The following is a 126,824-nucleotide window of genomic DNA, read 5'->3' as shown; positions in this document are numbered from 1 at the left end:
GCGTGTGGGGACGGCGCATTACTCAGTGGCACCTCGGTGGCACCTTGGAGCATACAAGTCCGTACTGCCAAGTGTTTTACATAACACTAGGATCTAATGAACATTTGTAAAGGCGGAGTCTACCTACTTTAAATGTTGCATATCATTAATATCATTTGATGTTCTTTTTTGTTCAGGTCAAGGATAAGTTGGCTTGTGCAGCACATTTGCAAAAAAAAATAAAACCTTTGTTGTCCCACAGTGCTGTTCACATAAAATAATGTATTATAATAAATTAAAAAAGCAAATATATAGGATTAGAAGTCAATAGAATATAAAAAAAAACCTTTTGAGGGTCCGAGCTGCCCTGACGTGAAGAGGCAGAACGTTCAGACAACCAGAAGCGGGTGAGATGCTCGGTCATGGAACCATTTCTGCTCCATTTTCTGTCTATTCTTCCCAAAAAACATTTTGGTTACTTCCTTACCCTGACAATGGAGACAATTTGGTCTGTGGGTGACGCAGCACCGAGACGAAGAGCCGAAAGCGTTACTGCCGTACGGGTCTCGGCGTGAACTCTGGGCCCGGGAGATTACACGGCGCCCGCTGGGCCGGGAGCCATTAGCCACTTCCAGAGCCCACAAGGCACTTGTAGAGACACTTACGCAGTAGGGTTCTCTCGGCGAGTAAAACACACACACAGCACTCTCCCGGGTCTAATAAAGACGCCGGCGAGCGGGCGAGTGAATAAAAAGAGAGAGCTGCACACAGCGGTTGGCCGAACCCCAGACTCTCCTAAAACCGCAGCTCTGCCCGGTCTGGCCAGTGAAATACAGCCGCCATAAAAGGACGGCACTTTGATGGGGGTTACCGTGGCAACTCCTCCCTTTTTAATAGACATGCTCTTCCCCCCGGTTCTCGGTGCCTGAGCGCCGGCGTCCACCGAGGGCCCAGCAGGCAGGACGGGCCTTTAAACGAGGGCCTAGCTGCGGCACGGGGGCGCGGAGGTAAGCCGCACCCCCCACTTCCTGCTGGATCCGACCACGAACCTCGCACTGGCTGCGTGATCCCGCACTGCCACACACTGGCCATCTGGGGCACTGCACAGCCGACCGTCAGAATCAGGCACCTAGATGCCCTTAATCAAGCCTTAGTGGGCAGCCATGACAGTCACACGGCGAGCAGTGCGTGGGGATGGTACCTTGTTCAAGGGGACCTCAGTGGTACCTTGGCGGTTCAGGATTAAAAACGGAAACCTTATGGTTTCTTGCTAACATTCTCACTTGGGTAGAACTGTTATACTGATGCCTAGATATAGACAGCAAAAGCATTGTATTTGGAAAAACATGTAATTGGAATTACAATGAAATTGTATATTAGCACATTGCAGTGAGCATGATTTCATTTTTATTAGAATTGTTTGGGATGGGGTTACCGTGGCGCCCACCTCCTCCTGCATGGGGGGCTCGGCTCCAGGGAGGGGACTACTGGTCGGCACGGCTCATCCAGACGGCGCCGGGCATGCAAGCGGTGACGGGGACCTGCTCAATCAGCAGCGCGTCCCACGTCGAGATGCACTGGAACAAGAAGCAACTCCATCACAGTCCAGAAAACAAAGGAAAAAAAAAAAACGACTATTCATCCTTCCATCTCATCAGGAAACGTACACAAAGCACATCCTCAAGCAAAGGAGCAGCTCCAGTTCCAGAATGGTTGGATAGATGCCCCACAGAAACCCACTTTTCACAATGGGACAAAGGCCAAACATCAACCTCTGGAGGAACATTTTTCAACTACTTGGTTCAACAGACGACAGGTCAGTAATATGACTGGTTATAAAACCCAGGTAAAGATGGCCACAATTTCCAACTCTGAAGACCTCGTAAGTCTCCTCAGCAGCACAGTACATAATATGATCTAAATGTTCTGAGGATCTGGAGCGGTTTCTGTGCAGAAGGGACAAATCAACATTGCACGCCCCTCGTGCAGGAAATCGCTGCATGGGCCCAGGAATGGTGTGCCGTTCCATCCAGATCTCCATCATGCGATGAAGAAGCCATATGTGAACATGATGCAGAAACGCTGCGGGTTTCTGTGGGTCAACACTCATCTGTTTCCAGATGAATCTGCATCTCTGATGGAACTAGGCTGAATTTGACGTATGGAACTGGCAGCTGGCACGGCTGGAAAGGCACCATCAGTGCTGAAAGGTGTCTACAGGTCTCAGAGCAGCATCTGCTCCCAATGCAGACGACGTCTTTTCCAGGAAAAGCCTTGCAGGGTCCAGATATAGACACCTGGACACTGCCTGATCTCTCGGTGTAGCGGCATGGTGTCACGTCTCATTTTACAGGCCACGCCGCAAGGAGACAAAGGTCAAGCCAGTCCAGCGGCGAACAGTGCTGATACGGAGAAGTGGGTCTCTTCTCACGCCCACATCGCTGGGCCCTTGGACCCGATCTGCTCGACGGTGCAGAGGAGGCGTCTGCCTGTCTGGAGGCCACCATGCTCTACTGAACGGGAGGGGACGAGGACGTCTGCCCAGATAACCGGGGGACACCTCGTCATTCTGGACCCAATACGGTTAGAGCCCGGCTGATTAGCATTGGCTCAACAGGAGAGGACGTTCACGGCAGCACGATAACATTTACCTTTCCCCGCCTCTGCTCTCTGGCCGGACAACGCGGCATAAATGTGGTAATAAACCTGGTCTCGCCCCCAGGCTGCTTAAGAGAACGAGCCGCCGTGGATGTGGGCGATGGCAGGGGGGCAGGAGAAGAACGGAGGAGGAGGGGAACGGAGGCGTGATTAAAATTCCCCCCGCCTCGCCCGGCGGAGAGCAAATAGGGCCAAGCGGCACTCAATCTTCACTCGCGGCTCAATGGAAACTGGCCGCTGCGGGGTTTTTCTTTTACAGTCTGTTCCAGTCCTTCGCGGAAGCCGGACACTTTGGTCCCTTTTTTATCAAGCAGTTCCATCTCATCTCAACCTTATAGACAAACACGCATGACAAGACTTTCATTCGCATTTACATTTACAGCATTTACCAGACGTCCTTATCCAGAGCGACTTACAGTCAGTAGTTACAGGGACAGTCGCCCCCTGGAGACACTCAGGGTTAAGTGTCCTGCTCAGGGACACAATGGTAGTAAGTGGGGTTCGAACCTGGGACCAAAACCTGGGTCACATCTTCACACTGGAGATGGCATCAGACCACAATGGGACCACAAAAATGTCCATGGCTAAATGGAGATGATTGTTCCATCATTTCCAGCAGGGATGGTGACAGTGAGGGTGTGCATGAACTTTCCAGAAGTTCCTTCATGGAGTAAACTGGTATTATAAGGCTTACATCCACCTGTTTTGTCACCTGTCACCACAGACCTGCCCTCCTGCAAGAGCTTTTCTACAAACTTGTCCTCATAAATCCCCACTTGGCTCCACTTCCAACAAGGAACAAATAAAAACCTCCTCACTGTGGTTGACAGCAGGAATTAAAGCTTCTGACATCCATCTGCGTTCGCAGCCCAGGTCGCCGCGGCGACGCTGTCGGTTTTTATTACGCCCTCTGTCCACGCGGTGCGGCCGTGGCCACGCGGTGCAGGTCCCGGGATCTTCTCCATCAGAGCTGACGATCGCCATTCATCATGTGCCGGAGTGATTACGCACTGTCTGCATTCTGTTTGAAGCGGCGGAGACGCCGGGACCCATCAATCACGCGCGCCCCGCCACGTCCCCGCCGCCAGTCTGTACTTGTTGAGCGGAGGGTGAAATGTGTCCCCGCGTACGACAGGAACATTAACGATTTCCCGGCTGTGTGCATCGTTCCAACTTTTTACTCCCACATCTGCTGATTAGCGCCAACGCTTCTCCGCCAATATGGCCGCGTGCGGCCTGCCCCCGAGCGCGCCACGCCATGCGTGGCGAGTAAACACCACACAGCAGCTCATTAAGATTGACAATCCGACAGCTTTCGTTTAACGGCGCCACGGCGGCCCGCTGGAGCAGCGGGATCTATTCCCAACGTGCAATCAGAATCCTAATTAATCCGACTCGCACCTCGGATCTGGAAACGAGATGCAGCGTCTCAGAAATGGCCTTCAGTGCGGGGCGGGAGGTCCGCGGGGAGGACTGCTGAGGGGGGCTTCCAGAGAGCTTCAAAGTCGGGGAGCTGGTTGCAGGAGTGTTCATGAAGAATGAACCCGGAGCGCCCGGCCCGAGTCGCACCGCGGCACCGTGGGAAATTTAAATCCCATTAGACACCCGCATCAGCCTGGACAAACAGCACAGCACACGGTGACATACCTAACATACCTACAGAGTACAAGTTTATTCCAAAACAGATTCTCCAAGTTTTACACACAACCCTCCATATCGACGACGTGAAAAGAGTTTGTTGGACTTTATTGAAAGTAAAAAAACGGAGAAAGATAAGTATTCACATCCTTTGCCATGAGGCTCAAAATTTTGCTCAGGTGCCTCCTGTTTCCCCTGATCATCCCTGAGATGTTTCTGTAGCTTAATTGGAGTCCACCAGTGGAAAAAAAACAGTTGATTGGACCTGATGTGGAAAGGCACACACCTTATAAGGTCCCACAGTTCACAGTTCGTGTCAGAGCACAAATCAAGCAAGGCTTGGGCCTTCCCCACAAATCTGGGGAAGGCTACAGAAAAAATTATGTCCCAATGTGCACAGTGGCCTCCATCATCCATAAGTGGAAGAAGTTCAAAAGCACCAGGTCACCTAAACTGAGTGACCGGAGGAGAAGGGCCTTAGTCAGGTGACCAAGAACCCAATGGTCACTGTGTCAGAGCTCCAGAGGTCCTGTGTGGACAGAGGAGAATCTTCAAGAAACATAACCACCAATCAGGCCTGCAGCAAACCACAAATCAGGCCTGTATGGTAGAGTGGCCAGATGGAAGCACATGGTAGCCCACCTAGAGTACCAAAAGGCACCTGAAGGACTCTCAGACCATGAGAAACAAAATTCCCTGGTTTTTGGTATTAATGCCAGGTGTCCTGTTTGGAGGAAACTAGGCGGCGCTCATCACCAGGCCAACACCATCCCTACAGTGAAGCATGGTGGTGGCAGCATCATGCTGTGGGGATGTTTTTCAGCTGCAGGAACTGGGACACTAGTCAGGATATAGGGAAAGATGACAGCAATGATGCAGCAATGTACAGTGACATCCTGGATGAAAACCTGTTCCAGAGTGCTCTTGACTGGGGCGATGGTTCATCTTTCAGCAGGACAACGACCCTAAGCACGAGATATCAAGGACATCTCTGAATGTCCTTCAGTAACCCAGCCAAAACCCGAACCCAGAACCTCACTGAACATCTCTGGAGAGATCTTAAAATGGCTCCACAGACGCTTTCCATCCAACCTGATGGAGCTTCAGAGGTGCTGCAAAGAGGAATGGGCCAAATGTGGCATCATATTCAAAAAGACTTGAGGCTGTAATTGCAGCCAAAGGCTTTGAATATTTATACATGTGCATTATCAGTTTTTTTTTTTTGTCTTAATACATTTCAATTCATTAATATAATAATGTATGTTGTTTTTAGGGTTTTCATTGAAACAAATTAATCAACTCATTTTGCAGTGAATTTACAGCAATTAGTTTGAAAAATAGATTGTGCGGTTATATTGTTGCGAGCAAGAAATAAGCTTTGGTTGCCGCTCCAGTGCTCCTTGCATGGCAGACACACCCACCCTCAAGCATACAGTAAGCAAGTGGCCTAACATGCATCAAATATTTCAAATGAATCACAGCGATCAATGCACTCATGTGGACGTTCGATGACATTTAAGAAAGGATAGCGGGCGAACAAGGGGAGCGACTTCATTCGTGAGATAATCAGGGCTTGTTCACGCCAGATCCACAAATAACTTTTGTTTTGTTTTTTTATAGACCAATTCATGAAAGTGGCTTTCATTATAAAAAATAAAATGAAGGGTGGAGCAGATCAGAGCTCCACTCCTTCAGCTGACTTGAATGCGGAATGCTTTGGTAGTTGGGAAAATGCTCCTCTGGAAGCTTTAGACCTCAGGAATACATTAAATCCCAATTAGCAGCAACAGACTTCAGGAAGGTTCCGGGTTCACGGCGCACTCCCCTTGCCCATGCTAGCAGATTCAGTCCCCGTCGTCCTAGAGGCTGGCTAGCGTCCTGCCGCTGAGAACGTAAAGTGAATATTTCAAATGATATGGCTAGCATGGCGCAGAATCTTAATTTGAAAAAATACAATCTGCATATATAAGTGTAAAGCTACTCTTGTGATTTAAATATGAATTCAGTTGGCTTCAGTATAGCCGGCTCCTTCCTTCCTTTAATATATATTCAGGACAGGATTTGGAGGGGTTACTGTGGGATTGCTTTGGTTGGTTCTTCATAGGGGAGCATACACACACACACACACACACACACACACATTGTTTTAACATTTTCTGCCAGTGAAGAATGGACACTTCATTAAATTCAAATGACTCTCATGTGGCGTCCTAATGCAGCGCTGGGGTCACCTCAGACTACAGACGCTGAAGGGCCACATCATTCACCACCTGCACATCCATCAGGTCTCCACCGTCCGTTACTCCCGCCTCTCCACGCCCGGAGCGGGCATCATCCATGCGGTCACTGGGACCCCGCTGCCATCATAACTCCGGACCGAGCCTGGCAATGTCACCGGCGGCTCTGAAAATGACGAAATGCTGTCATGTTCTAGATCTTCAGCATATGATCCACTGTTGGGTGTCGGGAACGCTGCTATGGGGACAGGGGTGTGACAACAGGCAGGTTGACGTCCTTTACTGCACTGATACACGATACCAGCAGATCAGAAATATCTCACCCTGGACATTAAACAGAACACCAATATCCAATTAGCATTGTCCAGTAGACCCACCTCTCTCATGCAGGTTGGTGCATCCATGAAGATGGCCAGAGGAGATGTTGGGTTAAAGGTCAGCAAGGTCAAACATTAGAAATCTATTACATTTATGGCACTTACAAGACACCCTCATCCAGAGCGCCTTAAAATCAGTAGTTACAGGGACAGTCCCCCCCTGGAGACACTCAGGGTTAACTGTCCTGCTCAGGTACATGATGGTAGTAAGTGGGGTTTGAACCTGGGACTTTGTGGTCATCTGGTTCATATGGGGATTAGGCTAGTAACACCCCCAATTTGAATGGCGCCCTTATGAACATTGATCGTGTCATTATAGGTCACATGACCCCGTGTGAAAGCGAACTGCCCCCTGATTTAGAATCGACCCGTCTGTGTCTCTGAGGCTCCACCTCAACTTCGCCCATCAAAGAGATTTTAATATCTCCACGGCGGCCGTGATGAGGGGGGAAGGTTATTCACTTTTCAAACAATCCCCTCGCCTCACCATTTACATTCGAGAAAAGAGCCAGTCGATGGCGCCGAATTGACATTCGGGGAGTCGCTTCCGCAGCTTTTCTCAGCACAGTCTTCATTATCATTCCAAAACTGGCCAGATTCTCATCACCCTGCCCAAGGGTTAACTGAACATACTTTCATAGAAAGGCACATATTTTGAGCACGTACTTGATTAACATGCAACCGATATCTCAAAATGTAATTTATGTTCAGGTTTTCCAGGGTTAGAATATAAAACCTGTATTGCATAGTTTTTTATTTATCGAGTGGTACATTAGAAATGGAAAAACGATAAAAGTGGGCGGTGTGACAATGAGCAGTGGTCGTATTGGAACGTCTGCAGCCTGTAATTAATGCAACTTTAATGAAAATGCTGCCATTTCTCATTGGAATCTTTGTCCTGGTGCTTCACTGCCCCCTGGTGGCAGAAGAGCTTTTACTCAAGTGAGAATAATTATCTATTTTTTCCTCCCAGACCCATAAAACTCATGCATGAAAGGACCTGGTGACTGCAGTTCTTTATGATAATGTGATGATTTACATTTAAAATCAATTCATCAGAAAAATAAAGATGATTGTTTAAATGTCTTTTGTCTCCTGCCTTATTTGTGTGAATATTTGAAATGAATAGAAAAGTGTGTAATACAATCCTCCACCAAAAAAAAAAAAAACACACACACACACACATCTTCTACCGACAAGATTTTTATAATTAAAATAAATCAGCAGTGACATAAAAATGAACAATGCAATTGGTGGCAAATTTTATTCACATCTCTGGTATGAGTTTTTCGCAGTGCGTTACTGTACAAAAATAGATCCATATATTTTACACATGGTTAGAACAAACACAACCTTCAGTAATCATTAAAAGCAGCAGCTGCAGCAGCTCCAGCGCCGTGTGACACGTGATTCCAGATCAGGGGAACGAATGGACGTTGGACCAGATTTACCCAAAGAACTGAACCACAAGGACAGGACGGGTAGCAACTCGTCTAGACTCGTTCATTTTCCATGCACGCTCTATCCTGTTACTTGGGCTCTGGCAGCCATGACCCTATCCAGGGACGCTGGGAGCAGGGCGGGGCACGTAAACTCCGCCCACAAAAGGTCAGAGCCAGGTTTGAAACTCAGACCCGGGGGCATGTGTGAGGTCACCTTGCCAACCACCACGCCACCATGTGGCCCTTATCTAGATTATATATACATATAGACACACACACAGGAGGAGACATCCAGCCAGTCCTCATGACCCCTGACCTTGGGTTCAAACTGACCGCCACAATCTCCAGTGTGGACCCTCCGGTCCTCCGCAAAAACACCATCGGCAGGAGGAAGAACGAACAATTTGGCAAATCGTTTATCCGAAACACATGTTGTGCCATTTTAAAAACCCACGTATAAAGACATTAAAATAATAATCTACTCTGCAAAACATATTTTAGAATTTTGCCTGTTTTCCTACGAAAATCTTATTGCTGTGAACTGGCTGCTTTTAACGGACTTTTAAAAATCTGTTCTGCATGAGGTAACTCTGGCCGTTTTTTGGGGGGGGGGCGAGCCCAATAGGCGATGTGTGTGTGGACGTCAAAATGGGCCAATCGAAACGAAGCTGAGCATGTACAGCTGTCCAGCTGCTCTGCGGTCCTACCACGAGACGACGGGCAGTTTGGAAGAAACACAGTGAAGCAGGACATCTAGTGCAAAACTTCATCATGGGGAGGATAACAGGCCGTTTCAAACTTCCCGGCCGTAGTGTGACCCCAATTGGTGGAGACCGGCCTTGTGCAAGAGCCGGTAGTAGAAGAAGAAATATTCGTCTGTAAGCCACCTCAACCTTTGGACATTTTGTCAAAATGAAGGTAGAAAACGCATATAATCTAAACACAAAATGCAAACTGGCTGGTTGGCGTCCTGCACGGTTAAGCTGGTCATCGTCTTAACCAGACCGTTGGCTTTTCCAAAAGGAGAAGAAGAAGAAGAAGAAGAAGAAGAAGAAGAAGAAGAAGAAGAAGAAGAAGAGCTCAGAAGAAAAGGCATTTAAAATATGAAACGATCTGATCAAAGCAAAAAAAAATAAAAATAAATAAAAGGACACCTGAAGGACACCGTGGCGGCTGAAAAAATATAAAGGCTTCACTTCGGTCACCAGCTCATGAAACTGTGATAATCATAGTGAAGAAAAAACACATTATGAGACAACACACACACACACACACACACACACAGTTAAAAAGAGCAGGCAGGAGATCCAGCCTCCATCACTGATAAAAACACCTACCCATCACACACACACACATACAATGGACTGGAATGTGTACCATGAGCCCACTGGCCCCTCCCTCCCATCTGACAGGAATGATTGACCAATCGTGGCGGAGTGCCGTAAGGACAGGGGAGGGAGAGAGAGAGAGAGAGAGAGAGAGACAGGAAGTGTGCCTTTAACCCAGGTCCCTGCAGTCACCGTGGAACCCACGGGGCGGGGCTCCGGGCTTTGTGGCCACTCCCCCGCTGGCTGTTAGGTCTCGGTTGTGCCCGTGGTCATGATCTTCATGTACTGAGTGAAGATCGCCTCGAAGGCCTCGTCCCTGTGGATCATCGCGCCGAACACCAGCGGCTGAGCGAGGGGAGAAAGAAGCGTTAAAAGAAGCCGTCCACCTTCAGACGCGGCGCGTGTCCGAGCGGCCGCACCTTCTGCGTGGAGGGCGTGGCGATGGATATTCCCATCCCTGATCCCGGTAGCACGGACAGGACTTTATACTGGAAGGAGGCAGATGGCAGCGTTAACGCGCGGAGGAGGCGAGCGGCGCGGGGTGGCGGGGAGGAGCCCGTACCTTCTGAATGTCCGTAATGTCGGCCAGCTTGATCACCTTGTTCTTCTTGGAGGAGCCGGATCTGGAGCTGGAGCTCTCAAAACACAGGAAGCTACGGGCGGCACCACACGCAGCGTCGGTTACAACATCCAATTAACACTGATCAATTATCACTTTTACTGGTTTTATTGATCACACTACAGCCGTATTCAGGGGGGGTCGTTCAAGTCCCTTGTACGGTGGTACTGAGTAGGATTGTGCAACGACAATAAGGTCTTTAAACACAACATGCGAAACACTTTTTACCAAAATCTCCAAAACAAATTTACAAGCAGTGAAACGTACGGAAAGGACGGGTACCACATGACCGATCATTTCTCTCGCGTGAGCCCGAGCCAAAATTTACATTTACATCTACAGCATTTACCAGACGCCCTTATCCAGAGCGACTTACAGTCAGTAGTTACAGGGACAGTCCCCCCCTGGAGACACTCAGGGTTAAGTGTCCTGCTCAGGGACATGATAGTAATAAGTGGGATTTGAACCCGGGTCTTCTGGTTCACAGGCGAGTGTGTTACCCGCTAGGCTACTAGCATCATATGGTAAACATTTGTCTCGGACCAAGATTTACAGCTCTATAACGCACCAAATTGTGCTTGAGGTCAATTAATTCTTAAGACTAAAGCTTGATATAATGGGAGGTAGCAGCCTAGTGGGTAGAAGACCCAGGTTCAAACCCCACTCACTACCATCGTGTCCCTGAGCAAGACACTTAACCCTGAGTGTCTCCAGGGGGGGGGACTGTCCCTGTCACTACTGACTGTAAGTCGCTCTGGACAAGGACGTCTGGTAAATAATGTAAATGTTTGAAATCAAGTGTGGGAAAGAGGGTCGCTGGAGGCTTCCCGCACTTCGAATGGGGCGACATTATACGTGAACCGCGGGTCCGTCACTTTTGCGCCGCTTGTGGCAGAAAGCCGAAACGTTTTCCAGTTTCTGAGCAAACGCCGGCCAGTCCAACCCATACGTGCAAATTTCCTGCATGTGAACATCAACATGAACATCGATGGGCTGGAGAAACGACGACTGCTCGCCGCTCCCGTGCTCCCTGCACGGCAAAAACACGCCCACTTCTGCACCGTGTGCGGAGTTTCCTCGCTTCACCGCACCTTTCATATCCAAAACTAGAATGGACGATTGAGTAGGTCGAGAAGGACCTGCAGGACCTGAACTCACTTCTCGGTGACGTAGAGGACGCCGTTGCGGATGTAGTCTGTGGGCATCTTCCGGTCCCTGTTGATCAGACAGCACCTCCACCCGTTCTCACACACTGCAACACAGACGCGGTGTAGACGGCGTTACCGGCGCGAAGACGTTGGGACGGGACCGACTCGCTGGCACAGTCACCTGCGAGCGGACGCTCGTTCTCGGGCAGGCTGAAGACCTCGTGGAACGCCCCTTTCTTGGTGCCGTGCAGCCGGCTGCTCTCCTCCTCCCGACTGGCGCCGCAGGGCGCGGTGGCCAGGCTGCTGCGGGACACCACCGGCTGGACCTGCAAACCAGACCAGCGTCAGCTTTTTACACTTTCACCCACGATGCTCAGAACCCCGGGAGAACGTCCACCAAACACCAGAGGAAGGGCGTGGTCTACTTTTGGAGTCGGACTCCCCCTCATGCTGGTGTCTCTTCTTCGTCTCACCGAAGTGGCCAAATACACAGGAACCGAGAAGGAACCAAACATCTACGCCTGATCTGGTCCAGCTAGAGTGATGAAACTAAGACACGTCTACGGCGGCAGCTACGGGGATCTCCTCGTCCCTGACAGCGCCCGGCGCTTGTCTGTGACAGACGATGCGAAATGCCACCGGCGAGTGAGAACGTCAGGAGCGTGACGCTGGCCGGTCTGGAGCATTTTCATCAGTCTGCACGCAGATAAACACAAGGCCACTCACACACACACACACACACACACACACACACACACTCAGTAACTGATGCGAAGAACGGGCGTGTCTACTGGAGGAAACCGTCCCCTACCTTCTCACAGGCAGACAGCTGGGCGAGAGAGAGAGTAGAAAAAGTGTGACGGTCACTACACACGGAGTAAAACCCGCCACCGCACCCCCCACAATTCTGATCATATAGTAAAACGCTGGTAAATATCACCTCTGTTAAATCGGGACTCTATTAAAAACCTCTATTAAATCGGGACATGAATAGACGGCCTTTAATAAATCAGTTTCCTGACGTGGGTGACGTCACTAATAATCACGCCATCGTCAGAATTTACAGAAACAGGAAGTGGCTGCGGCCTCCAGGAGAGGAACTTTAATGACAACGTTTGAAAGGGGGAGGAGCCTGTGTGCATGATTGACAGCTCTCACATCCTGTCAATACGTGACAACGCCCTGGTGCAGCGCGCCGTCCACCTCCTCCCTTTCTCTTCCGTGTCCCTCCGTTCGGTATCGGGGCCACGCCCAGTAGTGGCGCAAGCTTATTCATGTAAACCCCGGCTGTTTAGGGGCGTGCCTCCCTGGGAACTCACCCGTCGGGACACGGGGACGCTGCTGCGCTCCTTCAGCTGCGGGTCGGTGGGCAGGTTGTTCCAGACGATGTACGGCGTGTCGTATTTGTCCCGCAGCTTGGGGCAGCTCTTGAAGAGGAAGTCGATGATGAAGAATTTGATGCCGGCGTACAGGCCTGCGGGGAAAGTTTTTATTTTCCCTTCGCAGTCCTCACATGGAGCTTAATTATTTTGCCGCCGGGGAGAACCATTTCTGATCTGATTATTCCGCTGCCATCTGTGTGTGTGTGTGTGTGTGTGTGTGTGTGTGTGTGTGTGTGTGGAGAATCTTACCGATAATGAAACCCACGAGTTTATAGGGAAGGACGCAGGAGGAGATGAAAGCCACCCACAGCGCAATATAGAGCTTCTGAGTGATCTCCGGCTGCACCCACATGAACAAACTGAAACACACACACACACACACACACACACACATTTGCATACAAGACTATTAGAACCCTGCAACAGAAACCCACACAAACTGTACAACGTGGCTTTAAAAATCACACACTCGGACCATAAAGGGGAAAAAATGACAGAAAATGAACAAGAGCCTGAAACTTACTTTTTGATCTTCTCTAAAACGTCGGCCATCTTACCAAACAGGTTCTGGGGACAGCGCACACATTTCGAAGAGTGAGGAGACTTTCAGGCCGATGCGGAACAGAATGGGACAGAGCGGACGGTAAAACGGTACCTGCGCTTTCTGCGCAACGTCGAGGACCAGCTGGAACTTCTCGGACACGGTCAGGTCCTCCTTCGGCGGCTCCTGCACAGCACAGGGGACAGAATGGGGTCACGTCCTGTCCTAACCCAGCCGAGCAGGCCTCGCCGTCCTACCTCGGGCTCGGAAACCTCGGGCACGATGCTCCACTGGATCCGCCAGCCTCTGGGGGGGGAAATGAAATTGCGGAACACGGTACGCTGGGGTCACGTTGGGGTCACGTTGGGCTCGGAGACTCACCTCGCGATCAGGTAGTTCAGGGACAGCCTCAGAATGGCCAGGAACAGGAGCATTGGGATGGCCCAGCCGTGCCACGCGGCGTTCATGTAAACCTGGCGACACAGGAAGCCAGGTGTCAGTTCCGGAATGGCGGCGCCGGGCCGGCGGGGGCGGTCGGGGACTCACGATGAAGGCGATCGCCGACGTGTACACCGAGTGCCAGCTGGATAAGGCGGAGAGGTTCCTCAGGAAGTTGGTGACGGGTCTGGCGCCGCGCTCTGGACACACAGAACCCCCCGACCCATGACCAGCCTGCACTGGGGCGCGGCCGGTTTCATGACACATGATCGATCGGGATCATTTATTCCTTTTACTCCGAATCTGTTGCCAAATTTGCAGGGTGGTAGTAGCCTAGCGGGTAACACACTCGCCTATGAACCAGAAGACCCAGGTTCAAATCCCACTTACTACCATCGTGTCCCTGAGCAAGACACTTAACCCTGAGTGTCTCCAGGGGGACTGTCCCTGTAAATACTGATTGTAAGTCGCTCTGGATAAGAGTGTCTGATAAATGCTGTAAATGTAAATGTAAATGCAATCAGCCGGCATGGAGTGAGAGACGACATCAATTCTGGTCGTTTTGCAGTGTGGGAAGCGATTTAGTTTTAGTAAATGAAATGAATTTAATGAAGCGACGTGACTGTACTCACTGAGACGCCTCATGTTTTCTGTTAGCCTGAAAAAAGAAGAAAGCTTCTTAAAAAAAGGTCTTTACTTCTCATCAAACAGTAAACATCTCTTCATATTTCGAATTTGTCTCCACGTGCTGCTGAATGCAGCATCAGATGCAGAACTGGACCACAGCGCAGTATTGTTTCTAATAAAAACAATTTATAAAACGTTTCTTCTTATTTGTCTGACGGTCCTGGTCTCAGCCGCATCATACAACACCAGTAGGTGGCGCCAAACTAAACGCTTTGTATTGAAATACATATATAATGCCTAATAATTAAATCAATTTCTGCCACTTTTCTATTTCAGTTGGGCATCTGTTAAAAGTGGCCACCGCATTCCCACTGTGTGTGCCAATGTCTGCTGACCACAAGAGCTCAGACGTGCTCTGTGTAAACACCTTTGACCTCTCACCTCTTAGCACTTAGGGGCTCCTCGGCCTCCATGGTGTTCTCTTCTGGCTGGAAGCGAAAGTCCTCCACGTAGACGCCAAACCTGTTGTGCAGCCACTTCTGAACCTGCGAGAAGCGAGTCTCGTTCTGTTTCTCTGCCGGGGAGGACGGGAGGACAGTGTGTGTGAGTGTGTGTGTGTGTGAGTGTGTGAGTGTGTCACACTGAGAGGAACTGCTGATACCATTAAGGACCCATTAACCCAATTACAGTTGGTTCTGCCTCTTGTCCTGTCCTACCCACAGCCCCCAATTCAGAAGACACACACACACACACACACACACACACACACACACACTGCCTGATCTGTCCTACATTAAAAATTTAGCCCAGTGCCTAAAATAACACCTGCGGTTGGGAAAGTGAATGCGGGGAACAATCTTCTGCGACCCACCTAGCAGGCCACTGATTCCAGATCAGCAAGGGAACCAACGCCCTGCAACCGAGCCCGTACCTGTGCCGTTGGCCGAGGGCGGCGTCCTGTGCGGAGGCTGCGGAGGGGAATCTTCCAACCTGGAAACAACATCAGCGTTGTAGTACGTTGCAAAGCATCCCATAATTCAGCACCAGACTCTGAGGGCAAACGGGCCAGTTGCGGGAAGGTTTCGCAGGGAAGGAATCAGCGATCAAAAACACAAAATACCTTCTCTGGTCTCACAATTCGATTCCATTATCGACGCGTCCCACCAAGTTTTCTACACGACTTCACATCATGTTGAGATGAGAGTCAAGGCCTCGTTCACACGGACGGTCACACCGCACCACCGCGCCAAGGAAAAAGGGGGCTTTGCAGGCCCCTCATAATTAGAGCTCGGGATTAAGGCGAAATTCGGACTTTCTTCACCGTATTTACAGGCTGACGGGATTAGGATGCAAATCGCGGTTTATCCAACAAGCGTCACACGCGCAGCCGAACCCGACACTTCCTGTAAAATGACCGCCGCTTTACACGCGCAGCCGAACCCGTACTGTGTGTGTTTTACAGGGTCTGACATGCGTTCCATTTACATTTACAGCGTTTACCAGACGCGCTTATCCAGAGCACCTTATAGTCAGTAGTTACAGGGACAGTCCCCCCCTGGAGACACTCAGGGTTAAGCGTCCTGCTCAGGGACACGATGGTAGTAAGTGGGGTTCGAACCTGGGTCTTCTGGTTCATAGGCGAGAGTGTAACCCCACTAGGCTACTAACACCCTTATTCTCATTTTTATCTTGAAAACAGGTCAGCTCTACCCCTAATACTCAAAATATTAATAACAGTACAACTGCTCAATATTTTGCAGGAGAACCGGGGTGCCGGACGACCTCTGGTGACCCCGAATCTCCAACGTGGGCAGCAAGCGTGTGTGGACCCGGACTCAGCCGCTCACCTGGACTTGAGAACTTCGTTCATCTTCTGCTCCAGGTCCAGACGTCGCCCCCTCTCCTTCTCCAGCTCCTGCTTCAGCATGTCGACGCTGGTCTCCTCCCGCAGCTTCCTCAGCTCTTCCTCTGTGAAGCGCCAGGTAACAGAGATTACCCATGGTGCCCTCCTGTGTGCCAGTCACGTTTCATGTCCCGAGCTGCAGACACATTCTTTCAGACGTTTTTAAGTTTTGGATATTTTCAGGGTGACGACCTGTGACCTCAGGCTGTATGTGATTCTGGATGAGGAATCACATACATATGAGCACAGTTCTCGCTCGGACCGGACCTGGTACGGAACAGACGTCAGTCTGCGGTTCAGAACCTTAACGGGCATGAAATGATACAAACAGAAAAACAGTCCACCAGACATAAACCTTGAAAGGTCAGAACATCCTGTCATGTATTCCAGGACAGGCCATATACTAAAAAGTATATAACTGAGCCCGAAATCGGCCAATCAGAATCGGCGGTGGGACTGAAGGTCCCCCATCGGCGCCATACTGGCGCTTTGCTTCCCAGGCCCTAAGCAGCTTACGGATCCTCGGTCCAACTCCCTGACCCCTTCTTTCTGAGGAACGCCAGTAAACCTATTAGAGGCGGAGCCAAACGCTGAGGGGTGGTCGTCACGGCATCTGCCGGGAGAGAGCAGGGCGTGGCTTTCGGGCCGCGAATGTGTAATTGCTTTCGAAATGGTCGGCTGCACACACTTGCTAGTTACATCAGAGGCATTATGGGAAAGAGGGTTGTGGGCGTGGCCGGTCTGGCCTCGGGTTACCATGTTATAGAATCCAGAGAGCCAGGTTACCACACCGCACGGAGCAGCTCTGTTCCTCCAGAACATTCCGTCAGGCCAGCATCGGCCAGATCTGATACAGAGTGAATGGGAAAGATGTGGTCATGTGACCAGGTGATCCGCCACTTTAAAACTGCATGACTGGGGCACAAAGCAAGATCCCGTCCAAGCTCAATGTGTCCCGTCTGACGTGGATTATCTGGTCACCCTGAGCTCTGGTCACCTGTTTCCATGAAAACGCTGGGTCTCTCATTCTCCAGTAACCCAGCAGGGGCTAACCCAGTCACATGAGGGACTATCAGTAACACAGTAACCCACAAAAATGCACGGCAGGTGCTTCAGTCCTGACATTTTCATTAATAACAGAAATAATGAGCAGTGATGATGTCTTCATGAATGATGCAAACTAGGCGTGTCAGAAAATATCGATACAGCAAGATATCGCAATATTTTAGATGGTGATACTGTATCGATACAGGGACATCAAATATCGATATTTTCATATACAAATTTAGTCCACCGGGTGGTGCTGTCGAGCATTTTCTTTAGTGAGGTCAGTAGAGATACAACCCATTTACATTTACATTTACATTTACGGCATTTGGCAGACGCCCTTATCCAGAGCGACTTACAACGTGCTTTCAAGTTATGAGCACACAACCCCCACTCCTGTAGGTGGCGCTGTACAGCCGGGTACTTTGAATTTAAAGTTTTAAAGTTTAAAGTGAAGCGTTTGTCACATGTGATACACAGCAGCACAGCACAAAGTGCACACAGTGAAATTTGTCCTCTGCATTTAAACCTGAGTGAGCAGTGGGCGGCCATGATAGGCGCCCGGGGAGCAGTGTGTGGGGACGGTGCTTTTGCTCAGTGGCACCTTGGCAGATCGTGATTCGAACCGGCAACCTTCTGATTACGGGGCCGCTTCCTTAACCGCTAGGCCATCACTGGCACTGCCTGGCGTCTCTGGCAGAGTGAAATTGCAAAATATGACAGACCGATCACAGCATCTTGTATTTGAGCTTCGTTTTTACATTTTCTGTGAATATGTACAGTATCACGATATATCGTGATATTATCGTATCGTGACACATATCCTATCTTGAGAGCTTTGCCAACACACACCTCTAGTGACAACTGTCACAGGCCGACCTGGACCCTTCTCCATGGCACAAGATGGCACATGCAAGCGCAGGTGGACTTTTTCCTAAAGTGCCATGACTACATTAGACTCTTGGGTTTCGATGAAAAATTGATTCCAGACTCCATAGATCTTCCGTTATTATGAGCCATTCTGACTGATTTATTACCCATCCATATTTTATATCCATAGATGCATAGGAAATGAATGTTTTGGTCACAAAAATAAAAATGTTATTGAAAATATACCTTATTTTTGCTGTTAAACGTTGATCTAGACGTAAATGCATTAAACCCAATAAGAAATACAGCAAACCGCAAATTAAAGTGTCTAGTCCCAATCAGTCCATACTGAAATGGAGATGGAGAAATATGAATATGAAATGGTAGCGATTTACTCGCCTGTGCATAAAAGTAAAAATTCTGAGCTGCACCACAGCAGTCAGGACATTTGAATATTCAAACGAGACGCAAATCACCACGGAAACCACTGTTGATAAGGGTGTCCCGAAGACCCACGGGCTTGTGCTGCAGCGGCAGTCAGACACTCACCAGGGGTCCCACTGAGCTGCAGGTCCAGGCTGCGCCCCTCCATGATGGACGCTCCAACACAGCTGGCCGGCAGACGCGGTCACGGCAGGACCCTGCACTGCCGCTGCCGGCATGGCGACCCCACAGGGCCCCCGACTCCAGGGGGGTTTACCCAGAGCGGGATAATGCGCATTGAGGAATGTTCCTGAGCAGGATCACTACAAAGAGCCCTTTATTCGCGTCTTTTCCTTTTTCTATTTACATTGTGGCAGGTGCAGCACTGAAAATGACGAATGTAAAAAAAAAAAAGAAAATGTGCACCAAGGATCTACGAATTAGTAATCGGGCATAAAAAGTTAAGCCCCGACCCAAACAGACGAGTGCAGCTTTTAAAAGCCCGGCTTTCTTTGTGCGTTAGACTAACAGGGAAGGGAAACGTGCGGTGAAATGAGCGGGTTTAAAACATTTCCTACGCATGGATGGATATAAAATTATAAACTGTAATAAATCTTCAGCGGAAGGTGGAATGTGGGTAATAAGTCAATAATAAAGGGTGGTAGGGTGGTAGTAGCACACTCGCCTGTGGCAGTGGTGGCCTAGCGGTTAAGGAAGCGGCCCCGTAATCAGAAGGTTGCCGGTTTGAAAGTGCCACTGAGCAAAGCACCGTCCCCACACACTGCTCCCCGGGCGCCGGTCATGGCTGCCCACTGCTCACTCAGGGTGATGGGTTAAATGCAGAGGACAAATTTCACTGTGTGCACTGTGTGCTGTGCTGCTGTGTATCACATGTGACAATCACTTCACTTTTTTTTTTTTCTTTTTGTGAACCAGAAGGCCTAGGTTCAAACCCCACTTTCTACCATCGTGTCCCTGAGCAGGACACTTAAAGAACGGAGGGAAATGGAGGAGATGGACGCGGTGCTACACTTTGGCTACACCACATTGACAGGAGGAGGATTAAATCCACCAGAATATGGAAGTAGGGGGTGTGACCGCTCTCAATCATGCACACATGCCCCTCCCCATTTTTGAAAGTCCATCTTCTGGGAGTCACGCCAAGAAGAAGGTCTGGACGGGCAGTTAGTTCCTCCTCTAGAACATACAGATAACCAGCAAGCAGACTACCATGTGGGAGGAGAACTTGGTGTAACGTTGCATTGCAGCAGCTGGATGAGGGCACCTACGGCAGGTTGGAAAAGCCAGCAAGGCTCAGAAGACGTAAACAAAGGGAATTATGCTACGTAAGAGCGCCACATGTTCCAGCTAATAATAACCCCTAAATCCCTGCAAACATGGCCGCGGGCGGCTACGTCGGTAAAGCTGCTGATCTTCTGCTGGAGCTCCAAGCGTGGATCGGCAGCTCTGACTGCCACTGTAACCGTGCAGACATATAACTCGCTCGTGTCCTTCTGCACAACATTAGGAGGATTCGTCCATTTTAATCAACACAGGCCACTCGGGTACTCGTCCAATCTCTGGTCATCTCCAAACTACCCGTAATTCCTGGCTGGTCCTCCTCTCCTGCTGATCCAGAACGCTCCAGCACTGCCCCACTGGTGCCACCATCTCTCAACTGGCTCCGGTTGCTGTTTTTTACTGTGCAATAATTCACCCCGATCCCGCAGCAGAGTCATCTTCAGGAGACGGTCCTGGACTTTCTCGCTCATCCTGATGCCTTCTTCACAACACTTGAACTTCTCTGCTTGGACGTTTTTGATGATGTGATAAACGGTTGATTTGGGTGCAAATCTTACTAGCAGCAACAGCCTCGCCTGTGAAGGACTTTTTATGTAACACAATGATGTCAGAACGTGTTTCCTTGCAAGTAACCATGGTTACACACTTATTCTTATTTTATTTTTTTCTTGTCTGTCTCTCGGTGTCTCTGTGCACTTGTTGGATGTCCTATACAACATACATTGCATGTACGTTGTTCCCCTCTGTGCAGATGTGGCATAAGCAATTTCCTTCGGGATCAATGACGTTTTCTGATTCTGATTCTTTTACTGCAGTCGTGGCCAAAGGTTTTGAGAAAGACACAAAAACTGGTGTTGACAACGTTTGCTTCGGTGCTGTTAGACCTTTTTGTCCGTTGTTTCTGTGGTGGACTCAAGTATAATTACAAGCATGAGATAGGTTTCAAAGGCTTTTATTAACAATTACATCGAGTTCATGCAAAGAGTCAATATTTGCAGTATTGGCCCTGACAGGCTGTCAATCAACTTCTGGGCCAAATCCTGACTGACGGCGACCCGTTCCTACATATTCAGAACTTGGAGTTTGTCAGAATTTGTGGATTTCTGTTTGTCCACCCGCCTCTTGAGGATTGACCACAAGTTCTCGATTAAGGGAGTTTCCTGTCCATGGACCCACAATTTTAACATTTTGTTCCCCGAGCCACTTATAAAACGGTGCTCCATCATGTTGGAAAAGGCATCGTTCTTCACCAGACTGTTCTTGGACGGTTGGGAGAAGTTGCTGTTGGAGGATGTTCTGGTACCGTTCTTTATTCATGGCCGTGTTCTTGGGTAAAATTGTGAGTGAGGCCACTGGCTTGGTGGAGGAGCAGCCCCACACATGAATGGTCTCAGGGTGCTTTACTGTCGGCACGAGACAGGACTGATGGTGGCGTCACCTTTTCTTCTCCGGAGAAAAGGACTTTACTCCAGTCCTCAGCAGTCCAATCCCTGTACTTCCAGCAGAATATCAGTCTGTCCTTGTTGTTTTTCTTGGAGGAAAGTGGCTTCTTTGTGGTCCTTCTTGACACCAGGCCGTCCTCCAGAAGTCTTCTCCTCACTGTAGGTGCAGATGCCCTCACACCTGTCTGCTACCATTCCTGACCGAGTACAAAAATGCTCTTCGAGTGTTAAAGGCTGCCGAAGCCTGATCTAGACTCTTCTCGGTCTTGGAGACTAGGTGGTTCGAGCAGCTGATTACGCATATTTCATTAAAAAAAGTTGGCTTATTAATGGTATTTACAGATCAGGTCCTGGTGAAGGGATTTCAGTGACGGACATTTCGAAATGCTGCCAACTGGGTCATTTATCGTTGAACACATAATTCTGTTTCCATAATTTGCCTCAGCTCTATCTTTTGTGTAAAACGCTTGTAAAATGGGTGGAACTCCTTCTTTTATTTCACCTTGGACTGGATCATGGTGGTCTGACAAATCAGGGAAAAACCAACTGTAGATAATGGTTTGATGACCCGCCAAAGAACCATGCTTGCCCAACCCATATGACGTGAGGTTCCACCCACCGACCCCCCCACCACGCCACGACAGTCTGACCCCGCCTGTCCAGCCAGCCATCAACAAGGTGTGTGTGTGTGTGTGTGTGTGTGTGTGCGTGTGTGAGACTCACACTTACGTAGAAAGTGCTTCTCCAGTAAGGCAATTTCCAGATGACCTTTCACCTCGTTCAAGCGCTCCGTCTCACTCCTCTGAAAGTCCTGGATGGCTGCAGCCATGCTTCCAGGTCCTGTACCAGCCTAAACAGACGCATGGCCATGCAAGATATCAGTGAAGTGAAGTGATTGTCACATGTGATACACAGCAGCACAGCACACGGTGCACACAGTGAAATTTGTCCTCTGCATTTAACCCATCACCCTTGGTGAACAGTGGGCAGCCATGACAGGTGTCTGGGGAGCAGTGTTTGGAGCAGCAGTTTGCTTTGCTCAGTGGCACCTTGGCAGCAACCTTCTGATTATGGGGCCGCTTCCTTAACCGCTAGGCAACCACTGCCCCCCCCCCCAGATATAAGCACACACACACACACACAAACACACACACTTAAAGGCAGACCATAAAACGAAGAAATCCACATGCGGGAACAGAAGAGGTGGGATTTCCTGCCCCACGCAGCTGCAGAGTCACGTTCCGCGGAGGGAGAGAGGAGGGAAGGAATCTGCGGCGCCCCTTTAAGAGCCCGATTCACCGCAGCTCACACACACCGCAGTGACGCCCTCTGCAGCGGCTCCACATGCGACCGAGGCCGGCGTGAATGCCCACATTAAGACATATTTTGGCTACTCACCCACGCCCCCAGCGAATTCTACAGCAGTCCAGCCTATTTTTGGGGGCGCCTGGGCTTAAGCGCGTCCAGAGCGGGGAACAAATGGCACGGGGAGACGGGGTGGGCGGGAGAGAAGGAGGGCAGCTCATCGCCTCTGCTCTCTGCCAGGGAGGGGGCAGGAACAGGAACCATCGTGGGTCCCGCAGAAGGAACTTAATCATCTTATTTAGCGAACATACAATTATTAGAGATTCGACCTCTTCGTTTTGTGCAATAAAAAGCGATAAAATCACCGAGCTCCGCAATTGCGAAGCGTTGGCCTGGCGGGTAAGGGGGTGGATCCCGTAACGGGGCTCGAATCCCGGTTAAATGCAGGGGACACATTTCATTGGCCGTCAATCATGTGGCTACATCTGACACTGGCACTTTTTATACAGAATAACTTCAAAAACGCTGCTGTTCACACATCACCCACGATTCCAGGCTCCGTTACCATGGCAACATGCAGAGCATCCTAAATTTCCCTTCTATTCCACAATCCAAAAAAAAAAAAAAAAAAAACACGTCACCAGGCCACGGCACCCAAGGAGGACGTTCCGCCTGTGTGAACGAGTTCTGAAAGCGCCGGGTTCCAGGCTGTAGGGTGGCGTTACAGGCGAACCCACCTTCTTTGAAATGGTTCCGCGTTTTATATGAAGGGGAACCTGCAGCGCGCGATCATACTCGAAACGTCAGCAGCACCTGAACGATCCGCCTGAAGCTGGGTGGTAGTAGCCTAGTGGGTAACACACTCGCCTATGAACCAGAAGACCCGGGTTCAACTCCCACTTACTACCATTGTGTCCCTGAGCAAGACACTTAACCCTAAATTGCTCCAGGGAGACTGTCCCTGTAACTACTGATTGTAAGTCGCTCTGGATAAGGGCGTCTGATAAATGCTGTAAAAATGTAAAAAATGTAAAATGAAGCTATTATGACATTTTAAAAACCTGATTATCTGTCTGGTCATATGAAACGAAGCCACTTTTCGTATGAGCCCAGAACGACGGCTTCTACGTGATTAAAGTGACACCCTCTCAGGGTCTGTGTTACTGCTGAAGCTGCGGCCTGGAGAAGAGGAAGTATCCAGAGCGCCTTACAGTCAGTAGTGACAGGGACAGTCCCCCCCCTGGAGACACTCAGGGTTAAGTGTCTTGCTCAGGGACACGGTGGTAGTAAGCGGGGTTTGAACCCGGGTCTTCTGGTCCCGCTAGGCTACCACCACCCTATATTCGCTGTATTTGACGCATAAATAACAGTTCTGGCGTCGCGGCTTCCTGAGGAGCGAGGAGCGTAGATGAGGGCCGCCTCCTCCGCACCGATCTCACCGGCCCACGCGGAGACGGCATCAGTCTCGGAACGCCTCTGCCCGCGGGCCCGGCTCGCGGCAACGTCCATAATTACGCAATACGACTCCGGCGGCCCTCAATCATGCTGCCATGCAGGAAACCTGCTTCCTCTGGTGCGGTGGCAGTTTTTTGTCACCTAAATCAGCAACATGAATTCATTTATTACATTTCACCTACATAAAATGTAAATATGTATAAATGTATAATATTTAAAAAAATTTTGGGGAAGAACTTAGTTAAGGAATTACTTCATAGATGATCTTTTGCTGGACTATTGAAGCCACCCGCTTGGTATGATGTGTAAAGGTCGAGATGTATCTGATGGTGACCTGGCGTCACGAAGGTCACCACGCCAATGAAGGCTCATGAAAGATTCAGAGCGACATAAAGGGCCGGCCGGAGCGGAAACACTCACAGGGTCTCGTGTGTCCAGGTCCATGTCTCGGAGGGAGAAGCGCGGCTTCAGCAGGACGTCGTCGCTGCACTCGCTGTCCGACACCGTGGGAGAATCGGCCAGGTCCAGGAACTCATCTCTCCTCGGGCCTCGGAACCGGATTTTGTCCAGGCGCTTTAGCATGTTCGTGTTTAACTTAACATGGTGAACGGCAAACCTGCGGGCAGCAAACAAAAAAGAAAAAGAGACTTTACCATATAATGGTAATTAGGACCACTGTTACAGAGCAACAGATCAATGGTGGTAGTAGTCTAGCGGGTTACACACTCGCCTATGAACCAGAAGACTCAGGTTCAAATCCCACTTACTACCATCGTGTCCCTGAGCAAGACACTTAACCCTGAGTGGGGGGGACTGTCCCTGTCACTACTGATTGTAAGTCTCTCTGGATAAGCGCGTCTGGTAAATGCTGTAGAAAAATGTACATTTTGCAGATTTGGGTTCAGGGAATTACAGTAGGTAAATGTAGGGGACATGATTTAAAAGGCTGCGTTGTCTCTGCTGTTTTAACCTGTCCACGGTATGATTTGACGTTTGGGGCGGGATTAAGATGTTCGCCCCGCCCCCTAATCCTCAGATTACGCCGCAGTTCACACCCTTCAGGGACACATGAGGGACACAAGACGCCCGTCGCCGCCCGGGGACCGTTGTGTTAAAATAAACGACTCGCTTTGATCCCTCCGGAGCATCTCGAACCGGCGTTCCGGATTCAACGAGGGCGACACGTGTCGAACCGGCGCCGCCCGCAGTGGCCAATCAGAACGCAGCCCGAACCGGAACGGGCCAATCAGCGCACGGCACCAAAATCACGGGGCGGGGGCGGACGACCCCGACCGCTTTAATTGACGCGGTGACAGTTCGGTCATTATAACAGACGTGACGACACTACGCCGCAGGGACAAATGGGAACTATTTCAAGATTATTAAATAAGCGGCCGTGCGCGACGCCGTCGCGACGAGCCGGACTGCGCCTCACCCGCGGCGGGAGTCGTGGCGAAGTTTCATGGACGCCGGGCGGTCACCCTCCGCGCCGCGCAGCTCCTCCTGTTGATGTCGCCCAGCGGCAGGAACCGGACCGGACCAGGTCTCCGCTCTTAAAGGGGCCGCCAGATCTCGCGAGAGCGCCTCGTCTTCGCACCCACGACGCCGCTCGTAACCACGCGTGTCCAGGAGCACTTTATACCGTCATGGAAATACATCCAAATCCGAATTAGGACGAATGTAGTCCGTCTGCGGCTGAATAGTGGACAGAGGAGGCGCGTCTCCGGCCGTGTAAGGTGGTGTAAGATGGTCCAGGAGGAAGGTTCCGCACCAGGCCCTTCAGTCAACAGCAACTCGCGTCTGGAGTGGTCCAGTTCCACGAGAGATGTGGTTTTATTCTGGTCCCCGGAGTCCAACAGGTGGCGCGTTTCCCGGCTTCTCCACTGGGGGGCGCCGCTTTGCTCATTAAAGTACCTTCATTAAAGTACCTCATTAAAGTAACTTCACTAACACTGAAGAACTGAAAGAAAGTGGAGTGACGGTGCACTCTGTGAAATTTGTCCTCTGTATTTAACCATCACCCTGAGTGAGCAGTGGGCAGCCATGACAGGCGCCCGGGGAGCAGGGATTCGAACCGGCAACCTTCTGATTACGGGGTCGCCTCCTTAACCGCTAGGCCACCCCAGTCCAGCATTTCCATGGAACTGTGGCATGATATGTGTAGAAGAAGGGACTCTGTAGATCATTATTTCACAGAGAGAACGACCGATACCCAGATCTTCTAGAACAGGTCTACATATCTGTATTATTACCGCTTTCACTTTTTAATCAGGTTCGTCTCCCTGAAGAACTTTCTCTTCTGACCATGTAACCAGATCACAACACACGATGGAACCTGAATGGCAGGTTTTATTCTGGAAAATCCTCTGTACTTAAGATCTGTAATAAAGTGACTGATCACGCGGAAGTTTTTTATTTACAAGGGTGGTAGTAGCCTAGCGGGTAACACACTCGCCTGTGAACCAGAAGACCCAGGTTCAAACCCCACTTACTACCATCGTGTCCCTGAGCAGGACACTTAACCCTGAGTGTCTCCAGGGGAGGACTGTCCCTGTAACTACTGACTGTAAGTCGCTCTGGATAAGGGCGTCTGGTAAATGCCGTAAATGTGAAAGAAGCGGAATAATCTTCTGAATCAGCCTCCATTTGCCAGGGACTTTCCGGGCGTGGCGAGCCGAAAGTCACGTGATTTGACTGAATCGCACAGTATACGGTGGCATAATAAACTCCTCTCCGCGCACATCACACAATTTCGGCCAAAACAACGACGGGGAACGTCCATTTCAGGCCTAACCTCTCGCAGCAAGCCAGTCGTCGATTATCATTAATTATATTGATCATTTGTCTTTTAAAAAAATAACCTGTAATTAACCAGCCAGATGAAAAATTGCATAAAAACAAACCGGAGGCAAATAAAGAGGTCAAATATGTTTTATTCGGTGTTTAATTCGCTAACTTTGTGTATTAATGCCAATTTCATTACCACAAATGTTGGTACGTTCCTTCCCAGGAAAGTGGATTATAGTGCAAAGACAGGAAAACATGGTAATCTATGACAGCAGCCACCCTCAAACCCCCCGGTTATTTAGCGATACGAATGCACTTCGTATCTCCAAACAGAAACACAGGCGCCTGGCGGTTCACCGACGTTCCCGGCGTCCAGCCGACGTTCCACAGGCAGAAAGTCAGATGCATATTCGGACAGGACAGCATAATAAAACAGTCCGCCGGGAACCTAGCCGCGGAGGGAAATTTCAGGATTATTCCTTATTTCATGAATGAATGAAGAGTTGAATCGGAAAATACGTACCAAGAGCTTCCAGCCCCTACATGTCCGATTCTGTACGGGGAGACAAGGAAACGTTTGGAGACAAAGCGGCAATGCAAGTGAGGAGTGAGTAAAACGGAGACTCACCCCAGGTGTAGTCCTTGGCGGGCGTGGACATGTGGCGGACCTGGCAGGAGTATTTCTCGCCCTTGTTCGGGGTGAAGGGCGCGAACTTGGTGAGGTGGAACTGCCAGCCCTTCTCGAAGGCCAGGTCCGTCTGCTTGGCGTCGGGGATCTCCACGCCGTCCCTCAGCAGCCTGATGGTGATGTCGGGCGGGTGGAAGCCGCTCACGTGGCACAGCAGGGTGTTGGGCTTCCCGAATTCGCCGGGGTTCCGCGCGTACACCTGGACCTTGGGAGGAGCTGCGTTCGGAGAGTTTATGACTGTTTACCCAGATCCGCGGAGCAAAAATGGCGGCACGACACATAATGGCATATTTAATAGCCAACAGTGTCGAAATAAATCTATAATGTTACAGTCAATAATTATGAAACACTATTTAAAGTGTTAAATATAGAACAAGTGTAAGAACATTTGCTACACAAAACGCAATTAATCACAAAACCTGAACTCTCGGCTCTCCGTATATAATAATACATGATAATAACACAATATACATGATAATAACACAATATACATGATAATAACGCAATATACATGATAATAATAACATGATTCAATTCGAATGATCCAGATTTTGTCCAGATACGATATGGTAAAATATGAGGAAGGACCGAGACAATGAGAAGATGACACGGGTTCCAAAACTTACACTCCTTGGCGAGCGCGGCACAGGCCAGGAGGAGGAGGACGGTGAGGGACAGGAGCACCTTCATCGCGACGGAGTGGAGGAGTCTTCTTAAAAAGTGGAAAAAACGAACTCGGCTTGGTCGATAGGAGAGTAACTGTGAAAACGAAAGTAACGCGCGCGGCGTTACATCACACAAGCCACGCCCCTCCCGGTTCCCGCAAGGGCCAATCAGCTGCCGAGTTTCCGGGCGCCGGGTAGATTTTACCCGAGTGGGGTTCTACCCGGCGTCACGTGACGGGCGCTCTGTTTCAGCAGAACTGAAATCGGCCAATTTACACGATCTGTGGTCTACGGTACGGAGACCCCTATTGGTTGTGTAATAGAAAAAAATATTTAGGTTGAAACGCGGTAGATAAAAAATTTAAATGGTAAAAAACGGAGCCCCCTAGGGGTCATGTAGTAGAGAAAAATTTAGGTTGAAAAGTGGTAGATAAAAAACATTACTTGGTAGAAAAAAAAAGGGGTGGTAGTAGCCTAGCGGGTAACACACTCGCCTATGAACCAAAAGACCCAGGTTCAAACCCTACTTACTACCATCGTGTCCCTGAGCAAGACACTTAACCCTGAGTGTCTCCAGAGGGGGACTGTCCCTGTAACTACTGATTGTAAGTCGCTCTGGATAAGGACGTCTGGTAAACGCTGTAAATGTAAATGTAAGATTAGCATCGCCAGATAGCAGAAAAAAAATTGGTTGAAAAGAAGTAGAAAAAAAATACATGGTAGAAAAAAATCTGAGCCCCCTAGGGGTCATGTAGTAGAGAAAAAAATTGGGTTGAAAAGTGGTAGTGGCCTAGTGGGTAACACACTCACCTGTGAACCAGAAGACCCAGGTTCAAACCCCGCTTACTACCATCGTGTCCCTGAGCAGGACACTTAACCCTGAGTGTCTCCAGGGGGGGACTGTCCCTGTAACTACTGATTGTAAGTCGCTCTGGATAAGAGTGTCTGCTAAATGGCGTAAATGTAAATGAAAAAAAGTGGTAGATAAGAGAAATACATGGTAGAAAAAAAATCGTAGCCCAATAAGGATCATGTAGTAGAAAAAAGAAATAGGTTGAAAAGTGGAAAAGTAAAAAATGACATGCTAGAAAAAAACCTGAGCCCCCTAGCGGTTATGTAGTAGAAAAATAACATGGGTTGAAATGTGCTAAAAAAAAATCTAGCAATGTGGTAGAGACAAAAAAAAATGGCCATATTACAATCAAAGTGGCCTGGCCTGCTTGGAGTGCTTGATGAAGGTCCCGTCCCCACACACTGCTCCACAGGCGCCTGTCATGGTGCCCACTGCTCACCATGGGTGCTAGTTAAATACAGAGGACACGTTTCACCGAGTCACCGTGTGCTGTGCTGAGTGTTTCACAACGACAATCACTTCACTTTCAGACTTTCAGACCTGCTGGATGTAAAGCAACAAACTGGGCATCCAGTAATGAATTTTTAATAACTGCTCATTGAGGGAAAACAATATCGAGAGAAATAACACATGGACCGGTAATTACTGACAAGCCCAAATGATGAATAATTAATCAAGTGTGCTGAAGATAATGACGTTGCACTTCTACTCCCCCATGACTGAGTCCGGACTCAGAGTGGTGGATGCACTGAAACATCGGCCATCATTTGGAATTTGTCAATATCAACTTTGATTAACATCAGCCAATTAGAATATAAGACAAAATTGGAATCATATTTTTCCTCAGTTGACCCATGCTGCTAATCAACATTTGTCTGTACTTATTCATACTTTACTAAAAGGCCATTTCTTTTATGTGTAAGAAAAATTCATATTGTATTCAGAAATAATGTAATGAATCATTCAATTATTTTTAACAATGAAGGTTTTTGTTTTCAGCAGATAAAAAAAAAATCTATATCAGTATCGGCCCTGAATTAAATAGATTTTAACAAGGTAAAAAAAATTCATAATCAAAGTCATGTAAAAAATTAAACAGGTATGTAAATTTTTTTAATTTAATTTTATTGTTGTTCAGATATACAGATTAGTTAACATTTCGGCAAATTCTTCTTTGGTTAGAGGGTTCAAAATCAAATATACATAATTGTACAAGCATTTCACAAAAAGACGTTTACACTTTTAGTTATTAAAAAAAGGCAACACGACCCCAAACACGCACACACACGCACTTAGAAAACAATACAAACATCCTGCTAGAAAACTGAGCATCTGGAGATGAAAGAGAAATTGTTTAACTTAAAAAAACTTGATATACAGGTATGAGTGACGATCATCACAGACGTCGAATGTAACCCTAAAAGACAATAAAAGATAAAAATGTAAAAAAAAAATTCAGATTTGAAACTTTAGATTTACTCAATTTTTTCCGCAAATCCACCCCAACAGAGAGGGCGGGGTCACTCCAAGCTCGATTTTATAGATATTCGCTTGACGGAGAAGAGTTGCCTGAAGAGAATTACCGCTTGCGTCCATTTCACTCCTCACATGTCAGACTCTGCAGAAAGGAGGGAGAACGTCAGACACGATCCGCTCGGCATCCGACGCCACCATGGCAGACGGGTGCAGGAGACTCACCCCAGGTGTAGTCCTTGGCGGGCGTGGACATGTGGCGGACCTGGCAGGAGTATTTCTCGCCCTTGTTCGGGGTGAAGGGCGCGAACTTGGTGAGGTGGAACTGCCAGCCCTTCTCGAAGGCCAGGTCCGTCTGCTTGGCGTCGGGGATCTCCACGCCGTCCCTCAGCAGCCTGATGGTGATGTCGGGCGGGTGGAAGCCGCTCACGTGGCACAGCAGGGTGTTGGGCTTCCCGAATTCGCCGGGGTTCCGCGCGTACACCTGGACCTTGGGAGGAGCTACAGGGGGAAGATCAACGAGCTTCAGAGTCTGGACCACCATCACTGATGGCTGTAGATCATCCGTTTTCCATAATTCTGCCCACACAACATGCATCAGATGAATGCAATTTCAATGTCCTGAATATATTCCTGCTGATTATTCCTCCTTTATCTTTTCTTCTTTACGTTTTATTTCTTTTATATATTTTTACTCTGTCGTACGATGCTGCACTCAAACACAAGGCGGCGCCAAAGAGCCGGAAATGTTTTAAAACACAAATAACTGCACCAAATTCCGAACAAGAACTATTCTCTCTTATTTAAAACCGACGAGTAGTTGTATTAAATATTCTGATCACAATATCATTATAATTAAATTATAGTTTTACATTTGCAGCATTTACCAGACGCCCTTATCCAGAGCGACTTACAATCAGTAGTTACAGGGACAGTCCCCCCCTGGAGACACTCAGGGTTAAGTGTCTTGCTCAGGGACACGATGGTAGTAAGTGGGGTTTGAACCTGGGTCTTCTGGTTCACAGGTGAGTGTGTTACCCACTAGGCTACTACCACACCACACACTTTTATTTTCAAGTTTTAATTAATTATAATTAATTCTAATTAAAAACAGACCATAAAAACGAACACCCATAGTATATTCGAGTACGTTTGAGTAAAATTTCTGAATTTCGATTCAACAGAAATAATATAATTCCTGACATCCACAACAAAAAAAGTTCGATGCAACTTCAGGCGTAAGTAAAAAGTCCTTAAGAAGACATTTTCAGCACAATTTCAGCACCAACGCTACTTACACTCCTTTGCGAGTGCGCTCAGGCACACGAGTGCGAAAGCGAGGAAGGAGACGGCCGCCTTCATCTTCCTCGACTGAAGATCCTGCCACCAGACGTCCGACCCACGGAAGCTTCTGGAGATGTAAACTGAAAGCGCCCACCGCCGGCTGGTATAGCGGGGACCGCGGAACGCGCCTCGGCCAATCGGAGCGCCGGCTGCGCTGTTACCAGGCAGATTTGGGTGCTGGAGGTGGCGGGCAGCCAATCGGAGCGCCGGGGGCGCTGTTACCAGGCAGATTTGGGCGCTGGAGGTGGCGGGCAGCCAATCAGAGCCGCGCGTCCGGCGAAAAAGCTGGTCTGCTGGTAATTCCCGGGATTTCCCGTAAATCACGTGGTACAGCCATGGCGTGGTGCACTTTTATTTTCAATTTTCCTAATGGTCCAGCATTACATGTTTTTAGAGCATTTTTAATAAAGGCAAAAATTAAACAGCACAATGTAACTTCTGTGAAATCAAATTGTCCACTTAGGAAGCAACACTGATTAATAGTTGATTTTACATGCTGTTGTGCAAATGGAATAGACAACCGATGGAAATCACTGGCGACTAGCGAGATGTCCCCAATAAAGGCGTGGTTCTGCAGGTGGTGACCACAGACCATTTCTCAGTTCCTGTGCTTTCTGGCTGATGTTTTGGTCATATTTGAACGCTGGCGGTGCTTTCACTCTGATGGTAGCATGAGACGGGGTCTAGAACCCACACACGTGGCTCAGGTGGTGCAGCTCATCCAGGATGGCACATCAATGCGAGCTGTGGCGAGCTGTTGCTGTGTCTGACAGCGTAGTGTCCAGAGCATGGAGGTGCTACCAGGAGACAGGCCAGTTCATCAGGAGATGTGGAGGAGGCCGTAGGAGGGAAACGACCCAGCAGCAGGACCACTACCTCCACCTTTGAGCAACAGGAAAAGGAGGAGCACTGCCAGAGCCCTGCAAAATGACCTCCAGCAGGCAATGTGCATGTGTCTGCTCAAACAGTCAGAAACAGACTTCATGAGGGTGATATAAGGGCCCGATGTCCTGAAAGATCCTCAGACCATATGGGATCCTCCTTATGCAAGACGATGCTAGACCTCATGTGGCTGGAGTGTGTCAGCATTTCCTGTAAGATGAAGGCATTGATGGTATGGACTAGCCAGTCCATTCCCCAGACCTCTGAAACATCATGTCTCGCTCCATCCACCAATGCCACGTTGCACCACAGACTGTCCAGGAGTCGGTGGATGCTTTAGTCCAGGTCTGGGAGGAGATCCCACAAGAGACCATCTGCCACCTCATCAGGAGCATGGTACAGGCGTGGTAGGGATGTCATATAGGAACATACCACACACACTACTGAGCCTCATTTTGACTCGTTTTAAGGACTTAACATCAATGTTGGATCAGCCTGTAGTGTGTTTTTTCCACTTTAATTGAGTGTGACTCCAAATCCAGACCTAATCTGATTTTCCATGTCACAATTTTGTCTAATTTTGTTGTCAGCACATTACTATGTAAAGAACAAAGTATTTAATGTCTCATTTTTGTGTTTCCTTTATTTTTTTGAGCAGTGTAGTTTTATTCTTCTACTGTAGTGAGTGAGATGTTGATTCATGTCTGCTTCAAGATCGTTCATCTTATTTCTTCAATTTTAAGGGTTGTGCATGACATCACACTGAAGATGATTCAAGAAAATACACACACACTTACAAGGAATTGAGCTTTTTAAAATTATAATTACATTCCTTAACAGAACGTGGCACTTGTACGAACACCCAGGGTTATGCATGTGAAGTATAAAATACTTTTTGTTATCGTGGATCTCATCGTGTTAAGGCCAAGACTTTCCAGAATCAACCACAAACATGAACGGAGGCAATAAAACAAGTTAGGCAGGGGAAACCCATTAACCAGACTTTATTTAAATAGCGCCTTTAATGCGAAATAACTGCACAAGGGGCCTAACAATGCAACTGAAAAAGAGTGACAACATGTGGACTGACACAGACGTAAAATAATGTCAATAAAATATAGTTTTATAGAGAGTTCTGAGCTCAAGCGCCTATACAAACCAGTGAAAACACTGCTATTCTGAGCTGCGGGCAACTTTATCAGCTCCAGTACTGATCAGTACAGCATATGTTTTAGTCACTTAACGCCATATGAGGTGCAAAATGTTGTCAATTCAGAAAACACTGAAAAGGTGTGTCTGAAGATTTTTTTTTAAAAGGTGCTTAAAATTTTGACAGGCACATGTGAAAAAAAATAAAAAAGACAGACTGAAGAAGAGAAATTGGTGGTAACTGAGTAGTTACTAAAACTTAGACGCCTTAGTATGAGGATTATAAGCAAAAATGTATTACTAGGATTTGTGCAAGGATTAAACAGTTTTTTTTTGCATCAACATGCCTTGAATGTTATTATGTCACCATGTAATATTAACACGAATAACAGCAGCAATATTCAGCTATTACATTTTTACTCTCAAATATTTGGTCATTTTAGAATCCTACCATTTTTAACGAGCGTATTTGGTTTCCACTTTTGTATCATACAGATACAGAATGAGTAGATATACGGTCGAAATGACATTACATTACACAGGTAATTGTGCGACCTCTCCAGCAGGCGCCCAGTACTTCCGCCAGGTGGCAGCAGAGGGCAGCGACGCGCTTGGCGCGCCTTCGACAAGCAGAAGAAGTGGAAGGCGGAAGTGAAGCGTCTCTCTTGGAGATAAACAGTCGATCCCGGAGCAGCTAGTCGCTTTAACAGCAAAAACCAACAAAACAATGGATTCGGAAAAATACCCCCGCTCCTCCATTGAGGACGATTTCAACTACGGCACCAACGTGGCCGCGGCGAGCGTCCACATCCGGATGGGTGAGTCCGTCTGTTGCGCCGGGCAGCGTCCAGGCCCCTCTGGCCGTCAGCTGGGGAAGAAGCGCTGGACGCAGAGACAGTTATACACGCTGGATCACAGCAATGTACTTTATTTAGGGGTGACAGCGCGTCCTGCGTCTTACTTTTACATTTTACATTTACAACATTTATCAGACGCCCTTATCCAGAGCGACTTACAATCAGTAGTTACAGGGACAGTCCCCCCCTGGAGACACTCAGGGTTAAGTGTCTTGCTCAGGGACACGTTGGTTCATGTGTCTAGTGTGTTACCCACTAGACTACTAACGCCGGTCCTTCCGTCCTGCGTCTCCACTTTAATTTAACCTAATTTCGTTTAGAATTCGTTTTAAAGTGTACAGAGTGTACTAACTTTAATACGATCTGCCTCTTTTCAAATCCCATCTCTTCACCCTGGCTTTTGACACTTCATGAGAATTTTGGGGGGATTTTATCTTAATTTTTACTTTTATTTGGTCCTGTGTTTGTTGCTTTAAAGTGCTTTATAAATAAAGTTGGATTGGAGTCTGAATGATGCAGGTTTGATTGTTTCACATTTACTTCCTTCACGCATATATGTGTAAAATAAATTATATACACACACACACACGCACGTAGTCACTTACTGGCATTGAAAATAAGCAATTATTTAGAACTGCATGAATTAATTAAGACAATTATGGTTTTGACATCCAAAGATCCCCTAATGTGAGAATTTTTAATAAAATGCAATCCAGCAGAGACGGGTATCATGACGGGCTTGACTGGTATCATGTCAAGATAATCCCTAATGTGAAGAAGAGAGTCTGCACTAAACAATATAATTTAACACACAATGAAATGTATTATATGCCTGAATTCCAGATTTCCTGCGCAAGGTCTACACCATCCTGACCATGCAGATCTTCCTCACGACTGGAGTGTCCGCGCTCTTCATGTTCTGCGAGCCCATTAAAACCTTCGTCCACGCGAGGTACCGGTTTCCACTGCTGCATGCAAACCAAATCATGTATGGAAAGTGATGTGGGAGGCCAGCAAACTTCACTGCTCCAATTCTGTCTCTGATTCAGTCCGTCTGTGGTTCTGGTGTCGGCCGTGGGCTCCCTCGTCCTCATCTTCGCCCTGTTCATCTACCGCCACCAGCATCCGGTCAACCTTTACCTGCTGCTGGGATTCGTGAGTTCATCCGCACTCATTGCGCCTCGTCTTCTTCATCTTTTCCTGCTGAATTTTTTCTTTCGTTGACTGTTTACAATGAATCTTGTGTTTTTGTTTCAGACCCTATTGGAGGCGGTCTCTGTAGCTACTGCTGGTATGAACGCTACCATGAATATAATAAAAGTCTTATATGTCAGAAAAATGATTTGCTATGAACCAGAATTCTTTTTCTCTTTTTTTTTTTTTTTTTTTTTTTTTTTTGTCTCCAGTTACGTTTTACGAGTATTCTATAGTCCTTCAGGCGTTTATTCTTACATGTGCCGTTTTTGCTGGACTGACTGCCTACACGTTTCAGTCCAAGCGAGATTTCAGCAAAATGGGAGCTGGGTGAGAATTTCTTGTCTATTTTTTTTTTTTTCCCCCGCACCTTCAGCTCTTTTTTTCTAATAAAGCAATAAATAAACATTTATTTTGTTCTTAGGCTCTTTGCCTGCCTGTGGATTCTGATAATAGCCGGCTTCATGAGGGTGAGTGCTGCAATTATAATTATAATACCATTATAATTGAAAAATTTCAATGTTAAAATATATATATAATAATCACACATATGTGGTATTGTTTGTGATAATGTCATAATAGAGCCTCATGTCCAAAAAAAAAAGTCCTCTGTTAATGTCTGGAAATATTGATTTTTATTGCTGATATTCTTTTGGCTAGAGCGTCCACCTGACTGTGATTTGTGGATATTTATTAATAATGTTCTTCTTTTTGGCTAGAGCGTCCACCTGACTGTGATTTGTGGATATTTATTAATAATGTTCTTCTTTTTGGCTAGAGCGTCCACCTGACTGTGATTTGTGGATTTTATTAATAATGTTCTTCTTTTTGGCTAGAGCGTCTACCTGACTGTGATTTGTAAAATGTGGATTTTTATTAATAATGTTCTTCTTTTTGGCTAGAGCGTCTACCTGACTGTGATTGTGAAATGTGGATTTTTATTAATAATGTTCTTCTTTTTGGCTAGAGCGTCCACCTGACTGTGATTTGTGGATTTTTATTAATAATGTTCTTCTTTTTGGCTAGAGCGTCCACCTGACTGTGATTTGTAAAATGTGGATTTTTATTAATAATGTTCTTCTTTTTGGCTAGAGCGTCTACCTGACTGTGATTTGTGAAATGTGGATTTTTATTAATAATGTTCTTCTTTTTGGCTAGAGCGTCCACCTGACTGATTTGTGGATTTTTATTAATAATGTTCTTCTTTTTGGCTAGAGCGTCCACCTGACTGTGATTTGTGGATTTTTGTTAATAATGTTCTTCTTTTTGGCTAGAGCGTCCACCTGACTGTGATTTGTGGATATTTATTAATAATGTTCTTCTTTTTGGCTAGAGCGTCCACCTGACTGTGATTTGTGGATATTTATTAATAATGTTCTTCTTTTTGGCTAGAGCGTCCACCTGACTGTGATTTGTGGATTTTTATTAATAATGTTCTTCTTTTTGGCTAGAGCGTCCACCTGACTGTGATTTGTAAAATGTGGATTTTTATTAATAATGTTCTTCTTTTTGGCTAGAGCGTCTACCTGACTGTGATTTGTGAAATGTGGATTTTTATTAATAATGTTCTTCTTTTTGGCTAGAGCGTCCACCTGACTGATTTGTGGATTTTTGTTAATAATGTTCTTCTTTTTGGCTAGAGCGTCCACCTGACTGTGATTTGTGGATTTTTGTTAATAATGTTCTTCTTTTTGGCTAGAGCGTCCACCTGACTGTGATTTGTGGATTTTTATTAATAATGTTCTTCTTTTTGGCTAGAGCGTCCACCTGACTGTGATTTGTGGATTTTTATTAATAATGTTCTTCTTTTTGGCTAGAGCGTCCACCTGACTGTGATTTGTAAAATGTGGATTTTTATTAATAATGTTCTTCTTTTTGGCTAGAGCGTCTACCTGACTGTGATTTGTGAAATGTGGATTTTTATTAATAATGTTCTTCTTTTTGGCTAGAGCGTCCACCTGACTGATTTGTGGATTTTTATTAATAATGTTCTTCTTTTTGGCTAGAGCGTCCACCTGACTGTGATTTGTGGATTTTTATTAATAATGTTCTTCTTTTTGGCTAGAGCGTCCACCTGACTGTGATTTGTGGATTTTTATTAATAATGTTCTTCTTTTTGGCTAGAGCGTCCACCTGACTGTGATTTGTGGATTTTTATTAATAATGTTCTTCTTTTTGGCTAGAGCGTCCACCTGACTGTGATTTGTAAAATGTGGATTTTTATTAATAATGTTCTTCTTTTTGGCTAGAGCGTCCACCTGACTGTGATTTGTAAAATGTGGATTTTTATTAATAATGTTCTTCTTTTTGGCTTGAGCGTCCACCCTGACTGTGATTGTGAAATGTGGATTTTTATTGCAGTTTTTCTTCAATAACGACACCGTGGAACTAGTCTATGCTGCTGCCGGCGCTTTTCTCTTCTGTGGTTTCATCATTTACGACACCCATCTTCTGATGCATCAGCTGTCCCCTGAGGAGCACGTCCTGGCCTCCATCAATCTCTATCTGGACATAGTCAACCTCTTCCTGCACATCCTCCGCATCCTTAATTCCATGAAGAAGAACTGATCTGAATCGAGTCGCACATTAACTCCATTTATCATCTCATCCATTGTCACTTGTGTGAGAGATGATCTTCAGGAAAAGCACAGCACATTCCAGAACCAGTTCAGAATGTTCCTCATGTGCTGGCCTTTGAGAGCGGCTTCATCTCTAAATGTACAATATTTGTTCTTGGGACTCGTGGATACTGTGGACAGTGGCTTGTTTTGATCTACACTAATGTCATGTCTTTAACAACGGGAATGTGATTTTTTTTGTGAATCATTGTGTTGTTCAGTAAAGTAAGAATTGATTTTCTAATTAGGCCAGTAGCTCCCGTTTTTTCACTTGCACTTTCATTTTAACCTTCTTTGTGTAATTGGCTTCTATTGGCAAACAGCTGCTGTATTTCTTTCATCACATGAAATAAAATTAACATGCAGCATTGTTCGGTGCATATTATTCTCCGAACTGATACCCTCACACATCCATCCTAAAGACGTAAACAGAGGCGCTTCCCATTCGTTGGATGGGGTGATAATATTCAAAGCCCAAAATACGTTTTGCAACAGAGTTAAGAGCAGCATTTTAACAAACGCGGTCCAGTTTGGGTTTATTGGAGGTTATGGGTTTATGTTTTCGAGCGTGTGAAACGATTGGTTGCTGCTCCCTGCAGGATGGACACGCCCAGCCTTATACAAATACTGTTATTTTAATTACAATTTTGAAAACCCGATGATAATTAGTATTTATTTAATATTCTGGCCCTCAGTTAACTAAGTTCCAACACTTCTTTTCAGGGGATTTTGATGATGTGTGTAACTTATGTTTTATTCCACTTTATTTCCCTGTATTTTACGTGACTGGCCCACAGTATTCAGAATTTTGAAATGTTCTTCACAGGTCAGAGAGGGTCTTTTCAGTGTTCCGATTGGTTGAATGGCCACCAAATACCACCATTAAAGGCTTATTTCAGCTTCACCACAGACACACTACCTGAAATGTAGCAGACATGCACCACCAATCTGTTTCATTCCATTTGACAAACAAGGCGTTTATTTTCGAACGTGATAAGAAACGGTGAGACACAATGGGAGTGTAGTGTATTGCGGTTTTCCCAGCATTCTGCATCCACGGACAGTTGAATTTGTGCAGTTGTGAGTCCAAGATGAGTGCTTAACTAAAACAAACCGAAAAATGCACAGCAACCCAAATAAGAAAATACTGGAACAGATTAGAAGGCTTGTAACCCGACATGCTTGGGCTCTTTTAGCAACATCTGCTCTCCAAGACCTTTTCCACTTGATTTAAAAAGTTTCTTTGGCAGTTTATCTTATGGCTTCCAGCTGAAGAGAAGGGAAAATGGGGGACTCTTGGTCTTTAATATCAGGAATTATTTGAATGTCAGGCAGAAGAAGAACCGAAGAGCGCTGATGCAGAAGCTGGCCCTCGAGCACGAAGTGGCATTGTGAAACGATGGCTGATTTGTGGGAAACGTTATCCTGGGATGTGAGTTAACAGTCGAACTGGAATGCATCTGGTTGGTTTCTGTGCTTCTCACGCGGGAACATACAAACGGCAAGGAAGGGCCTATGGTCTTGTGGGAACTGCATGACGTGCTCTGTGCAGGTGTAGAAATGCACGGCTGTGAAAGTGCGTGTTAAGAGCGTAGATACAAGCCGTAGGTTAACAAGAAAAATCATTAAAGAGGTAGTTTGCTCTGTTTTATGTGTATTTCTTGTCTTCATATTTAGCCGTTGTTCACCAAACTAAATGAATATTGTAAATATCGTATTCTCTGACAAAGAGGTGGTATGAAATGAAAGTCCCTCTTTCTGCTGTTCGGTACAGTGCGGTCTGAAAAAAAGCATCATGGTTCTGCCCCGTAGTGACGTAGAACCGGAACAAGTGGTTTGACGAGTTAAACGTGACATTGCTGGGCTAGCTATCGTTCCTTTTTACAATACGTGGCTAACTCGTCCGAATGTGGCCTACAGAGGGATAGTGGTACAACCAAATTTTTAACCGGTGACACAGTTGTGTTCAGTAATGCATTCGCATTGGAACTGTGGAACTATCATGCGGACAATCTGTAGACGGTGTAAAATTAGGGTACCCAACGGGCCTGATTTCAGCACCGCTGCATAAGACGTAGCGTTCGTGCTCAGTAATCTCACGGCATTTACGTCTGTGGGATTTACTGGGATTAAGCTATCTGTATGTTGGAGAGGAGGAATTTTTGTTGCCGTGTAATTATTTCTGATGCCCAGAAGATGAACTTTTAAACTTTGTATAAACAAAGTTCAAAAGGGGGAGGAGCCTGTAGGTATGATTGACAGATCTCCCACACCCCACTTCCTCATTCTGGATGATAAAATGATATAACCCCTGTCCTTATGCTCATTTAGCAGATGCTTTCATCCAAAGCAGCTTCACCCGCTACCACCTATCGTCACATGCATTACATTATATTCCACGCCCAGTGTAGCACCTCTGCTTTCTTTGCTCATTGTACTCCTGGTATGCAATTTCTGCTGTAGGCTTCTCGGGACCATGCCCACTATCAACACCAGCATGCAGATTAATTCAGGCGTCCTCCTTGGCGACCTAGTGAATTCTAACAATGCGCTACGTCTCATGTTGCACGGGGAAATCATCCCTCGAGGAGCGAAAACTGTAATCGCTGTTCAATATGCATTATTACACAGATAAATCCGGCCCGTTCCCCACCATTGTTCCCATAGCCGACATATATTGCATGCTTTGGAGGTATACTGCGTCCTTGAGGCCACACCCACAGGTTGACGTGAGAGCAGATGATTCAGTACGGTGTAAACAGTAACTGAAGACACACGAGCAGCTCCGACTGTTCTGGTCCATCGGTGCATGGGACGCCGTCATTGTGAGGATTCTCGGCTGGCGCTGCCATGGTGTTGCTCCACAGGAGGCTGGAGGACGGGGTGTGGGGTTCTCCAGTCTGGGTGGGCTGGAGGGCGTCCAGTGTGCTGACTCTGCAAAAAAAGAGAGGGGAGTGGAACGATGGGCGGTCCCAGTTTCTTCTGCGCAAAGGATCGTGGGGGGTTACCTGCGAGCATACGGAAGCCGGCCACGCCTTAGCTGTGAGGGGAGTGCCGGCACTGCGGCAGCAGACTGCTGACGATCTACGAGAGACTGAGAGGTTAGACACAGCGGGGGGGGAGGAGAGATGGAAACAGGCCACGCCCTCCACTTACCTGGACGTCAACATGGGAGCAGAGGAACACAGGAAGGTGCTGGCTACTTTTATACCGTACTGTTACGCTGCGTTAAAAATGGTCGTGTTACTGGAACAGAACACAATTAACTGTAATCAAGCTCCATGGCTTCGTAAATCGTGCTCAGAAAGCTTGTAAATGCGAAGTCAGTCTCGCACGAGGCCCATCTGCCGTGGTGTTAGTAATAAATAATAATAAATAAATAAATAATAGTAATGCATGTGTTGGAAAATTTCCATTTACAGCATTTACCAGACGCCCTTATCCAGAGCGACTTACAATCAGTAGTTACAGGGACAGTCCCCCCCTGGAGCAACTTAGGGTTAAGTGTCTTGCTCAGGGACACGATGGTAGTAAGTGGGATTTGAACCCGGGTCTTCTGGTTCATAGGCGAGTGTGTTACCCTCTATGCTACTACCAAATACGCCAGTTCCTCCACCATGTTTTAATCTGTTTATGGTCTTCAGGCTGGTTCATCTTATTCTTTATTACTTATTTAACAAAGTGATTGACAGACGTGTGATGAAGTGGACAATGGGGACAATTACAACACAATAAATGACAAAGACGCGTAAAAAGTGCAACACGCGGTATTTACAGAGTACATGAAGGCTGAATAACACGGTTACATCCCTCACCCATGCATGTGGATTCGATATTCGCGTTCGTACGCGGCAGGTAAGAAGTGACGCTGGTGCGCCGGAGAACACCCTACGGGGCCACGGAGCATTTGACAGGTTTCAGGCTCGGCGGGCTGAAAGGAGACGCGTGGCGCCTGCTGGACGGGAGTTCACAGAGAGGAGGTTTCAGCTGGTTTCCATACTGTTCACCAACGGCAAGAAGAAAAAAAAAAGCCAATTGACACCAACGCGGCCAAACGCACCACCGACTCAGCGACCTGTTCCCCCGAAAAGGCCCTGAAAACGACCCCATACTACAATGTTCAGATCAGAGCGCCATTTCGCCGGCTTTCAGCTCGGAGGACATGTCAAATGCTCCATGGCTCCCTGCTTTTGGCTAAATAACAGTCATCGGGATGCGGGCGCGACGGTGAGGACATATTTGGTTGTGTAGCATTTCCAGCCACGAAGACCCACGAAGGGCCACGAAATCACTCAACACAAGCCCGATGCAGCGGAAAATGGGTCTCCAAGCAGGACGGGCAGAGAACGGGACTCCACGTGGCCCCCCCCCCCAACACAGTTACTGCAGCGTTATTAACAGCAGAGTGACGATTCTCACAGGAAAAGAGCCAAATGGTGAAACCTTCCGTTTTCAATCCCCGACTGTGACGGCTTTTTTTCCAATTATTTCTTTTCTTTAGTGACATCCTGTCAGTGCTTCATATTCCCTGAGTTATTCCATTAATTTAATTCATTAAAACATCTCCAGGAGGCATCATGTCCTGCGGGGCTGCAGTGACTCCGTCCGTAATGTTTTAATCGTTCTGCATCTACCATCAGAGGAGAAAAATTTGGAATTCTTATACAGAAGACTATACTTATAGTATAATAGCATACTATACGATGAAAATACACAAATTTTTATTATTTAATTTAATGATTAAAATAACAATAACAACGATTCAGATGAATAGTGTTTTTAGTTTGGTCTGGTTTTTCCCCCTTTCTTGTGTCAGTAAAGCTATTTTGCCCGCTGCTCTCTGTTGCCACCTATAGGATCTTCTCAGAAAGGGCAGCTGGCAATTATTGGCTTACACTCTGGAGCAGTTCTGCACCTTCTGCCATCCATACTAAAGGTTTTGAAGCCTAATTTTACCCTAATTGGGATTTTTTTCTATGCGAGGTGACGTGAAATTAAGAGATCTGGAGACTTCTGTAGGACTCATATCTGTACAAGCAACAATTCACAGAATCACAGAGATTCAACATCATAACACTGAAGCAGACCTTGCATCCAGCAGAAACATTTCATGAAGTCAATCAGAAGGACGTTACCCACATGCGATAGACGATAAAAAAAAAAAAAAAAAGCATCGTGAGAAGCGCCCCGCAGGCCGATCAACAGCCTGGGGCCGGATGGGGCTGCCACCGGGCCCCGTCTAAAATCCCTGAGCAGAAACAGTTCACCCTGAACCAGGAAACCAGTCTGTCCTCCTCTCTGTGTCACCCCACTCAGTACCGTGGATGGTGGGAGCTGTAGGTTCGCGGGTACAGCTGGCCGTAGGAGGTGGGGGAGCTGTAGTGGCCTGCTGAGCCGTAGCGGGACGTCAGGCTAGTGAGGGGCCGGAGTCGGGGGGAGCCCCAGGTGGTTCGCCTGACCCCCGAGATGGGAGAGCGGTACGGTGATGACGGCGCCGAGCCGGAGGCGTGGGACGGAGACGACGGGGACTCGGTTGCATATCGCTGGGCGAGGCTGGACGTGCGGGAGAGGTGGGCGGAGTCTATACTCAAGGTGCGAGGCTCCACTATGTAGGTGCGAAAGCCCAGGGTCCACGGTGAGTGGCCCAGTCGTAGCGGTGTGGACGGAGGGGTCCAGGAGGCTGGGGACGATGGGGGCTCCAAGGAAGGGGGACTGCTGGGCATGGAGGGTGTGGTAGGCAGTTGACCCGGGGTCAGAGGGGCTCTGGGTGTAGCTGAGGTGGAGGTGAGCCCTAATCCTATAGTTGCTGTTGTAGTTACGGGGCTACCGGAGGGGCCAGGGGGTCCAGTTCCACTTACTTTGGGTGCGGCGCTCTTCGTCTTGGCTGCCCGGCTGCTGCGGGTCCTGTGCGTTTGCTCGTGGTCGAACTCCAGGTCCTCCAGACGCTGGGTGAGCGCCAGCTTCTGCTGGATGGCCATACGGAGCAGAGAGTTCAGCGTTTTCTTCTCGTCCTCGGCCGCCGCCAGCTGCCGCTGCATCTCGTCCAGCTGAGTCACGTACTCGTCACACCTGAACGGGAGACAGAGCGTCAACTCCAAAGCCATGGTATCCACAAAACGTCCATCGGCCATCCAACATGGGCAACTGAACATTGCACGTTATTGGAGAAGCTCTCACCTGGTGGCAAACATGGCCCTGAGCGAGGAGAAGGTGGCGGCATCCTCCTTCAGAAGCTTCAGCTCGTTCCTCAGCTTCGTCATCGTCTCTGTCACCATCGACTTCTCGTTCTCATACTTACTCTTCAGGTTGGCCAGGGCCACCTCAGCAGTCTGAGGAACACACACATGTTCTTACAACCACCCCCACATGCCCGTGGCCCAATACGATTTGTGTGTGTAGTAATAAACAAGGTAATTACAACAATTTTTAGCTTCACTGCAGAAATCTATAAAATGCATGAAGTATAAATCACTGTTCAGTGGAGTCTGTCATCCACCCATTAATCACCACAAAGCTGTGGACCACAAATAAATACAGTCTGAGGCAACTACGTTAATCGGAGGCTTCGTTCCAGAGTCACTGAAGACTGGAGGAGGCCCTCTGGAATGGAAGGGCCAAACGTTGTCAAGGATCCATAACAAGTCCAGTTGCCATCGAAACGACATTTTTTTTTTTGATAACCTTGACAGACGCTGAAGGCTACCGAACCAAGATCAAATAAAACTGTTCACACAATCAAGGCAGCAGAACCGACGATCATCTACTTTAGTTGCTGAGGAACCTGCCCTCCTCAATCCTAATCCGACCGGAGTCATAAACTGCCAAAGCCAACATAAGACCTACAAACCTACGTTTCGGTTTGTTAACTGAACTAATGAGGTATAGTTATATTATGTGGCGGGATCGTGCGAGTGGTGCTTAGTAATGGAGCCAACCACGCCCACGTAAAGCGGACCCATATTCGGTCTGCAATTTACCAAAACCAGCCATATCTTCTTAAAGGTCCCCTGACATGAACATTTTTTTTGCTTTTATATCGGTCCTGTTGGTCCCCTAGTTCTGTGTCTGACGTCTCTTTCTGAAATTCAGTCGCGGTGCAGAATTGCGGCCACTTTGATCCAGTCCCACAACGAGATTTCCCAGGACGCCGAGTTTCACCGTCTGTAGCTTTAAATGCTAATGAGGAGGAGAGAGGCGGGGTGAGGAGGAAAGCGGCCTATAGAAGTTGAGGGGGCATTCGCGGAAATGACGTCCTCAGCGCCATCCACCAACCACAATGTTTGTTGCAGACAGGATGTCAGTCTGTATTGACGGAACTAAAAAAAATACATTTGTGATCATTTTTACATCCAATCATGGAGCAACTACAACGCTTAGCATGTTTGGAAGCCATGACAGTCGGTGGAGATAATGTTTTAGGGGAGGGGCGCATAATATGTCTGGCCAGAAAAAGCATGAGAAAAGGGAGGTAACCTTTCCCCTAATGACATCATAAGGGGACAAATTCCATCTGAGCTGCCACTCTGGTTAAGCAGAACCAAAGCACTCTTTACACCTATCGCCATTTCTAGCCACTGCAGGACCGTAGACATGCTGGGGGAACTCGAATTAATCACACACAAGAAGTTAAATTTTTTTAGTCAGGAGACCTTTAACGTGGTCCTATGGTGTCCCCCTGTACACCACAGGATGGAACAACAATCCTGGTTTTTCCAGTTGAAATAGAGGCCAGGTTCTAGAGGCCTCTTTGGACCTGAGTGATAACGTACCTGTTTGTTGGCCTTCAGCACCAGGCGCAGCGTGGCGATCTGCTCCCTTTTGGTGCTCAGGAGGGACTTGAGTTTGAGGATCTCCTCCATGCAGGCCTCCTTGTCCTTGTCGAGCAGCGGCGCCAGCTCCCGGGCCGCCGCCCTCTGGCGGGACAGCTGCATGGACTGGTCCACGGCCTTCTGCAGGTGGGTGATCTGGTCGCGGATGATGGCGGTCAGGTGGCAGATGTTGGTGGGCTCCCTCCGGGGGTCCGAGCCGGAGCTGGGCACGGACGCCTCTGGCCCCGGCGAGGAAGAGGAGGAGGAGGAGGAGGCACTGATGACGGGGGAGCCCATTGGGGTGCGGGCGGGGCTCTGCTCACCGCCGTGGGGCACTTTGGACGGCGACTCCGAGGGGCTGCGGGACTCGCCAGAGGAGCTGGAGGCGGCGGCGTTGATGGCCGCGAGGCGGCGCGCCAGGCGCGGCGTAAGGAGGACGCGGTGCTCGTCCTGGCCGGGCTTCAGGCCGCCCTTCCCGGGCGCCCGGCCCTGCCGGTAATAGTCCAGCATGACGCGGTTGGGCGTCTCGTTGTTGCAGAGGCAGACGTGGTGGTACAGCTGCGCCAGCTCCTCGCTGAAGGTCGCCAGCTCATCCTGGGCGGAGTTCAGCAAGTTGTGGCTTTCGCTGCCGGCGGCCGCCGCCGCCCGCAGCTCCGCCTCCAGCGCGCCGACGCGCTCCCTGCCCTCCCTGCAGACGCGCTCCAGCCGGGCGGCCCGCTCCTCCAGCGCCCGCCGCTGCGCCTCGCGGCCGCTCCTGTCCTCCGCCTCCCCCTCCACCTGCCGGCCACAGCGCTCCTTCATCGCCTGGAGCTCCGCCTTCAGGCCCACCGCCTCCGTCACGGCCAGCCGGTACTTACACTGGAGGATGTCCAGGCACGGGGACTCGGCCGAGCGCTTCGGCGCCGTCTCGTCCTCCTCCTCCGTCTCCTCCTCCGTCTCCGTCTCCATGCAGGCGTCCTTGTCGGCGCGTGATTGTCGTAGCGTGACGAGCCGCTGGCGGAAGCGCTGCGCTCGCTGGTGCTGCTGCGTCAGGGCGCGCTGGGTGTGCTGGAGGTGAGTCTCGCACTCCTGCAGACTGACCGAGAGCGAGGCCTTTTCACGCTCCACCTGTCTCACACACACACACACACATTTTACACATAAAAAAATAGTCAGATGTTCAAGTTACGTGATCGTCATTGTGAAACGCTGCAGCACAGCACACAGTGAAACGTGTCCTCTGTATTTAACCATCACCCTTGGTGAGCAGTGGGCAGCCATGACAGGCGCCCGGGGAGCAGTGTGTGGGGACCTTAGCAGTTTAGGATTTGAACCAGCAGTTACGGTTCTGCCTCCTTTACCGCTAGACCACTGCCCCTAATTTATGTCCCGTAGAGCCCAAAAACACAAGATGTACATCACATAGTCCAACAACATCACTATGCCTGAACTGTGGTACATTACAACTTCACCATCAGTACCAGTGCGGGCTGCTTGGACCAAACCCAGATCTGTTGGTGGACAGCGGTTATATATTTAGCAGCGTACCGTGGTACAGTGTTACAGTCACTAAACACCTAATCTGTTCCCGAAACAGACACACAGCCTCCTTCCCCAAAATCCATGATCTCACCGTGCACATAGCAAACACTGCTCAACGCGGGAGACAATCGATTGCCCCGAGTAGCAGGGAGGTTATAAATAAGCATGACGCATTACAGTGTGTGTGTGTGAGTGTGTGTGTGAGGTTGTGTTTCATCTCTGTGTGCTGCAGTTCCATTACTAGTACAGTGCAACTGTCCCAGAGGTCTCCTTCCTTCAGTATTGCAGCGAAGAGCATCGCCAGCATCTCCTCAACAAACGAAACAAACCCTTAAACAAAAGGAAAAATTCCCGAACAAAACCGGACAAGCTGCAGATTAAAACTAAAAGGGGGCGTGGCCTAAAAAAAAAAAAAAAACGCTAAATGTAGAAGGACATCAATGTCCATCAGCCCAGTGCCACACTTGGAGGCTAGAATCAGAATGACTGCTAATGACCGCCACAACACCCAAGCGCTATAGAATAAAATAATCTATAATACATTTACATTTACGGCATTTACCAGACCTTATCGCCCTTATCCAGAGCGACTTACAATCAGTACTTACAGGGACAGTCCCCCCCCCTGGAGACACTCAGGGTTAAGTGTCCTGCTCAGGGACACGATGGTAGTAAGTGGCATTTGAACCTGGGTCTTCTGGTTCATAGGTTGAGTGTGTTACCCGCTAGGCCACTACCACCCTCAGTCCTACAGAATTTACGGTATTGCACATAGAAGACTGTTGCATATCACAGCAAATAGTGCACGTAGTGTTTCAATAATCAATAATCATACAGTAGAAGCTGCAATGTGTGACAGTAAGAATTGTCACCGATGTTTTGAAACATGATACATGACTGGGCTTAAAGTGATTTATTTCAATGCAATAATAAAAGTTATTGCAGTCAGCCAAGCGTCTCTCACCTGAATGAGCTGCTGCTTCAGCTTCTGGATCTCGGTGAGGTGCAGCTCGCTGAAGAGGTCGGGGGTCAGCGGGTCGCCCTTCCTGACCACGGCCGAGCGGAAGTCCCCGTTCATCCTGGGCAGCAGCGTTCCCATGGCCCCCTGCAGGAGGTGCCCGTTACACTTTCCCCCCTCCTCGCTGCCCGGCGAGGTGGCGGCCGTGGGCGTGGCACTGCCGCTGGGCGGGGCCGAGGAGAAGGTGGAGATGAGGGCGCAGCCGTCAGACAGGTGGTGCGCCAGTTCCTTGCGGAGGCCGTTCTTCTGCTCCCGTTCGATCTTCAGTGCGTCCAGCGCCTCCTCTAGCTGCACCTGCGAGATGTCCTTCAAACGCAGCGCGTCGTCCAGCTGGCTGTTCAGCAGCGCCGTCTCCTCCTCCAGAACCTTGATCTCATGCTTCAGACCCTCGTACTCCACCTGCACAGTCACGCCAATATACTGGTTGCTTCTGCAGAATGTGTGTGTGTTTTAGTAAAATTGTCTTCAGTCCTAAACTTCCTGGACCTGTCAGCAGGATTTCACAACCACAAGACTCTCCTGGGCATCCTTCAGAGTTTGGAATTTCTACAGGATTTCACCAGGACAACATCTGCTCCTTGCAAGTCTTTTACTAGCGTCCCTCAGGGCTCAGTACTTAGCCTTCTCCTTTTCTCCCTTTACACCAAAACTCTTGGTGAGGTCATATCTTCTTATCGATTATCCCAACACTACTATGCAGACGACACCTTCAGATGTACACGTGTCCACCAAGATTGTCTGGCTGACATCTCATCCTGGATGGCAGCACATCATCTGAAACTCTACCCCAGCAAAACTGAACTGCTATTCGTCCGCGCTAATTCCACCCCACAACTGGACCGTAAAATTTGGACTACTGTAACTATCTACTGGCTGGTCTTCCTCTACTAGACCAGGCTACAAGACCTCTCACGCTGCACCACGACCTGTTTTCAACCAAGACTAAAAAAAGAGCTGTTAAGTACACTTTCTATATTAAAATGGGGGTTCCAGGTTCTAGGTTGTTCTACGGTACCTACAGATCAGGTTCCAGAATAGGTAACCAAACGAGGGATTTCAATGATGGATATTTAAAGCGCTTATGTAAGTCTGGATATGCTGTAAATGTAAATATGTGTGTGTGTGTGTGTGTGATACCTGGTTCTGTTTTAGTGTGGACACCAGCTTCTGGAGGCTGATGTTCTCCTCCTCCAGTTCAGTGTAGTCCTGCAGCAGCCGCGCCTCCCGGAATTTATACTCCCTGACCTCCTCCCTCATCCTGCTCCTCTGCAGCTCCAACATCTCGTTACTCTGAGAGGCCAGACAAGGACGGACGAGATCAGATCAGCTGGGGAGACTCTGCGATCTCGGTGAGAACGTTCTCACCTCTCGCAGGTCCTGCAGCAGGGCACTCAGCCGCTCGTTCTCCGACTGGGAGTTGGACGTCTGGGACAGGCTGAGCTTCAGCTCGGCCTGGATGTCCAGCAGGCGGCCCATGTAGTACGCCTCCTTACTGGCCGACTCCTGCAGCAGTGCCTCCTCGTTGTTCTCCCCGTCCTCCGCAACCTTCCTCTGCGTGGAGTACGCCTGGCTGAAGGCCTGAGGACCAGAGAGTCCGTCAGATGATCAGGAAAGGTCTAATTATCTAACCCCAACTCTGTTCTATTTATAGAGCACTTTATACGACCCAAAGTGCTGCACAGGATAAAAAAATATTAACATACATCTTAGGAAATATGAAAAATATTAATATGACAGTTGATATTTCATTCACGTCGATGGTAAAATGCAAACAGTAACTGACAAATTGAGCGTCCAGAAAACTAAACAAATAATGGTATGACACAGTCGTTTTAAACACAATTAAAATGAAATATATTCTTAAAATATTACTGAATACGGAATTTCCAAATGGCCCTGAATTGAGCTGAGCACTAGAAACCAGGGAGACGATGTCAGCAAGTCCGCATGGACGTGCAGGAAGGAATACCGGAGAGGCGGACTGGGAATTCTGCTCATTATCCCGCCGCCGTGGCTGCGATTACACGGCGGTCGATACCGGCCTCACCGCGAGGGGAGAAATGAAGAATGTTATGGAGCAGCGAAATCGATCCGAGGTGGATTAAGATGAAAGGGTGAAAATACCAAAAAGAATGGATGCATTTCATGCAATATATAAAAAAATTACATTTAATGTAGTTTACTATGTATAAATGAGATTATATGTCTTATTATATGTCATTTTGTGTGTTTTGTGTAGTAATTATATATTTTGTGAATGTAAACATCAATGGCGTTTTCTCCGGGACAGCGTCTCTTCTGTCTTTCTGTGCTCACGATGCAGCAGGGTGTGGCCTGGTGACGTCATTAAACAAGAGCGGGGGACAGACAACCAAACCAAACGCGCTACACCATGGCAGCTATCACAACAGCTGCGAGTAAACATCCAGGCCAAGGAGACAGACAGAGACGCTGCAAGAAAGAGAGACAGGGGGACAGGGAGGAACGACGGTGCATCATGGGGGTCGTTGATCTTCCTCCTGTGGAAGACTATGGAGGACACTTCCGCTCCACTGCTTAAGACGGAGCACGTTGTGGACGATCGCGAATATGCGGCTTAGTCTTCGGCATGTAGGCGTGGTCCCATCATATTGCATTTGCGATGTCCGCTGGTGACACCAACGACTAAGTGCCACTAGGTGAGCGAAGAAAACTGAGAAGGAAGAGAGGAAAACTGTGGAGGAGATGGGACCTCGTGGCCATATTTTGCATAGATATTTAGTGAAAAATAAAATAGCAATGCGGCGGGCTGCCACTAGGGGTGTTGAAGTCAACACTACAATCGATGCATCATTTACATTTGCAGCATTTACCAGACGCCCTTATCCAGAGAGACTTACAATCAGTAGTGACAGGGACAGTCCCCCTGGAGACACTCAGGGTTAAGTGTCCTGCTGAGGGACACGATGGTAGTAAGTGGGGTTCGAACCTGGGACTTCTGGTTCATAGGCGAGTGTGTAACCCCTGGACTACTACCACCCATTGCAATGCAGGAACAGACGTTTCTATATCGATGCAGTGCAGAACTTTATCAATTATGTCATATTATTAAGACCAGTGAAGGTTCACGCCTCTATCTGACTCTCTCTTCCTCACTCTGGGGGTCAGAGTGAGGTGGTACGGTTTGTGAAAGCTGTCAATCATGCCAACAATGCAGAGGGGATCTCCGAGTCCCACTGCAACGTCATTAGAGCCTCAGCCTCAGAGTAAAATGAAATCATAAAACAAAGACACACACGTCTCCAGCGTCCAGTGAAGTCGGACCAACCACTGACTCCACCTCTCAATCGACCCATTTTCATTCATACCGGCCTTTTTACAAAGTACACTGGCAGAACGTTCCTCACATTGGAACCAAATTCGTCGCTGCTGTCCTGCCCCAATGATTGACGGGGCTTTTAGCGTAAAATCCATCCCGGACGTGAAACATGAGCGCATTCATCTTCATTAGTTAACGTTCAGGGACCTCGATGGTCCGCCGATCAGGTGTGTTCCCGTGTCCTCGTCCCGTTCAAATCTGATATTCCCCCCCTGAAATAGCCCCCCGACCGCCTCAAAGCACAAGCAGGACGGGAGCGAGAGACCAAGAGACAACCCAGCCAAGGAGGGAGGAGACACGCCATCATCTGTCTCCGATGCGTCTTCTTTCCTCGTTCTGTGTGTGTTTGTGTCTACAGGAAGGGAGCCATTGACCAGCGGTGCTGAAAGGTGCCTTGGTGCCCAGAGCTTCTGTGAAGAGCTGTTCAGTCTCTCTCTCTCTCTCTCTCTCTCTCTCGAACGCCATTGTCATTGTGAAACACAGCAGCACAGCACACGGTGACCCGGTGAAACGTGTCCTCTGTATTTAACCGCCACCCTTGGTGAGCAGTGGGCACCATGACAGGCGCCCGGGGAGCAGCGTGTGGGGACGGGGCCTTCATCACGGGGACCTCAGTGGCACCTCGGCGGATCGGGATTCGAATCTGATCACGGGGCCGCTTCCTTATTCGCTAGGCCACCGCTGGCCCCCACACGTTAGTGTTTGTGCTGCGGCAGCTACGAGAAATCCTCTCTACGCTGCACATTTCTAATGAGAAGACGAGGCCGGAGAACAAACAAGGAGAGTGGGGAGTTACAGCGCCACCTACAGGTGTGGAGGGGGGTTACAACAGCATTTGGGACGTTCTCTGCACGCGGATCAAAACAGTTCAGATAACAATCCTGTGCGGACACGGGTTTTTTAGGAACCGAAAACCCGTTTTAGGGTTTGATGTTGATTGTTGACTGGTCAGTTTTGTCGAAAACCCACCTCAGGGTCGCGTTGACTCTGATATCAGGGCAGCGGGCCTTCTGAAGTCCACAGCTAAAAGCTCCACCAGCGGCCGTCCCAGGAGTCCATCTGGCCATAACCTGCGTTCCGCTTCTTGGGCCGTTCACCGTGCAGACATCCCACTTTTAGCAAAACACGTCACGCCCTTATTAATTAATCTGACATGCAGAGGCATTTACAGGCTTCCCCCAGGAGCCATGCGCGATGCATAATTCATAGACGCTCTACAGCTTATCAATTTATTATTCGCCACATCGGAGTCTGATCTTCAAAATAACCAACCGAAAGCATCGTTCACTAGCCCCACCCAGTCGTGCGGTCACGTGCTGCGTGCAGAGGTCACGGCGCCCCTGCCCCGTCCAAGAGAGGCGGCGGAGGCTTTTAGCGAGCAGCCGAACTGCATTTTTCATCAGTACTCCAGATGCTGACAGCCGGCGGGACCAGCAGGAGAGGAACAGTTCAGGGCGTGTCGGGAACCACTGAGCACAGTGACATTACAGAAAGCCCCTGGCCACCATCGCCATCGATTACAGCAGTCGGAAATGTCACTCGGAGCGAAGAATCGGTGAAAGCCGACACATTATTACACATCACCCGTCTGGTTCTACCACCACCATGTCCACGTGCATCAGCAGTAGAACTTCAACTGCAACATCTGCTGCTGACCAGATGATCAGATCCACCAAACCTCACCAAACAAGGAAGGATTATATAAATTATAATTTTTTTTAACCAACTTCAGCAAATAAAGGTTTTTGACGACCATTAGAATTAAGATTCAAATGCGGCCAGCAGTTTATTGAAGAATATGGGTTATATATACATAAATATATATGTAATGTCATATGAAACCATAAAATGGTGATTCTTCATATTCATCCATGTGCTTCGTAAATTCAAACACTTCCATCAAAGCTACTATTAAATCAGCCAGACAAGGTGATGCATGCAGGAAACCAACGACACACGTCCTACAAAGAACCACCTGTCAATCACTCACACACGAACATGAAACACTGCGTAACACTCTGTACCGTACCATAACATAACATACAATACAACACAACACATTACACCATATCACACCACAACATACCAACACATAACATAATGTACCGTACCATTACGTTACGCAATGTATAACATAACGTTTTACATATCACAATACAAAACACCATACCATAATGTATCATACTGTAACATACCATACAACAAACACACTACACTACATCATAACATACCCTACATAACGTTACGCAATGTATAACATAATGTTTTACACATCACATCACAGTACACCACACCATATGATAACATACCATACTGTAACATACCATACAACACAACACTCTACACTATACCACACCACAACATACCAATTCATAACGTAATGTTCCGTACCATTACGTTACGCAATGTATAACATAACGTTTTACATATCACACCATACTACGTTAACGTACCATACTGTAACATACTATACAACACAACACTCTACACTATACCACACCACAACATTCCAATTCATAACGTAATGTTCCATACCATAACGTTACGCAATGTATAATATAATGTTTTACATATCACAATACACCACACCATACCATAATACCATACAACAAACACAACACACTACACTATACCACACCACAACATACCAATTCATAACATAATGTTCCGTACCATAACGTTACGCAATGTATAATATAATGTTTTACATATCACAATACACCATACCATAATACCATACAACAAACACAACACACTACACTATACCACACCAGAACATACCAATTCATAACGTTGTGTTCCGTACCATTACGTTATGCAATGTATAACATAACGTTTTACATAACACAATACACCACACCATACCATAACGTACCATACTGTAACATACCATACAACAAGCACAACACACTACACCACAAGGCTTAAGGCAGAAATATACCTGATGTGTTCATATTACGTAGTTTAGCCACGGTCTGTATCCTGCATTCTTTGTGTCGGTTTTTGGGCACATCCTCAAAAATTTATGGAACATATATGGATACGGATGCATTTACATTTACAGCATTTATCAGATGCCCTTATCCAGAGCGATTTACAATCAGTAGTTACAGGGACAGCCTAGTGGGTAACACACTCGCCTGTGAACCAGAAGTCCCAGGTTCAAATCCCAAGTCTGGTAAATGCTGTAAATGTAAATGTTGTCCTTCAGTTATTTGGTTTGCAGGCTTGATTACAACACACAGTACGGACGCAAGTCTATCAACACTACTGTACGTGGATAGCTATACGTCGCTCACAGCATGAATATTTCTGCATGTGTATGTGTGTGTTGCATTGCTCGTTGTCTACGATAAAAGGCCGAAACCTGTAAATGTCATGTGTGTCGTGGTTAATATTTATAGACAAGTAATGAGTGGGAAGAGGCCTGGATTGAATTATTAATGATGCCGTGCTTTCGTAGTTCCAGTATCGAGGCTTATAGGGCTCCATTAGCGTAATTGTTCTTCGTTATCAGGATCATTAACGACCCGGAAACATTTTGCCGCGCCGCCATATTTGATCTTAAGTGAGTGATGGTCACGGTCACCCCTGGGTGCCTCGCCGGTCTCCTGGGTCCTGGTGTGGACCTGATATTCATGCTCAGTACGAGGTATAACTGAGACGATAATTTACAGATAGTTCTGTACAGAAAATACTCCACGGACACTGATGTCTTTTACGCCAATTCGCTTCAGGCTTTTAATTCACAGTTTGTGGAGAGGTTTTCATCTGTCGCTTTGTCCAGTGACCTTGAGGGTCTCGTTTAAAAAGAGGCGTGGCCACGTCTGCATGGTGTCTTAATGTCACTCACCGTGTGGCGTCTTCTCCTCTGGGTGCCACCCGCTTTTCATAACAGATGTCAATTTAAATGCCAACACGTAACGTAAAGACCCAGACAGACAACAAAGATACAGCACAAACACACACACAACACACACACACACACTCTCTCACACACACACACACACACACACACACAACACACGCACACACACAACACACACACTCTCTCACACACACACACACACTCTCTCACACACACACACACACACACACACACACTCAACACACCACACACACAAACACACACTCACACACACAACACACACACACACAACACAACACTCACACACACAACACACACACTCACACACACAAACACACACTCACACACACACACTCACACACACACAACACTCTCACACACACAACCACACACCAAACACACACTCACACACAACCACACACAACACACACACTCACACACACACAACACACACACTCACACACACAAACACACACTCACACACAACACACTCACACACACACACAACACACACAGAGACTGAAAAGGAGGGGAAATGATCGAAAAGAAAGTTTCCTCCGACCCGGACCCTTTACCTCCTGCAGCTGCTCCAGCTCCCGCCTCAGCGCGTCCTGCTCGGCCTCCAGCTCCGCGTACTGCTGCTTCAGGGTCTGGTTCTCCTCCAGGACCAGCAGGCCGCACTCCGCGGCGCGGACCTTCTCCCGGTTCGCCTCCGCCAGCTCCCGGCCGAGGCGCTCCACCTCGGCGCGGTACCGGTCCGCCGCCTCGCCGCATCCGCGTCCGCATCCGCCCCCCGCGGCCATCGCCCGTCGCTCCGGCCGTGTGGGGGACCAGCAGTGGCCTTTAAATGTCCCCTCCGGCGTCCCGCGGCATCCTTCTCCTCCGCTTCTTTTTCTGCTTATTCATCGGGACCCGGACGCCATCTCTCCATCCTGCGAGGCGGAGAGGAAGAGGAGGACCGGCGCACCCGCATCCTCCGCGCCGTGACGTCAGCGCATCCCGGAGCGTCTCCTTCCGACAAAGGAGGGATGGAGGGAGGAATAGAGGACGGAACCTCGAGAACTAGAACTATATCTAAAAAGCGGATTTCATGAAGCGACGTGGACTTTTGCTAAAGAAAAATGCAACTACATGTGTATAATACACATAAAATGAAGTATTTCTTTTAATTATAGTACTGCCGTTTTGAATTTAAAAAATAACCTGATGAGAAAGGGTGTGGCAGAATGAAACATGTCCAAAGCTAAAATCTATTCATATATATCTACATATATACATATCTATTTATATATATATATATATATATATATATATATATATATATACACACACACACACACACACACACACACACACACACACACACACACAGTTATGTACATGGGACATCTTTTTTATTTGTAATAAATTTGTCAAAACCTTTATCACGTTGTCATTGTGGGGTGTCGTGTGTAGAATTCTGAAAATTTTATTCCCAAATTAATCCATTTTGGAACCAGGCTGTAACATAATAAAACGTGGGGAAAGTGCTGTGCTGTGAATACTTTTTCACTGTTGTGATTGACCTGCCACAAGAGGGCAGGAACATGCAGAGAAAGGCTTTCCACGTTAGCGGTGAATAACACTTCTCCAAACTCTGCCTGCCTTAAAAAAAAACCTTATTAATATAAATAGATGAATGAATCGGTCGGTCCACGTTTAGATTAGAAATTGTCTCGATCCTTGGCCTGCTAGCTGGTCCGAGTCTCGCTGCCAGGCCCGGCGCTGTGTGTACCGATAAGTCGAGATAAGGCCGGGTTCACGCTAATGCTCATGGGTCATAAACGCCGATAAGGGCCGAGGTGAAAAGTTCAGCTGTTGGAAGAGCAAGACTGTCAAGGCAAGACCAAAGCAATAAACACACACACACGTGGAGTGAAAAATCACACACACCACAAGATGTTCCTGAATTTGCGTGGTGACCAGATCTCTCAACATGCTCATCTGTAGGTCCCATCGTTATCTAGAGATCTCTCAAAACCTCTTCTGGACCAGGATAACTCCATGTTCCATTCACTTACTAAATGAGCGAACACATCCCTTGATGGATCGTGTTGAACAGGTAGATGATGAAGATTACGTCTGGTCTGTGTCCTGGAGTCCGTAGAGCAGGATTTTCTCCTCCCACCCGAATACGTGCTGTAAACCGCTCGCCTTAATCGTCAAATAAACGCTAATGACGGTCCTGGGAAAAAGGGGAGTGTCCCGCTGCTGTCCCTGTCCACAACGCAGCCTGGGCTCCAGGCCTGCTCCCCTCTGGCTCAGAGGATTTCATTCTTTTCCCGACCGTTCCCTGACTTATTTCGTCTGTTTGTCCTCTTATCTTTCCCACGGTGACGGAATTTGGCCTCGTCCTTCCTTTACTACAAGTCCCTATAATAAACGTTGTAATTAAATAAGTTAGCAAATCTGAAACCCTCCATGTTCTGGCCTCCACGATGATGTGTATGACTGGCATCTCACCCCGGGGCCGACCTGGTCATAACCCCGACAAATTAAGATAAGGCGCCGCTTTACTGCTTAACGGCCAATAAACCAATTGGGCAATAATTAGAACAGTCGACGAAGGGCCCCGTAAAATGGCCCGTATCTCTGGATTACGCTAACAAGCCCCTTCGCTCAAGGGCCGTGTGTTGTTTCAGCGATACGCTCAGCCTGCGTACACACACATACACAACGCAGCACAACAGTGCGAGGCAGCGAGGAATAATCACAGTTCCACGTTTCCTGCGCGAAATAGACGACAAATACGACAAGATCAAAGGAAAGAAGGAAAGAAGTGAATTAGGAGCAATTTTGGAGCACATTATTATTCTCTATGAAAACGCATATTTGAAAATGTGATATAAAAACGAACGTTGCAGCTGCAGAAACCTGATGCTTCACTGGTTGCTTCTCAGTCCGCCAGGTCAGAGAGAGTGATCCAGCATAAAATGCAGGAATGAACAGTCTGCAGCAGACAGAATGTTCTGGACTTTTGGGACACTGAGGAGCAGACAAGCATGTAGGTTTTTTTTTTTTTTATGTAATCATTGATTGAGAAGGGGCCAAAAATCGATCTTTTGGGCGAAACCACCGGCCACCGCCGTGATGGTGCTCCCGATCTAAATCAGAGAACCCAACCCACATCCCGAGCCTATGAAAGATGATTGCACGGTTTCTGAGAATTCATGAGACAGTTTAAATGGTGGTGAAGTGCAGGAGGAGGATTGTGAAGCTCTTGGACGCTATGAATCAAACAGGAGCAAAAAGTCATTTTAACAAGCTTGATATTTCCAGGATTTTTAGGCATTTCGTGAACTGAATGGGACCTTTTTTGCCCATTCTGTGGTCACCTTTGTTTCAGGTTTTCAGGAGTCTGTTCTGATCAGAGTGAGAAAACCGTCAAGGTCACGGCTGAATCAGCAGTGAGATATCACCGGGAAAGTGATAGTGGGAAAGTGTGGACCGGCTACAGGGGATCAAAAGACCTGGTAATCTCTGGAGGTTCAACATTTGCAGGAAATTGAAAACCCAGAGCTTCCATTTTCTCAGTACCAGTGCTGGACCTCATGGATTCTCACCCATTAATGTTTCTCAGATTTGCATACACACACACACACACACACACACACACACTATCACTTCCGCCGAATGATGTAATACACGAGCAGCAGCAATTTAGACAGACACAGAGGCTTTGAAACAATAAACCTTTTTATTCAAAACAATTTAATTCGCTCCTTTTATATTCGTTAATGATCCTTAATGAACAGAAATACCATAAAGAGCATGACAGGGTTGAGTGACCAAGTATAAAGAATATGCTATTTATATAAAACACAAAAATCTGTTTTGTGGTATAAAATATGATATTACGTGGGGTCTAAGTGATGGTGTGAGTTGAGCGCAGGTGTGTATGTGGTGGGCGGAGCAGAACCGGCTTCACCATGGGGATAAACAGGGCTGAACACTGATAGGGGTGGAACTTCGACGGGGCCCAGTGAAGACAGCTGATTGTCGGAGGGCGGGGTTCAAACAGGAAGTGGCTGTGTCCCGAGTTCAGGTGCCCAGGAGCGGGAGAAGGTGACAGGTCACAGTGTTCAGACTGGTTGAAGGCCTAAAAGGAAAGAAAAAAGACAAATAAAAAAGACAAAAAACCCCCAATAAAAACAATGCATACATGTACATATACTAACATTACATAAAAATAAAACATATATATAAAAATGCACTGAAATGTATAGATAAATATATGTAGATTGTAGGTGTATTCCTATTGAAATATATAATATAAATATAATATTTTCTATGTTACAAATGTAAATGGTAATACATTAAATTATTGAGACAAAGCTTTATTTAATACAAAGTGGTTTGCTATTGAATACTCTCAGAAATATTCTCTATGAATATTTGAATTGTGTAAGATGCTTACTGAGCTGAACCTCGAGTCTAAATCACACAGATCCTGCAAGTTCCTGCAGCTCCACTTGGCTTCATATTTCCTCCATTTGGCCCGGCGGTTCTGGAACCAGATCTGCGTTGCGGTGAAGCACATGCACGTTACCGGAGCTGCTTTCCTGCGGGGTGCAGAGCGCGCTACTGATCTGATGCCCACCTGCACGCAGGCCTCTGTCAGGCGGGTGCGAGATGCCAGTCGGTCTCGGGTCTGGACGTCCGGGTAGTGCGTGTCCCGAAACACACTCTCCAGCTCTTCCAACTGGGCAGACGTGAAGGTCGTCCGCGCTCGTCTGTGGCTTCTCTGGTGAACTTCATGAGACCAAGACATGCTAAATTGCTATTTCAAGAATTATTCTTTTCGATTTGCATTGTCATGTTTACAGTATTTTTGTAGAATTACGAGTCAAATTTGAAAGATGTAATATGTTAGAGTTCAGAATTATAAAAATTTTTTATTTCATTTTATGTGGTTACTATTGCTTATTCAGAATATGAGTAATATCTAAATATATAAAAATATATATCTAATATCTAGTGTTTTTGGATTCTAGCTACTTTTTGAACTGCATCTATTTCTTTGTACAACATTCAATTACGTTGAGAATTACGTTGCAGTATTTAAGTCTATTTATTTTTTATTCATTGATTTGATCTTTTTTTATAGATCAACTCTCAGAAAATGTACATTAGAAAAAATGTACTGTTCCAGTTTTTGACTGTTTCTTATCTGTAAATATAATAGTTATAGATCCAACCTCAGCCTAACAAATGGTGAAACAATAAATTATATTGCAACGTCCTTCAATAAAAATGATTATTAACAGGCTCGTTCAGTTTATCGTATTTTTACATACCTGGGAATTTCGTGAACGTGGTGGATTCTGACCCCATCTGCGCTGCTTCACAGTCTTCCTGACTTGGTGGCCCGTTCTCCACCGGCCTGCATGGCTTCCTCAGGATCTCCTCGATGGAGTGGGACAGAGTGGTGGACCCCCTGTGGACCTCCTTCTCGCTTTCCAGATTCGGCATCTCAGCCTTGTGGTGAGTTCTGACCAGCTCTGCCCCCCCGGGTTCAGCTCATCGGGAGGAGAGGTGGCTTTACTCTGTAACCGAAACACTGGAAAGTCACGCCTGCGGCTTCCTCCTCAATTCCTACTCAAGAAGCCATTTTCCTGATCGTATAAGACGAAGCGGCGGAATAAGCACGGACACACATGCAGCGCTGAGTAAATGACTGACTGTAATCAGGTGACGTTCTCATGGCCTTTCTGTGGCCTTTCACACTGGGCTTCACCTTCACTCCGCAGAATCACGTGTTTATAGCGGGACAGCGACGCCCCGTGGCCGCTTGCGGAATCGCAGCTCTCCTGGCTTCAGTTTATTTTCGAGCCATGGGTTCGAGCAGGAACACATTTTACTTCCAGGTAAAGCACTAATAAAAGTCCTGCTTCTGACATTTGGCTTATTGAATTCAGAAAAGTGCCCTCAAGATGGTTGAGAACTTTTTTTTTGCTGTGTGTGTGTTGATGGCATCATGTCTTTTCAGCATTATTATTCCAACGATCAAGATTTGGCCCTAACTTTTTAATGAAGCCGTCTGAGTGAGTATTTGCATTCCAACCATTTTCGGTCAGGATCTTCACCAAACCAAAAAATACAGGTTGTGGATTCATGGATGGGGAAAAGCATGAAATTCAGAAGCATTAGAACATGAGACATCGTTTTACCAGCACCATTGTAGTATTTAGTTTGCATTGCAATCGTGTCTCATGTCCCTGACCTGCTTCGGTACCTTCTCTGTGACCAGAACGTCCCTGTAGACACGCGGCAGCGCAGGCACGGAACACAGTGACAGGGAAGAAAATCTTTCTCCTGTCCCAACAGTGCTGGAATCAGGGCTCCTGCATGGCGTGTGATCGATGGTCCTTCATCAGGATCGAGGGCCCAGTTTGAAGAACCAGGCACTAGAGGGCAGCATTGCACCGCTGTGCGTGAATCTCGGCAGCGTGGGTCCATGGTGGCATGGTCTTCATTTATTAAAAGCCTGCGCCCCACCACCAGCCTGCTAGCAGACCAAACAGCGAGCTGTCAGGGTTATTATGGCGCCGAGGGCCGAATAAGCACAGCCTGTACACTCACAATCGCCAGTTAGCTCGTTTTATGCACGCATCTTCTTCACATCACCTGCATCATCTGAGCTCCAAACACGATGAGACGGGGCAGCTTGCTTGCATGTTCGGCTGTGCGTTGTTACTGTATTCCCCCCATCTGCTGGAAAAGAGAGTCATTAATCTGCGTGTTGAGCTCTGGCAGTCGCATTTCTCCCCATGTAAGAAATCCTATCGCTGTCTTGTCCAGGACCAAGCATGCATTCAGGTGCGTGGCTTTCTGCTGATTCCTCATTTGCATGTCTGGATGTCTGGATGACCGAGAGCACGAAAGGGTGGCTAGTGGGTAACACACTTGCCTGTGAACCAGAAGAGGCAGGTTCAAACCCCACTTACTACCATCGTGTCCCTGAGCAAGACACTTAACCCTAAATTGCTCCAGGGGGGGACTGTCCCTGTAACTACTGATTGTAAGTCGCTCTGGATAAGGGTGTCTGGTAAATGCTGTAAATGTAAGTGTAATGTAAATGAAAGTTTGCTCCTGGGATCCAAACTGTTGTTGCATTTCGGTCTCTTATCACGTGTCCCTCGAAGTGTATACACCTAGGAGAGACCTGGAAACAAAGTTGGACAAGTGGTCTCTTCTGAGAAAACTGCAAAATCCTGCATGATCACTGAGTTGGGAATACACGCCTGAGAGCCAAATTCAAACTTTCAATTTTTTCTGCTGGAAAAATGTACAGATACACGACCAGTTAAACGTCTGGACGCCCAGACTAAGATGGAGGCGTTTTGAAGAATCCAGTAAAAGAACCGTATTTCGTATTTGTTGTATGAGGAGAAAGTGGCGTTTGATGAATCGTTTTTTTCCTCTTTTTACGTTCATGGCGGCTTTGTTCACCATCGTCATCATCATCAGCCGCTTGATGAGACGCTCATTAACATGAGCGAATGATCAGGAAGTGTGTTGGAAACCGTCCCCATTGTCCAACTGAAGGTGGTGGAGAGAAGACGAGAGGGTGAAACGCTGCCATCACAGAAGTAGCGACGCAAATCTTCATCTTTTTATTTATTACATAACCTCACGTTATTTCATATTCCAAAAGACCCATGAATGAGTAGGTGTGTCCAAGCTTTTGACTGGTAGCAAATAAAAATATAAAAACCACACAAACACCCCCTTAACATAAATAACTTGTACCTATTTCTATGTATAAATTTTGTGTGTTTTATACATGTTTATGCCAATTGCAGGATGTGTTCTTGCACGTATAGAGGGAAAATGTGTCTGGTTTTGATGAAGTATTGCAGACACTTTGCATGTTCTCGTCGAGGATAAATTATGAATCGTCCTTCTGTAAAGTACAGAACCGGAAGCGGCGCTGCGCGACACCAAAGACACCGTGCTCGTGGACAGAGTGGCTTTTAGTCACTCACTGCTCCCTGGGGGAGGAGGCGAGAGTGGAGGGGGACTGTTGGGACGGGGACAGGCTTCAACGGTCCAGGCTCCGAAGTGCTGCTTTGAACGCCGCTGATGAATGAGGGCACAAATTGAGGGGAAAATGGAGTCTGGAATGGAGTCGTTGGGCAGTTAATGTCTGACAAGCGTTGCGCGCCGAATGAACAAGACTTGGGGGCTGGAGATGGCGCCGGTGAAGCGTGCCTGACCGGGCGGGGACGACTGATAAGAAATACTCACCCAGACTTCAGGGCCACGCCGCTGACCTTGGACCCAAACCCCTAACTTGGACATGGTTTTATTTTTTAATGCACAACCGCTTTTTAAATCGTTGCCCTTCCTTTCTTCTCTTTGATGCACTACTGGCATCATTTATTTAGTTCTAACTAAACAACGTAGTGAAGGTCACCAATCAAAGTAGAAACGGGAGTCTAATTAGAAATAAATGCGAGACGAAAAATCACCACGTTATCTCACCACGCTTTAACAAAAACGACAAAGAAATAACAAAATGGGAGAAAGCCAATCGGATTGGGTTCAGTTTTAATGCTGCTCTGACTTTTAATGTGGTGAACAGATCCAGTAACAGGAGACGTTCCAGGTTCTTCTACCCAGTGGACGTGTTTGGACCGGGAACTGTGGATTCTCCAGAAGGTCGGGTCATGTTAGAAATGATCTGAATATAAAAGCCTGACGGCGGCGGGGCTCCGTCAGCCCCGTCACCTGCCAGTCAGGGACAGCGTTCTAGGTCCTCCCGTCTGAGGAACATCCTGCAGGTGATTTCTGGTCAGATTTCTGAGGGACGACGGAGAAACGGACAGATGATGGTCAGAAAAGGTCTTCGTCCCTCCTGCAGCCAGACGCGGGTACATTACAATTCTCCTCAGTGTTGAGTGTGTGTGTGTGTGTGTGTGTGCTGCATCAGGCTGGCAGGTATTACACACTGTTCTTCCTCCCGCCTCTCAGGACTCCCTTCACTTTCAAGGAGTAAATAACCAGGAGACCTCGCTTCCAAGATAACTTGGAGACCGAGAATTCCGGTTAAACCGATCCGGGGGAGTCGTTCTCGAACACCCCACTTCAGACGCCGGGTCCTTGATGGCTCCTCGAAGCCCGAGGGAGAAGAGCAGACGAGAAGATTTACCAGCTCGGAGGCGGTGAGGAGTTCAAATCGTTTCTGACCCAAGAGGAAGAAGAAGGTGGTAAAAACCGAGCAGTGCAGCTGACCCTGCATCTCATCATCCCCCGAAACGGACAGTGGGGGGACAGGTCGAGGTGTCACAATTTCCCAGAGTTCCCTGGGCTGGAGGCATGGGACACAAATACAAATCCAAGCCTGGTTTTTAACCAATCACCTACGATCACCTACGGTCACTCATGAGTTCCACCAAACATCTTCAGATCTCCTCATAACTCCATGTTAAACGTCTTCCAGCCCATGTTCGCTGGAAGAAGTTTAACAAATTATTACTCTTTTAATGCATGGCAACCTTTTTATTTTTGGAAAAGCTGCAGTGACATCGGGCATTTTAAGCTGCGACGATCCCTCAAGATCCTGGACTGTTCCACTGCGTCTAGAAACTTTCACCACGCCCTTCGTCCTGGGATTTTCTGAAGGACGCACCTGTGTTTCTTCACCATTCCAGCTCCATAACTGCTTCCATTACAACCAAATTGAAAACTCAGCATCCTGCATCTTATTTATTTTGGCCCTGTTGTCATCACCTTTTCATCGCCTTTTGAAAAAGTCACATCAAAAAAGCAGGAGCTCCAGAGGCAGCGGCGAGTTTCATTCTTCGTCCTTGTTCAAAGGGCCGGGATGCTGCTGCTTCTGATTCGTCCCGGGGATTGGAACAGAGCATCCTGCGCTTTGAAAAATCTGTCCACTCGAACTCAAAGACACGTCCAGCGCATGACGTGCCGATGAAATCCCGAAGATAGAACCCTGCTAGAACCCTGGTATCCGGCCGGGGTTCCACAGGCCTGGAAAAGGCTGAACATGGAGAGCAAATAAGCAACCGCCTGCGGGACATCAGGACGGGGTAAAGCGTTAAACAGGACCCCCTCCCTGTGAACATATGCCCTGCAAAACGTCCCCCGTCCTCCTGACTCCTGCCCGCTGCCTGGCATCTGCTCCTCATGGCCAGCCGGGCCATGCCACGCCCCAGCATTCATAGACACAGTAGATCCGAGATGTTCATGATCGCCACTGCATCCATGTTTCCACAGTGGGAAGACAAATCCACACACACTTCAGCGTTTTTACACAGGAAACTGTAAGGTAGGCCAATGTTTGTAATAACTTGATTTTTTTTATTGCATTAGACATTTAGGGGGAAAAAATTAGGAAACACAGATAAATTAATACATATTTCTTTTACTGGACTCACCAGACTTCTTGTCCAGACTGTGAATTTATGACGAGACCATTTTCTTAGATATTGGGGTCAATATAGTATATGCTGATAAACCCTTTCTGGAAATTCTGAAAGAAAAAAAAAAATTCTGGACGTTGTCATTTATCAGAGGTTTTAATCCCTGACGAGCATGCTGGCCGGTCCCAGTCCTGGCCATTCTCATCCATCACTCCCAGACGAGCTTCCACCTTCCCTCACCTGTTCATCTGTTTCAGCCCCAGGCAGGACTGTGCTTTACTGAGGTTGTGGAGTTTGGTATGTGAGTCTTCAATAAAAGGAATCAACTATATATATATATATATATATATATATATATACACACACACACACATACAGTATATGCAAACAATGATTTACTATTTCACAAGCAGAGGCTGGTGAACAGTCAGTGCCGGAGGACTGGGAATTTGCATAAACTGTTACAACAGCAGGCTTGTGCCCATCATGAAGTAATATAGATATGAACTTGGTGAAATTGAATGATTAAATGCACAGCAGTTTGGTGAGATTTTATTAATCTAATCCAGCATATCCGACAAAAAAATGTGCATGGACTACTGTTGGAAGCACTTGTAGTGCCAACGCTCGACATTGAGAGGAAACAAAGGGATATTTTAATAAAGAAAGAGAGAAACAATGGCACGGTGGCCTGAAAAAAAACTAGAAAAAAAAAAAAAAAAAACTTGAAACATGCAGGGTGTGACCAGAAAAACATCTACACACAAGCAATGCACGACACCGAATGCTGCACACAGTCTGACTTATGAAGGGTTCTAATAACCCACGGCGAACGGGCAGCAGCTGTGGGTGATTAGAAGTCAGGCATTCACACCGGTGATTCGGGTCCATGGGCACCAGGGCATGACAGTATTACAACGTACTACAAAAAAAGCATGATCAATAGTCATAAAATGAATCAGAATAAAAAACGTTTACAGTTCTACATGGTCATTGGACAGTCACTTTACGTTGAACCCAGACTCATTTTGGTCTAGTCAAGTTTACCATATATTTATAACCCACCACTGTATATCTATAACCCACCACCATATATCTATAATCTACCACCATATATCTATAACCCACCACCATATATCTATAATCTACCACCATATATCTATAACTTACCACAAGCATTCTGAAATAGTAATGATATGAGTGGGAATTGAGGTAGTAACGCTATCTGTGCGACCAGATGGGAGACAGAAATACTTCATAATAATAATGTGAAGTGTCATTGTGAAACACTGCAGCACAGCACACAGTGAAATGTGTCTGCTGTATTTAACCATCACCCTTGGTGAGCAGTGGGCACCATGACAGGCGCCCGGAGAGCAGCGAGTGGGGACGGCACCTCACGACACCTCAGTGGCACCTCAGTGGCACCTTGGCGACTCGGAATTCGAACCTTCAGATTACGGGGCCACTTCCTTAACCGCTAGGCCACTACTGCCCCTGATTAAATTCATCTCATTTTCATCAATGAAAATGAAGTCTTCTTTTTTATACGTCAAAAATATGACATGATATATTTCATTATAATTATCGCCACATAACCAGCATTTACATCTCATCTATTTTTTGTCACATTATAAAGGTTCGTTGAAGAGGATATTTCGTCAAACATTTTCCTGACGAAAACCACACTAGACAGTCGGAGTCGACATTGTAAGGAACGTGTGGCAAGGCTGGCTGTACCAAGACGGAAAGCGGGATTTAATGAGGGGAAACCGTAGAAGTGGGTTGGCTGCGGCTCCCAGGAGCCGTAATTAACGCGGCACTTCCTGCCCGGGCTCGGGGACTTGGAGTCGCGTAAGTAGGGGCTTCTGCTGCGTGGAAGTGGAACCGACTGTGTGTTTTGTGGGTGGATCGGGCGCTAATGCTAACGTGTTGCTAAGTTCAAGTGAACGCTGTGCAATTAGGACCCTTTAACGTGTAATCCGGCCGAGCGGCGAGGCGAGTCCTCTCTTCAGATTAACAGGAGGCCGAGGACACACACACACCCTCGTCCATCGCCTAGGCGACCACCTTGCGTCCTTCCTGCTTTATGGATGATTTAATCCCTCTTCCCCAAAAGGCATGAAGCAATAAAAATGCTCAACACATGTGTGTGTGTGTGTGTGTGTGTGTGTGTGTGTTGGGGCGGAGCCTTCAGTCTTTGGCAGGTCGTCCATCTCCAGCCGTAAGACGGCGGAGATTCTCTCTCACACACACACACACACACACACACACACACACATATACCGCGGCACATTCGTTACAGAGAGACTCGGGTTTTTTAAACATCATGAGAGATTTGAAGCCATTAAACTCCGTGGCTAAAAAAAGAGACCAGCTCTCCGTCTCCCATGAGGCCTTGCGCGCAGATTCCCGGGAGGAAGCCAGACCTGCTTTGAATCATAGATGAAACGTGGATCGAGTCGGGCCAGAATCTGTGTGTGTGTGTGTGTAATCTCCATCCTCTGGGACCACTTACCACTGCAGAAGTTGGAGGGGGGTTCTGCTGCCCAGTCCCCACCCCGTCCCCAGAGCGTCCGGTGATTCAGGCCTGACGTTATCGTCGTGGTGCTATTCTCAGCCGTCAAACCAACCCCGGCGCCGGGTACCTGCTCCCTCGCCCTTCCACCAAACGAGCGGCGGGGCTCCTGAGCGGCATGCTAATGCGGCTGCGGGCGAGGAGATGGCCCGCCTCTAAATATAGCCACGTAAACAAATACGTGAAGGGCGGGCGAGGAAACGGCGAATTCCGCGATGAGGCCTGCGGGCACCCTTTCACGTCAGGTCTGATCACCAGAGCCCGGAGGAGACCACGCCGACAGCACGGCGCCCAAGTTGGCCCCTGCACGTTTCCTCAAGGAGCATCCATAAATTTAACTCCATACAGTAAAAAAGTATTTACAGCTCGGTGCCGTCGTCTTCCCAAAAGTAACTTGGTACTCCAGGAAAAAAAGGGTTATTAATTATAATTTCATATTGATGCCTTGAGATGTGCTAGAAGAAGGTTGGGGGGGGTGGGGGGGTGGAGCTCCCATACTCATCATGACACTGTTTGATGATAATGAAGAAAATTCTGCTATAAACACCTTATGTAAATCCTTATGTTAAATTAATTGCTTGCGACTTGGATTTTTTTTTTGGGGGGGGGTTGTACTCATGATGACATTTGATTCAAAATTCTAATCAAGATGAAAATCAAGGAGCTCTTGAGCGCCTGTTAATAGAGTTAATACTTCCGGTGCTCCGGCGCTCCCGTTGCCTATTGGTACTTTGGTATTTTTTCGCTGGCAGCGGATCTAATTCCGAGTGTCATCTCAGCAGGCGACAGATTCGAACCGGCCTACGAGACGCCAACAACAGCGCACTTAGTCCAATATGTGACGCCTTCATTAAGGCTGTCAAGTGAGCGGTGGAGAGCGATCAAAGTGCTTCTCATCGACTTGCAACGGATACGGCAGCACGAATAGTAATAATTCATTATGCAATCAGTTCATCATCGCCATCATTTTGGCTGTCAACCAAAACAAATAATTGTGTCCCCACAGTCATCACAATAATAAAGTTTGTTTATTAATTATTCAAATCAGTACTCACCTTTCGAATGAAGCCTAATGAAGATGGCTGTTGCCTAGCAACTCAGAGGCAAACGTTGCATAACACTATTACAGCACTATTAAAGTTACAGCACTATCAATATTTATACGAATGTAAGTGATGTTCCGTTCGTTACCACGGCTATAAACGTGGCTCGACCAATCAGCTTTCAGCGCCGGCTGAATTAAAATGCAGATCAAGGTGCAGGTGTGAAGACGCACGGAGGCGGCTTGGCGGCGGTCTGGGCCGCATTCATTTGAACGGCGTGCATGCAAACGTGCGCTGGGCCGCAATGAGGGCCTGATTCCCCCTGGCGTGAGCGGAAGCTCGAATCGCGTCACATTAAAGAGTGACAACAGGCTACAGCAACAACACCAGGGAAGTGTCTCCTGGCAGTAAAAAAAAGGAATGGTGAGAGAGATGGGACACAAGATGAGATGAGGAGTGTCCACAGCGTTGGATTGTCGCATTTCATGCATTTTTGTTCACCACCAACAGGGGATTTTATAAATCAAAAATATAGACATGAACAATGCAGCAGTGTTACAGAAGAGTGTTATGACATCAACGACCGGACACGGATGCAACACATCAGGGTACATTTACACACATGAACACGGATGCACACAACCAGGTAATCAGGGCGACATCAGACAAACACAAAACCCAAAGTCAGGTTTATAACAACAATAAGATAATTATTTTATAATGCATCTGCTGTGATAGACAAAGGCAGACGAACGCAGATGAGGATGTTAGTCGGTAATAAAGAGAAACGGAAGTCAAAGTGAAGTGATGGTCGTTGTGATACTCAGCAAGCACAGCACACGGTGACACGGTGAAACGTGTCCTCTGTATTTAACCGTAAATACAAAACCTTGGTGAGCAGCAGACAGCCATGACAGGCGCCCGCCGAGGATGGGGACGGAGATTTGCTCAGTGGTTTGGAGATTCAAACCCACAACCTCCCGCTTCCGTACCCGCCAGGCCACTGCTGTCCCAAGTACATGGTGGTCTTGGTTCTTCTCTGAGGGGGCGCGTGTTCCCCACCACCGACTGGACGCTGTGTGTCAGATCTGAATGATGGTGGCCGGCAGCAGCCTTCACGCTAACCTGGATGTATTAGTGTCATGGGGGCTGTTGTCGTTTGCCTGTTTGCAGTTTGGTTTAGAGGCAGTGGAATGATGGGATATGATTACCCACAAACCTCATGTCCCGCTCCGCAGCACAGGGACGGGCCCCCGGAGCAGCGGGGAGACAGATGTCGTCCTGGATGGATGGTGACAGGTGGAGGGGACGGGCCGCTTTAGTATGCAGGGGGGCTCTCACCTTCAGGGCAAGGTGTTTGCGCTTCGGCTGCAGCAGTGGGACCCAACCACGGCGTTCTGAGCTTCCGGGCGCCAGCGACCACCCATGAATATTCAGCAGTCATGGATGAGTCTGGAATGCCACATTTCTATTCCGAGCAAGATTAAAAGCTGACTACTTTTAAAAAAGATGTTCAAAGAGCGATTTTCTCCAAGATTTCAATCACTGCAGCATAATTACAGAATAATTAGCATTGGTTTTGTTCCAGATCACAGGACTAATTTAAGGCCATTTTTTCCCTATGTTATACAAGATATGGTGCATCAGAACACTGCAATTAAAGCGCCTGATAACCTGGATGTAGGTGTTGGTAGTGGGCGTGGTTACGTGCACTGGAATTAAAGCGCCTGATAACCTGCATGTTGGTGTTGGTAGTGGGCGTGGTCACGTTGACTGGAATTAAAGCGCCTGATAACCTGCATGTTGGTGTCGGTAGTGGGCGTGGTCACTTTGACTGGAATTAAAGTGCCTGATAACCTGCATGTTGGTGTCGGTAGTGGGCGTGGTCACGTTGACTGGAATTAAAGTGCCTGATAACCTGCATGTTGGTGTAGGTAGTGGGCGTGGTCACGTTGACTGGAATTTAAGTGCCTGATAACCTGCATGTTGGTGTAGGTAGTGGGCGTGGTCACGTTCACTGGAATTAAAGCGCCTGATAAACTGCATGTTGGTGTTGGTAGTGGGCGTGGTCACGTTCACTGGAATTAAAGCGCCTGATAAACTGCATGTTGGTGTCGGTAGTGGGCGTGGTCACGTTCACTGGAATTAAAGAACCTGATAACCTGCATGTTGGTGTTGGTAGTGGGCGTGGTCATGTTGACTGGAATTAAAGCGCCTGATAACCTGCATGTAGGTGTTGGTAGTGGGCGTGGTCACGTTGACTGGAATTAAAGCGCCTGATAACCTGCATGTTGGTGTCGGTAGTGGGCGTGGTCATGTTGATACATTTGGTCGCAAAGGGGGTTAAATGGTACAGAATGAGGAAGTAAAGTGTGTGAGAGCTGTCAATCATGACTAAAGGCTCCTCCCCTTCTAAAACCTTTATTAAAACATCAACAAAGATCATTAATCTTCTGAATGTCAGATATAATTACACAAGTAGGGTAGTTACGTATGCGAACCCAGGTAACCAGCAACTAGCAGGTAACCCAGGTAACCAGCAACTAACTTCTTCCTGTTTCTCTCCTGTATATTTCTGGAAATACAGAAGACGTAAAATCTGTGTCAACATAAATCTGCTAGAAGCCTGAGTGTTCCTCTCAAACTCAAGCACAATCAACACCATTCATGACTCACGTCCACAGTCCACACGGCTTCCTAAAAAATCCCTCTACTTCAGCGCAGCTGGGTGTGTTCTTCCGACATCTTGATTTTGACTTCTTCCAGCCACTCATGCAAACACGCAACACGTAACTCATAACCCAACGCACAAACCAGACCTGGAAATCCAATCCAGACAAGAACCAAGCAAACACTCCAAGCAAGTCACCTGAGCCTGCAGGGTCCCACATCTAATGCGGCCCATGTTGGCATGGGGCGGTATGAAGTTTTGAACGATGAACGTCGTTTTAATTGCCCCCAAAATGTCTGCTCTGCAGGGACGGGAATTAGAGGGGTTGGCCTGGTGGATGGCAGGGTGGTGGTGGTGGTGGGGTGTTCTGGGTAAACAGGCGGTTTCTGAACGTGCTGCAGGATTTTCAATTGTCTGCCGGAGGTCAGTCAAGGTCTCTAATCCCCTGGCGCAGAAGGCGAAGCCGAGCGAGTCATTTCGTGTGAAATTGGCCGAATGTATTCGCTCGTAGCCTCAGCCTGCTGATGAGACCTCCCTGCGTGCATTCTGCAGTGTGTGTGTGTGTGTGTGTGTGCAGGAACGTGTGTGTGTGCGAGCGTTTGGTGTTAATTGAGAACTACAGCAAACTGTTCAGCCCGGAACGTGCGAGCAGGAAAGAGATGCCTTCATTCTGGGAGAATTTACGCCGTGGTGGCAATATGCTGCAGACAGATGACGATGCAGAACGAATCAGGAGACAAAAAGGGGAATAAAAAAATAAAAAATGTAATTACTTCATTACGGCCCAAAAAAAAGCAATTTCCTGATCCGTTCAGCAACGAGTGACACACACACACACACACACACACACACACACACACACACACAGGAAAGAGACGTATTGCGCTTTTCTCAGCGACGCACTGTAAGCAGCGGGCGTGTTGCGCTAAACGAGACGTGCGAGCGCGTCCGCAGGCCTCTTCCATTCTGCCTGGAGTGGCGGGGAAATGATCACGGGAGACAGGAAATCATCATAAATCCTCCATAATCAGGGGCGAAGGGGATAAAACCACCATCCGCACCCGGAATAAAAAGGTCGCATGATTGGCCAACGACCCACAGGCCCCCATAAATGTGAAGATTTAATAAGTCCAGATGTCTTAAACCGCGGTAACGATCGTTACAAGTCATACAAACGCTGCGGTGGATCAATCAGAGCAAATAAAATGTTCAACATTAGGAGCAGAACGGCTAATCAAATTCAAATTTTATATGCTTTAGCGACTGATACAGACCACAGTATTGCAAATATTGCAAGTAAACAATGAAAACCAATATGCAAATATTGCAACCATAACCAAATATTACACTTTCATGTCTTTAATGTGTATGTGTAACAGGTAGGTTGAAGGTGTGCAAATGTGTAAAGTTAAGTTGTGATTGAAAGTGCTGGAGTGTATTGGAGTTCTATGTACTGTTGTTGTTGTTGAAGCTCGTATAACCTGCGGGAAGAAGCTCCTCCTCATCCTCTCTGTGTTGGACTTCCCTGATCGCAGCAGAGAGAAGAGTCCATTGTTGGGGTGGCTGAGGTCCTTCACGATCTTCCTGGTCCTGGTCCAGCACCGTTTGTTGTAGATGGATTGAAGGTCAGGGAGCTTGGTTCAGATGATGTGTTCAGCTGATGGAACCACCCTCTGTAGGGCTCGCCTGTCCTGCATGGTGCTGTTCCTGAACCAGGTCGAGATGTTTCCCGTCAGAATGCTCTCCATGCTGCAGGAGTAGAAGTTCCTGAGCACCTTGGAGGGCAGTCTGAAGTCTCTCAGACTTCTGAGGTGGTAGAGACGCTGCCGGGCCTTTTTCACCACGGTGTTGATGTGACAGGACCATGACAGGTCCTGCGTGATTTGAACACCGAGGTATCAGAAGCTGTCCACTCTCTCCACTGGGCTCCTGAACTCCACCTCCATGCAGGAAGTAAGCAAAACGATGACGACTTAAAAAGTTATTCATTAAATGCACAGATTAACATCTTCATTTTGACACGTTGCGTTTTGTAATAGAAAACGAGTGACATGATGAGCATCACTAATTGGTTGACGAGATTTTGGTGTGACCACCATCATCACTGCAGTATATGAGGAACCAGACCCATAATCGGAGGGTTGCTGGTCCCCACGCGCTGCTCACCACTTTTTACGGGTATCGATTGCAGAGGAGGCCGGGGGAGTTGGGGCACATTTTAATCAGACGCTCACCAAGAATTTCACGGTCCAGACTTTCATCTGAATTTGTCCTCATGAGGCGAGTCGAGATACAAGGAAAGTCATCAGCCATTCGGTCTCGCCCTTCACTTTCTACTGTGAGTTGCAGCTCCGTCCCTCCATCAGCATATTAATTAGACTCATTTAGGATCTCATTAAGACGGATGTATTTCTTAAGGCAGACGAGTTTCTCTCTTTTCAAAACTCCATCTGGTGCCTTCTAAAAGCTGAACTTCATTCGCTATTGACGAATAAAAGGCATTTGTTTTTTTAAATGTTGACGAAAAGTACATGGCGATGAAAAGATTTGGTGAACATCGCCTGTGAGACGCTAGAGACGTTTAGCTTCCTCGCACCATCAGTACAACGTGAAGCATATACAGCAGCCTCGGGATACTGTAACCCCTCGATGGCTACTCCACCTTTACACATATTTTACACGATGCATTCTGAGGTGTCCTTTGTCTCGCCACCCATTTACATTTATCAGACGCCCTTATCCAGAGCGACTTACAATCAGTAGTTACAGGGACAGTACCCCCCTGGAGACACTCAGGGTTAAGTGTCTTGCTCAGGGACACAATGGTAGTACGTGGGGTTTGAACCTGGGTCTTCTGGTTCATAGGCGAGTGTGATACCCACTAGGCTACTACCACCCCTTACCACCCCACAATCAGTAGTTACAGGGACAGTCCCCCCCTGGAGACACTCAGGGTTAAGTGTCTTGCTCAGGGACACGATGGTAGTAAGTGGGATTTGAACCTGGGTCTTCTGGTTCATAGGCAAGTGTGTTACCCGCTAGGCTACTAGCACCCCTATTGGGTGGTAGTGTGTTAACCACTAGGCTACTAGCACCCCTAGTCCTTTTAGGCTTTAAATCAACTTGGAGTCTTTGGACAAGTCAGGAACGCGAGGCAACATATGCAGAACATGGGTCTGGTTAAAGATAAGGCCCTATTTGGAGGACTTTATTGCTAATGGGTGATATCTAATTAATTATTTTAAATTAAATACATAAACATTTTGTTCATTTGTTTTATGTGGGATTTTAATTGGGATTAATTACCTGAAAGTAATTGAAAGTAGGTGAAAGTAATCCCATGTTGATCAGACACCCTGACGCCTGCTTACCCATAATCCCACACACTTCCTCACAGTGCCAGGTGGGAGCATCAGGTGAATGAGCCGAACGGTATTTGGAACGGGATTCGTTGCGTCTGTTCCACATTCCATCTCCATTACCAACGCGAGCCGTGCGCTTGTGTCTGATTTCACGCTTGTCTGATACGCCGTATCGCCGTCATCCACCATCATTACCATCGTCCAGCCAAACAAGGATATCAGCAGCAGATCCTTCCAGCCCCCGATACAGATGTTGTGTGTCTGAAGAGAAGATGATAAGTTGGTTCTGTTTGAGGGTCACGAGAGACCAATAAGCTGGATCCTGATTCAAAAGAAAAATGTTTCGGGAAAAACGCTTTTCCTCCAGTCTGATTTCCGTAATTATCCATGTCAGATATCAGTAAATCAATCGTATTTTTGAGCGGACCAAAATGTTCTTCTTCTTTTAGAAGGAGAATGTGAACACAGAACCCTGCATTGAATCAGCAGCCAGAGTAGGAAAAAAAAACTGAATACGTCTGTTTGAAGAGTGGATCGGCGCGCTTTACAGAGCAGAAGAGCTCCAGGGACGGAGAGATGGAGAGAAACCGAGATGGGAGGGAGAGGGAGAGATTACGCCGGGTGGTTTTATCGAGGTTTGAATGACAGAATGAGAAATCGCTTCATCTCTGGCTCTTTTACTGCTTTCTGGAGGCACCGTCGGCGATGGGATCGCGGACATAAATTCCTCCTCTCCATCCTACCTGCTGCGCTACAGCTTTCTAATTAAGACCTCACACTTCATGCTGTACAGCTTCTGTAAATGGCTCAATGTCGGATGCTTATCGGGGGTTGCATGCGTTCCAGAAGGTTCTCTGTTGTTTAACCCCTCTGCCATTCCAGGCGTGTCCAGGAGAAAAACCACTTCTGGTGCCTGTAATGAGAAACGTCAGGAGAACCGCTCCCACTTCAACTCCACAGTGGACTTGGCTTCATCCATCTCGGTTTGTGAACAGAGAGATGTCCAGGATTTGAAAGATCTGCGGTCAGGATTCTGTAAGGCATCGTTCAACAAATTTCAACTAGTTATTTTGGCTTGGAGACCCACAATCTTGGAGCAAATTTGGAAAAGTGTGAAATAAAAACATTTTTTTGGAATTTGTGCTGACACAGTTGAGCGCGAACTTTCATGTCACGTCGTGAGACATTTTGTTTCGCACAGTTTGACGTATGGCTTGGCTCGGTGGGATATGCGGCTCGTGCTCAATTGCCCTAAAATAGTTTTCAGAACACGTTTATTATTCTAGTCCAAAATTGTGTCCACATACATTTACATTTACATTTAAGGCACTTGGCAGACGCCCCTTATCCACAGCGACTTTCAACATGCTTCCATGTTACCATGTTGAACACAACCTTTTTATTCACTCTGTTCTAGTTTCCATACAGAAGTCAGACAAGAAGAAGGTTACAAGTTCATCTAAATCTTCTCTAAAGAGGAAGGTCTTGAGCTGCCGTGTGAAGGTGCTCAGTGACTGAGCTGGAAGTTCATTCCACCACCGAGGGACCTCGGCACACCGCCACGAAACAGCAAGGTAGGTGTTCTGACACAATGGGCCAAGTACACGTGTCAAGCATATAGCACCGTCTACCAAGTGTGCACCAAACCAACGTTGCAACACAGGCGCGGCAAAAGTAAAGGGCAGCTAATTCTTCTCTTCGTCAACTTTTTACAGACATGACCGGGTCCCAGAGAAGCGTTTGCAGACACTTCTGAAGAACTGGGTTTGGTGCTGGGTTCAGTTGCAAGGGGGTGACAACGGTTTGCCATAACGGCGTGATGCTCCACCCGGCGCACGCCACCTATGGAAGACATCCTGTTCCATCTGATACTGAAATTTTATTATCTTTGAATTTCAAACACTGATTTCTCTTTTGCTTTGAAACCATGTTTCTGAATACTTTCCCCCGTTACACTTTTGCTGTCAGTAATTTTTGTCTATATTTTCAATAAAAATTCATGGATTCAAGGAGCAAAATTTCATCGGATGAGCAGCGATCACCTCGACTCGGCATCCAGCCAACCAAGTTACGCTCCAGCCGCCATGTGACCCGAGGACGCTGGCGGTGTTATGGATTCATGTTATGCGCCTGCACGTGTTTGTGTTTCCCGCAGATGTTAACGCCATTTCAGAAATCATCATGGTGGTGGTGGCCTAGCGGGTAACACACTCACCTATTAACCAGAAGACCCAGGTTCAAATCCCACTTACTACCATTGTGTCCCTGAGCAGGACAGGAGGCAGGACTTAACCCTGAGTGTCTCCAGGGGGGGACTGTCCCTGTAACTACTGATTGTAAGTCGCTCTGGATAAGGGCGTCTGCTAAACGCTGTAAATGTAAATATAAATCGAATGACGGAGCAGTAATAAGTTATTAAAACTGAAACTCAGATATATTCATTTCGTTGCAGCACAAGCAGAGCTCCTGGCCCGTGGTCCAGAGAGGGCGGATCAGAGGCCGTGCAAGTGGCCCGGCAGCTCTGTGAAGGGCGATGTGATGTAACCCCGACTGTCTGATGTATAATTCAGCCGGTGCCGAGCTGACACGCTGCCGAATCGGGACCCCGAGTCTGTCAAGTCGCCAGAGGCGCTCGATGGAAGAATCCCTCGTCCGAACTACCTGAAATACACAGAAACACACAACTCTGCGGTTCCACTTTCAAGGCACAAAAAGTGCATTGTGCAGGAGGCGGAGGGCTGTACGAACTGAATTCATTAACATTCTGCTCTTTTATTTCGCACGGCTCCGCCACGCTCTTCTGAAGCAGGAAATGAAGCAACATCATTTACAATCCATGCAATGAATGGAGTACACCACACCACACCACGCTTCTGCCATTAAACCGAGAGCTCTTCGGACCTGACACACTGGTCAGCATTTTGAAAGAAGAAAACATGAGAAATTGTGCACTCTTAAGGTTAATAACATTCAGATCACAATCACAATTCAGATGAAACAATAGAAAAAGCATAAAAGGACCGATGGGATTTTAACAGTTTTTCACAAATGATCAACATCACATCGACGTTCGAAACGTTGAGTGTTCCTTCATGAACCCTACAAATAAAACCGACCAGGAACAGACACTGAAATCAAAAATCAGAATCTCATAAATTCATAAAATTGAATCTCATTATCGCTTTGGAAGAGTTTGGACTGGCTCTGTAATGGGTGTCCCATTCACGTGGAGACTAGAAGGGAAGCGAACCAAACATCTGTAAAAGACATTCCCCGCCCAGGTCGTCCCCTAATCCCCACCTTTTCCTGGCCATTTAAATGACTGTGATTTATGCCAAAGCGAGACGCATTAATTAAAGAGTCCTGTCCAGCCAGGGGGACGACGGAGGTGAAGACGCAGCGAGGCAGGGACGTATCATCTCGTCAGAAAATACAGTCATCAGTCTCCCTCTGGGGGTATCATTACCGGCGGGGGCAAACACCATAACAATAATTTCATAATCCGTTGCCTCAGCAACCTCCCCCATGGATTCTTCCCATGAGTAATAACTCTATCATCTCACCATTAACACGTTTCCACAGGAGCAGGTCAGAGTTCATCACGCAGGGAAATTAGGGATGTGACGATGAATTGCGATCTTCTGGTGGGCCAATGTGGCTAAAATGGACATATACTGTGAACCATGACACTGGTCTATCTGAAACCTACAATGTCCAGTACCTTCAAACATGGACCCATCCTTTCTTCAATTCACCATGTTGGACTACTTCTTCTGGAAGATCTTCTGGACCATTTCTTACACCTAGACTATTAGACTATTCTTGGACCAATTAATACCAAACCTGCTCTGACGCCTATGGCACCCTCACTCTCATCTCACTCACTTCTTCACAAGGTTTCTCCCATTTTGTTCTCCATGAGTTTTTTTGGTGGAGCTTTTCTTTGTGTGCAGAGAGGGTCAAATTGTGGTGTGTGGCAACTGCGGGGCCTGTCAAAGACCATTTCCCCAATTGGATTAACCTGATTGTAAAATAATTATACATTGCAGCCTGAACCTGGATGTCCTTCCTAAAGGCCTGGAGGTCTGGAGACAATACCTGACACTCACTCACACACACACACACACATTTCAGACAGGCCTCTGGGAATTTATTATTGTATGCAAACTTTGGAAACTTCAGTCAGTCACAAAGATGCAGCCTTTGGATTATTATACGCATCAGTCCCTGATATGGTAAGAATAATGTCTAGATTGTTAATATGCATGCTAGGTGTGTTTAAAAAAAGACTAATAAATGACATCAATGAAGAAATTGTTATTAATTAGATTAATAATACTAAGTGTGGCCCCCACAAGACAATGCAATATAGAAACAATAAAGCAGAAAGAATAATCGGTCCCTCCAAGATTCAAAAACTTCTGTAAAAAGACAGCGGCGGGCGGTGCGGCTGTTGCTATGAGGATGAAGAAAGGCCCCACGTACGTCGCCATGGACACCGCGCGGTGGGAAAAGTGCGGGATTATTAGATGCCGGCAGGTGAGCAAATAACACAAAAATTAAGCCCCTCCGACGGGAAAAAAAGGAGACTATAGACCACAAAATATTAGAGCCTGGATGAAATACTAGACGGCCTGGACCTAAACCTGAACGATGGAGTAGAATCCAGGGTATGACAGTGATGGAAAATTTCCAGCATTTAGGGTGGTAGTAGCCTAGCGGGTAACACACTCGCCTCTGAACCAGAAGACCCAGGTTCAAATCCCACTTACTACCATTATGTCCCTGAGCAGGACACGTAACCCTGAGTGTCTCCAGGGGGGGACTGTCCCTGTAACTACTGATTGTAAGTCGCTCTGGATAAGGGTGTTCTTATCCAGAATAGTGACAGAGACAGTCCCCCTGGAGACACTCAGCGTTAAGTGTCTTGCTCAGGGACACTTGTGGAGTTTGAACCTGTGTCTCCCTGTGTTCATTCACCCCCACCACCCGATTCAATGTACAAAACTAGGATATGAAATCCTGAGATGTTTCCTTTTCAGCAACGTGACTTTAACTGGTCCCATCCAGCCGTTGGGAAATCCCGTGTTTGTCACCGATTCACCTGCAGATCAATACCACCAACGTCACACTATTTACCCAGAATAAGATAAATGTAATAACAGCAAGGCAGAGAATTTCATTTTATGACAGATGCCCAAAATTTCTGCCTGTGCCAAATTCTTCCCCGCTTGCCGACTCGACGTCTCGCCTAAACAGACAGACGTGCAACTGAGATTAATCTGCTGAGTCTGAGCGCGAGCATGAGCGCTTATGAGCCAGAGATTGGCTTCATCTCTTCATAATTGGGTCCAATTATATCATAACCATCAGTTAATTATCTGTTTTACTGTCAAGTGCAACAGGTTTATTGGGGCTGTTTTATTTAACAGAGCGTTTGTCTGTATGTGTGTCTGTGTGTGTTATAGATTATTGAGTCTGGGAGTCTATTTGGAAACCTTACAGCTTTCCCTCTTCCTGGCCATTGGGATTATATATGAATCATCAGATTTTATTAAAGCAAAAATTTCAAAATCAACCGTATTCCAAGATCTTTAGCTCCTTAATAGCATCTTCATTTCCTGAGAATGTCCCCTCTATGGAGCAGCAGCATTTGGGGAGACGAAATGGCAAAACAAGGGGACACTTGACAGGCAAGAACATGAACTGTCCTCCACTGACAATAACCACATTATGCAACCATGCAGGCTCTCTGTCGGACATGTTAAAAAAGTTTATTCATATGCATTTATATTTAATTAAACTTGTCAAGCCGATACTTATCATGGTCAGGAAGTTGAATTAAGTGTTCTTGTATTAAACTTAAAGCTAATCTATTTTGGTTATATTAGTACTATATAACTACTGAGCTAACAAAATGCATGTTGTGTAAAAATTAAGTAAAAAGTGGAAGTATAAAAAAACGTACTTTACATAGTACAGTACTTCCCTTGCATTTAAAAGAATACTTTTGATGCTAAGACTAGATCCAAATTAATAAAATGTATTTAAAGTGTTGACTTGTGTTTAGTTCATGCCTTCATAATAATTTTTTTTCAGATTTATTCCTTGTTGCCATGGGCTGTTTTGTATTAAGCCGCCACCATTTTTGCTCGGGCCACTTAATTGTACATTAGGACATGTAAATTGTGCTGTCAGGCGCTCCCCCCGCCTTGTTTTCCTAAATGTTCTCTTTATTCCGCGTCGGAGCACAGGGTGCACGGGGAACTCGGCGCCGGTTCCGCAGATCAAACAACGCTCTTCTCCCAGGAAATCGCTGCCTCTCATGCATTTTAAAACCGCATGCAAATGGCACGAAGGGCTGAGGGGACATGTCCTGATGGTCACAATTTAAATTCATGACTCGCAATTTTCAGTTCTGCAGCGTGAAGCTTTTTCTGAAGGTAAAATCTCCCAATTTTTCATTGATCGGCTCACTATAAAACAGACACCAGATCGCACGGATTGGTCACCTCGTGTCACAACTCAGCTGTGAAGTGAAGTGATTGTCACATGTGATACACAGCAGCACAGCACACGGTGCACACAGTGAAATATGTCCTCTGTATCTAACCATCACCCTTGGTGAGCAGTGGGCACCATGACAGGTACCCGGGGAGCAGTGTGTGGGGACGGTGCTTTGCTCAGTGGCACCTTGGCGGATTATGATTTGAACCGGCAACCTTCTGATTACGGGGCCGCTTCCTTAACCGCTAGGCCACCACTGCCCCTGCTAAGCTGCATATTGTCTGGGACATCTAGACAAGCAGCATTATATATTATATAAAATGTGTTATCTGTTAATCTGGACACCCCACCCAGCATTTGGAGTGCACGCTTTCAACCAATCAGAAGCCACATTTACGTTGCAACAAACACTTCAATGCAGACAGGGAGAAATACGTCAGAAAACGTAACCGCACAAGAAAGAACCCCCCACTGAAAAAAAAAGTCCACCGTTGGAGACGTTTAAACTGGTGCGTATTACGAACTTGCAGACGGGCGGGGCTTATGAACGTCTGCAGGGTAGCCGTTTCCCGCTCGCCGGGATACCATCACGTCAAGAATCTCAGATCATCGAGTTTAATTGCACGTTTAAGTCTGACTGTCTGAAGGTTCTGCCGTTGACATAAGTGCTCTGCATGATTATTAAATAAAAAAACAACCAATATTAACACAGCCTGACATTTTGGGGTATTATGGATGAGTTTCATAAATATAATAGTATCGTAATCAGGCCTGTTTGCTCTTATCGGAGTATTTTTGGCCTCCGGGCTGCATCTCAAATCCTGGCCGCGCTCCAAACGGGAATATTATTGGCCACGCCCGACTCCGGCAACCCGTAAATAAACAACAGAATGCAGGAGAATCCTTTACCTACGACAGATATGGATTCCAGCAGCTTAATAATTGATGCGCCTCATTTAACCATTAGCCGGCTTTTCCCAAAACGCATTCTGGTCACCATCCAAGACGCAGAGCGCTGGCAATGACAAAAGGGCCAAGTGCAGCGGCGCCATCTGCTCTGCAAACCACCCCGAGGCCAGAAAGTGGACGCCAGCCAGTCAGCCGTGCCATTGGTAAGTGCATCTATTCATACAGGGGAGCTGGCAGACTGCGCATTTTCTGAAATCATTCATAGCATATGGACGCACGTCCACCTCGCCTCCGGGATGGTGAGCAGGGCCATGTGAACCGTAGAACCTCAGTAGACTGTAGAGCGCTTGAATTAAAGCCCTGATGATGCTGGTGTTGTTAGCGGGCGTGGTCCCGAGACGTCTAACGATATTAAGGGGGGTTTTAAATCATCTAGACTGAGGAAGGATGATAGAAGGTTGACACAAACATCATTAAAGGTGGAGAGTTCCTGCTCTCCAGCATACAGGTTACCAGCAAGCAGCCAACTCCTGTTTCTGTCTGGGTACTCAGGAAGATGCCGGCAAACATGCTCCATGTGCTGCGCCCAGAGAACATGGCCCAAAATCGAGATCTAAATCCACCTAGATTTGATATTTCCTTGCAGTACTTCGCACTCATTTGGTACATTTGGTACTTTTTACAACCTCTGAATCCTGCCTGGAATGTTTTTTAAAAACCATCTGAGTTTAAAAAGAGGTGAGGCGGAGATTTTTCATGATATCGGTCGCTAAAGAAAATTCAGGGATACTTGAGTCAAATTAGTATCTTTACTTTAGGACAACTAACAGACAACAGAAAAGATATGTATTTTCTTTTCTTTTAAAACAACATCGCCTGAAGTTCCTTTATTATCACAATGCTGCAAAAACATCATTCTAGAACATTCTGAAAGAAGCGTAATGCTGCAGGAGCATAAATATCCCTGTACACTAAACAAGCCACAGCAGGAACAGATAGTTCTATATATTTCATATAATTTCCTGCAGTAAAGACTTCTGCAGTGCACCTAATATCCCTCGGCCCACCTTCAGGAACCTTCTCGATCATCCCATCCGAGTAGTAATGACTTAATACCAATCTGAAAAGGAGACCGGAAAGGCAAAGGCAAATATTTAAAACATCTGCATGGACTACTTTAAAGTGAAAACTATTTTGCTGAGAAGAAGTGTACCTCCTGAACGAGCTCCTCAGCTCCCCACACGGCTGAACGAAACTGCATTAGAATTACAGCTCTGCCTGGTTTTTAGGGGAAGATAAATGCATCGTGGTTCCAGCCCGCAACTGGGAAGCCGAGTGGGAGAAGGGTGCCGAGGCGCAGACTTTTTCTGCCCGTGATAAGTGGTTAATCAATGGCCATTGATTTCAACCAAACTGTTGGCGTTGGGAGCCCAGGCCGTCCCCAGGATAATAACAGCCAGACGTGGGACAGAATCACAAATTGGCAACTTTTGAGCTGAGGCTGAGACACAATTACAGCCGTCGATGTGGTGATATAAACTTCTGAGGTACAATCGGCCTTATGCACGGTGTGAATAGAACATCCAGGAGAGCTCAGCAGCCAGTCAGGGAAGGCCTGACCTCTGCAGTGTGGCGGTAATCGGGGTCGTTTCTGAACGGTGGAGGGATCCTCTGTGTGACCGCCACAAGTCAGGGGCCATGAGAGGAACGAGGCGAGCCTTCCCACAATCCATCAGTCATTCGCCGTTTAATTGATTGGGTCTCGTGTGTGTGTGGGAGTGAGAAGAACGAGACACGCCCCTGTGTTCTGTAGTCCTGCATCGTGCGCAATTATGCAACGCAGCTTCCTGCATGCAACAGAACCTACAGAAGATTCTCCTTTGTTAAATGTGACGTCCTTGACACCAGATGTGTATCAAAGGGGCTTCAAATGAGACAAACTTAAAGAAAGCAGTAAGCCCAGTGGGGCAGTGGTGGCCTAGCGGTTAAGGAAGCGGCCCCGTAATCAGAAGGTTGCCGGTTCGAATCCCGATCCACCAAGGTACCACTGAGGTGCCACTGAGCAAAGCACCGTCCCCACACACTGCTCCCTGGGTGCCTGTCATGGCTGCCCACTGCTCACTCAGGGGTGGGTTAAATGCAGAGGACAAATTTCACTGTGTGCATCGTGTGCTGTGCTGCCGTGTATCACATGTGACAATCACTTCACTTCACTTCAGTAAATATCGGCCTGGCCACAGCAGGCATTATAGGGGCAATAGTTTACCCCCACTTTCATACAGAACACTTAAAAATCGTTGTGCATGATCCTTGATGGAAATGTGAAGTGAAAGTGAAGTGATTGTCATTGTGAAACACCGCAGGACAGCTCGCGGTGACACTGTGAAATGTGTCCTCTGCTTTTAACCATCACCCTTGGTGAGCAGTGGGAGCAGTGTGTGGGGACGGGACCTTCATCAGGGGACCTCAGTGGCACCTTGGCGGGTCGGGATTCGAACCGGCAACCTTCTGATTACGTGGCCGCTCCCTTATCCGCTAGACCCATGTCTGCATGTTCGGTAAAACTGATTACGTTTAAGTGACGCGAAATGTTGAAAGTGCTGCGATACGTCAAAACTGCAAAACGTGAATAATTCCTGCTGATGGGCTGAATTTGCGTTAATTGATGCGTGCGCAACATTGCGAATTCCTGGACGGGCAGTTGTGGAGGTGAAGAGATTTGGTTTCAGTATTAGATTCTCCATCGCATCATCTCTGTGATTTGAAATTGGATTCCTGCACCACGCATTTTCACTGATTGACAGGCTTTGATTGACGGGCTTTGATCGACGTTCGACCGATTGCTCGTCCTTATCCTGGGACAGTGATCTGGTGCGTCATTTCTCCCGCTGGTTGCAGTGGTTTAAGAAACCTGATGTCGCTTCAGAGTTCACCTCTCGCCTGAAGGCTGAACCAGCACCTTCCACAGCAATGTGTTCCTGCTCAGCATTCATCAGAGCGCCGGCTTTGTAGAGAGACGGACACCTTTGAACAGGAGTTAAAGGTGCAGGATGGCCTGAAGCCTCCTGTCTCTCTCACTCTCTCTCTCTCTCTCTCTCTCTCCCTTCGTTAATAAGGCCTCATTAATAACAGGAGCGAGTCAAAATCTTATTAAAAAATAAAACCTTTTATTACAGCCTGGAAGACAGACCGTAATCGCGAGTGGCAGATCTACTCCCCCAACAAGCCTATAATTACCTACCCAACAACGCGACATTCCTCGTTCCAACCTGCCAGGACATGAGGCTTCAGAGGAGAGGAGAAATAACGCCATATATGATTTGTCTCTGGGATTCTCAACCACGCATGATGCTTTTCACTTTTTACTTTGACTTCACTCATTTGCACACCTTCACCCTACCTGTTACACATATATTATGTTTTATCTTAAAGACGTAAAAGTGTAATATTTGGTTATGTTTGCAATATTTGCATATTGGTTCACTGTATACTTGCAATATTTGCAATACTGTGGTCTGTAGTAGTCGCTAAAAACATTTCACTGCATATCATACTGTGTATGTGACAAATAAAATTGGAATTTGAATAATGAACGCGCTGGCTCTGTTGCCGCCAGGTCAGGCCATTTTAAAGGAGGCTGTAAAGAAGCATTGATGTAGATGAACATGGGAGATACGAGAGAGTGGAGGGTTACGCAGGGTCGGGGGCATCTGACTGTTGCAGGGTCTGACTCTAGAGCGCCTTTGAGAAGATGGAGAAAGCGTCTTCAGATTCTGTGGCACTGGGCCACAGGACCCAGCATCTGACCCAGCATCTCATTATGTGCATAGATGTTTTTATGATGGCAAGCTTTTCATGTTTCATGTAATGGTAGTAGCGTTGCCCCACACAAATCCAGGACCACCCCATCCACCAGACACATCACCTTCCAGCTCAACCCATGATGTTCAGACCCTCAAAGAGCTGACCTCCTCCGGTCACCAGTGCGTGACCCCTGATGTCCAGGGAACAATGACCGTGTTCACTCAGGCATCTACTTCCTTACCAGCCTCTGTTTACAAGGTGTGGCATTTCAGAATTTAGAAAGGAATCATTAGGATGCTCGGCCAAGCTGGTATGCACCAGTCAGCCATAACAGACGTGCCGAGGCTCCTGGTCTGCAATGGTCAGGGATTTAATAAAAAGATGGTCCATCATGTTATTTATGAGACTATTAAAATCACATTTAATCGCCGCAATCGAACAGTTCCAGGCCCGGAGAATGAATCGAATTTACTTCCTGGAAGCAGTCGTCGTGATTCACTGCGGTGTTGTGATTACTTGTGATGAGAGTTAATGTAATGAACTGTAAAATGACGGCCACTTCTTCAGGTGTATGCAGCGTGGGACCTACTGCAGCACTGAGTGTGTGTGTGTGTGTGTGTAAAAAGACAAAGATGACCCGTATTCCTCTGCATTGTGTGAACTCATTTAGTCACTCCTCAGCGAACTAGGTCAGGTTTTAAAATACACAACTACTCCAGAGCTCATCGCGCTCCTCTGGAACCTTCTGCATTCAACTGATCACGTGACGCCCCAGCGCTACGAACAAATGAAATCACAACGATGGTCACTTTAAAACCAGTACTACTGTTAGTTCCAACCTCATGATGTGACTGAGATGCTGATCTTTACCACCACAGTGTTAGGCGGGCAGATTCGGCGACCCGCCTGACTCAATGGCGTTGCTAGGCAACAACAGCAACTGCCGTTCATGTTTCTCAAGCATCCAACATCCCTGAATTTCTGCAATAGAAATTGAATAAACGTCCAGTTATCTTAATATGAATAATTTTTCTGATCAGGTGGCCACACCTCTTATTCAGATTTTTTTTTACTATTATTATGGATTTTGTCAATACTATTATTACTTTATCATGTGCATCCTTATTGAACTATATCCCACTCTGCTCTTGGCTGTGCAAGAAAGACAAGAGGCAAATAAAATAATAATAGAGTCTTTCTTAAAATATTGAAGAGATGTCAGTTTAAACGTTGGGGGTGATAAGTTCAGCGTTCTTCACTTACATTCACAGTAACAGGGACTTTATGTGAGGACACCGCTGCAATGGTCTTCGACAACAACATAAATTTCTTATTTAGCCCAAAATGACAAACTGTATGTCTCAAGCCATTCTAATGTAGCCATACAGTAATCTGAAATCCAGATATTTCCTATGAAAAAATATCTAATCCACATGAGCACTGCTGAGAGCTTCATGAACAAGGTGACCTTTGTACAAACCCTGACACCTTCCACAGACCACAACAGAAGATGAGGTGCGAAGCCAGGTTCACCTGGAAATGGACGACCTCCTCTTTACACATTTCATTTTCAGACATGCGGGAACAAATCCATATAGACCTCGATCAAAACAACAGTACACACTACCGACACCCCAAATTCCGTACTGATATTTCAAACCATTATTTTAATATTATGATCCACACATCAGGTGGAAAAAATTTAATTGTATCGAGTCAATCGAATCACTGTTGAGATGAATCAGGTTCCCTATACGGTCAAAAAAAAAAACAACAAAAAAAAACAGGCATTTTGGCCAATTCTGATGTTTCCATCTGAGAAGTTAGATGCTTGAAGGATACTTGTCCATAGTGTTCCATAATGATAACTTTTTGGAGTATGTAGTTCTTGTAGTTCAATTTGAAACAAGACATGCTGCAACTTCATGACGTAAAATATGCTCTTAAAACAGGAAAAACATTTTTCATGATATAACGCGATTCTGGTCAGTTTTTTTTATTGTGGTCTGGCAGATGCTTCTATTATGAAGCAATTTGGACAAAAGCATTTGAGACATTTTCCATCTAAACATCAATCTGCTGTGAGCTGCTAAGGCACCGCAGCGAGGCAGCTGATTGGCTGCTGCATTATTCATGCGGAATGTTCATTCGGTACAAATCATGTTCCTGGGTCTGCAGCGCAGTACAATAGCCGGACTCAAACAAGGCATTAAAGCAGCATTGTTGGTTTAGCCGGCTTTCCCCCGCAGGACGGGGTGAAGAGGCGCAATTGAGGGCTTTTCACTCGAGACCCGCCGAATACACCAGAGCTGCTGAGAAGAGAGTCAATAAAAAAACAAACATACATAAAGCTTCGCTGCTGCAAACTGAGTGCAAGGCTAAAAAAGAAAATTCTCCCCTCGACCTGAACAGAAAGTGTGGTGTGAAATGCAGGAATTAAACCTGCGCCGTGAACAGAAACACAAGGGAACGGCATTCGGCCTGATTAATCGAAATGCCAGCGGACTCAGTACACTGTACACCAGATGAAATTAATAAAATTGTAAAGGAATGGAAAACTTTTACGTCCTAATGAATGCGTTCACCGCAAGGAAACTGTCACAACCATCTGACATGGCGAACGGAGATGACGAGGAAGAAGGATGACGTCACAATACAGGGGTTTAATCGGTGAAGAACAGGACAGGGGAGACATCCGGCAATTGGCGAACATGTAACTTAACAAAGACCCGATGGAGAACAGACACGAACAGGACAGCTTTATACAATTAGACACAGGTGAACACGATTAGGGAACATTACACATGACAAACGTGAAACTTCCGGACCGGGTCATGGCAGTACCCCCCCTCCTACATTTACATTTATCAGACGCCCTTATCCACAGCGACTTACAATCAGTAGTTACAAGGACAGTCTCCCTGGAGCAACTTAGGGTTAAGTGTCTTGCTCAGGGACACAATGGTAGTAAGTGGGATTCGAACCCGGGTCTTCTGGTTCATAGGCGAGTGTGTTACCCACTGGGCTACTACCACCCTTATTCTCCTAGGCACGACACTCGGCGTGCCCACCAAAGCAGTCCACGAAGGAGGGAAGGAAGTCCATACACTGAGTCTTTATGAATAAAGTGGATGATGAGATGAGTAGAATCGATTCGAGATGAGAAGAGATGAAATGCTGCGATGAATGGTAAATGAATAATGACTGGTCCGGTATTCACGATGGACGAGCGGCGGTAGACCTGAGCAGACGGCTTCAGGCCAGTGTTGACACGAACAGACACAAACAGGGCAGCTTTATACAATTAGACACAGGTGAACACGATTGGGGAACATTACACATGACAAACGTGAAACCTCCGGACCGGGTCATGACAGAAACACGACATAAAGAACAAGCTAATAATTACGGTTCTCTTCCCTACCCATTAGGCCACCACTGACCTGCCGTGCAGAATAAGGAGTAGAAAAAGAAGTGTAAGAAGTATGAAGTATTGGCCCTTTGCAGGATTTGACTGATCCTTTTCACTGCCAGTATGGAGTGGAATGTATTGCATTCGTTTCAGTTTGACTCACTTGTCTCCTGGTCCCAGAAAAACTAGCAAATATAAACCGAAAAGAGCAGGTTACTTCAGCCAAACCAGAGCAAAGTGAACGAGATCAAATAAAAAGCACTTTCTTTACCAAGGTCAGCCGGAAAAACCTTTTTCAAAACTTTTCCTTCTGATGAGCATGTTGCTTTTCTACAACCTGGCAAACAAAGCTGGGCTGAAGGACGTCAATGTGAAATCAGAGTGTCCTGGTCAGGCAACGTCCTCGCCACAAAAATAGCATTTTGGAGAGAGGGTTGGTGAGGAGGCACAGGGACACCAGTAATTTCCAAACCAAATGAAACAAGCCGTACATAATATGTACTAATGTGCACAGATGGATTTCCCAGGGCCATCATAACCTTAGGAGGCATCAACCAAATGCTTCTCCTGTCCCCAAAAACGTCTTTTTGAAATGCTGCTTGTCACGATCCAGGGTTGGAAGGAGACAGAAGCACAGAAGCTAGTCATACTGAATGTATTTTATTAGAAAAACCACAAAAGAAACCGTCACGATGGCCAAACAGAACAGAAATAAACTAAAAGCAACCCTGTGGCATGTGTCCAAAGACAGGACCGAAAACTACAAACAATGTCCAAATTTATGTTGCAGTACCTACTGGGTTCTTGTAGCGTCCATCAAGCCTAAATGGTTTCAGCTGGGATGGACCAGGTCTCCACAATCAGGTGCAGGAGCACCTGCCGTGATCGTCCCATGGTCCCTGTTCAAAGTGATACTACAAAAGGAATATGAAAAGGTGCTATAAAGATTCATTCTTCATATTTCTTGGAAATGCTGTATTATTTCTACATTATTATTGTTCATTTATATAACATAGTTTTATATTACATTATATTTAAATGATTATTATTAATTAATCTAATTTAATATAAGTAGGTAAATGTTTTCATTATTGTGCTCCATTATTGTGGTATAATTTATTGATCACAGAATATAGCTACAGGAAGAGCAAATATGCACAAATTAATTAACATTTGTGCATGTTTCAATATTGCATTTATTTGCAAATGCATGCAATTTCGATCTTTAACTGACAATTTTACAAAGTGCATCATGGAAAGAAATGGTGAAACATGCAAAACACATTGCTGCTCTGGAGTGAGCGGATCTCTGCGCATTTACTGCATATGCAAAATGCTAAAGTGCCCTTGGCCGGTAGAGACGTGTAGGCCTGACCGCTCTAATCCAGCAGCTTCCTCTCCAGATGAAGATGTGCCGTCGCAGTGGGCAGAAAAACAGGAATCGTTTTAGACTGAACAAAGCGGCGGCGTTATGAAACTGCCTTCTGCAGCGCCACTGCTGTCAGCTGCCTGTTTACTGGCACAAAGCGCTTCAGATGTTATAATGCGACTTTTCCACGGCAGCCATTAGCATACGCGAGGCCCTGCCACGCTGGCGCCTTCCTCCGAGACCCTCATTATCGCCGACCAGACTCCTCGCGGCCTGCCAGCTCTTCGGCAGGACAGCCTGTCACGTCGGAACATCCTGCTGTCTCCATTCTGTCTCTGGCGAGCGTCCGCTGTCGTGCCAGTCCGCGGCGGCGCCAGCTACCTGTTGGCGGAGTCGGGCGTCCCGAAGCTGTCAGCGGCCGCTTTACTTTTGATGAGGCCTGTCAGCAGCACACTTGCAGGGTAAACAGGGCTGTGAACGTGCATTAGCGCCAGCGTCCCGGGGGCACCGCGTCGATTCTGGTGGGAGGCAGCTGCCTGGTTTTTTAATCTACCATCTTGTCCACTTAGCGGACTCTGCGGACCATATTTAATCAAGAAATAATGACGTATGAAAATGTGCCGTGATAATGAAAACAATTAAGCCTGAGCAGTAAATGGATGTAGTGGCAGGATGCTTCCCTCCAGTGGGGCGGGAATAAATGGGAACGCACTCGCAGGTAGATTAACTCGTCTCAACGGCCCGGGTCCCTTCGACATGAATCCCCCACTTTTCCCACAGTGTTGGACAGCTCCACTTTTCCACCCCGGCAACGCTGCAGCGCCCCAATTAACCGGCCACGTTGTGCAGGTTTGTGTATTGTCATAATACCAGGAAAATACACTATAACATTTCCCATTAAGATTCCGGGGAGGTGCATTTGATGTCTTTTCTATTCAAACAAGAAATACAAGACTGAGAAGAAATGTTCTTGCATTGCAATGAAAATTCAAATCAGTGAGCAAAAAGATTATTAGACAATAAAACTGTATAATTAAAAATACATTCTCTTTTACAATTAATTATCGGTTTATTTATGGACCTGGTATTTTGGTATTTATTTCAAAAAGACATTTAACTTGAACTAATGGGCAGAATCTGTGGAGGAGAGAACAGTTTCTATTGGTTGGTTTGACAACATGGGGTCACACCCACAATCCGGTCTGGAACGCAGGCGCGTGTGGAAGACGACGCCAACAGCGAAGTTCTTCTCCACTTTTAACTGAAAATCGTGAAAACCACTGACAATACACCAGACAACCATTTGCTGGGCTCTAGGTCTCATTTTACCGTGTAGGACATGGCATCTAACTTTACGTGCCGATCTAGTGTAAGTAAATACACAGATAGTGGAATGCAGTGATGAGGAAGTAGTTAGTCACAGAATAATCACTGGCTAATTCAACACACCAAATTTTTTCATTACAGAAAACTTGTCTTTTCTTTAAGTCCTAGAATGGCAAACAAGTAAAAAACGGAACACCAGGTGATAAATTTACCGAAATAATTTTAGTACAGCCCAAAAAATGTCATATATTTTCCATAGTATTCAAATTACTTTTACTGTCCCTATACCTGAGGTCCCTTTACCTGAAGTAGAGAGACAGGGACAGTGTCGGGGTATAAAGCGACCCTCGGTGCAGAGTAAAATGTCCAGGTAGACAGGCCAGCATTCAGTGAATCTGTATAAACTCAAGATCCTGCAGATTAGTATATTAGTTTATATATATAATACATAAAATGAACAGTAGCAACCATAACAAATACAAATTTTGCACATTTTGAAGTAACATAACTAATGCAAATATTTCAACATTTGTGCAAAAAAAGACCACAACAGACGGAACTGATGCTGTGAGGACTTTAACAGGATGTTAATTTTTAGAGAATAATTATTGTGTTGCGCTGTTTAATTAACATGCAGGACCGAGCTCGCTTTATTATTAACCAGAGCCGCTAGCTGCTATCACACCGATAACGTAACATTATTTGGTAATTACAAATAGTTACAATAGAGCGTTATGATAGTTACATCATGGTGTAACAGTTTACTGTTATATTGATAAATAGCGATATGTTTAACAATTTAATACATTTTTGTCCACCAACTCTCGAGGTTGAGTTTAGTGAGGTTGGCAGCCATGTTCTGCAAGCGTCCTCGCGATCCATTGATGGGAGGGGCTACACGAGCGTGGCGAAGATGGCACTTGGTAATCTTGATTTTGCTATAAATGAATATTAAAACCAAAATTTAAAAAGGGGAGACTCACTAGTAGGTGCGGTGGAAGACCAATGAGAATAAAGCCAGATTAGCAGAGGGCGGGGCATGATGAGCCGGACCACCTTGACCGACTTTCACTGAAGATAGCCGAGCAGTGGAGATGGGTGAGAGATGACCAGGCATGATAAGCCAGACACACACACACACATTCCCGCACCAAATCCACCCGCTGGAATAAGCGATTTATCGCCGCCTGCCGCCCCCAGCGTAAACGCTCCCTCGGCCGTTTACTCGCCTTTGGTCACAGAGGCCACAAACGCTCTATAGTTGCACTCGCGGGGGAAGATTACTCGTCCCTTCCAACAACCAGACAGATGCAGCTGACCGCGTTGCTGACCTCGTATCTGGATAAATTTATCATCGCCAGCTCTGCGCGGCACCGCGTGGCCACTCTGTCGGAGTTAAATACACTGTCCGGACCCCTCACGACAGCTCATTAAATAGATTTTGGGTTTGTAAAGCTTGCAAAAGTAAGTTGCACACTCTAATATTTGGTCGGATGTCTTCAATTGCAACCGTGAAAGGCGAAAAACACCAATTCCGTGGATTCCGGCCGTCAGCTGACCCGGCCGACTGAATGCACCGCGTGTGGACGTTTAACTTGTTTGCATGTTAGACGGGCCAGTATCCAGTCGCTCCATTCGCCGGCTGAAGCACAACGCAGAGACCTCACCGGCCGGGGGTGAAATTGGGTTCGCCGCACATCGACCCGCACGTGGGAGCGCTGAGCCGCACGCACCGTCAATAATGTACACTTCGACTTTGCCTTTCTTAATAATTCAGACGACGGCTAATGCACGTTTTCATCGTAGCCCATCGGGACGGAAAGAAAGAAGCTGAAAGAAAGTCAGGAATATCATGGCAGCTCGCTGTTCTTTCTTTAAAATAAAAAGTCAAAAATGGTTTTAATCATTGTCACACACTGCAGCACAGCACACGATGACACACAATGAAATGTGTCCTGTGCATCTATCCCTTGGTGAGCAGTGGGCAGCCATGACAGGCGCCCGGGGAGCAGTGTGTGGGGACGGTACCTTGATCAAGGGGACCTCAGTGATAATCGAACCGGCAACCTTCTGATTACGGGTCCGCCTCCTTGTTTTTTTTCCCACAAAATGATTTTTTACGGACAAAACACCAACCAAAAAGGTCATTTTTTGCCAACTGAGTTGCGGCAGCTCTGGATTTTTCTGGCATTTTCAACCCCTGATGCCAGCCTTCACCAGGCCAGCCGCTGAGCCAGGGGTAAGCGGGCTCAAGGCATCATGGGAAATTGACGCCTGCTGCTCTTACACGAGGCAGAACTTCAGAAAAGGAGAAATGGAGGCGAGGAGATTCTTGCCTCCTCGCTGCGTCAGTTAATCGTGTGTTTCCCACGGGGCGGGGAGGGGTGGAGCTCAGGCTCAGGGTGTCTCAATCGTGCCCGTCGTGCCACCATGGCACCGAGAGCCACCGTGGGTCACGTTACGGCCGGACTGTTTTGACCGGCAGTGGTGTATTCATCAGCTGACGTGAATGAAGCACAAACCGATTGGCTTTGATTATTAGCCACCACTCCACTTTCTGCTCAAGCCTTCCACGGAAATAGAAAAAAAAAATGAAGCGCGTGTCATGTTTGTCATGGAAACAGCGAGGCGGGCATCATCCCTGCAGTGGAGGACGCGGTGATTCTGGGAAAGAAGGAAGATCCAGCCGAGAGCCCAGCGATCTGTTCTCATTGTGTCACAGGACAGTGGGGCAGCAAAATGGCAGGGGACTCGACGGGCCACCGCCAGCCTGCGTGGTCTCGCAGTCTCGACCCCGCCGTTAAATAAACTTTGTGTACCTTCAGGGAAATTGTGCGATTGTGTGTGCACGTGAGCATTCCCAAGGGCAGCCGGGCCTCTGTAGAGATCTCCGCTATTTCTGGAGGCATTTGTGGCTGCAGTAGATGCAATCTTGTAAATATCTGCTGTAAAACATTCCAAACATTTCACTCTAGTCAAGTTTCTGTCGACTTACAGTCTGAGCATTTTAGTCTTATTTTAGTCAGAATGATCTATTAAATTTTTAGTAATGCAATTGTATTAAACCCAGTAAATGTAATACAAGTCTATTCAGTTTATATCTTTAAACCACCAACATATATCTATAACCCGTCACCATATATCTATAACCCGTCACCATATATTTATATATATCAATCGCTTCACTTTCTTTCTATAACCCGCCACCATATATCTATATCCCATCTTGTTTCATGTCCGTCACTGTCAGGATCCGGTCCGAAATGGGGGTTACTCCGGTCCGGGTCAGGATCAGGATCCGGACCGGAGTTTCATTGTTGTCCTGTGTAATGTTCCCTAATCGTTTTCACCTGTGTTAATTGTATAAAGCTGCCCTGTTCGTTTCTGTCCGCTGTCAGGTCTTTGAAGTTATGTTCCATGTTCACCAGTGTCTACATCTCGGATGTCTCCCCTGTCCTGTGATTCACCATTAAACCCCTGTTCCGTGATGTCAGGTGAAAGCGTCCTCCATTCCTCGTCATTCCTCGTCACTCTTCGTTCTCTCCGTGCACCCGCCGCGTCATGCCCGCATGGACGTGACAGTCACATCAAAAAGGTTAATTGACAAATATTTCATCATAATTTTTGTTGACAAAAACAACGTCCTGACTATGGATGCACTGACACACTTTCAGCAAGGCGCCTACTTGTCACGTGCTCAAACTGACTTCATACCAACGACACAACACAACCAACAGATTTTGAATTAAATCAACCTGAAATACTGAATATTAACTTCATAAAACACCTATAATGTCTCACCGTTATTGGCAGCTAGGTATCAGTATGGCGAATACTTAGTGAATACTCAGTTAGGGCAACTTTGATGGGCAAAAAGCAGATTTTAATAATCTCCATGAAACATTATCGAAATGAATGGCCGCTCTCCACGATGGATGTGGATGATAATTAGATACTCGCTAGGTTGACTTGTTGCATTTTGATTGGATTGTGTCTTTGAAGTGTGTGTGTGTGTGCATGCGTGTGTGTTCCGTGTCGCCACTAATTGGCCTGAAGGGGACCATTTATTTGGACCAAATGCATCAGCTCGTATTCATGTCATCAAAGGCTTTCCAATTTCATTCCTTCCTTCCTTGGCTCATTGGCCTCGTCTGACAGCTTTTATTATTTCCAACAGCCCCTCGTCTCAACAGTTTTGTTCCTTTTTAAACATTAAGAGCATCCGGTGCTACCGCGCCGCTATTTTAATTTCTTTTACTGCCAAACAACGAAAGGTCCACACCAACACTCACCTACGCATCCATAAAAAAAATAGGCATAAAAAGCGGACTGGTGCAACGGTCCCTGACATTCAAGAGCAAAAATAAATACTGTATATATTAGGACTGTCAATTGATTAAAAATGTCAACTAATGAACGGTGATTAATAGCGATATTATTTCATACACTTTCGCACACATGCTGAAAATACGATAAAATATGTAGTGACCCATGCAGCCCCGGTGCATTTTAACCGCATGCTGATGATTTGATGCACGTAGCACGTCTAGTCCCCGCTTGCCATTTTGATTACGACGTGGGAGTGGCCTTCACGTGATTAACACACCGCTCACACTGTAACAGTTCAAACATCCAGCGTGACATCGAAAATGACCAAGTCGAGTCAAAGGTCGGGACAACTGGAGGGCTGCAAGCGGCGCGTGTGTGTTTTCTGCGTCGCTCTGCACCCCTTGGGAGAAGTCAGATGGCCAGGAGACCCATTAAACGGAGCAGCTAATATCGCCGAGGTAATTAAAGCGCGAGAAAATGTTATTCTCTCAGCCAGTCGAACGGGCCTCCAAATGAGGATGTGTGAATCAGGGTGTGTGTGTGTGTGTGTGTGTGTGTGCCTGCTCTCACAAGCACGTTGTTGGACCACGATCACACGCCTACCGCTGCAATCTGATGCGGCATCCAGCACGACCCGCCAGGTCCTTTTGAAGTCTGTGGAAAAAGAACATCTGGGTTTGATTGTTTCGAGTTCATTAGGCTGAACGCGGTTTACGAAATTCGCCACTCGTCCACCCCGAGCTGACTGCTTACAGTGACGGATTTGTCGATGTGCACAGTTTTAATATCTGACCAGCAGACCCTGACCTGGTTATGTGTGTCCAGTGGAAAGTTCTTCTACATGGACAAACATCAGAACCTTGAATCAGTTCGATTTCTGATCAGATGGGTTCAAGTGTTGCCCTCAGGCTCGGGTCTCCTCTGCACCCCCAATGCACAAGTCTGCCTTGGATCTGCGATGAGTGTTTCAGTTAAATATAAGTGTTTATCCCTCAAGATCACAGTGTCTGAGCGGAGCCAGCTGTGTCTGGAGGCAGAAATGCATTCCGTAACGCCGCCAACGGACAGATGCGCCTGGATGTCACCTGCCCACAACTCGGCAAAAATGAGGCAGGACCATCACCTTTCATAAAAATAAGATTTACCAGAAGTATCTCATCAAGCGGCTTTTGATGATGACAATAGTGAACAAAGCCTGAAAAAAAAATGATCCTTCACTTTCTCCTCATGCAACAAATACAAAATATGTTTCTTCTATCGGAATCAAGCACCCAGACTACTGGCAGACCCCAGTGAAGAGACCAGCAAATAAATCCTGGTTCCTGACAACTGCTTAACAAGGACATACCATGAAACAAACCAGAGGGTCACCACAGCCACCACCACTGTTACAACTACAGCTTCAGGGATCTTCAAATGGACCAGTAACATCATTATGGACACGTAATCTAGACCATGACACTGACTGCATCCTGGACTTCTCCAACCCTACAAATAGGACTTATAGCATATAGCATCCCCAACACAGCACTGACACCATTTGCAGGCTCACTCTACCCTGGAAGGGGGTCCCTCTCTGTATCACTCCTTCCCAACGTTTCTTCCTTTCTTTTTTTCTCTCTCCTAGAGTTTTTTTTTGTGTGGAGTTTCTCCTTGTGTGCAGAAGGGTCAAGTGTGGAGGGTGTCAACTGTAGGGCCTGTCAAAGCCCATTGAGACATACTGTATGTGATTTTGGGCTATATAAGAAATAAATATTGTTGTTCTTCAAAATGGCTCCATCTTATTTTTGTAATTTCCAAACAAATCATATTTTTTCTTCTTCAAGAACAAATATGAATTTCATATTGTGTAATTTGTCCGTAACTTAGGCCAATGGAAAACTGGCATTATAAGGTTAATAAAAAACACAAATTGTCATTTCCGCCAGTCATCTCCACACTGTATTAAATACAACCCGTGAAAATCAGTTATAGTTTACTTACATTTATGAGTTAGCAAACAAAATACAACATTCTGGGTATATTCTACCCGTACTATCTATTTTTAAAGGTAATGACCGTGTGACTGGCAATGGTTGTGGAAGCACGATTGGTTGAACTACAGTTCCGTTTTTATTGAACTTGTTGAAATGATAATGGATTCTGAGCCAGGCTCTTCTCTACAGAACATGTACGATGTTGTCGTTTTCCATACAGAGTCACTTTCAGATTTGATCGAACACAACGCATCACGATCCTGTTGATATATCGGGTGAGCTTTCAGCCAGGATCCATTTATAAAATCATTTATTTATTATCAATGGTGGCAGTGGTGGCCTAGCGTTTAAGGTAGCGGCCCCGTAATCAGAAGGTTGCTGGTTGGAATCCCGATCCGCCAAGATACCACTGAGGTGTAAAGTGGCACCTTGGCGAATCGGGATTCGAACCCGCAACCTTCTGATTACGGGGCCGCTTCCTTAACCGCTAGGCCACCACTGCCCCACTGAGGTGCCACTGAGCAAAGCACCGTCCCCACACACTGCTCCCCGGGCGCCTGTCATGGTGCCCACTGCTCGCTCAGGGTGATGGTTAAATACAGAGGACAAATTTCACTGTGTGCACCGTGTGCTGTGCTGCTGTGTATCAATCACTTCACTGCTGTGAAGTGACAATCACTTCACTTTCACTTCACTTCAATTTCGCGTACGTCCTCCAATTCATGTAAATTATTTGTGCGAGGTGCTTCATTTATGATATATTCTCTCTTGTAGTATTTAAAGTTAAATAAATTCAAACAAAAAACAAGACTTCTGTGATGGGGCAAATACAAGTGTTCAGCTAATCAGCCTCTGAGCACATTAATGTGCAGCCTGATAACTGCTAACTACAAAAAGCCAACTATGTCATGTTATGTTCCTTATATGATCTTTACTGTAGGTATGCTGCTGATGGAAGGTATGAGAATGTGATCCCTTCGTGATCAGTGTTTTCATTTGAATTTCCTTCATAAGATTAGGATTAAACCATTTGATTCATCTGGATTTATTTTACGGATGGGGGACATTTAATTATTACTGTTTTAAAGCTTCCTTAGTGCTGATTAATACAAAAACCTTGCTTGTGATCAAAGAAATAGCATGAAAAAAGAAGACCACTGTAATTGAACAACATTATAATTTGACTTAACTAACATTAATCTATTTGCTTTTTCCCCCAACTGGAGGATGAACTGAGGAGGACCCAACAGATGTGTGCATTGTTTTGGAGGGCTGATAAGTTGTGGAAACAGAACCACAGCTTGCATGCTGTTAATGGGACTGGTTCATGCCTTCAACCTTGAGTACCCAAAAACGCTAAAGTGCACCTTTGAACTGTTCCGGAAACTTGATGGAACAAAAATTCTGAAGAAGAGTCTTAAAATGGAATAAGCTGCCTGTACTGTAAGGACAGACTCTCTGCTTCTTTTATTTTCAAATACATTTATTGCAAGAATTTTCTTTTGCACATAATTATTTTTTCTCTATGTTTTTAAAAATGTACTGTAAGTTGTTTTTCATCTACATTTTAAAAGAAGTTGAGGGTAAAATGTTTGAATAGCAAGTGGTAATGTGAAGATTTTGATATAATGATTCATGTAATATTTACTTAAAATATCAATGTGTCATATTTTTTTTTATTGAAAATGCATTATAAGGTGTTTGTGTATAGTTTTAATTTGTATTAAAAAGTAAATTGTTTGGACAATATAAAAAACAATTAAAGCAGTGTCCTGTGTCTGACCAGTAAATTCAACTGTCCCTGAATAGGTAATGTGTAATTACATTTGGCTTATCTTTATTAATAATAATTAAGGAGATTAACTTTTACTTACATAACAATTAACAATAAAAGTATGTTACTCAATTTTTCCAAGTAAGTGAAAGTGAAGTGATTGTCATTGTGATCCACTGCAGCACAGCACACTGTGACACGGTGAAATGTGTCCTCTGTATTTAACCCATCGCCCTTGGTGAGCAGTGGGCACCATGACAGGCGCCCGGGGAGCAGTGTGTGGGGACGGTGCTTTGCTCAGTGACACCATGGCGGGTCGGGATTCGAACCGGCAACCTTCTGATAACGGGGCCGCTTCCTTAACCGCTAGGCCACAACTGCCCCAATAATCCATCACCCCAAGTCATTTCTAATATAAAAATATTAAGTATACCTTACCTATTTTTTTAAGTGTGTCATAGCTATTAATACTAGGTACTTTTTATGCAATTAGATAGGATAGAATCTACCCAAAAAAGTGAGTGCAAATTCTTACCTCACTTTTATTGAGAAGATTCTATAGGTTGTTTTTTTACAGTGCACCACAGAGTTACATGAAAGTCAAATAGTTATAGTTATTTAAAACTACGGATTTTTTATTAATATATATATTTTTTTATGTCCTGAACCAAAATGGGCCATGATGACACGTATTTGTAACCTGGTAACCTAGGGAACATGGAATGCTCGGCATTCAAGTGGTAAAGCAATGAAAATATCATCGCTAGGCAACAACAACATTTACATCTTCAGTAGATCTTCCAGTGGTCTGTCTCCCTTAATAAACACTTCCTCTGTAGAACGTCGGACGTCCTCCATGATCGGCCAGTCGCGAACAAAGTTCTCAGAAGAGACAGCGGAGCCGGTAATTAACGGCGGTGAACAGAGCGCCCGTCCGATTTCTGCAGCGATGCCGCTGGCAGCATCCAAACCGCTCGCCTCCATGCAGCCTGATTCCGAGGCGTCTCGCTGTGTGCGAGGATCCACGCGCCATGAACAATTTTTGCACGCAAACGCCATCCGTGGCCCTGTGAAGTATGGTCACCGCGCAACTCGCCTGTGGGCCTGTCCTTAAACGTCACCTTTGACGGCTTGTTGGAGAGAAACGACAGACGCCCGTCTGAATTGGCACGAATTCGTGAGCCGATTTAAAACGTGAACGTGATCAAGGTGATCAGGAACATGGGTGAAAGGGTCCCACAGAAACGCAGCACTTGTCTTCGCTTGTGCAACAAAAGGACGCTCCCGAGAGACTGCGGCGCTGCTAATGGGACTGTTTGAGTAGAAGGTGGGAAAAGCGCGGATGGAGGAGCGCCGTGCTGACGGGGATCAGGGAGACAAGAGACTGCAAATCCCGCCAACGTATGCATGCCGGCACATGCATAAAATATCAAAGCTTCAGGCGTTTTCTTTCATTCGGATTTAAAATAATCTTTGTGATGGGCAGCAGCATGTTAAAAATGGCCAAAGTCTTCACTTCAGCTTCAAAGTTGTGTGTACAAAACACCTAAAAGCGCCGAAGCCGCGGTGAAATATTTGATCTTTATGCCATTAGTGGAGCCCATCGGTAAAAAGCGCACAGCTGCCATTTAAAGAAAAGCGTCGCAACGATCCGAAATCTGCCCAACGGTGACAGGCGATGATCTTTCTGTATGTGGGTCAGTTCATCCAGGAGCTGCTCTGCATGCTCCTGTGGCTCCGGGCGCGGCACGCCGCTCCACAACACGCACACACGCTTGACAACAGACAGGAACTCCACAATGGCCCAATTATTCCATACAACCAGGAGACCGAGTATCGCATTCAGATGAGACGCGCCGCGGAATGCTGCTGATGATCCTCCCATAATAGTGGAGGGACTGCTGGTTATCAGCGGGCATAATTGTCCCCCCGGAGGGTAAATCCACGTCCCCGGTCTAGAAGAAGGAAAGACCTGCATCGGCCTGCGTGTTGGGAGACTTGGGATCTGCTCCATTACAGTGGAATATAAAGGTAACAATTTCAGATGCCCACCAAGCCTGGACGTGATAGGTGTGTGATCAGGGTGTAGAACCTTCTCTGGTCTTGATAGAAATGCTGGCGAGGCTCGTTTTTACACTTTAATGTATATTAATATAATAGAGAGAAGAAATTCTCGAGCTGCTCACCTTCGTATATCACTGGATTTCCGAAAGTCAATATCATACAAATCAGCACCACTGGACCACCATATCTGTAATAAACTTAGAATATAAAATAACAAAAAGAAAAAAAGAAATGAAGATGAAAAGTGATGAAAAGTGACCCCATCTTCTACCAGAGTAACCGTTCCTCCTGTATTTAATTTCCTCTCGTCACATTTTGGTGTCGCATTTTAATGCGAGGGGCACATTCATAAATGTCGTATCGGCTTCTTCATCTGGATTTCAAACATGGGCACGAACGAAGAGTGAAATGCTGCTCAGTGTCCTGTACCCTTCACCAGTGTTCGTTTTCACTGACCAAGATCAACACGGTCCTGATTCGCTAAATTCGGACTACAGGGTTGTCCCAGGGATTTGCAGGTGAAACGATGACTTCGGGGAGTCACACATTACAAGCTCCTTCATCCCAGCTGAGTCTTGAAAACTGGACAACTATTGAAGACAAGCGCTGTGAAAGACCATGCACTGAGAAAAGTAAAACGTCTCTGGTTGAAATAAATGTCTTCACAGGCAGTACGGTTTACCTCTTCTACAGAGAGGTCTGGAGGCCCCGCCCCTTTTCTGTCATGCTGTATTCGGCTTCATTAACCACACCACTCGACCCAACAACACATCTCATGATGTAAAGACCAATGGAACGCTTCAGTTGTAGCCCTCCATTTCCACAGAAGGCACCAGATGAAAATTTTATTATTAATTATTAGGGGCAGTGGTGGCCTGGAGAGAAAGGAAGGTTGCCAAGGTGCCACTGAGGTCCCCTTGATGAAGGTACCGTCCCCACACACTGCTGTCATGGTGCCCACTGCTCACTAAGCGTGATGGTTAAATACAGAGGACATTTGTCACTGTGTCACCGTGTCACCACGTGCTGCGCTGCAGTGTTTCACAGTGACAAGCACTTCGCTTTCACTTTATTTAAATGAGCGCAGCACAAACGAGATCTGCCGCCCACAGCTCTGTTCTGCGGGTAGAGAATCGCTGCCCCCACTCAGCCCGAGACCCAACTGCCAACAGCTCTGTAAAGCACCAACTGCAACGGCAGCCTCGGTAATCTCGCACCCCTGTTTCAGCCGCAGCCGAGGTAAGAAGTGGGGAGACGGAATCTATGCCACCGATAGATTGGGGCGGGGGGGTGAGAACCGAGGAGGTGGCGAGGGAGTGGGTGGCGGCACGTTCTCTCCGCATCTACATAAATCTGTCTTCAAGGAACAGGCAGAAGACAAAAGAATAATTCCCTTCCCTCGTCAAAGGTGGAACGGAGGAGGATGGAGATTACATGGAGACCTCTGTGGGCCAAACATCACTCGAAGATTCGCAGGACGTGCACTGACGCTGATTGGCTTGATGCTGTGATGTAAAAACGTGGGGAAAAGCCCTGATCTGAAGGGCTGGCAACTGTTTAAACTGGTTTCATTAAAATCCTTGTGACCTGAAGAGCCAGTCAAATACCTCCACTAGAGGGACTGTCACCAATGACATTAATGACTCTTTTTAGTCTGAGGGCTGGGTTTGTCAATTTGTTTGACAAAAATTCATTAAAAACATTTAATGCTAATGCATGTTCATATTTTACAATTTATATTTACATTTACAGCATTTTTATCAGACGTCCTTATCCAGAGCAACTTACAATCAGTAGTTACAGGGACAGTCCCCCCCTGGAGCAACTTAGGGTTAGGTGTCTTGCTCAGGGACATGATGATAGTTAGTGGGATTTGAACCTGGGTCTTCTGGTTCATAGACAAGTCTGTTACCCACTAGGCTACTACCACGCTATATATAAAATCTGACAAACTCTCTCTTTAAAAAGGATGCCGAATGCACTGTACCTACTGTATACGTCCAGTTAAATACACACACGCAAAATAAGGAGCAGGAATATTCAAGGTGGTGCGTCTTAATTGATATTTCAGTTGTGAGTGTAGACATGCATAGAGAAAAGAATTCATATTTTAGAAAAGGACTGCAGAATCACTGTAGCAGTGGAGAAAAATGGAGGGGGGATCATCATATTAACGTTCCTGCATGGCTCCGGCATTCCAGGTTCAAGTTCAGGTCGAGCTTTACTGTCATTTCTGCTACATACGTGTTAGACAGAACTTAGTGAAACGAAACAACGTTACTCCGGAACCTTTAAACAACGTTACATACTGGCTTAAAATGTACGACACTGACAAACCAGCTACATAAAGTACAACGTGGTACACAGACAGTGCAAGAATAACTTTTAATGCAAATTTTATGCAATTTAGGCGAAATTACTAATGAAAAATGTAATAACAGATTATTTGTTACATGAACATAAAAGAGATGTGTGTGTGTGTGTGTGTGTGTGTGTGTGAGTGTGTCAGTCCAGAGTGGAAAGTCCCTGAGTGTTCAGGTGTCTGATGGCCTGTGGGATGAAGCTGTTGGAAGCTGTTGGGCCAGTGAGGGCCCGAATTCTCTGTACCGGATGGTAGGAGGGTGAAGCGTGCATGTGAGGGGTGTGTGGAGTCCTTCACAATGCTGCTGGCTTTCCCGATGTGGCGTGTGTGGTAAAAGTCCATTGTGGACCAAACCAGACAGTGATGCAGCTGTTCAGGATGCTCTCAATGGTCCCCCTATAGAAGGCTGTGAGGATGGGTGGTGAGGATCAGCCTCCGCAGGAAGTAAAGACCTTTCATTTTGAGTCAGGCCAGGAACTTCCTACGAGTACTGAAAGCGAGGGGTGAGACAGCGGACGAAATATTCCTTTAACCCACTAATGCTCTAGATGCAACCCTTTCATTATGCATGAAGTCCACCCATGAGCACCATCTCTTTTAGCCTGTAATACAGCCAAATAATTTTCCTGAAGAATAAATAAGTAAACAGTCCAATCTGTAAGTCCCACCAACAACCAAAGTGCTTTTCATGCACGAAAGCCGTCAGAGCTGGGCGGCTGTGAAAGCCCTTTAATGCTCCCGAACTCTGGCAGCCGCGTACGGACACATGTTCCATTTCTGGCCCAGATGCATTTCCCATGCAGCGCCATCCCGGCCCGCTGTACTCTGGTCGGAGAGCCACGATCGCAGCTCTGCAGCTAAAGTGCTTCAAGATCAAAAGCAGATGTCGGTTCTAAGCTGCGAGGACATCGTGGGCTGGGTTCACCTGACTAAAACTGTAGACCCGTATCAATTTATAATGCCAGAAGTGTAGAGCGTGTATGCAACTCGTGTTCAAAGGGAAAAAAGGCACAAACACCTACAAACACCTACACCTTTTGCTACGAGACAGATTAGCGTTTGAATTCTTCTTCTGTCCCCTACCTATCAATATTTAGGTCCTTGCGGGAGGGAGACCATTAAGGGAGACCATATGGGGTGGAAGTAGCCTAGTGGGTAACAAACTCGCCTATGAACCAGAAGACCCAGGTTCAAATCCAACTTACTACCATCGTGTCCCTGAGTAATACACTTAACCCTGAGTGTCTCCAGGGGGGGGACTGTCCCTGTAACTACTGACTGTAAGTCGCTCTGGATAAGGGCGTCTGGTAAATGCTAAAAGTTGCCTCTAAAAGTTGAGAAACGGAACTGACGACTAAAATTTCTCCAACGAATCTGGGAATGTTTGTGGACCACGGCCTTCTGCTGAGAACCAATGAGGACAGTGAACTCACCGCCAAAGATTATCAGATGGACGTGAAGCTCTGAGGTAGGTCTTTGTTTCCCCTCAGTCACAGACAGAAGTCCACAGCGGGACAGTAAATCTAATCCCACTGCTGTCTTATCCGCAATCCCTCTGTAACACACACACACACAGTAGGGGGACTTGGGCACAGTTTGGTCACCGTTTCATTAGGGACGGTGATCCGTTCACCGGGGGCGGGTCATTGGCATTTCGATGCATCATCATGCTTCCTGAATTATTTCCTGCTCTATTTGTGTGCATTTTGTTGTGCTTTTCCAAGCGAATATGCAAAGTGGGAGAATTATTCACATACACCACACATCGGGTCAGTTTAATAGCCCCTCTTGCTTTATCATGGAGGACTACCTAGTGACAAAAAGTGCCTTCTTCCTAAGCATCCTGTTTTTTCGACATAATTGATAATGCTGACACGTTACCCCAGCCTCACTGTGCACTAACGCTCACTTATTCTGCTTCCTGGGTGGAAGGCCCTGTGTTCACTGGGGGGAGGAATGGAAAGCAGTACACTCTGCACCCAACTGACGGCTCGGCTGGAGATGAACGAAGGACTAATGTTCGGTTTATACAGCCTGCACACCCACAGCGGGTAATGGGCACCTAATTGCTGAATATGTCGCAGCCTGTGTTGCCAGATCTTGCAGCGGTCTATTAAAACCAGCCAACTGGGTGTGCAGAATGAGAGAAAGCGAGTGGAAACATTTGTTTTAACAATCTGACATCAGTATAAATGAAGCAATGAAACAGCCCACTCTTTCTTTTGTTCCCATCTTTCGTATTCGGCCCGTTTTGTGTGCATGCGGTTATTAGCAAGCTGCAAAAAAGCTGTGCAGTCTCATCAATCATGCACTTAATGTAGCAAAAAAAAAATAAATCCCTGCAACTTGTGACTGGCAATATGAATCTTAAACAGCACAAACTGAATGACTCTTGGGAATCAAATGAATTAGAAACACTGATCAGTCTGATGATAATGATTAAAACATTTTGACATTAATGACAGTGGGCACTGTGTAGAGCAGAGTGAAATTTTCTGATTTCAGGCCTCATCTCTGTAACGGTGCTTCTGCTACAAGTAATATGTTTTATTTTTGTGCTTTTTTATTGTAATACAAAGTCATTTTAAAAATGACAAGAAGAGCTTATGAACAAGGTATTTAGCTTCTCTAAAGTTAAAATAATAAGTGATCAGTGTCGGTGCAGAACGAGGCTAAAAATGATGATTATGTGTTTCTAGATAATGACAAGCAGAGGGCCCGGAACTGGACCTTGGGGAACGCTCTGCACAGCAGATGCATGACAGTCGTTCAGCCTCAGTCTATTATAAACACTGTAGGAATCTTCCCCCGGTTTAGTCTTGAGCCTTGGGTTACATCAGCAGCAGCAGCTCTTGGAACAGGGAGTGAATTCAGTAATGAACACAAGCCTAAAAACTGCTCTCCACACGTCTTTTAAATTATGGACTAAAAGGACATGAACATGGACACCGTTATGTAAAGCCGCGCATGAACATGTCAGGTACGGTTGCTTTGTTTGGTCAGTTCAGCCATGCGTCACTTTGATCGAGACACGCTAATTGATATTAGCATCTGCAGATGAGCAACACTCATTAGAGTCGGCGTGTACGGAGCTGGCAGACGGAATGAAATCTCCACGCCGGTGTCCCACCGTGTCCAGACCGTCCTCAGCGTCGGCGGGACGTTGCAATGAGTAAAGCCCCCCCGTCCCGTTGTTGCGGTGACAAGCCCGTGATTGACGGCTCCCTCACAGAGACACTCACCTGTCAGCTTTGCCTCACCGCAGCCAGACAGCAGGAGATGATGCACCGCTCCCGCACTCGGCTTTCTGCGGCAGAGGCTCGGGGAGGAACGTCTCAGAAATATTACACAAAGGACGAAAAATCTTCAAACATACAATAGACACAAGATAGAATAAATGATAAAAATGCAGTGATGCAGTTCACGCGGAAGCAAAAATCAGATTGAACAAAACCCGTAACAGCAATAAACAAATAAGTAAAAGATGAATCAAGGCAGAAGTGTTAAAAAAAAGCTGAACTAAAGAACACAGACAGACCCGGCAGGAGTGAAGAATAAAAAGAAAGCCCACAGAGCGGTGTCCTTCCTTCCCAATTGTTCTGTTCTTACGGGTAATTCGTGAAATTCATTTCATTAATTAGGCCTTTAGATTGGACGCAGCGTTTGAGAAACTCGCGTGGGACGTGACTCCACTGTTGATAGGGGTTGGTGCTTCTTGATGGTTTTCATATATAAAACTTTTCCTCTAGCAATGATGTACACGCATTTGTTTATTACGGATGTTTTTTATGAGATCTCCGTAATGATATGAGGGTAGACAGAATGAGCTGCAGACAAATTATGATTACAAATGCTACTACTTGTTGTTGGGTGTTTCGTGTGTGTATATGTGTGTTTGTTATAAATGACATGTTTCTATTATGGTTTCTATTATCTATTATTTTTTGTGTATTCTTTTTATTTATGGACTTGTTTTTATTGCTTAAGTTGTTTCTGTATTTTGAAGTGAAATTCAAGTCACAAAACCTTAAAGTGATTGTACATCTATCTGTAAATACTGAATAAACATGTCAAAAAAAAGCTTATTTCCCCTTCACCCAAGTAAAAAAATATCATTTGGCCAAACAAAACTAAAATGAAACCTCTTAGTAGTAAAATCCACTAAGGATGGATGGACGTGGGTCTTTGGTGAAAGACCTGCTTTAGCGTTTCCTGTGTGAGTCAAACACTCACGGCAACCTCCACGTTTCCATGGTTTTAATCCTCACAAATGTTTATATCGGTTTTTAGCTGATATATTGTTGTGTCCCTTGAAGGAGTCTTTAATGTCTTGTTTCGTGGGTCAAAGTGGAGATAATTCATCTGCCGTACTGCAGGTCACCTTTGACAACTCAGACTGTGTAATGACTTCTTCAACTCTGCAGCTCTTTCTTTCTGGCTGTTCCTGACCTCCTACAACCTTGGAAGCCGACCAAGGTTGGGAATGATTGGAGAGACCACCTGGGAATTCTGTAAAATGGGGGTGGTGGTCTGCCCGGAATGTGGTGGTATGCCTGGTTTTTCACCTCAATGATGATTTTAACCTGAAGGGGATTATAAATGGTTGTCCTCCATCCAGAACAGGGCGGTCCTCCTTCACAGAAACTCTATCAGGATGAACCAAGGATCAGTATGGGTGTGTAGGGCCACATGCATGAGCGTATTTACGTACAGCGTGCATGTACAGAATGTGCATGATCTACAACTAATACAAAATGCAGCAGCACGACTGATCTTCAACCTTCCCAAGTTCTCCACACCGCCCCTCTGCTACGTTCCCTCCACTGGCTCCCAGTAGCTGCACGCATCAGGTTCAAAAAACTGATGCTGGTCTACAAAGCCAAACATGGAGTAGCACCATCCTACCTCACAGCCCTTATTACACCTCACACTGCACCTCGTATAGTCCGAGCCTCCAGTACTGCTCGCCTGGTCCCTCCATCTCTGAAGGTAAAAGGAAGACGCTCATCTAGACTCTTCTCCGTCTTGGCCCCTCGGTGGTGGAATGAACTTCCAGCTCAGTCACTGAGCACCTTCACACGGCAGCTCAAGACCTTCCTCTTTAAAGAATATTTAGATTAAATTGTAATTTTCTTGTTGTCGAGCTTTGTGTACAGAATCTACAACAGAGTGAATAAAATGTATTCATAGTTGGGGTCCTAGTGAACCGGAATTGATCTCTTCATCGATGGTGACATGGAAGCACGTTGTAAGTCGCTCTGGATAAGGGCGTCTGCCAAATGCCGTAAATGTAAATGTAAATGTAAATGTGCGGCCTCGCAAACATCCCGGCTCTCCTCGCACCGAGCCCGGCTCGCGTTGGCATGTAAATTCCGAATAGCAAACGGCTACGAGACGAGCCCAGGAGACCCCAGGCGAAACGTGTAAAGACGAGCCAGAGTCTGGGCGATTACCATCACAATGACGAGCAGCACGAGGAAGATTGTCCCCGTCACTCACGTAGCAGCTACCCGGGCGTCTTCACTGCGGAGAAGGCGCACGGACCCGCGCCCGAATGAAATTGGTGCAGCCAGCCGCAGGCAAATAAGGCCCAGGGCCCCCAGGGGACCGCCGCAGAGCTTAATTATGTTTTGATTTCTGCTGTTTGATGAAGAACCAGAAAAAAAAGAGCAAAGCATTCTGGGTAAGGAACACCGAGCCGCCTAGCCCACCAGACCGCCGGCTCGGGTCTCGATGGACTTCCGCGAAGAAGTAAATTACGACGGGCATCGCGCCGGCTGCAAAATGATCCCCTCCACGAGGTGGAATTCATGAGAATTTAATGTTCTGCCTTCTAAAGCCTGTGGCGTGTAAAGCTTTCCCAACGTTCTCATCTTGTTGTCAGAACGCTTATTCACGAAATAACAAAGCGCCGATCTTCGACGCTCCGGCTCTCCTTCAATATTTATGCATTCCCAGCTCATACATTTTTTTACACGCGGCATATTACCGGCTCATTCAATATGTACGCCATTACTGCTTTAAGTACTTAAGCCGGGCGGTGGTCCAGACTGAAATACGAAGCCACGGGAAGATCCCCACACCGTTGGCCCAAACTAGTGCGGTGTACCGTGTTGTAAAAGCAGAATGATGTCGACAAAATCTTTTGCCGCTTTTTACCTCGGAAAAAAGTGAAAAGAAGGTGGCTTAAGTTGATACAGTAGGTTGGATCTCAAATTATAACCAGTAGGGCCTAATGCCATTACCTCACGTTAATGTTAGCACCAGGTTCCCCATCTCTGTTTATAGAGACAGGCAGCAACGTAGCACAACCGGATCGTACCGTAACAAACATTATTCGAATGTCATACAATTCACGCTCGAAATCAGCGCACTTTTGCTAATCATCCCATTTCAATTCAGCAGCCTGGTTATTACCAGGGGAAAAGAGAGGTCTCTCCCCATGATTTACGCATTGCAAGTTCTCCAATGTGAAAAAAACTGTTTGCGTTGCAAATTGTTTTGGGCCAGGGCCCCCTGCGGGCCCCCTGCACCCCAAGGGCCCCTGGGCAGCGGCCCCGGGGGCCCGGTCCGTAATCCGTCCCTGCCGCCGGGCGTACCAAAGTGGCATCATGGAAGGCCGCGGCCTCTTATCCGAGAGGAACATGGCAGGATTTGCATGATCCGCTTCCACTCGACGGATCAAGGAGGTCGAAACGGAACAGAGCCTCGGCGAGGGGCTGGAACCCCTACCACCGCGAGGGCCCGCGCTGCGCTTCAACTCCGTCTCATTTGACTAATTAGCTCCAGGGAGCCGGTGACGGGGGACCTTCCACCGTGAAAAGGACTCGAAGAGGAGCAGCGAGTGCGCGTGAGGGGAGGAGAGGATGAAAGTGTAAAATCGGCGGGATTAAAAGCGCGTTTGCGCTTGTGATGAGAGCGGGTGGCGGTGCGCTGTGGAGGGTTTGGGCCAAGAAAACAATGGCTGCTGTCAATAAGCAGCTGAGCGTTCCTCGTATTAACAGAAACAATAATGCATAAGTGCGTTTTTGTGTTGGGTTCAAAGCAGAGGATCACTTCACTTTCACACTACAGGACTGTAGTGTCCAAAAGCGAATTTTACACGCCACTGCAGAATATTGAGCCCGACACAGACCCCAACACTCAGTCGAGGGGGACACACCCCGTCCATCCTGACTTCACCTGTCTACCACACGATTCAGGTCCGTCGCAGACGGAACAAAAATTCCATAAAGCGCATATTCTCACCAGCTTCCGACTTCTGAAGAAACTTCGGAAGCGAACCTTCACTTATGCAGTTAGTTCTTGATGGGAGTAAAAAAAATTAAAATCTGTCCTCTACGCGACCTCTTTCGAGGAAAGCCGTTGATGACCCGCGTTAGCCCGTGTGCTGGTTGAATGAAATATTGATTTTCTTCGTTCGGAATCTGGCTCGGCCCGGGCCGCGGCTCAGCGGTAGCGCCGATCCGCAGGCCATCTGCGTGGAGGGCCGCCAGACGGGGCCCGCTCTCGGCAGTTTAAAGGTGAGCGTGAAATGACCCGCTGGGCTATTCACCCTGGTGATTATGAGTAATAATAAACACCACGCGCGCAGGTGAAGCGGCCAAAAGTGAATTTTACACTCCGCTGCAGAATATTGAGTCAAATGATTCATACGATGGGAATATGATTACTGCAGGGTAATGCAGTAGGCTGTAGTAATAAAAGAACGCGTGCTGGAGGCATCCGGCCGACCGCTCTCCGCCATCGTCAAATCTGTCAGGGCATTAAACGAATTTTTGGAACGATTGAATAATTTCACACAGCATGAGACAGTTGGCAAAAACCGAGGGATGAATGTAGCCCTGAGGTCAACAAACTGATCCACCAGTAAATTAAACCTGCACAATCATGCATTCAGATTATTCATGTAGTTTCACTGTGGTCACCAGAGTCCAGATTCTAGAGGAAGAGGACAATCGATGACAGTTAAGACTTTCTTTGAAGCCTTTTAATACCCCTCAGTTTGTTTTCCACTAAAGACAAGGTTTGTCCATCAACGTAACATTTTGTGGCGGGAAATTCGTACACGGTAAAAGTTGGCCGGCAATATCATGACCCCAAGAGAAGCCCATGTTCTTTGGTTCAGTGTATGGTTGAGTAGTCTACTGGGATAATGACAGACACCATTACTTTTATGTTACTAAATGGTCGGCGTGTTTGTGGATAGGACAAATTTTAACCATGGCTTCTGAATCTTTTCGTTGAGAATCTGAAGTTCCATCTCACGGAGAACATGATGTGACCACTTCCATAATGTGAAATGTGAGAGGGTGTAATGGCTTAATTCTCAGTTAAGAAAAGATAAAAAAGGGCCTTCTCTCTACACCGCAACTCATTAAAAGCACCTATAATTTTGCCTATATGAAGAACTAAGTCCACTTCATGTCCTATTTTTCACCACACTGTCGCATTGAAGGGGAATTTATTGTCAAATCTGCCATTTGGAAACTTCCTCTTTAAAAAGAACTTCAGCAAGGTGAATGTATTACATTTCAATGCCTTTGTGCTTGTAATGTCACGCATTTTAACAATTTTGGATGGATGACACAGTTAACAGCTTGTGGGATTTTAAATGTCTTTTAATTCTAATTTTCTTTCAGGGACGTCGTTCTCCCAATCTCTCTGGCTGAATTGATCAACCCTCCTGAAAACACTCTTAACAGGCAGCGCAGCTCTTCACACATACGTTGAAAGCGTCTCGTGGTTCTGCATTCAGCCCAGGGCTGCATTTCACTGCCTTGTTTGGACTCATAAACGCAGAGTCAAATTCCCAAGGAGACCCAAAGTCTCAATAAGAATGAATGCATGTTTAAAAAAAAAAAGGTGTGACGTTCTGGCAAGAGCAATTCCCTCAAAGGCCTCATGAATTTTTTGGTTCATTTTTTTTTGAGTCGCAAGAGGTGAAAATGGTGCTTGAGGAACGAATCTGGAAGGGATTTGTCTACTCGCCTCCACCCAGCTCCACTCCGCTCTGGCAGCCTGACAGGGGAAAGAAGCCCAGATTCTGGAGAGTCCGATCTTCGCCCCGCCTCCACAACCTACACGCTGAATCCAGTACGTTGTTCCTGTAGAGCAAAAAGGCTGAGGGAAAAGGAGGCGGCCCTTCATCGAGCCTTCATCTGGACGCCTTTATACATAAACGTACCCTGGACTGGACCGGTTTTGATGAATTCGACTCTATAGTTCTATAGCTGGCCTGTATGGTCAATACATCACATTGTTGTTTTGTCTGTATGGACAGTTTTTAAAGTTTTTTTTTTTTTACTTTTAGCTATATTTACTTTAAGTAATGAGCATTTTTTATATACATATTGTGTAGCCTGCTGTATTTGAATAAGATATGGATCATGCACTGGCAATAGACTGGCACTATGCATCCATTGCATCCTATAACATGTTACAACCTAACTTTGCTGCAAATGCCACACATTGGATACCTTCCTTTGTATTTTTGTAGTATTCTGTGTGTCTATGTGTATGTGTGTTGTCTATATAGCTGCTGGACACCTACATTTCCTCGAATGGAGTATCTACCTATCTCACGCTGCGGGGATGGGTCTCATCATTAAGCAGCCCGAGGGGACGCTACGCCGGAGCCCGAACTAAGAGCTTTGATGATATGCATGAATTAATTCCATGTTGGCGCCTCCAGCCGGAGCTCCAGATTACGTAACGGGCCATTGTGCAGTGTTTACCGCGGGGGAGACTGGGTGTGACGTAGGTAAGTGTGGTGCATCCAGGAGGCGTGGTTACCTGGTGCCTTCTGAGATAAGTTACCTGAGCATTGGAGAGGACGAGCTGCCCACCTTCAACCACAGATGACCATCCCAGTCTCAGTAAATCATCTAAATCTTGAGCTCCCTCGCTCATCATGATTGCAGCATAATAAATGGCTTGACCCAGGATGTGTATTTGTCTTGCAGGGGACGTGAGTGATTTTCCACCCGTCTCCCTGCACAGGCTGTGGGAAAAAGGGACAGAGAGGGTTTAAGCAAACAAAGCTGACGTGCTGGTGACCTGCTGACCTGGGCCCTGTCCAGCGGCCAGCGGTGGGGGAGGGACAGGAGCCGGACTGTCAGGCGAGGCGATCCAGGCAACGGCTCCAGAGGGCGCAGAAATGCTGGCCTGTCAGACGGAGGGAGGAGCGGCTGAAAGCTCCGGAGCGCCGACCTTTCCTTTTGTCAATATCAAGGCACTTGAGGACAAGCAAGACGTAGCGTTTGGACTCTGGACGTCAATGTAGCCTGCAAAGCAACCCGAAGTTTGGCTTGACCACGTTCCTCTTCGTGGAGATGTTATCTCACCAGCGGCCGTTGGTTAAAGCTGCCACAGCCCTGTCCAGTCCCCTTCTCAGTCCAGGCACGGCCTCCCACCTAATCCTGCTCCACTCTGAGACGTTTAGGGTCCTCCAGACCTAATCCAGCCATTCATCTCCTAATTGACCTCGATCATTTTGCCGGGCCTCGGGGATTATGGGTAACAAAGGAAAGACACGGTCAACCATGGTGGAGCAGAAGGGGACATCCACACGTTTTAATGCACGGAAGGAACCTTTCAGGAACCCGCTTCTGCCCTGGTGAAGGGCCTTTTAACCAAATAGCGCCATCAGACAGGCAAGTTATTAGCAAGCTGTCAGGACAGCAGCAGAGCATGATGGGACATCTTGACGCGAGGCGCACATTAAAAGCCCCTCAGTGTCGTCGTTCTGGAACGGGGCAGGTTTAGAACAGTCCAGAAACGTGCAGGGAGCGGCGACGGAGCGCAATGAGACCTTGGAGGCACAGCGAGCCACATCGGCCTGTTTGCCCTTCTTTTGATTCAGACATTCGTCAAGCGCGTCTCGTGTCACTTGGCAGAGGCACGAGGCTTCCGTCACAAAAGCTCCTTCAGCCGACAATCCGCCATTGATTCTCACGGCCGGGCAAACATAGAGCTACAGTGTGCAGAGAGTCACTGCACAACCGCCAACTGCTGTAGTCACTGTGCACGAAGGCGTCTTGTGAAGACCGTAAGATCTGGTGAAGGCCTTTTACTGGACTTACACACCTAAACAGACGGAAGCAGGAAGCGTCTGTAGGGCCGCAACCAACTACCCGGCCAGACATTTCTATAAATCCCCGAAAAAGGTGGCGGCTGTGCTGACACTGACACCTCTCCGCCTTTATGAAACACGCCGTAAAAGCGGCGAATCCAGGCCAGATGTCGGCGCGAACGCGGCGGCTCCGCTGAAATAAATCTAATCCCTGGCTGCCACGCCAGAGGCCGTGTTTACTTCTCGCCCCGTAAAACTGAACGCTCGACACCCACTGGGGACCTGTGCAGTCTGGGAAATGGAGGCGGGCGAGGGTGGAGGTGGAAACATATAGAAATACGCTGCAATCCTTCTAATACATGCGTGTGGTGGGTTTTTGGACGGATTCGGGGAACGCCGGAGCCCACGGGCGGGCACCCCGAGGAGAACCGTGACTAATGACAGACACGGGACAAAAGCTCATATAAGCGCAGCCTGGCCCAACCTGAGGGATCGCCAGGGCGGAAATGGTCTAAAGAGAACCGTAATAACCACAATATCTGTTCACTTACAAGGTAAACACAGCAGCAGGAACTAACAGAGAACATCCAGCGTTTACTCTTCTTTACTCCCCGCTAACAGCACAACAGCAGAAGGCCTTTACCGACACGGCTAATCTGCTAAAAGCTCCTTAGACTGACTGGGTCGCGGATTGTTTGGGTTTTTCTCAATCCACGAGCCATTATGAGGCCATTTGTAACGGGCTACCCCGTGACCTATGACCTGATTAATAACCATTAGTGTTCTCACGTGAAGAGGCATTTTCCTTCAACAATTTACTTTTACTTTGTGCAAAAGTCTGTTTTTACGCTTTTACTACCATCATGTCCCTCCAGGGTGTCTCCAGAGGGATTGTCCCTGTAACTACTGATTGTAAGGCGCTCTTGATAAGTAAGTAATGTAAAAGTAAGAAATGCAACAATATCCAACAAAATTGCAGCAATGTGCACATATACAGTATAGGTTTGGATACACCTTCTCATTCGACGTGTTTTCTTTATTTTTATGATCATTTACGTTGGTAGATTCTCACTGAAGGCATCAAAACTATGAGTTCTGTACTTAACAAAAAAGGTGAAATAAGTGAAAACATGTTTTATATTCTAGTTTCTTTGCTCTGTCTTGGCATTCTCTCGATGAGCTTCAAGAGGTCGTCACCTGAAATGCTTCTCCAACAGTCTTGAAGGAGTTCCCAGAGGTGTTTAGCACTTGTTGGTCCAGCTCACCCCAAACCATCTGGACTGGGTTCAGGTCCGGTGACTGTGGAGGTCAGGTCTCCACTTTTTGTTAAGTACAGAACTCCACATGCGTTCATTCATAGTTTTGATGCGTTCAGTGAGAATCTACCAAGGTAAATGGTCATGAAGATAAAGAAAACACGTTGAATGAGAAGGTGTTGTTTTTCTTCACCAATTTCACTTTCAATCACTCTGGACTCTTTGCACAAAATCACTTTGCACAAAATCTCTGCGCTTTTTCTTTTTTTTATATACATTGACTTTCACTCATTTGCACACCTTCACTTTACCTGTTACACATATTTTATGTTAAAGACATAAAAGTGTAATATCTGGTTATGTTGGCAATATTTGCATATTGGTTTTCATTGTATGCTTGCACCATTTGTAATTACTGTGGTCTGTAGCAGTGCATATCATACCGTGTATTTGAATTTGAATTTGTGTTGCGGTCACCGTGGGGGACGTACAGAAGCATGATAACTGCGTGTCCGAACGACAACCTGATTATTACACTGTCATTACTTGGCGGGAGTAATTGGTGACGCCGGTAATTAAAGGTCGGACGCGGCGCGGGTGACGCGCGGGAGAGCGCGCGCCCGCCCGCCCCCAGAGGCGCGCCTCGCTTCGCCCCGCGCGCGGCCCCGCGTTGCCGGGGTTTCCGTGCACGCGCAGCCGGCGCGGGCACGCGCGCCCGGAGCGCTACTCGGTGCCAGACATGGCGGCGGATCTGAACCCGGACTGGCTCGCCTGCCTGCCGTCCAGCTGGAGCTACGGGGTGACGCGGGACGGACGCGTCTTCTTTATCAAGTAAACGGCCGTCGGCCGCGGTCGTCTCTCTCTCTCTCCCTCTCTCTCTCTCTCTCTCTCTCTCCCTCTCTCTGGAAAATTCCCCCTCGGCCGCCGCTCTTCCCAACATTCTCACCCTTCTCCGTTTCTCACCGACAGCGAGGAAGCCAAGAGCACCGCCTGGCTGCACCCCGGCACCGGAGAAGCCGTGGTGACCGGACACAGGAAAACTCCAGGTGGGAGTGCGCTCCGTGGGAGGGTGGGAATGTCGCGGGTTGGGAATCGTGTCTCCATCTGCACTGGGCTGTGCGTGTGTGTGTGTGTGCGTGTGTGTGTGTGTGTGTGCGTGTGTGTGTGTGGTGCCCAGCTAATGAGTGACATTGAGAACAGTCGCCGTCGCCGCTGCATCCCAACACATCGCACCCAGTGCCGGGGTTGCCAGATCTCGCGAGAGAAACGGGCGTGAAAGTGAAGTGATTGTCGCTGTGTGCACGCAACAGAACGTGTCCTCTGCATTTAACTCAGCACCGTCGGCGAGCGGCGGGCAGCCACGTCGGGCGACCCCCGGGGAGCGGCGTGCGGTGTCGGGATTCGAACCGGCAACCTTCAGCCCGCCCCAGGCTCCAGATGCACGTCCTGTCAGACGCCACACTCCTCTCCAACCCTCCAGCCCGCTCATCCCGCCACTGACCTGACATTATGCACGATGGACATATCTCCGGCTGCCCCGTCCAAAGGAAAACGAACCACGTTCTCCAAAAAAGCTGGAATGTTGGAGAAGGTCCCGAACGCAGCTTTAAAGCTCATGTTTATCGCGCCGAGCCCAGCGGCAAGGCCGGTATAAACGAAATCTCACTCATATCGCATGCTGTGTGCGTTGGCGAGGACCTCAGGACACGATACGCATCACGATGTTCGGGTCACAGTACAATGTCGCCGTGCGAAATATCGTATTGCTGAGTCGACGTTTTCCAGCACACCGTTTATACCGCGCTGCCCTACTAGACATTTTGCTGCCACTTTCGCTGTTTAATCCGGATTATTTGTGGATCATTTACGTTTTTGGACAGTCCCGTCCGGAGCGCTTTCAGAGATACGGTTGCGAAGATGAGAAACGTTTAAGTAGTCCCACTACCGACCGAAGTTTTTGCATGAAGCTCTCCAAAAAAGAAGACGGTTCCAGTTCATATCGTTTCTTCTGTTTGAATCTGAGACATTAAGGCGGCGGCCCGTCCCGTTTCGGACGCCTGGCGAGAAGCCCGTTTGGCTTTGGGGAGCTATGGAGCCCACGGGAACCCAACACCGACGCCAACGTCTCCAGTAGAACTTCTGCATGCTTCAGAAGACACTTCCCACGCACGCACGCACGCTTATCCCTGTTTTTCTCTACTTCCCAGATTTGCCGACGGGATGGGAGGAGGGCTACACGTTCGAGGGAGCCCGCTGCTTCATAAAGTGAGTGCCGCTGCGGAACCTGCCAGACTCCCGCTGGCCGCGAACGGCCGGGCTTTTAGGGACCAGTTGGGCGGGTCGAGGCGGGTCCTGCGTCTGCCGGGTGAAAATGTGGTTACACGCCGCTCGGCTCCTCGGGTTCGTTCGAGGTGGAATTACTTGTGCAAAGCCAGTTTAATGCCGTAACGCCCGTCTATAATTAAAATGATGTAAAAATGTATAGAGTAGCAATAAACTGGAAGTTGGTTTCACGTAGGTGCAGCAGAGGACTTACTAGACTTCGCGTGGGTTCGAGGCAAACGCTCTGGGAACGTTTTCTGAACGTCAGAGCACCTCATTCTGTGGTAGTTTGGCGGGAAACGTGTTTTTATGCACGCAGTGCGGAGCGTGGGCCGAACGTGCCACTTCCTGCTCTCGGCCGTAGTGAAAATGACTCCGTTTCTCTGGCGTCCGTGGCGGCTCGATGACCGGAATACCGGACGAAACGGGACGGTGAGTGATAGATGGCGGTTAGATGTCGGGGCGAATATTCCAAGGGGCTACACGCACCCCTCGACGGGATCGTACATTTACAGCATTTACCAGACGCCCTTATCCAGAGCGACTTGCAATCAGTAGTTACAGGGACAGTCCCCCCCCTGGAGACACTCAGGGTTAAGTGTCCTGCTCAGGGACACGATGGTAGTAAGTGGGATTCGAACCCGGGTTTTCTGGTTGATAGGCGAGGGTGTTACCCGCTAGGCTACTACCAGCCTACGTGTGATGGACAGCGGCCGGCCCGCCTCCGGCGCCGGTTCTGTTCCACTACTTGTCTCTGACGGGGAGCAGAGCACCTCTACCGTGTCCGCGTTTCACCTGCTTCCTCAAAATAGCCCCGGAGATCTCATTCCGTTCGCCCCCCCCCTCCCTCTCGCAGTTGCATTATGCAGCGACTGGTCTGAGCAATGCATCATGGGACCGTGAGGGGTCTGCCGTCTGCGTGTAGGAGGGTGAAGAAGAAACGGGACGGGAGGGATGTGAGGAGCGAGCCGTGACCCGCAGCTGACCCCTGAGGAGTTTGGGGAGGGGGGTCGGGGCGGGGTGGGCGGGGCCTCCGCGGTCGGAATTCCATCGTTTATTTGAAGTGAGGACGCCCTCCCCCCCGCGCCCCGCTCCTCTCGCTCTCCGTGTTGCGCCGAGAAACAAACATCGCGGCCTGTTGCCTGTGGTCCTGAAGTCTCCGCCCACTCCAGGGTTTCAGGAAGGCCGCCCTGAGTGACCTCTGTCCTGGTATCTGGGCCAGGGGTCACTCATCTGACCATAGCCAGCTGTTTTAGCCGGGCGTCGTGGCCTCGTCTCCTCCCTCGTGCAGCAGCGTAGAAAGTGACCTTCTCAGCTGGATACGGAGAGGCTCGGACTTCGCTGATACGGCGTACCAACACGCGCTGCAACGTACCAATACAACTCAGTACAGGGGTGGAGTTTGGCACCAAACAATGTGTTTATTACCACACAGCCCTGTGTTTGGGGTCGGTCTCCGTTACCCACATGTCCCCATGATTCCGAATGCCACGCCCCTTGTCTGAGGAACTGACGTTTTTCTTTGCCTGCTTGGATAAGAATAAAAGACCCGAACATGTTTTATTATTACCGCCGGAGACGTTCATCGTGCGGTTGGAAAGTTGGCATGGAGGTCAAATGGAAGCCAGTATCAGCGGTGGCCTAGCGGTCAAGGAAGCGACCCTTCCCCCCGTGGTCAGAAGGTCGAATCCCGATCCACCAAGGTCCCCTTGATGAAGGTGCCGTCCCCACACGCTGCTCCCCGGGCGCCTGTCATGGTGCCCACTGGTCACCGAGGGTGATGGTCAAATACAGAGGACACGTTTCACCGCGTCACCGCGTGCTGCGCTGCAGTGTCTCATGTAGGGTGGTAGTAGCCTAGTGGGTAAGACACTCGCCTGTGAACCAGAAGACCCAGGTTCAAATCCCACTTACTACCCTCGTGTCCCTGAGCAAGACACCTAACCCTGAGTGTCTCCAGGGGGGGACTGTCCCTGTAACTACTGATTGTAAGTCGCTCTGGATAAGGGCGCCTGGTAAATGCTGTAAATGTCTTGTCACTTTCACTTCAGAAGTCACGCTAAGTGACCCGCCCACTTTTCATGGAACGGCGCATTTTTTTCCCCCGATTCTTTTAAAAGGCATGAAAATGACATGAAAGTCCCGAGTGTCCCGCGTCCTGCAAACACAGTAATAACCGGACGGCGAGAAGAAGGACGCCTGACGCGCGGTAGACAGCGCGCGAGAGTGAATAAATACGGACGGCGCGGGGTGGAAAAGAATAGAACCTCCTGCCGCGTGGCTTGTTGAGTGAACGGGCCTTTGTTCCTCGCCGTTCCAGCCCAGGCGGCCCCACACTCCACCGACGCCCCCACTTCACATTCAAGGAGTGCCCGTGCCACCCTACACCACGTTGGCATTTTCCCCACGGCTCCTGGTGCCCTTTTGGAATTGAGATTTGCCGATACGATTCATGGCGCACGTTTAACAGAGTCACTGCTAATCAGTGTTGGGTGTAACGCGTTACTGTAGTAACATTACTTTTTTCAGTAACTAGTAGTCTAAGGCGTTACTCGTCTGAAAATTGAACGGAACAGTGATTGGTCTGGGTTTGGCACGAGGGATCATTTACCATCACCGATTGGTCGACACCCGGCAGCAGCGCGGCACCCGCAAAGACAGATGGGAAAAATGGAAGCGTCAACAACGGCAAGCTCTTTTTCAGGGGAAGGTTCCCAGCAACAGAAAGCTAGTTTCGACGGGAAGGAGATTCAGTCATTAAGCTTGTTGCCTCGTACGAACTAGAAGAAATGTTACCGCTTTCTACCGTCGAATCGCTGTCTTTTCGAAAGATAATCTGCAAAATACCGATAACAGGGACAGATTGCACAAGTACAGTTGTTTGTAGTTATTTGTGCTAGACAGTGCCAGTCTGTTGTTGGTGTAATAAAGACCCTAAAGAACACTCCTCCTTTGTATGTTCTCCCTCCATCTGATGCATCTCAGGCAATTATAGAGTAATTAAGAAAAAACATGTAACTAGTAATATGACTAGTAATATAACTAGTTACTTTCTCCAGGGAGTAATAAAGTAAAGCAAGGCGTTACTATTTTTGAGAGTAATATGTAATATGTAATATATTACTTTTTGGAGTAACTAGCCCCAACACTGCTGCTAATGCTAATATCTAATTGCCTGCATGTTTTTTTTTTTTTTGCTATTTTGTCAGTTTAGATCGCAGCCTAGAATGAATGAAAGTGAAGTGATTGCCACTTGTGATGCACAGCACACGGTGCACGTGGTGAAACATGTCCTCTGCATTCAACCATCACCCTTGGTGAGCAGTGGGCGGCCATGACAGGCGCCCGGGGAGCAGCGTGTGGGGACGGTGCTTTGCTCAGTGGCACCTTGGCGGGTCGGGATTCGAACCGGCAACCTTCTGATTATGGGGGGCAGCTTCCTTAACCGCTAGGCCAACACTAACTCGCTGCTGTTCATGCACCATGCATTTTGGGAAAAGGACTGTGCTTCATGCTAATTGGCTGATATTTTCACTTCTCCAGTGTTGCTTTTATTCACTCTGCTCACAATTCTTACACCTATAACTCCTCATGACATTTAAATCGGATTATGTGGAAATGTGTACTGAGATTGGGGGTAAATAAACTGTAACTACCTCTGAAAATGGCAAACTTGGCATCAACTCCTACACATTTTATTACATGATCATTTATTTTTATCGGGATGTGTAGTTGAGGGTTCATTTTTTTATTGCCTTTATTAAATGTTGACGGTGACATTTGTAGTAGGATGATTGTTTTGGCCTTTTTAAGACACTCATCTCCCGTTAAAACACCTCCATTGTGTCGAGTTTATTTAGCGTTTTATTTAAAGCTTTATTTAAAGGTCCATGACATGGATTTCGGTCTTGTTGGTCCCTTTATTCTGTATCTGACGTCTCTTTGTGAAATTAAGACGTGGTGCAGAATTCCAGCCACTTTGATCCAGTCCCACAATGAGATTTCCCAGGACGCGCCGCTTCACCGTCTGTAGCTTTAAATGCTAATAAAGAGGAGGAGCGAGGCGGGATGAGGAGGAGAGCATCCAATAGAAGTTGAGCGGGCATTCGTGGAAATGATCCCATCAACACCAGTGTCTCGCATGACGGAACAAAAAAATACGGAAAAAGCATGAGAAACGGAAGGAAACCTTTCCCCTTATGACGTCATAAGGGCTGCCCATCTCTCAAGTGGAATGGACATAGCACTCTTTACACCTATCGCCTATGTAAATGCTCATTATAAAAAGTGAAGTGATCGTCACTTGTGATGCACAGCACACGGTGCACACAGTGAAATGTGTCCTCTGTATTTAACCATCACCCTGAGTGAGCAGTGGGCGGCCATGACAGGCGCCCAGGGACCAGTGTGTGGGGACGGTGCTTTGCTCAGTGGAACCGGCAACCTTCTGATTACGGGGACGCTTCCTTAACCGCCATATAGTAATTATATTCCTTGAGTTCATAAGATAAAGGTAAACAATTAGATTAATTCTGTTCTCTAAATGCTCAGGATGAAAATGATGACATGAATTATGCATCATGTGGGCGCTGGCTACATCTTCTCAGCACTAGTTTTCACTTTAATAAACTATTAATGTTTAATGTACACGATTTGACTGTGTTGTAGACATGGTTGCGTGTTACTGTACTGAAAATCCGTGTTTCAGACGTGCGTATTGTTCTGGAAATCCAGCACGTGGGAATTAAATTTTTTGATGTGTCATAATGGAGGATCTGAGGGTCCTGAGCAGATTAGTCTCTATGACAGTCGTGGTAAAATATGAATGAATCAGTTTTTTTTTTGGTCTCTGTGTGGGCGGCGCCTACATGTTCCGTTTTTGCGTGCAGCATTTATTGCCACACAAGAGGAAAAAATACTTCTTCTTCGTGTCGATTGCCATTCCGACGAGTGGCTCATTGTCAGTGTTTTAGTGTTTACTGACTCTGTGTGTGAGTGTGTGTGTCCTGCTGTGTGCTGCCAGAATGCAATTGGACCGAGGTGCTGGCCAAAGGCGTGGTTGGCCATTTGTCCAGCAGCTGCCACGCCGCTCTGGTGCTTTGGAAAGATTGACTTCTCCTCCAGAGAGATTTCTGCCGCTCTTGGATCCGGAGGATTCTTCTTGCCGAGTTCCAGTCCAGTCTCTGAAATGTAGACATAATGTTGGTCCAAACTGAAGTAATAACTAGTGATAATGATACAAAGCCAATATATAATCACTCTATCCCTAGAATTAACATAGAACAGATTTACTTCTGGTCCTTACAAAATGAAAGTGAAGTGATCGTCATTGTGAGACACTGCAGCACAGCACACGGTGACACTGTGCAACGTGTCCTCTGTATTTAACCATCACCCTTGGTGAGCAGTGGGCGGCCATGACAGGCGCCCGGGGAGCAGTGTGTGGGGATGGGACCGTCATCAAGGGGACCTCAGTGGCACCTCGGCGGACCGGGATTCGAACCGGCAACCTTCTGATCACGGGGCCGCTTCCTCAACCGCTAGGCCGCCCTGTGCTTTATGCTGTGCTTATCCAAAGGCGCAGCCGAGCGAACGCTGGTGCTGAACGCCCGTGTGGCCTGCCATCAAATTTGATTGGATCGTGAGACCACGCTGACCTGCTGTGAGTTCCTCTGATCTTCAGCATGTGCGGTGTGTTGGAGAAGTGCTGAACAAGCTCGCTGGTTTGGACGCGCTTCTTGCCGTTGTGTCCAGTTTGGAACACCATGACGAGAGATGATGGGATGTGGAGGTCGGTGGAGATGCTGTGATAAATGGAGTAAATGAGAACCCCTTGACCGGAGCTGTGGAGCTGTGGACTACGCGAGGGACTTATGCACTGATGCCGAACTCTACTTCCTCTTGCTGTCAGGACATCACATATGATCAATATACAATATTTACAACAATATCAACAAACTTATCTTTTGTGAGGAGCCATGATGGACAGAAAACATTATAAATAGAACAGAATTTTCA

General features: G+C 47.2%; 7 protein-coding genes across 20 annotated transcripts in view; 2 read left to right on the top strand and 5 right to left on the bottom strand.

The window, feature by feature from the left end:
• Window positions 1-8,076: 8,076 nt before the first annotated feature.
• gramd4a (GRAM domain containing 4a) lies at window positions 8,077-25,993 on the bottom strand. 3 transcript variants are annotated; one of them, XM_028955325.1, is made up of 20 exons: window positions 25,597-25,993; window positions 24,582-24,777; window positions 22,131-22,251; window positions 16,262-16,382; window positions 15,346-15,404; window positions 14,856-14,988; window positions 14,420-14,445; window positions 13,896-13,987; window positions 13,731-13,822; window positions 13,607-13,655; window positions 13,464-13,535; window positions 13,332-13,375; window positions 13,058-13,167; window positions 12,746-12,900; window positions 12,238-12,255; window positions 11,608-11,752; window positions 11,437-11,530; window positions 10,222-10,312; window positions 10,079-10,147; window positions 8,077-10,004 (listed from the first exon to the last, which is right to left on the bottom strand). In XM_028955325.1, the coding sequence occupies exons 1-20, from the start codon at window positions 25,623-25,625 to the stop codon at window positions 9,906-9,908; spliced, it is 1,815 nt and encodes a 604-aa protein (XP_028811158.1). In that variant the 5' UTR covers window positions 25,626-25,993; the 3' UTR covers window positions 8,077-9,905. The 3 variants fall into 3 exon arrangements, with proteins under 3 accessions (XP_028811158.1, XP_028811159.1, XP_028811160.1); XM_028955326.1 differs by lacking the exon at window positions 12,238-12,255 and having other exon boundaries at window positions 25,597-25,992; XM_028955327.1 differs by lacking the exons at window positions 24,582-24,777; window positions 25,597-25,993 and adding an exon at window positions 22,800-22,926.
• Window positions 25,994-27,074: 1,081 nt separating this feature from the next.
• LOC114764499 (beta-2-microglobulin-like) lies at window positions 27,075-28,420 on the bottom strand. The gene is made up of 4 exons (XM_028954191.1): window positions 28,263-28,420; window positions 27,577-27,852; window positions 27,472-27,501; window positions 27,075-27,396 (listed from the first exon to the last, which is right to left on the bottom strand). Exons 1-3 carry the CDS (start codon window positions 28,324-28,326, stop codon window positions 27,488-27,490), a joined length of 354 nt encoding a protein of 117 aa, XP_028810024.1. The 5' UTR covers window positions 28,327-28,420; the 3' UTR covers window positions 27,075-27,396; window positions 27,472-27,487.
• Window positions 28,421-30,256: 1,836 nt separating this feature from the next.
• Window positions 30,257-32,084, bottom strand: LOC114765047 (beta-2-microglobulin-like). Its single transcript, XM_028955093.1, has 3 exons — window positions 31,926-32,084; window positions 30,853-31,128; window positions 30,257-30,772 (listed from the first exon to the last, which is right to left on the bottom strand). Exons 1-3 carry the CDS (start codon window positions 31,987-31,989, stop codon window positions 30,759-30,761), a joined length of 354 nt encoding a protein of 117 aa, XP_028810926.1. The 5' UTR covers window positions 31,990-32,084; the 3' UTR covers window positions 30,257-30,758.
• Window positions 32,085-34,612: 2,528 nt separating this feature from the next.
• tmbim4 (transmembrane BAX inhibitor motif containing 4) lies at window positions 34,613-39,041 on the top strand. Its single transcript, XM_028954921.1, has 7 exons — window positions 34,613-34,820; window positions 35,703-35,811; window positions 35,909-36,014; window positions 36,117-36,150; window positions 36,266-36,383; window positions 36,478-36,523; window positions 38,415-39,041. Exons 1-7 carry the CDS (start codon window positions 34,730-34,732, stop codon window positions 38,619-38,621), a joined length of 711 nt encoding a protein of 236 aa, XP_028810754.1. The 5' UTR covers window positions 34,613-34,729; the 3' UTR covers window positions 38,622-39,041.
• A 581-nt stretch (window positions 39,042-39,622) lies between these two features.
• On the bottom strand, window positions 39,623-57,229 carry LOC114765167 (protein bicaudal D homolog 1). Of its 3 annotated transcripts, XM_028955254.1 has the most exons (9): window positions 56,820-57,047; window positions 50,384-50,596; window positions 50,156-50,308; window positions 48,965-49,417; window positions 46,441-47,586; window positions 44,849-45,000; window positions 44,530-44,740; window positions 41,680-41,755; window positions 39,623-41,605 (listed from the first exon to the last, which is right to left on the bottom strand). In XM_028955254.1, the coding sequence occupies exons 1-8, from the start codon at window positions 57,045-57,047 to the stop codon at window positions 41,708-41,710; spliced, it is 2,604 nt and encodes an 867-aa protein (XP_028811087.1). In that variant the 3' UTR covers window positions 39,623-41,605; window positions 41,680-41,707. The 3 variants fall into 3 exon arrangements, with proteins under 3 accessions (XP_028811087.1, XP_028811088.1, XP_028811086.1); XM_028955255.1 differs by having other exon boundaries at window positions 39,623-41,765; window positions 56,820-57,229; XM_028955253.1 differs by lacking the exons at window positions 39,623-41,605; window positions 41,680-41,755 and having other exon boundaries at window positions 43,327-44,740.
• A 2,732-nt stretch (window positions 57,230-59,961) lies between these two features.
• Window positions 59,962-61,952, bottom strand: LOC114765297 (intestine-specific homeobox). 2 transcript variants are annotated; one of them, XM_028955436.1, is made up of 4 exons: window positions 61,581-61,952; window positions 60,884-61,035; window positions 60,701-60,802; window positions 59,962-60,382 (listed from the first exon to the last, which is right to left on the bottom strand). In XM_028955436.1, exons 1-4 carry the CDS (start codon window positions 61,753-61,755, stop codon window positions 60,149-60,151), a joined length of 663 nt encoding a protein of 220 aa, XP_028811269.1. In that variant the 5' UTR covers window positions 61,756-61,952; the 3' UTR covers window positions 59,962-60,148. The 2 variants fall into 2 exon arrangements, with proteins under 2 accessions (XP_028811269.1, XP_028811270.1); XM_028955437.1 differs by having other exon boundaries at window positions 59,962-60,370.
• A 57,167-nt stretch (window positions 61,953-119,119) lies between these two features.
• Window positions 119,120-126,824, top strand: part of LOC114765406 (pleckstrin homology domain-containing family A member 5-like) — an 86,072-nt gene continuing 78,367 nt past the window's right edge. For 4 of the 9 annotated variants that reach the window (XM_028955631.1, XM_028955628.1, XM_028955626.1 and 1 more), the window contains exons 1-3: window positions 119,141-119,315; window positions 119,454-119,530; window positions 120,692-120,749. In XM_028955631.1, the coding sequence (XP_028811464.1) occupies window positions 119,224-119,315; window positions 119,454-119,530; window positions 120,692-120,749 (227 nt within the window). In that variant the 5' untranslated portion in view covers window positions 119,141-119,223. Of the gene's footprint in view, window positions 119,316-119,453; window positions 119,531-120,691; window positions 120,750-126,824 lie in introns of all 9 variants that reach the window. The other 5 variants (XM_028955654.1, XM_028955652.1, XM_028955653.1 and 2 more) reach the window with 2 other exon arrangements.

This window comes from Denticeps clupeoides, chromosome 15, assembly GCF_900700375.1.
Source record: "Denticeps clupeoides chromosome 15, fDenClu1.1, whole genome shotgun sequence".
In the NCBI taxonomy this organism is placed as follows: domain Eukaryota; kingdom Metazoa; phylum Chordata; class Actinopteri; order Clupeiformes; family Denticipitidae; genus Denticeps; species Denticeps clupeoides.
This window is presented reverse-complemented; position numbering and strand designations above follow the sequence as displayed.

Bases quoted from the DNA above. Each gene is read 5' to 3' on its own strand.
- gramd4a (XM_028955325.1), bottom strand. From the start codon at position 25,625: ATGAAACTTCGCCACGACTCCCGCCGCGG. The intron at 14,446-14,855 runs GTGAGAGGTCAA...TTCTTTTTTCAG, and splicing joins GAGCCCCTAAGTGCTAAGAG to GCTAACAGAAAACATGAGGC. The intron at 10,005-10,078 runs GTGCGGCCGCTC...CCCCTCGCTCAG, and splicing joins CCACGCCCTCCACGCAGAAG to CCGCTGGTGTTCGGCGCGAT.
- LOC114764499 (XM_028954191.1), bottom strand. From the start codon at position 28,326: ATGAAGGTGCTCCTGTCCCTCACCGTCCTCCTCCTCCTGGCCTGTGCC. The intron at 27,853-28,262 runs GTAAGTTTTGGA...CTCCGAACGCAG, and splicing joins TGCCGCGCTCGCCAAGGAGT to CTCCTCCCAAGGTCCAGGTG.
- LOC114765047 (XM_028955093.1), bottom strand. From the start codon at position 31,989: ATGAAGGCGGCCGTCTCCTTCCTCGCTTTCGCACTCGTGTGCCTGAGC. The intron at 31,129-31,925 runs GTAAGTAGCGTT...TTCCCCCTGTAG, and splicing joins GAGCGCACTCGCAAAGGAGT to CTCCTCCCAAGGTCCAGGTG.
- tmbim4 (XM_028954921.1), top strand. From the start codon at position 34,730: ATGGATTCGGAAAAATACCCCCGCTCCTCCATTGAGGACGATTTCAAC. The intron at 35,812-35,908 runs GTACCGGTTTCC...TCTCTGATTCAG, and splicing joins AAAACCTTCGTCCACGCGAG to TCCGTCTGTGGTTCTGGTGT. The intron at 36,524-38,414 runs GTGAGTGCTGCA...TTTTTATTGCAG, and splicing joins TAATAGCCGGCTTCATGAGG to TTTTTCTTCAATAACGACAC.
- LOC114765167 (XM_028955253.1), bottom strand. From the start codon at position 57,047: ATGGCCGCGGGGGGCGGATGCGGACGCGGATGCGGCGAGGCGGCGGAC. The intron at 49,418-50,155 runs GTATCACACACA...GTGACTGTGCAG, and splicing joins CCACACTAAAACAGAACCAG to GTGGAGTACGAGGGTCTGAA. The intron at 44,741-44,848 runs GTGAGAGCTTCT...TCTCCCGTTCAG, and splicing joins AGGGCCATGTTTGCCACCAG to GTGTGACGAGTACGTGACTC.
- LOC114765297 (XM_028955436.1), bottom strand. From the start codon at position 61,755: ATGCCGAATCTGGAAAGCGAGAAGGAGGTCCACAGGGGGTCCACCACT. The intron at 61,036-61,580 runs GTATGTAAAAAT...GGTCTCATGAAG, and splicing joins CACGTTCACGAAATTCCCAG to TTCACCAGAGAAGCCACAGA. The intron at 60,383-60,700 runs GTAAGCATCTTA...CTTTCCTTTTAG, and splicing joins TAGACTCGAGGTTCAGCTCA to GCCTTCAACCAGTCTGAACA.